This window comes from Ahaetulla prasina, chromosome 12 (genome assembly GCF_028640845.1).
Source record: "Ahaetulla prasina isolate Xishuangbanna chromosome 12, ASM2864084v1, whole genome shotgun sequence".
Classification (NCBI taxonomy): domain Eukaryota; kingdom Metazoa; phylum Chordata; class Lepidosauria; order Squamata; family Colubridae; genus Ahaetulla; species Ahaetulla prasina.
In genome coordinates, this window is record NC_080550.1 from 12,491,091 (window position 1) to 12,595,547 (window position 104,457).

At 43.4% G+C, this 104,457-nt stretch overlaps 3 protein-coding genes and 1 non-coding gene across 7 annotated transcripts; all 4 read left to right on the top strand.

The window, feature by feature from the left end:
- Window positions 1-5,653: 5,653 nt before the first annotated feature.
- GPATCH1 (G-patch domain containing 1) lies at window positions 5,654-29,970 on the top strand. The gene is made up of 17 exons (XM_058155410.1): window positions 5,654-5,773; window positions 8,318-8,452; window positions 9,629-9,684; window positions 11,603-11,842; window positions 13,336-13,483; window positions 14,168-14,247; window positions 15,590-15,794; window positions 16,938-17,225; window positions 18,517-18,695; window positions 19,718-19,845; window positions 20,811-20,944; window positions 21,896-22,068; window positions 22,743-22,962; window positions 24,105-24,209; window positions 25,157-25,242; window positions 26,473-26,621; window positions 29,701-29,970. The coding sequence occupies exons 1-17, from the start codon at window positions 5,698-5,700 to the stop codon at window positions 29,729-29,731; spliced, it is 2,433 nt and encodes an 810-aa protein (XP_058011393.1). The 5' UTR covers window positions 5,654-5,697; the 3' UTR covers window positions 29,732-29,970.
- Window positions 29,971-34,381: 4,411 nt separating this feature from the next.
- On the top strand, window positions 34,382-62,920 carry WDR88 (WD repeat domain 88). The gene is made up of 11 exons (XM_058155411.1): window positions 34,382-34,471; window positions 37,250-37,360; window positions 37,736-37,824; window positions 39,120-39,183; window positions 42,031-42,169; window positions 43,314-43,443; window positions 44,058-44,242; window positions 46,551-46,633; window positions 52,695-52,763; window positions 54,718-54,810; window positions 62,813-62,920. The coding sequence occupies exons 1-11, from the start codon at window positions 34,382-34,384 to the stop codon at window positions 62,918-62,920; spliced, it is 1,161 nt and encodes a 386-aa protein (XP_058011394.1).
- Window positions 62,906-62,979, top strand: TRNAT-AGU (transfer RNA threonine (anticodon AGU)). The gene has a single exon. It is a non-coding gene; the product is annotated as a tRNA-Thr (tRNA).
- A 19,951-nt stretch (window positions 62,980-82,930) lies between these two features.
- Window positions 82,931-103,617, top strand: LRP3 (LDL receptor related protein 3). Of its 4 annotated transcripts, XM_058155608.1 has the most exons (8): window positions 82,931-83,188; window positions 89,427-89,474; window positions 90,739-90,877; window positions 94,267-94,475; window positions 98,136-99,222; window positions 99,537-99,669; window positions 100,149-100,953; window positions 103,374-103,617. In XM_058155608.1, the coding sequence occupies exons 1-7, from the start codon at window positions 83,044-83,046 to the stop codon at window positions 100,935-100,937; spliced, it is 2,550 nt and encodes an 849-aa protein (XP_058011591.1). In that variant the 5' UTR covers window positions 82,931-83,043; the 3' UTR covers window positions 100,938-100,953; window positions 103,374-103,617. The 4 variants fall into 4 exon arrangements, with proteins under 4 accessions (XP_058011591.1, XP_058011590.1, XP_058011592.1 ...); XM_058155607.1 differs by having other exon boundaries at window positions 100,149-103,617; XM_058155609.1 differs by having other exon boundaries at window positions 83,099-83,188; window positions 90,692-90,877; window positions 100,149-103,617.
- Window positions 103,618-104,457: the final 840 nt, after the last annotated feature.

The window sequence follows — 104,457 nt, forward strand, 5'->3', positions numbered from 1 at the left end:
TTAACAGACCACAACTCCTCTTGTTTCCCACCGCCCCCCCCCCCCAAAAAAGGCAAAATCTAACTTTACATAGATCAGGATTTATTTAGATGAGGGATTAAAAAAAAAAAAGAGCTCTATTTTGAGATCATTCGGGCACGTCCAGCTTCAGCCCTGCCCTCCGGCAACCTCAACCGACGGAACGTTTCCCGTTCACAACAACAACAACAGACGCTAAGTACAGCTCTCCCGCGTGAGCAGGGGGTTGGACTAGACGACCTCCAAGGTCCCTTCCGACACTGTTAACTGTTAGCAACCCGCTTCGCCAAATCCCGCAAGAGCTTGGCTTCAGCGCGCGCGTCTCCCTCCCTCCCTCCCTCCGTCACCTTGGAAACGGCCGCGCCTCCTCTCGGGGCTGCGCGCGCGCCACCGGTGGGGCGGGGCGGGGTGGGTGGGTGGGAGTGGGAAGCGATGGCTGACCGATCAGGCCCCGCCTCCTGCCCCGCCTCCTCCTTCAGAGACCTGCCCCAAGATGGCGGCTGGCAGCAGCGACGAGGAGGACGAGGAGCTGGTGACAACAGCTCTTTAATATAGGGTGAACCCAGCAACAGGCTGGGGAAAACCTCTCCTTTTATACAGTTCTGCTGGAGGCTTCGTCCAATCAACAGCGTGCTGATTTCCGCTCAAATATTTAAAGGCACAACTGTTAATACATAACACTCCTCCCTCCCAGAAAACACTTGGTCTTATTTACATATTTATTCACATGTTATTTTTCGACGTAGTCACGCAAATAACCTGGGCGTCTCCTAGTTCTTTCTGACCTGCGCGGTTCAGTTCTGGGTGGTGTTTTGAGCTGGTCGGAGGGGCTGTTTTCTCCTCCCAGCTCTTTCTCTGGGCCAACGGGCTCTGGATTATTGGCCGACTCCTTTTCTTGGCCATCCGGCCTTGGATTAATTTTGGAATTTTCCTGCTGTTTCCCTCGGGACCTGATGGCGTCGCTGGAACTCTGGGACCTCAGCTAAGTCTTGCGCCTCCCCCGGGTCATTGTCAGCTGTGGATTCAAAGTGGTATTGGTCATTACCTGTCTCTGTTGGTTTGGTTTGGTCAGTTATTCGTTTCCTTAACTGATCTATGTGGCGCCGCCACACTCGGTTGTCTGGTAGCTCTACCACGTACGATTTTGGCCCTGTTACTTTTGTTACTTGTCCGGCGACCCAACTCGGGCCGTCCCCATAGTTTCGGGCCCACACCCGGTCGCCTATGCTCATTTCTCTTGTTTTTACTAGCTCCCCCTTGTAACCCTCGGGTGTGTAATGGGGGTTCAAGCGGTCAAGTGGGCACCGGAGTTTCCGTCCCATTAGCAATTCGGCTGGGCTTTTTCCAGTGGCTGTGCTTGGGGTTCTGTGCTGGACGGCTAGGAAAAAGTCTATTTTTGTTTGCCAGTCACCTGGCTTGAGCCTGGACAATGCCTCCTTAGCGCTCCGGACGGAACGCTCTGCAAGGCCATTCGGCGCAGGGTGGAAAGGTGCAGAGAGGGCATGTCGGATGCCTTCCTCTGCCAGGTACTCTTCAAACTGGGCTGCCGTGAATTGGGGCCCATTGTCGGACACCAGAGTGTCCGGCAACCCGTGAGTTGCGAATAGGTGGCGCAGGGTTGCGATTACTGCTTCGGCTGTGGTGGACTTCATAAGTATGATCTCTAACCATTTGGAAAATGCGCCCACCACCACTAGGAACGTTTGGCCGTGAAAGGGGCCAGCAAAGTCAATGTGGATTCTTGACCAAGGCCCTTGGGGCTTTTCCCATTCTCTGACTGGGGCTGTTGGGGGTAGCGGTCTGGACTCTTGGCAAGCTTGGCATTTCCCTACCCTCTCAGCAATCTCTGCGTCCATGAGTGGCCACCATACATAGCTTCTAGCTAACCCCTTCATCCTTACGATGCCTGGGTGACCTCGTGGAGGAGGTCCAATACCTTGCCCCTTAACTTATCAGGAATTATTACACGATCACCCCATAACAGGCACCCCTTGAGCCGAGAGCTCATCACGCTTTCTTAACAAATTCTTTGAACCGTTCGCCCGGCGCAGCGGCCACCCTCTCTGTACCCAACCGAGTACAGTCCTTAACACAATGTCCCGGTATGATGCCGAGCCACTTCCTTTGATGTGACTGGGCCAGAGTCCAACGAGTCAATAAGGAGGATGGGTGTCCCGGAGTGGGGTCTTGGTCGCCCTGGCAGTGGGCATCGGCTCAATGCGTCTGCATGCCCCACTTCTTTCCCGGTCGATGCTGCAGCTTGTATGAGTAAGCGGCTAAAATATAGTCCATCGAGTCAAGCGTGGCGAAAGTGCCACAGGCGTTGGCGGTCGCCAGCCAGTAATCCCAGTAACGGTCTGTGGTCAGTCACGATTTCAAAATTCGCCCAAAGACATACTCATGGAATTTTTGACCCTGATACAATGGCTAATGCTTCTTTGTCTAATTGGCTGTAGTTCCTCTCTGGGAGGACATCGTTCTAGAGTAGAACGCTATAGGGGCTTCTGTGCCGTTTGGAAGTCTATGGCTGAGTACAGCCCCACCCCATAAGGGGACGATCGCAAACCAGCACTAGGGGTAGTGAGTCGTGATATTGGATGAGCAGGCTATCACTTGAGAGCAGGTTCTTTACTGCTTCAAAAGCCCTATTTTCTGACTTTCCCAAGACCAAACAGTATTTTTCCCTAAGAGCCTATGCAGCGGTTCCATAGCAGTTGCTTTGTTCTTTAAAAAGACCGCGTAAAAATTAACCAATCCCAGGAATGCCTGCAGCTCTGCTTTGTTTTTGGGCGCTGGAGCCTTCCTAATTGCCTTAACTTTGCTCTCAGTAGGGTGAATTCCCTTCTTGTCTATCCCGTAGCCCAAGAAATCGACCGATTCGACCCCTATCTGACATTTATTTGTCTTGACTTTTAATCCGGCTGTCCGGAAAATGCTCAAGACCTTTCTTACCCGCTCCCCCAATTCCTCCATGTTTTCCCCTGAAATTAGGACATCATCAGTAGGAACTACCCTGGGAGCCCTTGCAGTAGTCGTTCCATCAGGTTTTGGAACAGCCCTGGTGCCACACTAACCCCAAATTTCAATCGTGTGCACATGAATGCCCCCCTGTGCGTCACAATCGTTTGGGCTTCGGCTGTGCGGGCGTCTACTGGCAGTTGTTGGTAGGCTTGGGCCAAGTCTAACTTTGCAAAGACTTGCCCTTGCCCCAAGGCGTGCAATAAATGTTGCACCACGGAACCGGTGCGCTTTTCTGTAAGGCTTTGTTAAGCGTCGCCTTGTAGTCAGCGCAAATTCTAATTGACCCGTCCGATTTGATGGGGTGACGATTGGCGTCTCCCACTTTGCGTGATCGACTGGCACCAAAACCCCTGATTTATGAGCTTGTCCAGCTCCTTATCAATTTTGGTTTTAGGGCAAAGGACTCTCCTCGCCTTAAGCCTAATGGGGGCTACCTGGGGTCTAAGTTGAAGGAAATAGGGGTCCCCTTGTACTTGCCCAGGCAGTCCTTGAAGACATCTTGAACTCGTTAAAGAGAATGTCTTTCAAATTGCAGTCACTTCTGTAGATGCCAGTCACTCCCATGCCCAGGGCACGAAACCAGTCTAGTCCCAACAGACTGGGCAGAGTTCCTTCGACGATCGTGATGGGCAGGGTCTTTTGTGAGGGCCGTACTCGACTCGGACGGAGGTGGTCCCTCGAACAGGGATGCGATTCCCTGGTAGTCGTGCACTCGTAGCCGCTGTGCTTGCAGATGGCGCTTGACAGACGGACAGCGACTTCACCAGGGTGTCCCAGGACATGATGGTGATCGCTGATCCCGTGTCCACTTCAAGCCTGCACCGTACTCCCTCGATCTTGGGCTTTGTGAAAATCTTCTTTTCCACTTTGGTTGAGGCGCGGCCTATAATGACAGTCGTTTGGTTAGACTTCGCCTTTCTTGTTAGAACCAATCGCGGGCCGCCTTTCCGGTTCCGCTTTGATTGGCCGATTTGAATTTTCGGCGGAAGGTTGGGCCGCTCTGCAAACCTGAGCTAAGTGTCCTTTCTTCCCACACCGCCGGCATGTTGCGTCTTTAAACCTGCAGCGTTGGCGCTGATGCTGCCCTCCACAGCTTCCGCACTCGTCACGGTCCTCCGTGTCGCGTTTCTCGGTCCGGCAGACCCCTTCCTCATCCTCGCCCTCACCTTCGGATTCGGACTGAATCTCCTCCTGGTGTACTGGCGTTGGCCTTGCGCTCGTCTTGGATTGAAGAGGCTTTTGCAGAGTCTCTGCTGCTTTAGTAGACATTTCGTGTGCTCTGGCCTCGTCCAGAGCGGTGGCTAGTGTCAGGTTGCTCCTGGCTAGCAGTCGTCGCCGTAGGCGGATGTCCTTGACCCCTCGGATGAGTTGCTCAAGTAGCACTTCGTCTAAGTCTCGGTATCCGCAGTCCTTGGACGCTCTTCTTAAAGCGGCCATGTAGTCACCGATGGACTCGCCCTCCATCTGTCTCGTTCTCCAATTCAAACCGCTGCGTATTTGGACGGCGTCGGTGCGAAATGGTTCTTCAGCAAAGTCTGCAGAGTCGGCCACGATACCGAATGTATCGGCGTTGGCTCTGCCAGGGCTTCCGCAATCTCGATTACCTCCGGCCCGCAATGGCTTAGGAAGTAAGCCCGCTTGCGGTTATCAGGGATCCCCTGTAGTTCGTTGGCTTCTAGAAAGCTTTCGAAACGGGTCATATATGTTCCCCATTTCTCCTTGCCCGGGTTGTACGGTGCGGGTGGCGTGTTTGCCATTTCCGCGTTTCTGCCCTGAGTTTGCTGGGTTCGGAACTAGCGTGCTTCAGCTCGGTTCTGGTTCTCCTTTAGCCTCGAAATCCCATCCTCGTCGCCAATGTTATGTTCGGGAAGTAATGAGGCTGGAGACCAGGGTAGTGACAACAGCTCTTTAATATAGGGTGAACCCAGCAACAGGCTGGGGCTAAAACCTCTCCTTTTATACAGTTCTGCTGGAGGCTTCGTCCAATCAGCAACGTGCTGATTTCCCGCTCAAATATTTAAAGGCACAACTGTTAATACATAACAACCTCCAAGGTCCCTTCCAACTCTAGTTACTGTTAAGCAAGGCACCTCATGCCTGTTCGCTGCTCATCTTTAACAGACCACACCTCCTCTTGTTTCCCACCGCCCAAAAAAAAAAAAAAAAAAGGCAAAATCTAACTTTACATAGATCAGGATTTATTTAGATGAGGGATTTAAAAAAAAAAAGAGCTCTATTTTGAGATCATTCGGGCACGTCCAGCTTCAGCCCTGCCCTCCGGCAACCTCAACCGACGGAACGTTTCCCGTTCACAACAACAACAACAGACGCTAAGTACAGCTCTCCCGCGTGAGCAGGGGGTTGGACTAGATGACCTCCAAGGTCCCTTCCGACACTGTTAACTGTTAGCAACCCGCTTCGCCAAATCCCGCAAGAGCTTGGCTTCAGCGCGCGCACGCGCGCTCGAACCAAACGCAGCGCGCGCGACTCCCTCCCTCCCTCCCTCCGTCACCTTGGAAACGGCCGCGCCTCCTCTCGGGGCTGCGCGCGCGCCACCGGTGGGGCGGGGCGGGGTGGGTGGGTGGGAGTGAGAAGCGATGGCTGACCGATCAGGCCCCGCCTCCTGCCCCGCCTCTTCCTTCAGAGACCTGCCCCAAGATGGCGGCTGGCAGCAGCGACGAGGAGGACGAGGAGCTGGTGAGCGTCGGGACCCCGCTGGAGCTGCTGGAGGAAGGTAAATCCGCCTGTCCCGTCTCCTTTGGTGGGGTGGGAGGGGAAGAGGCCAAGAAAAAGAGGGATGGTCTCCCTCCCGAGTCTCTTTTTTCCGTTAGTTTGGGGAGAAACAGCCTGACCCCCCCTCCTTCAACCCGGTGCCCTCCGCGGGGTCCTTGGTTGTTCTCTGAACTTGGTGGTTTGCTAGTACAAATGTTGTTGTTGCCCAACTAGGTCATCATCATCAATGCTGATGGTGAGCTATGCGCTGGTGATGCTACCTAGTGGGTCTGTGGGGTGCTTGATGGTGCTTTCTGAGCTTGGTTGGGTTTTTTTCTTGCAGGCGTTTCATTACCTGACTAGGTAACATCATCAGTGCTGGAAGAAAGGAGGGTTTGCAGGGAGGAAAAGGTGGAGGACTGTGGGGTCCTTGGTGCTCTCTTAGGTGGTGTTGTTTTTTTGCAGACGTTTCATTACCTGACTAGGTAACATCATCAGTGCTGGAAGAAAGGAGGATTTCAGAGAGGAAAAGGAGGAGGACTGTGGGGTTCTTGGTGCTGTCTTAGGTTTCTTTTTTTTTGCAGACGTTTCATTACCTGACTAGGTAACATCATCAGTGCTGGAAGAAAGGAGGGTTTGCGGGGAGGAAGGGGAGGAGGACTGTGGGGTCCTTGATGCTCTCTTAGTTTTTATGAAACTAAGTTTTATATTTATATTTACACTATATACATATATATAAGTTTTATATTTATATTCTCTTTGTTTTAATGAAACGTTTTTGCAGACGTTTCATTACCTGACTAGGTAACATAATCAGTGCTGGAAGAAAGGAGAGTTTCAGAGAGGAAAAGGAGGGGGACTGTGGGGTCCTTGGTGCTCTCTTAGTTTTTTTTTCTTGCATAGGTTTCATTACCTGACTAGGTAACATCATCAGTGCTGGAAGAAAGGAGGGTTTGCAAGGGGCAGGGAGGAGGACTGTGGGGTCCTTGGTGCTCTCTTAGGGATTTTTTTTCTTGCAGAGGTTTCATTGCCTGATTAGGTAACATCATCAGTGCTGGAAGAAAGGAGAGTTTCAGGGAGGAAACAGAGGAGGACTGGGGGGTCCTTGGTGCTCTCTTAGGGGTATTTTTGCAGGCGTTTTATTATCTGACTAGGTAACATCATCAGTGCTAGAAGAAAGGAGAGTTTCAGGGAGGAAACAGAGGAGGACTGTGGGGTCCTTGGTGCTCTCCTAGGGATTTTTTTTGCAGATATTTCATTACCTGACAAGGTGACATCATCAGTGCTGGAAGAAAGGAGGGTTTGCAAGGAGGAGGAGGAGGAGGACTGGTGTTTTCTGAGCTTGCTTCTTGTTGTTTTTTGTTTTTAGTTTTGCAGACGTTTTCATTACCCGACTAGACTTAGAGTAACTTTATTGTCCCTTTAAATGTACACTAACCGGCATACATTAAAATGAAACTTTGTTGCTCTCAAAGGGCCACCGCCTCCAGTATACATTACATAAACATGACAAATATAAATAAATAAAAAAGTATCCAATAGGTAACATCAGTGCTAGAAGAAAAGGGGGGCTGCAGGGAAGAGGAGGACTATGGGGTCTTTGGTGCTCTCTGAGCTTAGTTTCTTTCTTTTTTTTTTCTTTTTTGGCAGAGATTTTATTACCTGATTAGGTAACATCATCAGTACTAGAAGGAGTGGGGTTTGCTTCACCTTTCTATGCAGTAATTTGCCCTGCTAGTGTTGGTGGAATGTGGTCTTTTAATATAATAATAATAATATTTTAATTTTTATACCGCCCTTCTCCCGAAGGACTCAGGGCGGTTAACAGCCAGATAAAATAACAATCAAATACAATACAATAAAACCAGAATTAAAAAACTTATTCAACTTAGCCAATAATTTAAATATAAAATACATAACATCGTAAAACCCCATTTAAAAATCCTATTAAAAGCCATTTTATGCCGGATCGATTTTCCTCGATCGTTCCTTGATTAGGGAATTGCTTCCTGCTTAATTGTTGTCTCTTGAATGGGGGCCTGTGCCCTCCTTTGGGGACTACAGCCCCCAACTTCTGGAGTGGCAGGGCCTTCAAGCGGTCGCCCTCTTCCCTGCTGCCTGGGCTGAGAAGTTGTAGTGTGGGGCAGTTGGATGACACCCACCCCCAAAATTAGGGAAGGTTTGCTGCAGGGGATGCTCAAGATCGTCCTGGAAGCTGTTTGCTGACTGGGGAGGAAGGAGGCTGAGAGAGGGGGAAAATGGGACATAAGGAGGATGGGTGGGTGGGTGTTTTGCTGCAGCTTTGGAGATAAGTGAAAGTGCCATCTTAAAAACTAGGAGATGGTGAGTTCTAGTTCCATCTTAGACATGAAAGCTGGTCTAATACTCATGTGCATCTAAGCTTCCTTCCTTCCTTCCCACCCTTCCTCCTTTCCTTCCTTCCTTCCTTCCTTCCTTCCTTCCTTCCTTCCTTCCTTCCTTCCTTCCTTCCTTCCTTCCCTCCCTCCTTCCCTCCTTCCCTCCCTCCCTCCCTCCCTCTCTCCCGTCCTTCCGTCCTTCCTTCCAGGTGAGCGCATTAAGAAGCCAATTCCTCTCCAAGACCAGGCGGTCAAAGATGAGAAGGGACGGTATAAACGATTTCATGGCGCGTTCAGTGGTGGTTTCTCAGCTGGCTACTTTAACACTGTTGGATCCAAAGAAGGTTAGTAAATGATCTATGTCGCAAATTTATTTTGTTCCTCTTGGCATAAGGCTAGGCTGAGTTGGGTTATTTTTAAAAACTTGTCCAAGATGGTAAAATCTTGGTCAGTTATAGACACACTGTGTGAAGTTACATGGCTCAATGCATACTGTGACTCCATTGTGGCTTCTAAACCAGGGGTCTTCAACCTTAGTAACTTTAAGGTTTGTGGACTTCAACTCCCAGAGTTCCTCAGCCAGCTTTTGGAGTTGAAGTTTACAAGCCTTAAAGTTACTAAGGTTGGAGACCCCTGTTCTAAATGAGTGTGCTGGATCACGGGAATGCATCTTATTTATGTAATTTTAATAAGAGTTTAAACTTACAGACCAGAGGTGTCAAACTCATGTCATGGCAGTGTCACATGACGTATTGGGACTTTCCCCCCCCTTTGCTAAACTGGGCGTGGGTGGTGGGTGATGTATCCAGCCTGCGAGCCAGGAGTTTGACAGCCCTCTTATAGACTGTCAAAGAGTATAGATACTGCTTTAGATAAAAACACACATACTGCTGATTCATAATGCAGTACTTTCATTTTAAACTTTGCACGCTTTGTGAGCCTGTGTGAACTTTGCAACCCAGTCCTTGCTGACAGTTTGTGGCTTGTGTCGTGTCCCACTCCTCTGCTGACGGCCAGGTCAGGGAAATCCGAATCAGGCGTGCCTCTGCAGCTCTGCCAAAGTCCTAGCAAAGTCCTCAAGGCAGGCAGGAGACCAGAAAGTGACTTCAGCAAGATATGTTAGACTTTGCCTGACTCAGAGAATGCCAGAAAGCAGATCCTTTATATAGGCCATGGGGTGTGGCTCCATGACTCAGCACTTATCCAGGCCTGCCCCTCCCTTCCTTCAATTCTTCTGAAGCGAGGGTCACTCCAGTCGGCAGCTGTTGGTAATTGACCTCCCTCAGGCTCACATGCTGTGGGGGAGGGGGAGGGGTCTAGTTGCTCCGTTTACCTGGGCATGGAGCCAGAGCTGGGGGCTGGAGGTGCTTCCTCCTCCTCAGCCTGTCTGGGCATGGAGCCAGGGCTGGGGCCGGGAGGCATACTAGGACATTCCTCAGCGTTTGGAAGCAGATAAGAAGGCCCCGGCTGCGGTGAGAGCGGGCAAGACACAACAGCTTGTCGGTGCTGTTTGATTACAGAGCCAGGGGTAAAAATATATAGCTGTGCTTTGCCTCCAGGATCCGAAGATTCAGAGGTAATTGTAGAGCTTTTGTTGGAAATTGTAACTTTTTTTTTAACGGAATTGGAATTATTCAATAAATGCCAACTGTTTGTGGTTATACTAATGAGTATTACAATGATTCTTTTAACATCTTAATGCCTTGCAATTTTTAATAAGTGAAGAAACGTTGGCCCTTCTCTTGTATTGCCTTTTCTGCAAAGGCATCTGTAACATCATGAAAGCTTTTAATATAAACAGTTCTGTGCCCTGGATAGTTTTCATGTAAATTATTTTCATGCAGACAGTGACTATAAATAAAGTGGCAAGGAGTAAAAAAAAAATAGTTCTTGTTTACTAATTGCTGCCGATAGTGACAATGGGAAATGTGACAAGAGATGGAAAAAATAATTTTGGGTCCAAAATAACAACAAAAACAGCAACGAAATAACCTTCAATGAGAAACTGATTACAGTCTGGTCAGTTTCAGGCAGAGCTTCTAGTCACCGGGTTGAGCTTATTAAGGCATTTAGCACTTTGTAGGGAAGCACTGAGTCAGAAAAACAGCTCAGAAAGAGTTAGCTTGTTTAGGCCAGGGGTCTCCAACCTTGGCAACTTTTAAGACTTGTGGACTTCAACTCCCAGAATTCTCCAGCTGGCTGTCCTGGCCAGCTATGCTAGCACAGCTCCAGCATAGCTGGTTGGAGAATTCTGGAAGTTGAAGTCCACAAGTCTTAAAGTTGCCAAGGTTGGAGACCCCTGGTTTAGGCAATCTCTTTGCCTTGCAAGGAGCCAAAAGAAAAAAAGAAGAAGAAAACAATTGGGTCAGGAACAGGACACTGTAGGAGAAAACATTGTCAGAATGAGATGGCACCAACCGGCGATTTCACGCTGACCCGATTTTCTTAATGCCCATTTTGTGGGAACCAATCCCAGTCACTAATCAAGGACTACCATTAAAATATTGCTTTGTGGAAGAAGCAGAAAGCGTAGACTAGAATGCTGTGATGTTCTCTGTTGTAACTCTTGTTTTGTTAGAATCTGAAGCAACCTAATGAATCCCTGAAGCAGGCCTCAGACATAATAAAAGTCCAGGGATTGCTGCTGCTTAGAATTGCCAACACATGCAGGGTGGTATTCACTTACCTTCGCTATCGATTCGCAAATGTGAGCTGTTGTGACCCAGGCCTAAGTAGGTAGTAGGAAACTCAATCCGTGAAAAAACAAACAAACTTTATTTGAACAGCTGAGCATTACTTCATTCCCAGCATTGTTCAACTCAAAACAAATTCCTCCCAACACAGATTCCTCAGTTCTATCGCAAACCTTGGTCCAATTAGGCAAACTGCCAAAGGCCTTTCTTAGCAAACATTCAGAAGTCACAAAAATAAATGCAAGATGTAGACGAAGCAGAAGACGAAGCTACCAATGTTGTTTTCCGGCAAAGCCCAAACACCGTTGCTGGTTTGTTTTAAGCCTTATGGGAGGGACCAATCATCTCTTGGCCCTACTCCCGAGTCATCCTCTTTGCTTGAGCTGCTCTTGCCTTCTGGCAGCTCTTCTCATGTGTGTATTAGGAACAGGCTCCTCCTGTTCCTCTGCCTCACTACTGTCAGCCTCTGGAGGCTCTGGAGCCCTGGCCTCACCTCAGCCTCATAGCTGTCCAACTCTGTTGCCAGCTCCGCAGGCTGCTGTCGGACCACAACATGTGGTGTGCGTGCCTTCCGCGCATGCAGAGATGGTAAAAAAACAGGACGTGATGACATCCGGGCGGGTGGGCAAGGTGTCCCACAGCAGCTGCTACCGGTTCGCCCAAACCGGATAAAACCGGCTGAATTCCACCAGTGAACACATGCCACTTCAAAGAATTGCCAGTGGGGAAGAAGCAGAGGCTTAACGTTTTGCCAACTTACCACTGCATTCTAAATAACCTATATTTATTTTTTTTATAAAGGAAGAAGAAGATGAATATCAGCCGGAAAATGTGACTTTTGCCCCCAAAGATGTGATGCCGGTCGATCTGACTCCGAAAGAAAACGTCCATGGACTGGGTTACAAAGGGCTGGATCCCAACAAAGCTTTGTTTGGCACTTCAGAAGAACCCTTAAATCTTTTTAGCCTCGGTTCTGAAAATTCAAGTCATCTTGGGGATGTACGGCATAGTAAAGTACGGAAACTGGGCATTTCAGGACAGGTAAAATATTACTGTCAGTTTTGGAAGGCAATTTTTTTTTTTTTTTGCTTCTTAACTGCCACATATTTTAGCTGGGGAAGTTGGGAGGGGATTGTTGTTGGAATTGTAGAAAGTTAGTCATAACAACATTCCGTGTTCAAGGACATCCTGCACCTGATGGAGATTGCCTGAAGATTGTATCCAATTGAGTGTGAAGAGTTGATTGGACAATGTGATGAACTTGTGGGTGTGGGGCAGGGCTGTGAACTGTCAACTGGGTATGGAAAACCTGGAAGCTTTCAGTTTTGGGTTTTCCCAGTTGTTCCAACATGACATCTCTAATAAATTGGAACTTTGAGGAAACTTAAGCCTCAGAGCTTTATTTCGTTGGGGGTGTTCCTTGGAACCCTGACAATTACACAGGTTCAAATTTGGGACTAGGCTTTGAGAAATGAGCAAGCGAAATCTAAAACGTTAGGAATATTTACCAGACATTACACCAAAGACAGACTTAATCTTACATATCGTAACGGCCACAAGAATTTCATACGCACAAAATTTGGAAAAAAGGAAATACACCAACAGAGGAAGTACTGATAAAGGAAATCTTAGATTAGATTGTGCCAAGATGGACAAATTAACAAAAGAAATTAAAGAAAAGGATGATACAGAATATTATGCAATATGGGATAAATGGTGCAAGAGACTAGAAAAAAATGAATAGTGATGAAAGGGGAGAAACAATAAGTGCAAGATGTCTGTAAGATAGTGTATAAAATGTATAAATTTAATGAGTGATAGGAATTATAGAGTAATAAGGGATAATGGGACAAGAAGGATATAAATATTATAAGGGGAATTGGGAGAAAATGTAAATTTTAGGAGATCACCGCTACGAAACAGTTGGAAAAAGAGAATGTATGTTATGTATTTTCTGTTTGTTACATTGTGTTGTGTTATAATTAATAAACTTATTAAAAAAAAAGAAATCTAAAATGTCTAATATATACTTCAGAACATTTATGATTTATTCACATATAGATACAGTCTGCTATGGGGGGGGGGCCAAGTTGGGAGCTCCTTTATTATAGCCAGTTCAGGCAAATTTAGCCCTCTGGCTTCCCCATTGACTCTGCTTGTCAGAAGGTCGCAAAAGGAGATCGCTGACCCCGGGGCGCGGCAACCATCATAAATAGGAATCAGTAGCCAGACGTCTGAATTTCAATCACTTGGGGGTAGGGGTCTGCAAACTTGGCTCTTTAAGACTTGTGGACTTCAACTCCCAGAGTCCACAAGTCTAAAAAGAGCCAAGTTTGCAGACCCCTGACTTGGGAGAATGCTGCAACGGTCATTAAGTCTGAAAAATGGTCACAGGTCACTTTTTTGAGCGCCGCTGCAACTTTAAACGGCCACTAAATGAACGGTTGTAAATCGAGGGATGCCTGTTCAGTACTCAGGCTTATTTAAAAGAGTGAACGACAAATCTTAACTGTATGCTCTGCTGCTTCTTTTAGGCCTTTGGGGTTGGCGCTCTGGAAGACGAAGACGAAGATATTTATGCAGTCGAATCCCTTTCCAGATACGACAGTGTTCTGAAAGATGAAGAGCCAGGAGACGGTTTATATGGTTGGACAGCCCCCCAGCCTTATAAAAGCAAGCCAGGTCTGGAAAGCTCTGGATATTTTCTCATTGGTTGAGGTTTATTATTATTATTATTATTTATTATATTTGTATACCGCCCATCTCCCGAAGGACTCAGGGCGGTTCACAGCCAATAAAACAACAGAAAACATATAATACATATGAAACAGCAAAAAGAATAGACAATTAAATTCAGTTGATGCCTTAAAACAGGGGTGTCCAAACTTGGTCCCTTTAAGACTTTTGGACTTCAACTCCCAGAGTTCCTCAGCCAGCTTTGCTGGCTGAGGGACTCTGGGAGTTGAAGTCCAAAAGTCTTAAAGGGACCAAGTTTGGACACCCCTGCCTTAAAACTTTTAAATACAAATTTAAAACCCATTTAAACCCCTGATTTAAAAACCCCAATTTAAAACTACATTCAAGCTAGTCCTGCTCTTCGAAACAGCAACGTCTTCAGCTCGCGGCGGAAGGACCTGAGATCGGGGAGTTGACGAAGCCCCAGAGGGAGCTCGTTCCAGAGGGTAGGGGCCCCCACAGAGAAGGCCCTCCCCCTGGAGGTCGCCAGCCGACATTTAGCTGACGGTATCCGGAGGAGGCCTTCTCTGTGAGAGCGCACTGGTCGGTGAGAGGCTAATGGTTTATCAGGAAGTGCCCCCTTATTGGTTTACTTTGAAAGTGCTAATGAATGTATCTATTATTTTATAGGCCGAGAGAAAGAAAAGAAGTATCTCGGGAAAATTTTGGATGGTTTCTGCTTGGCCTCTAAATCAGTAACTCCTACCAAGGTTGGTTAGCTTTCCTTTCTGCCAGTATATCTGCCAGTACATGTATGAAGATGTTGATATTGCTATTGTTTCCTGATTGCTTATTTGTACCCTATGACTATCATTAAGTGTTGTACCTTAGAATTGTTGATGAACGTATCTTTTATGTACACTGAGAATGTATGCACCAAAGACCAATTCCTTGTGTGTCCAATCACACTTGGCCAATAAAAAAAAATCTATTCTATTCTATTCTAAGATGCACTGAATTTTCCACAAGATCTCCAAGGGTATAACATTGATTCTTCAATCTGCCGATTATTTGAAAAGTCGTAGATTTTTTTAAAATACCATAACGATAGTAGCAATGTTTTGTCGTTACTGTTTTATTTTATTCTACTCCAAAATGAAACAAGGGAGAATATCAGTTTTCATTGCCCTAACCTGATCTTTGGAATACCGAAGAATTATTTTTTTTCAAATCAAATCTGCCCTCTGCAGTGTTTTGCTAATAAAAGTCTGCTGTGGCGATCATTTTACAATGCATAAAATCAGGATGTTTTTGTTAAGATTGGCAAAATAGTAAAAAAATAATAATGACAGTGAATGTAGAATAGAATAGAGTAGAATTTTATTGGCCAAGTGTGATTAGACACACAAGGAATTTGTCTTGGTGCATACGGTCTCAGTGTACATAAAAGAAAAGATACCTTCATCAAGGTACAACACTTAATGATAGTCATAGGGTACAAATAAGCAATCAGGAAACAATATCAATATAAATTGTAAGGATACAAGCAACAAAGTTACAGTCATACAGTCATAAGTGGGAGGAGATGGCTGATGGGAACAATGAGAAGATTAATAGTAGTGCAGATTTAGTAAATAGTTTGACAGTGTTGAGGGAATTATTTGTTTAGCAGAGTGATGGCGTTCGAGAAAAAACTGTATTGGGGGCAATGGGAAGCAACTGGTGATATGAGCAGATTGGATTTCAGGTTTGATCGCTACTAGACTTCTGCAACAAATAGCCCCAATATTTTAAAAAGAGCAGGGGACAATTGGTTTAATGTCAGTTATTGGTTTATATCAGTCTTTTCTCAACCTTTGGCAGCTTGAAGACGTGTGGACTTCAACTCCCAGAATTTCCCAGCTAGCAAAGAATTCTACAGAATTCTTTCCTAGCTGGGGAATTCTGGGGAGTTGAAGTTCACACATCTTCAAGCTGCCAAGGTTGAAAAACACTGGTTTATACACTTGAGCTCAGATTTAATTTTGCCTAATTCCCCATGTCCAGTATGTAATGACTCGCTTGTCTGCAAGCAAGACAAACATTTTGTCTTCTCTTGGTTTTTCCATAAAGACGTATCCTCCTCCAGACCTGCCAAGAAACTACAGACCAATCCATTACTTTCGACCTGTGATAAAAGCTACCGCTGAAAACTCCCACTTGCTGCAAGCCTTGGCAGAATCCACAGGGAAGCTTCTGAGCGATGCAGCAGTCCAAAGCAGACACCAGAAAACCGCTTCCGAGAGAAGGGAAGTGCTGGGCGAAACTGCTCTGAAAGGTATCCAGTATCCTGATGTTACTTCGCACGATGTATGTCCTCTACTTCAGGGGTCCCACCCCCACCCCAGGCCATGGATCGGCACCGGGCTGTGGCATGCCAGAAACTGGGCCACGCAAACAAGCGAAGCCCCATGCACAGGATGCAGGCAACATGAGAAACCACTCCCCCTTCCGGTCCATGGAAAAACTTCTTTCCATGGAACTGGTCCCTGGTGCCCCAAAGGTTTGGGGGCGCTGGTCTACCTGGAATCTGCAATCATTTTGTTCTGACTTATTTTTTTGTAGGCATTTTTGGTTGTCTTTTTTTAATTTAATTATATCTATCTATCTATCTATCTATCTATCTATCTATCTATCTATCTATCTATCTATCTATCTATCTATATCTATCTATATCTGTCTGCCTGCCTGCCTGCCTGCCTCTCTCTCTCTCTCTCTCTCTCTCTCTCTCTCTCTCTCTCTCTCTCTCTTATCTATCTATCTATCTATCTTTCTGTCTGTCTGTCTATCTATCCTATCCTATCCCTTATCTATCTCTCTATATCTCTTCTCTTTCTTTCTTTCTGTCTATATCTATCTATCTATCTATCTATCTATCTATCTATCTATCTATCTATCTATCTATCTATCTATCTATCGTACACTGAGAGCATATGCACCAAGACAAATTCCTTGTGTGTCCAATCACACTTGGCCAATAAAAAATTCTATTCTAATCTAATCTATCTCTAGCTTTCTTTCTTTCTTTCTTTCTTTCTTTCTTTCTTTCTTTCTTTCTTTCTTTCTTTCTTTCTTTCTTTCTTTCTTTCTTTCTTTCTATCTATCTATCTATCTATCTATCTATCTATCTATCTATCTATCTATCTATCTATCTATCTATCTCTGGTTCTATCTCTTATCTATCGATCCACCATCTATCTATCTCTATATGACTGTCTGTTTCTGTCTCTATCTCTATCTCTACCTACCTACCTACCTACCTAAATTTAAATATATCCTTAAACATGTATATTTTTAATTTATTAAAAATGGGGGCTTTTTGCAAGTGTTTTGTCTAAACAAGGCAATGTATTCTTGATGACACTTTGTTCTGAACCAAAACAATGTTAGCTATTTATCACGATTTTCTCTTCTTGTTTAGGCCCAACCACATCTGTTCTAGAATATTTGTCGGAGAAAGACAAAGAGAGGATCCAAGAAGCGAAACAGGCAGGACAGCCACAACTGAAAGCTGACACCGTGGTTCAACCATCTGCCTATAGCAAATTCCAAGCGCCTCCTGTCCCTGATATGCCACATAGGTGGCAATTGAGACTGGGGTCCCAGTTAAGTACAACTGGCTCTACCGACTTCAAACCATTTGCCAGCAACTCAGAAAAGCAAACGAGATACGAACATTACTTAGAAAATCTTGCCCGTGGAAAGAAAGGCAAGTAGCAAATGTGCCCCCAGCTCTTTTCTCCCTTCATCTAGCGCATTTTCATTTTAATTCAAGTTTTCTACGGCGAACGGAATTTAAGCGGGCAGCCCCCAAATCTGAAGAAGCAAAAGAGGCAATGCATAAGTTGTCGTCATGAAATAGACATAGATTCCGATGCTTAATATGTCCAGCATTTTAAAACATTGTCTTCAGTGGCCAGCACATCAAATGTAATCATGTTAGTTATTTCTGTACAGTTATTATTTACAATTGATTCAAATTCTGGTTTGTAAGGAACGTTAAAACATTCTTGCTTCTTTCGTGTATAATCTGCTTGAAAGACTAGTCTAAAACCACCAGGAAACCCTGGTCCATGGTTTATGTAATGGAACATCCAAAGCAGGAATTACGGCTTGCTCCTGCCAAAAAGCGGGAAGAACAAACTCTGGTTTAGGATTCTGCTTCTTACGAGATCAGCAAGAAATATTTGTGCTGTGTTTTGAGATAGTTTTCTTTTTAATTGTTTTCCTTCTTTTCCTTTTATACTGTGTGATTTTATTTGTGTATTTTTTTTTTTGATGGGCTGGGGTTATTTATTGTATTTTTCCAGACTATAAGACACACCTACGAAAAAAGAAGTCTGCCTCTGTCTCTGGCTCCCAGCAATTTACCTCCTTACAGCAAACAGCCTGTTTCTGTTTCAGTTTCAGCACAACCTGATTAGCACAAGAAAAAAAGATCTGCCTCTGCCTCCCAGCAATTTGCCTCCTTGCAGCAAACAGCGGAGGCTGAAAGTGGGGCGTCCAGAGGCAGCAATAGGCAATGGCAATCCATTGAAACAGCTGAAACAGCTGATGGTCGGGAGGCCAATCCAACCAACGATCAGCTGCTTGTGCTAATCAGGCTGTGCTGAAGCTGAAATGGGCTGTTTGCTGTTTGCTACAAGGAGGCAAATTGCTGGGAGCCAAAGGTTGAGGGCTGATGTGTAGGCGGGGCTACATTCAGTGGATAAGACACACCCACATTTTCAACCTCTTTTGGGGGGGAAGTGCGTCTTATACTCTGAAAAATGCAATAGTTAAGGTGTGGGGGGCATATACCTTTGTTAAAAAAAAATTAGAAGATCCTCTTTGATTTTTCATGCTTCTGCTGAGTCTATTTTCTGTCATTCTTGGTTTTGCTTTTGCTGGAAATCTGTGCATCTATAAACTATTTCATTCGTTTCTCTTCAACATTATTGAGCCAGTATTATTGATTTGTATTTTTTTGCTTGCTTTTTAAATTTTTCTTGCCCTAATAGATATGCCAGAAAGCTGTTTAGATTCCAATATGACGGAATGGGAACGCGGTAGAGAACGGGAAGAATTCGCTCGCGCTGCTGCCTTCTACAAAACCTCCAGCTCGATTTTGTCTTCAAGGTTTACTCCTGCGAAATTGGAGGACGATACCGATAAAATAGACGTTCCTCGCGATGAAGAGGTATGTCCTAAACTCATCCAGGAATTGTTGAGCCAGGTTGATTTGCAGTAATCCTCATGTGATGACCCTAGAAGTGATACAAAGGCGACACAGCCACAGAACCGATATGAGTCCCTTTATTATCACCATCTGTGCCCCCAATGTTCCTTTCAACTCTCTGGCCTGGAGAGAGCTCTTCCACCAACCTGTAATAGTCTTTGGCTGGCAATACTTCAGTCCCAAATATTGTAAGCAGAAAACTTCTAACAAAAAATCCAAAGGCAAGACAAGGTAATTAATCCGGCAGGGCACACAAAATAAGGAATTCCACAAGTAAAGTAGCATGGCGGTAAATCAAACCCGTTGGGAGGATGCCAGGTTTCAAATAAACACCAGATAAACTCAGAGTTTGTTCCCAACAACCGCCCCTCCCATTTACCTCTCCTTTTAAACTCCAGCAGCAGCTGTGCCTTGTAAGGAGGATCGGGTCCCTTTCCTCCCTCGTAAGCCATGCAACCCACGTTGCTCTCTTCTCTGTTCCTCCCTGCGCTGCCTAGGATGAGGAGTGGGTGGGCCTTGGTCTTCATCTGAACCCCCTCTCCCTTGTTTTACCTCTCCTCTCCCTTGCTGTGCCCAGCCTGACTTTGCCCTTCCCCAGTTTCTTCCACAGCCAACAGATCCACTCTCTGTCAGCCGTTCCTCTTCCCCTTTGGATTCAGACTCTGACAGGCATGACACCTCAGAGCACTGATTCCTTTCAAGATCATCTCCAAACAAATGCTAAGCGTTCTCACAACACATAGCTAAGATGTAATGCAGTTTGTTTGTTTGTTTCATTCTGTCTGAAGGTGTTGTGTGAACACAACTTGTTTATTAAATAAAAGCACGGTTAAAATTAGTTTACGCAGAAATGTGAACCAGACCAATTTTTTTTTTTTAAAAAAAGACCTTCAGAAAGTTATGCTTTATCCTCAAGTCGGTTATTGCCAAAATGCATGTGTGATAGTTGCTGTAACAAACCGAGAACCACATTGTTATTTTAGACGAATGTTGATGACAAAGAGGCGGCTGCGAAGATGAAGATGTTTGGAAAGCTCACCAGGGAAAAATTTGAGTGGCACCCGGATAAGCTTTTGTGCAAAAGGTTTAATATTCCTGATCCCTATGCAGAGTAAGTTGGTTGAATCCATTGGCATTTTCTAACAAGTATTTTGGGGGTGATAATTTTATGGTTGGCCAGTAGAAGTGATCAGATCTAGGAACTATTGTTTAGACCCGGGGTCTTCAACCTTGGCAACTTTAAGACTTGCGGACTTCAACTCCCAGAGTTCCTCAGCCAGCTTTGGCTGAGAACTCTGGGAGTTGAAGTCCGCAAGTCTTAAAGTTGCCAAGGATGGAGACCCCTGGTTTAGACCAGTTTAGACCAGAGTTCACCAACCTTTGTGGGTTGGTGGCCCAGAGTGGGGGGAGGGAGGAAGAGGGGATGGTTTTGTGGGAGGGGCAGGCATATTCATGCGTGCGTGTTGCTCACACAAGTGGAGCCATGAGCGCCCATGACAACGCTTGCGCGAGTAGGGTGTGAGCACCCGCAACGCGTGAATGGGCTGCGAGTGCCTGTGCAACTGGAGCTGTGCGCACAGGGGCACATCTTAGCCAGCTACTCACATGGCCCAGTGGCCAATAGGCTGCGGCCCACAAGTTGGGCACCCCTGGTTTAGACCACCTTGTTTACTTAATTATATTTTTGACTTATAGACTATGATTTCTTAACCATAAATTTTACATGCTGTTTTATTTCTATACTTGTGATCTATTTTAACACACATTCCTGGAGCAGAAAAACTACCCAAAGTTAGATGTAGAAACTGTGAAAGTGGCGCGGTGGCCTTGAGGTGGAGCTCTCGTCTCCCAATCAGGAGGCCGTGAGTTCAGTCTTAGGAAGCGGTATATATTCCTCTTTCTCTGGGCGCAAAGAGAAAATATATGCTGTGAACCTCACATAGGCATCTGGAAGGGAATCCGGCCAGTAAACGCTCTAGTTCCATTCAGTTACTCCAATTCCAATCTGATGTAAGCCTTGCAGGGTCATTAAAAGAAGAAACAAAATGTAGAAACTCTGCTTTTATTTTTCATCAGGTCATGTATTGTTGGATTGCCGACAGTGAAACGTGATAAGTATTCTGTGTTCAACTTCTTGACCGTTGCTTCAGAGTCTGCGTCAGAGATGCAAAATCAACCGATGAAAACAGGAGTGCAAAATATTCCTACCAGTAAGATTTTTGATTTATCAGAAGAAGATGAATCTCTCTTCACGACCTGAGTCATACATAATTTGGCCAGTCAAAAGTGTAGAAAACAATAATAGAGTAAAAACCGTATGTGGGGCTGACACAGTATCTCAGACTAATATTTGGCCCCTAAATTTAAAAATCCTAACGATCAAAGAAAATTTTTCTTAAAACTGGATGCATTGTGCAAAAGAAAGAAAATGTTGTGACCAAGGCCCAAGTAGTGATTATTAAACACAATTCAGTCCTCAACAAACTTATTTTATTAAAACAGCTGAGAATTAATCCATTCTCAGCTTCATCCAAAACAAAATTCTTAATAACCAATCCCTCGGCCTTATCACCAACCTTTGATGTCTTTGGCAACCTGCCCAAGGCTTTTCTTGGCAAAACCCCCACAAAGTTCAAGAGCATGTGACAAGAAGCACGGAAATCAATGTTGCTTTCCTACAAAGAACCCAACGGCTTGTTGCTGCTTTTTTAAGCCTTATGGGAGAGGCCAATAATCTCCTGGCCTTACTCCCGAGTCGTCCTTTTTGCTTTAGCTGCTCTTACTTTCTGGCAGCTCTTCTTATGTGTGCACTAGGAACAGGCTCTTCCTGTTCCTCTGCCTCTCTGCTGAACGCCTGTGGAGGCTCCGGAGTCCGCGCATCACTCCCAGATGGCCCTGACCCCATCTCTGTCTCTGATGCAGAACCCTCATCCGGGCCTTCCCCTGACTCCAGGACTGACCCACTGTCCTCCCCAGCAGGCTGCTGGTGGACCACAACAGAAAACTTTCAGATTAACAGATTAACAGAGTTGGAAGGGACCTTGCAGGTCATCTAGTCCAACCCCCCTGCCCAAGCAGGAGACCCTACATCTGCCTCTACTTAGGATCGAACTCATCAAGAAAGGGTGATGACCCCTTGGAAATGTCTCCATTTTTTTCAGAGCCAAAGAAGTCATCGAGATGGGATGTGCCCGACAGAGAGAAGAAGAAAGATACTATCAGTGAATTTATAAGTTTGGCTCGATCGAAGGTGGATGTCCATGTTGAGGAGCAACTTCCCAAAGCAGTTGAAGCGAAGGCCAAACATGGGACTGGGGACCTTGTTCCCACTCAGGTAGAATGGCTTTGGTGCTTCTGTTATGTTGAAGGAGTAGGGGGCACTTTCAAGCGTATGCCAAATGGATGTGCGATGAACTCGGATGAATGAATTGGTAGCTACAATATTCTCAGGAGATGGGATCAGGCTATCCTCATGCATTATCTGACTAGGTGGCTCAGTGGCTAGGACACTGAGCTTGTCGATCAGAAAGTTTGGCAGTTCGGTGGTTCAAATCCCTAGTACAGGTTTCCTGTGTGAGCAGCAGTGGTGGGTTGCTACTGGTTCGCCCCAGACCCCCAGACGCTTTCACGAGTGAACTGGTAGCAACAGGTTTTGAAACCCGTCCCTGGTGAGCCAGGGGTTGGAATAGATGACCTCCAAGGTCCCTTCCAACTCTGTTACTATTAATAATAATTACTAAAAATTACTAAAAATAGAAGCTGTGCAGACTCAGGTGACAATTTACTAAAGGAATACAGTGCAGGACAATTTTACATGCATTATTAGAAACGCCTTTATCATGGCATCACATCTTGCATGCAAAAATCAAAACACAAATGCGTTTTGGAAGTGCAGGACACATGTTTTAATTTGCCCTGAGGTTTTGATTTTGAATTTTGAAACCCACCACTGTTTAACTTGGCAGAGAAGTGCATTGTTTCCTTTTCACCTTTTCCTTTGTGGTTCAGCCATCAGGCCCACCCAGTGGCCCAAGTGAAGCTGCCATGGAAGAAGAAAGCCGGCCATCCATGGATTTATTTAAGGCCATCTTTGCCAGTTCCTCAGACGAGAAGTCCTCTTCTGAAGAAGAGAGTGATGGAGAAGAGCCAGCTGCAGCAGCCCTGGAAGGAGAGTCCGAAAACACAAAGCCTTGCGACTCACCTGGGGCCCCATTACCTGTTGCTCAAGGTATTTATTATTGGCTCGGTTCAAACCAGGGGTGAAATGCTTCTGGTTTGGACCGGATTGTCCAATCCGGAGCGATGGTGGCAGGTGGTTCGGAGAACTGCCCGTCCCCCTGCCCAGCTGAGCCATGCAATCATCAGAGGGGTTTTTTTTGGTTTTTTTTACTTTTTACTAGAAAGAGTGCAGAGAAGAGCAGCAAAGATGATTAGGAGACTGGAGGCTGAAACATATGAGGAACGCTTGCAGGAAATAGTTATGTCTTGTTTAGTGAAAAGAAGGACTAGAGGAGACATGATAGCAGTGTTCCAATATCTCATGGGTTGCCACAAAGAAGAGGGGGAGTCAAGCTATGCTCCAAAGCAGGGGTCTCCAACCTTGGCAACTTTAAGCCTGGAGGACTTCAACTCCCAGAATTCCCCAGCCAGCTTTATTTTGCTTTGCTGGCTGGGGGATTCTGGGAGTTGAAGTCCGCCAGGCTTAAAGTTGCCAAGGTTGGAGACCCCTGGTCTAGGTGGATCCTGCAGTCCCAGCTTCCTGTGGTCATGTGATCGCCACTTGCAGCCTCCTGCCGGCTTCCCCATTGGCTGCTTCTTGGAAGGTAGCAGCAAACCTCACAAACAAGAGTTCACATGACCTCATGGATACCACAAAAGTTGCAGTTATGAGAAACCCCTCCCCCGTAAGAACACCTTATTCAGTGCCGCTGTAACTTTGGTTACTGAACGAGTGGACATTAAGCGAGGACCATCTGTGTCCCAACCAACCAGTTTGCCTTTGCAGCTTGTAATAGCCACAAAAGAGGCCACTAATGGCCATACTTGAGGGAGTTGGGGATGCTCATAATGCTCACTCCAGTAGTGTCACGGTGGTTTGATATCTTGGAGCCGTCCCCCCATAAAGTTTGAAGCAGTTTTATGAAATCCTTGATAAAAACCTGAGTCGTCAAGATATTTTTAATAAGGAAAAGTTGATGTGTTTCGGGAATAGGTTCATGGAAATATACCGTAACTTACGGCAGCCTTTATGGTATGTCGGCATTTCAGACAGACTTTGAAATGGTCTAAATGGTCAGTGGGCTGTATAAAGTGATTTGTTATGTTGGCCTTTAAACACGATCTCCATATTTATTATTTTTTTCCTCAAAGAAACTGAAGTTACACCTGAGACTTTTGATACCATAACGCCAACCTCAAAGGAAGTAGTTGATCAAGGAGAATTTGGACCAAGGTTGCCTCCTGTTGCTTATTCTGGTAAAGAGATTTATTAAAAGTTAAATGTTAATTGCATATATAGCGACGCTTTCCATTTTAAAAGTATTGCACACAGGAATCTATCGGCTGTTGGTCTTTTTTGTTTCATGGGCTACAGAAATATCGTAAATTCAAGCTAATCACAGAGTATAATTTTTATTAAAATTCTTGATTTAATTAGGGTAGATACCCAAAACATGCTCAAGCCAACACACAAACTAATAGAAAAACAAGGAAGGATAAAGAAAAAAAAATCGAAAGGCAAAAGTTCAAGAAAAAAAGGTGAAAAATAAAAAGAAAGAAAATATTTAAAAATGGCTTCCTATCTTCATTTTAGCAGCTATATGTACCATTATAAATTTACCTCTTTCTCTAAAGCTACATCATGACTCTTTTTTCTACAATCTACCCTGTCTAATCATCAAAACCATTTGTCACAAGTTCACTTTTTTTTTTTTTCATTTTTACACAAAAAATCCATCAGAGGCTTTTAATAAACATAGATAATGTCTTTTAAGTTACCGATTTAAGTAATTTATAGTACGAAGGGTCTTCAGGGCTCCGAGTTTGGTTGATTTTTGCAGATGTTTCATTACCCAAACTAGGTAACATTATCAGTCACCAAGTACCCTTCATTTCAACCCTGAGCTACAAATATTCTTCTCTCTCAATTTATGCACTTCAGCAGATTCTGTCGTCTTCACCAAGCGTTCCTCCAGAGCGGGTAGTGTTAAATCTTCCCATCTCCTGTCGGTTGTTCCTGAGCATAGTTATATATTCACTAAAAGTGCAGCCAATGCTTGTATAAATAGATCAGGGGTTTGCATCAAGAAATTCAGAAAGATGCTATTCCCGGAGAATCTAAAATAATAACAACTCAGCAGCTTCTGAATAGCTTTCAGTGCATCTTCCTTGAACAGTTCTTCTGTCTCTGACGAATGTTTTAGGCACAGCTGAAGCGGTTGCAGAACACAAACCCCCAAAGATCAAAGAAAAACACAAGAGGAAAGAACACAAACACAAAAAGGAAAAGGTAATTTTGATCGTTTTATTTTTAAACCTTTTCTCCTCAAAATCTGCGTCGGGTTCTCTGACAAAGCTTGTTTTCCAAGTACAGAAGGCGTTTTCTTTCTATTTTGCATTCCCTCCCTCCTTGTTTTGAGTCACGTATATGAAATGGGTGGCCATCTACCTTTGGATAATAAATGAATAAAAATATATTACTTTGAAAAGATGTCGAGGCTTTAGAACAGGGGTCCCCAATCCCCAGTCCGTGAACCGGCACCGCGGGATGCAGGCAACATGTGAAACGCCGCCGCCTCTGGTCCACGGAAAAAAACCTGTCCACAGAACTGGTCCCTGGTGCCCAAAAGATTGAGGGCTCCTACCCTAGAAAGAGTGCAGAGAAGAGCAGCAAAGATGATTATGGGACTGGAGGCTGAAACATATGAAGAATGCTTGCAGGAAATGGTTATGTCTAGATTAATGAAAAGAAGGACTCGGAGAGACATGATACCAGTATTCCAATATCTCACGGGTTGCCACAAAGAAGAGGGAGTCAAACTATTCTCCAAAGCAGGGGTCTCCAACCTTGGCAACTTTAAGCCTGGAGGACTTCAACTCCCAGAATTCCCCAGCCAGCTGGCTGGGGATTCTGGGAGTTGAAGTCCTCCAGGCTTAAAGTTGCCAAATTTGGAGACCCTTGCTCCAAAGCACCTGAGGGCAGGACAAGAAGCAATGGATGGAAACTAATCAAGGAGAGAAGCAACCTGGCACCTAAGGAGAAATTTCCTGACAGTAAGAACAATTCATCATTGTAATGACTTGCCTCCAGAAGTTGTGCGGGGGGGCTCCATCACTGGAGGTTTTTAAAAAAGAGATTGGACAATCATTTATCTAAAACATAACATAACATAACATAACATCAGAGTTGGAAGGGACCTTGGAGGCCTTCTAGTCCAACCCCCTGCCCAGGCAGGAAACCCTACACCATCTCAGTCAGATGGTTATCCAACATTTTCTTAAAAATTTCCAGTGTTGGAGCATTCACAACTTCTGAAGGCAAGTCGTTCCACTTATTAATTGTTCTAACTGTCAGGAAATTTCTCCTTAGTTCTAAATTGCTTCTTTCTTTGATCAGTTTCCACCCATTGCTTCTTGTTCTACCCTCAGGTAGAAAACGGTATAGGGTCTCCTGCTTGAGCAGGGAGCTGGACTAGAAGACCTCCAGGGTCCCTTCCAACTCTCGTTATTCTTTGTGCAGAAAAAGAAGCACAAGAAATCCAAGCACAAGGGCAAGCACAAGAACAAGAAATCGGAGAAGAACAGCAGCTCAGACACAGCCGAGAGCAAAGACAGCAGCAGCAGTGAGGAAGGAAAGACGAATATATCACCCCGGGAACTTTTAAGAAGGTAAGCAGGCCAAGAGAGTCAATATTTCTCTCGTATGCAGATGGACATATTTTTTTTAAAAGGAAGGAAACATTTGCATAAAAGAAAAAGTGACTTGTGTTTCTAACATTGTTTTTAAACTTCCGGATGATCATCTGGATTCTGGAGCCACAAGGTCTAACTTGGGTGGGCTTCAAAAATTTTAGCAAGGGATTCTCTGCCCAGTTGCTGGGTGGGCGTGACCATGGTGGCCGTGACCTAGTCGGCCTCCTGCAACACAGCCGGGGGGGCGGGTAGTGTATTTTTGCCCTCCCCGGGCTCCGGAGGCTTTCCTCGAGCCTCTGGGAAGGCAAAAATGGCCACCTCAGGCTCTGGAGGCCCTCTGGAGGCCAGAAACAGGCCCATTTCCAGCTTTCCTGAACTTCCGGTAGACCCGTTTTTCGCCCTCCCCAAGCCTCCGCGTGTGCCCTGCACTTACCTGCATCCAAAACAGGCCACATAGGGACTCCTGGGAGGGGAGGGGTGGGTGGGGCCAGCCAGGAGTGAGATTTGGGGGTTCTCCAAACTGCACAGAATCTTAGCTAGAGGTTCTCCCAAACCCTTGCAAACCCCCAGCAGCCCACTCCTGGTCTAACTCAAATGTTTCTCAACTTGGCCACTTAAACTTTTGTGAACTTCAACTCCCAGAATTCTGGGAGTTGAATGTTAAAACTCAGTAGGATTATCATCATCATCATCATCATCCCTTGCGGGGTGGATTCTGGGCAACTGAATGGAGCCGAGTGTTTACTGGCCGGATGCCCTTCCTGTCGCCAATGCAGAATCTTATTTAGCAGATAGAATAGAATAGAATTTTTTTATTGGCCAAGTGTGATTGAACACAAAAGGAATTTGTCTTGGTGCATATGCTCTCCGTATACATAAAAGAAAAGATATGTTCATCAAGAATCAAGGATATAAATGCAAAAAAAAAAAAAAGAATCATGAAGTACAATACTTAATGATAGTCATAGGGTACAATTTTAACACTTAATGATACAACACTTAATGATTGTCATAGGCTACAATTAAGCAATCAGGAAACAATATCAGTATAAATCATAAGGATACAAGCAGCAAAGTTACAGTCATACAGTCATACAGTCATAAGCGGAAGGAGATGGGTGATGGGAACGATGAGAAGATTAATAGTAGTGCAGATTTAGTAAATAGTTTGACAGTGTTGAGGGAATTATTTGTTTAGCAGAGTGATGGCGTTTGGGGGAAAAACTGTTCTTGTGTCTAGTTGTTCTGGTGTGCAGTGCTCTATAGCGTCGTTTTGAGGGTAGGAGTTGAAACAGTTTATGTCCAGGATGTGAGGGATCTGTAAATATTTTCACAGCCCTCTTTGATTCGTGCAGTCTGCAGGTCCTCAATGGAATATATGTATTCTCATTGTGATATATTCTCATTGTGCCCGGAGAGAGAAATGTCTGCCTCTACCTAGGGATCGAACTCACAACCTCCTGATTGTGAGGCGAGAGCTTCACCTCTAGGCCACTGCACCATTGCCAGTGAATGGCGCAGGCTGGTAAGGCCTGTTATTAAGAACAGCCTGTTATTTAAGAACACAAAGCCTGCAATTACTGCAGGTTCGAGCCCGGCCCAAGGTTGACTCAGCCTTCCATCCTTTATAAGGTAGGTAAAATGAGGACCCAGATTGTTGGGGGGGCAATAAGTTGACTTTGTAAAAAAAAAATATACAAATAGAATGAGACTATTGCCTTATACACTGTAAGCCGCCCTGAGTCTTCGGAGAAGGGCGGGGTATAAATGTAAACAAAAAAAAAAAAATTCATTAAAACTCAGTAGCATCCGCTGGAGTGATTTTAAAAATGGAGACCACAACAGTGCAGATGAAGGGTTTATAAAGGGTCAGGCAGGGCTTCAGTCATCCTGGTGTCCAGTGCACGGTGTAAAAATTAAATAATGCTGCTATGATTGCCATCTTAATATTTTTTGATTCCCCACTGGAGATCATACTGTCCCCGAGGTAGAACATTATGGAGTTGTCAGTATACTGCTGATTCAACTCCCATTAATGTAGGAAGGTAATTTGAAGCTCTGGGGAATCACAATGGAATTGCCAAGAAGATGCCAATCTGGTTTGCAGTCCGAAGACAAGCTACAGTTCCTTGAAACTTGCTTGAAATTGATCAGAGCAGGGAGAAGGTATTCTTATATATAATACTATTTTCCAAGATCATCCTAACGGTGTCAAATCTACCTGATTTGATTGTGTCATTTCCTTGCTGGAATTGATTCTGAATTAATTGCATATAAAGTGGCAACCTAAAACAAATTATTTAAGGGAGTTAAGTGTTTTTAACATTATTGTTAGATGAATTTTTAACTTTTGTTCTCTCATGTGAATTAAGTGATCTCTTTTTTACCTGTTGGTCATTTTTTTTTTATTTACATTTATATCCTGCCCTTCTCCGAAGACTCAGGGCGGCTTACAGTGTGTAAGGCAATAGTCTCATTCTATTTGTATATTTACAAAGTCAACTTATTGCCCCCCCAACAATCTGGGTCCTCATTTTACCTACCTTATAAAGGATGGAAGGCTGAGTCAACCTTGGGCCTGGTGGGACTAGAACCTGCAGTAATTGCAGGCAGCTGTGTTTTAATAACAGGCTTCTTACAGCCTGAGACACACACACACACACACACACACACACACATTTGGCTTTAATGAGACTTTTTTTTTTCATTCTTTGAATAATAATCAAATCAGTTGATGGTTTCTAAACTTTCCAGCAAACTTGGAAAGATAATCAGTTGAAGGAAGAATGCCATAGGCATTCTCATTATTTAGAAAAACAAGATGAGCGTCAAATAAATCTAATAAATAGATAAACAGTCAACATGTAATTACGGTTGATATTTTTAAATTGCTCATTTAAAAATCAATGTCTTAAGGTTTATTTTCTTAGAATTTAAAAGCCTTTTAAGAACTGATAGAAAGATTGTAGTTTGGCTTCTAGTTTGGACTTTTTAAATTGAAATTATTTTATTCATTCACATATATTTCTTCTCTTTATTCCTCTGTTTATTCTAGGATGAAAAATCTTCCACTTGTAAAGTGGTAGCTTGGATTCCATTTCTGGACGCACAGTAGATCTCCTCTATGATGGCAGATCATCCATATAAAGCATTGTTAATGTCCTGTAAATACAGTATTTTTGTTTTTTTCTTTTAATTTCAAAGTTTCAAAAGAAAAACCAAAATTCTGCACAGTCCAAAAGATTCTATTCCGCGAGGGACAATGAAAATGCTGCATTGTAATGATAAACGCATGAGAAAATTTAAATAAACTAAGTTTACTGATCTTCCACGCGTCGTCGTCAAATATTTTGTTGAGAGATCTTAAGTGTAGAGGAATATTTTTGGAATACATTGGAGTGAGCGAACTCTTCTTGGCTGTGGTGAGTTGTCCCGCAGCAAGTTAGCCATAGCGATTTGGCCATGGTGAGTTGACTGGCAACTTGGGCATGGTGAGTTGTCCCATTCAGGGTCTGGCACATTGGTGAAATCTAAAATTTGTTACTACTGGTTCTGTGGGCGTGGCTTGGTGGGGGTGGTAATGTGACTGGGTGGCCAACTTTTTTTTTTTTTTACTTTTAAAAGCATTTTTTCTACAACCTCTTTGGGCAAAGAGGTTGTAGAAAAAATGCTTTTAAAAGGCTTCTCTGGCGATCCCAGCTGAGCTGGGTGATTATCAGAGGCTTTTTTTTTTATTTTTAAAAGCATTTTTTCGGACTGTCCACATGCGTGCTAGTTGTTTCTGGCTCTAGGGGGCAGTGCTCATCTCAGTTTCTAAGCCGAAGAGCCAGCGCTGTCCGAAGATGTCTCCATGGTCATGTGGCTAGTATGACTCAACGCCAAAGGCGCATGGAGCACCGTTATCTTCCCACCAAAGTGGTCCCTATTTTTCTACTTGCATTTTTTTACGTGCTTTCGAACTGCTAGGTTGGCAGAAGCTGGGACAAGGAACGGGAGCTCACCCCGTTACGCAGCACTAGGGATTCGAACCGCTGAACTGCCGACCTTTCAACCGACAAGCTCAGAGCCTTAGCCATTGAGCCACCGTGTCCTTCTAAGAAGATTAGAAGCACCAAACTAGAAGAAACATTAACCCCCTAAAACAACTGAATGAAACTGTGTCTTACGGTCAAAGCCAGATGCCCGAAACCCCACAATAGCGATGCATCCTACACTGTTTCAAAGAAACAAGCAATCTGGAAAAACCTTCTTAATACACCCCGTGAAATCTCAGCCAATTCCAGGCAGGTCTAGGAGAATCTTGCCCTAAAATCTTTCCACATGATTCTCAGATCTGGTCCTGGCAGGATGGGAAGACAAAAACAACCCAAAACAAAGTTGTCAGAGAAAACAAACTGTTGGGAACAAAGAAGAAAAGAGGTCATTAATCATCCTTGCCAAAGGGCTGGGCGAAGAGCCAGTCTTTGGGGCCCTTTGAAATACCATCTGCAATTTGTGTTCACTGACCCAGTTCTGAGATGCCCAAGGATGCCTTGGATTTTAAAAAAAAATTCTCCTAAAGCTTCACTCTCAAATTTATTCCTTGCTGGGTTTTTTTCCCCACCACCCCAAAGACTCTTCATACAAGCGGTCTTCAACTGAGCCCAAAATTTCTGTTGCTAAGCAAGACGTCCTGTTAAAAAAGAGTTTTGCTCTGATCTTTGGTGCATATGCTCTCAGTGTACATAAAAAGAAAAAATACCTCCATCAAGGTACCACACTGACAACACTTAATGATAGTCATAGGGTACAAATTTAACACTTAATGGTACAACACTTAATGATAGACATAGGCTACAATTAAGCAATCGGGAAACAATATCAGTATAAATCAGTAAAGATAAAATTGACCCCATATCTTAAAATATTCTGAACTCTTTGATTATCAAAGTTAATTATTCATTTCTGCCCAGTCTAAAATTTTCTTAATTACTTCCCCTTCCAGAGTTATTTTCTCTTGCTTTCCAATTTTGCCCAAATACAATCCTCGCTGCTGTTATTACACGTATAATCAAATATATATTTTCTTTACTAATTTTCTCTGGAAGGATACCCAATAGGAACAGCTCCAGTTTTAAATCAATATGCTGCTGTGTCATTTCTAGCCATGTCTTAATTTTATTCCAATAATTTTTAGCTTCTGGACATGTTCACCACATACGATAATAGGAACTGGTGACATTTCCAACATTTAGCTGATTTATCTTTAAACATTTTTGCCAGTTTTTCAGAAGGCATATGCCATCTATACAACATTTTATATTGATTTTTTTTAATATGCAGTGGGCATTGTTAATTTGTAGTTCCTTTCCCATAACTGTTGCCATTTATCTAAATCAACTGAATATCCAAAATTCTTTGCCCAAGCTATCATTGTTTCCTTTACTTGTTCTTCCTCGAGTTCTTTTTTTAAAAGAAGTTTTTATTTTATAGCCTACCCCCGACAAGAATAGCCAGAATGTTCAAGAATAAATCTGAAAAATGTTGGAAATGTCATCAGATACCCGGTTCATATTACCATATGTGGTGGACGTGCGTAGAAACTAAAAGATACTGGACTAGAATCCACACATGGTTGGAAAAAATGATTAAAAAAAAACAGGCTTTAAACTAGAAGTTTTTTTATTGGGGATCATACCTGAAACCTTCAATAAAGAATTGAGATATTTGATTGTGAATGTTGTAACAGCGGCCAGGATTGTGTTTGCTAAAAACTGAAAAAATGAGAAAATACCAACATAAGATGAAATTATTAAGAAAATAATGGAATGTGCAGAAATGAGTAAATTGACATTTGAAATTAGAAAGAAGGAAGATAAACAATATTATAAGATATGGGATTCATTTTATCAATGTTAATGAAGTTTGACAGAGGTTTTTATAATGGAAGAATTGTTGAAATACATACTGATTTAAGATGATGAAATGAATGACGTTATATGATTAACACAAAACTTAGAATACTTTACATGACATGAGGGAAGAATACTTATAGTTAATGACATGATTAATTGACCGAAATATTTGGATATATATCAGATTGATAAAACGTAAAATTAGATAAATCATACGTTATGGATATGCTGAACTTGCACAAAAGATTTGTAATCAATCCACCGACATGCTGTATTTGTATTGAAGATGTTTTTATGTTTGTTTGTCTAAAAAATAAAATAAAAACTTTCAAAAAAAAAAAGTCAAGGACTGCCTGCCTGCCTTTGGTCTCCTTAAAGAGATGGCATGTGAGTATAACTCCTGAGTATAACTCATAAAATCATTTTCTACAATGTCCTTCCTGTCGAAGACTACTTCAGCTTCAATCGCAACAATACATGAGCACACAATAGATTTAAAGTTAAAGTGAACCGCTCCAATCTTGATTGTAGAAAATATGACTTCAGTAACAGAGTTGTTAATGCCTGGAATGCACTACCTGACTCTGTGGTCTCTTCCCAAAATCCCCAAAGCTTTAACCAAAGACTATCCACTATTGACCTCACCCCATTTCTAAGAGGTCTGTAAGGGGCGTGCATAAGAGCACCAGCGTGCCTACCGTTCCTGTCCTAATGTTCCCTTTGGTTGTATCCAATTCGTATGGTTATTTCATGCTTATACTTATATATACTGTTGTGTTTGACAAATAAATAAATAATAAAATAATAATAGCTTTAAGACTTGTGGACTTCAACTCCACAAGTCTTAAAAGCTTGTGGAGTTGAAGTCCACAAATCTTAAAGCTGCCAAGTTTATTTATTTTATTTATGTGTCACAACAGTATATATAAGGATAAGCATGAAATAAGTATACCATATACAAGCATATATATAAGTATAAGCATAAAATAACTATACGAATTGGATACAATCAAAGGGGACATTGGGACAGGAACGGTAGGCACGCTGGTGCTCTTATGCACGCCCCTTACAGATCTCTTAGGGGACCCCTGCTCTATAGAAACCCCCTGAAGCCGAAATCTGGCTGATTAAAAGGGAGACCTCAAAGGAGGGACTCCGCTTGGACTTTGCTTTGCAAAGCGACGTTTTCCGCGTCGGAAGATCGGATGACGTCCCCCAGCCCCAACTTCTCTTAAACTTACTGGAAGCCCTGAAATCGCAGCCGCCGCGTGTCCGTCCGCGCAGCTTTGGTCCGTTGCTAAGAACAGCCGGACGAACGAGCGAACGAGCGAGCGAGAAAGCAGGCGGCGGCTTCTGCAAGCAGGGGAAAGAAAGGAGGAAGGGGAAAGGGGAAGGAAAGGAAAGGAAAGGGGAAAAGAGAAAGGTGAAGGGAAGAAGGAAAAGAAAGGAAAGGGGAAAGGGGAAGGAAAGAGGAAAAGAGGAAGAGAAAGAAGAAGAGAAGAGAAGAGAAGAAGAGAAGAGAAGAGAAGAGAAGAGAAGAGAAGAAGGGGAAAAAAGAGGAAAGGACAGGGGGAAAGAGGGGAAAGAAAGGAAAAGAAAGAGAAGGGAAGAAGGGAGAGAAAAAAGAAAGGGAGAAGGGGAAGGGAAGAAGGAAAAGGAGGGGAAAGGGGAAGGGAAGAAGGAAAGGGAAAGAAAGGAAAGGGAAAGAAAGGAAAGGGAAAGAAAGGAAAAGAAAGGAAAGGGGGAAGGGGAAGGGGAAGGAAAGAAGGGAAAGAAAGAAAGGAAAAAGGAAAGGAAAACCAGGGACGGGGGTGTGTGTGTGTCTCTCCTCTCTGCTCAGAGATGCCACTGCAGTCACCCAGCTACGACCCCCTGGCCACCGAGGGCCCAGAGGAGAAGGACTGGGAAGGGGACCAAGAGAAATTGGCCAAGGTGGGCAAGCAAGAGAAAAGAGGTGGGGAGGGGGAGGGGTCTTCCTTTCCTCCAGGGTGGGCAATGTCTGCATGTGAGGCTCCAATTCAGAGCCTCGCAGGCGTGGTGGACGGTTGGACTACAGCTCCCATCACCCCAACACCATGCTATCTACTGGCTGAGACTGTAAGGGGGCTGTAGTGCCTTGCATCTGGAGGGCGGCAGGGGAAGGTGAGCAAATGGGAGATTTCAGTAAAAGTAGGGTTTATTATTATTATTATATTGCTTTGGAGCGGGGTGGGGTTTATATAAATTGATCTATCTCACATACCCGACTTGGATGGCAAACGAAGTTTAAAAAGAGCAATAGAACAAATAATAATGAAGAATTCAAAACAGTAAAAGCAAGAAAACCATCAAACTGTCTGGTTTGGTTCTGCAACCCAACAAGACAGACACGGACTTCAGAGGATAATTAGAACTGCAGAAAAAACAATGGCTACCAACCTGCCTTCCACTGAGGACCTGCATACTGCATAAGTCAAAAAGAGGGCTGTGAAAATATTTACAGACCCCTTGGATCCTAGACATAAACTGTTTCAACTCCTACCCTCAAAACGACGCTACAGAGCACTGCACACCAGAACAACTAAGCAAAAGAACAGTTTTTTCCCAAACGCCATCAGTCTGCTAAACAAATAATTCCCACAACATTGTCAAAATATTACTAAATCTGCACTCCTATTAATCTTCTCATCGTTCCCATGACCTGTCTCCTCCTACTTATGACTGCATGAGTGTTGCTTGTATCCTTATGATTTATATTGATATTGATCGTTTCCTAGTAGGATTTGATTGCTTATTTGTACCCTATGACTATCATTAAGTGTTGAACCTTATGATTCTTGACGAATGTATCTTGTCTTTTTATCTACACTGAGAGCATACGCACCAAAGACAAATTCCTTGTGTGTCCAATCACACTTGGCCAATAAAGAATTCTATTCTATTCTATTCTATTCTATTCTATTCTATTCTATTCTATTCTATTCTATTCTATTCTATTCTATTCTAAAACATAACTGGGTTAATTACATTTGGAATGGGTTATGAGGGACTAATTTTATGGATTATTTTGCTGCCTATTCCCCCTCCTCTGGGTTTGATTTGTTTGGATGAGTTGCATTGAAGTGGAGTTGGATCTTACTGTTCATATTAAGGGGGTGGCCCTCCTAGAGAAGAACTCTCTCTTAACTATGGTCCTCCTGACCTAATGTTTTTCTTTCTCCAACCACAATCCTGCAGAGACCAGCCAAACTGAAAGAGGTGGGACACAGACCAGGAGAATGGCTATGCCCCCTTAATGAAGCTCCAAGATTGGTCCAGGATTCCTGGCATGCTACTCCCAATTTGGTTAAAAATCAATGTGGATAGTAATAACATCAGCATGTCTCCTTAATGGATGTTTTCAACATCGGAACTGTTCTTTAATCATAAATATTGGGTAAAAGGCATAATGGTTCCAAATGCCAGATCAAGATTTATTTATTATTTAGCAAACAAAAATAGCCAACTCAACCAACTCAACTCGTACGCGGCCCTTTTCTCTGACCAACAACTTTGCTACAAGGCGGAATGGGACAATACAGAGATTTAGGCTGGGTTGTAGTAAGCAAAAAAAGAAGTAAATTACAAGGGTATCCTGCAACTTTGCAACTAGTCCAGGGGGTTGGACTAGCTAGAAGACCTCCAAAGTCCGTTCCAATTCTTCTCTTCTCTTCTCTTCTCTTCTCTTCTCTTCTCTTCTCTTCTCTTCTCTTCTCTTCTCTTCTCTTCTCTTCTCTTCTCTTCTCTTCTCTTCTCTTCTCTTCTCTTCTTGTCTCTTCTCTTCTACTCTACTCTACTCTACTCTACTCTTATTCCTTATTCTATTCTATTCTATTCTATTCTATTCTATTCTATTCCTTATTCTATTCTATTCTATTCTATTCTATTCTATTCTATTCTATTCTACTCTACTCTACTCTACTCTACTCTACTCTATTCCCTGTTCTGTTCTGTTCTGTTCTGTTCTGCTCTGCTCTGCTCTACTCTACTCTACTCTATTCCTTATTCTATTCTATTCTATTCTATTCTATTCTATTCTATTCTATTCTATTCTATTCTATTCTATTCTATTCTATTCTACTCTACTCTACTCTACTCTACTCTACTTTATTCCTTATTCTGTTCTATTCTATTCTATTCTATTCTATTCTATTCTATTCTATTCTATTCTATTCTATTCTATTCTATTCTATTCTCTTCTGTTCTGTTCTATTCTACTCTATTCCTTATTCTATTCTATTCTATTCTGTTCTATTCTATTCTATTCTACTCTACTCTACTCTACTCTACTCTATTCCTCATTCTATTCTACTCTACTCTACTCTACTCTACTTAACTCAACTCCTTATTCTATTCTATTCTATTCTATTCTATTCTATTCTATTCTATTCTATTCTATTCTATTCTATTCTACTCTACTCTACTCTACTCTACTCTACTCTACTCTACTCTACTCTACTCTACTCTATTCCTCATTCTATTCTACTCTACTCTACTCTACTCTACTCTACTTGACTCGACTCCTTATTCTATTCTATTCTATTCTATTCTATTCTATTCTATTCTATTCTATTCTATTCTATTCTATTCTATTCTATTCTATTCCATTCCATTCCATTCCATTCCATTTTATTCTATTCTATTCTATTCTATTCTATAAGATAAAAATGAGCTATTTTGGTTTATTCACAGATTCATTTCAAGATTTTAAAAGGCCATACCGATGCTGTGACCTCCTGTCATTTTTGTTTCGACGATGCCAAAATTATTTCAGGCTCTTTTGATACCACAGTGAAACTATGGGTAAGTTTTGTTTTAAAGGCATAAGAACACAACCACGTGATCCCACTGCTTTCAAGTCTAAAAGATAATTTAATATAGGAAAACAAAGGCTACATTTTTCATGACTGAAAATCCTTGCCGGAGTTTTAAGATGTCTCCAAATTAAAATGAAAAACTGTGAATATATAATAAAAGAACTTAAGTAAAACAAACCTAAACCAGATATTATTGTAGTTTTATTCCTGCCTTTTCCCTCTTCTGTTGGGCTGGTGTTCATCTGGAAATATTAAGAACCCGTTCTTGGATATACTGGCTGGGCTATTAATTAGAATTAAATGATTTGTCTTTTTTCACACTTAGCGTGCAATTTGACAACCCATCTTGTCTTTATTGAAGGATACTGCCTCCTCTATTTGCATCCACACCTTTAAAGATCAGCATACTGGACCGGTTTCGGAATGTTGCCTGACTCCTGATAACCGAAGGTGATTATACTATTGTGTCTTATGCATGAGATTGAAATGTATATTATCTCTTAGATCTTCCCCTGAATGGAACCTTGTTATCATATCTTGCTTAGGACAATTGGAAAAGACCAGGGAGTTTCCAAGCAGGAAAATTTAATTTTAATAGGCAGTTTTTGTGCAGCTTATGTACCTTCTCTTTGAAGGGGAACAGTGCCAAGATGTTAAAAGTTTCTCAGTCTGGCTCAGAAAAGATAATAAAGGAATTATCTGGATTGTGATGACCCTTGGAGAGCTTAATCAGGACTTGTTTGGTGCTGCATTTAGTTGCCAATGCTTGTTCTCAGTGCCAATTGGAGGCGGTGTAAATTTTTTTGTAAAATGCCCCAAAGCCATGTGATCCCTCCCTCCCTCCCCCCTCTTTCTTTCTTTCTTTCTTTCTTTCTTTCTTTTTTCTTTCTTTCTTCCTTCCTTCCTTCCTCCCTTCCTCCCTTCCTCCCTCTATTTCTTTCTTTCTCCTCTTCCTTCCTTCCTCCCTCCCTCCCTTTCTTTCTTTGTCCCCTTCCTCCCTCCCTCCCTTCCTTTCTCCCCTTCCTTCCTCCCTCCCTCCCTTTCTTTCTCCCTTCCTTCCTTCCTCCCTCCCTCCTCCCTCCCTCCCTCCTCCCTTTCTTTCTCCCCTTCCTCCCTCCCTCCCTTTCTTTCTCCCCTCCCTTCCTCCCTCCCTCCCCTCTTTCTTTCTTTCCTTTCTGTCTTTCTTTCTTTCTTTCTTCCTTCCTCCTTCCTCCCTCTATTTCTTTCTTTCTCCTTCCTTCCTCCCTCCTCCCTTTCTTTCTTTGTCCCTTCCTCCTCCCTCCTTCCTTTCTCCCTCCTCCCTCCCTCCCTCCTTTCTTTCTCCTTCCTTCCTTCCTTCCTTCCTCCTCCCTTTCTTTCTTTGTCCCTTCCTCCTCCCTCCTTCCTTTCTCCCTTCCTTCCTCCTCCCTCTCTTCCTTTCTCCCTTCCTTCCTCCCTCCTCCCTTTCTTTCTCCCTTCCTTCCTTCCTTCCTCCTCCTCCCTCCTCCCTCCTTCCCTCCCACCCTCTATTTCTTTCTTTCTCCTTCCTCCTCCCTCCCTTTCTTTCTCCCTCCTTCCTCCCTCCTTCCTCCTTCCTCCCTCTCTTTCTTTCTTTCTCCCTCCTCCCTCCCTCTCTTTCTTTCTTTCTCCCCTCCCTCCCTCCCTCTCTTTCTTTCTTTCTCCCCTTCCTTCTTTCCTTCCTCCCTCCCTTCTTTAATTCCTTCTAAAGAGAGAGCAGGTTCAGTTCAATCTGTTTAATTTTTTAGGTTGATAACAGCATCCTATGATAAAACCCTGAAGGCCTGGGACGCCGAAACAGGAAAAATGCTCGTATGTATTGATTTTATTTCATGTTGTTTTCAAAGGCCAGCTTAAGAACTTAAAACGACCATAGATTTCTGTTTAGCCAAATGATCCATACCAACGTATATCTGAATTCCTGGTAGATGGAGAAAGTTCATTGATGAGAATTTTAATCTTGGCCATTGGCCAATCAGCAAATGCAGTAAAGCTGGAATATCATTCTTAAATTGAATTGAATGAAATTAGCTTTTAACACAGTCTGTATCAGGGGTCTCCAACCTTGGCAACTTTAAGCCTGGAGGACTTCAACGCCCAGAATTCCCCAGCCAGCTTTGCTGGCTGGGGAATTCTGGGCATTGAAGTCCTCCAGGCTTAAAGTTGCCAAGGTTGGAGACCCCTGGTCTATATGGTTATATCAGCAGTGAGTGGTTTCATATCTGAAGGGCAGGATATATGTATGTAAGCAGTCCTTGACATATAGCAGTTCATTTAGTGACCATTCAAAATTATAACAGCACTGAAAATTTTGACGTGACCGTTTTCCACGGTTATGACGTGATCAAAATCCAGATGCTTGGCAACTGATTCATATTTATGACGTCGGCAGCGTCCCAGGGTCACGTGATCCCCAACGAAGAAGCCAGATTCACCTAACAACCGAGTTTACTAACTTATCGGCTGCAGGGATTCGCTTAACGAGTGTGGCAAGAAAGGTGGCAAAACGGGGGCACCAACTTCGCTTAACAAACCTCTCGCTTAAACAACAGAAACGTTGGGCTCAATTGCGGCCGTACGTCGAGGACTCCCTGTATGTAATATTGCAACCGTTTTAGTCTATCCGAGCTCACATCTCAGGCAGACTAAGGAACGTCGCAGAGAAAAAGAATTTGGGGTAAAAAAACATCTCCTCCTCAGCACATTTTTCCAAATCCGTTTTTCACGGGCTGACTTTCCTTTAAAAAAGCTTTTCTTTTATGAGGTAGTTTCTGTTGTTCTGGTCTGCCCTTCAAACCAATGCAAAGGGTGACCTTATTTATTTATTTATTTATTGCATTTTTATACCGCCCTATCTCCCTAGGGACTCAGGGCGGTTTACAGCCAGAATAAAACATATATATAAATATAGGATAAAACAACAATTAAAAAAACCTTATTAAATAAGGCCGAATATTTAAAATGGAAATACAAATAATAAAACCCCATTAAAACCAAATTCAAAATTTAAAAAATCTAGTCCAGTCCTGCGCAAATAAATAGATGTGTCTTGAGCTCGCGGCGGAAGGTTCGAAGGTCAGGAAGTTGGCGAAGTCCTGGGGGAAGTTCGTTCCAGAGGGTGGGAGCCCCCACAGAAAAGGCCCTTCCCCTGGGTGTCGCCAGTCGGCACTGCCTGGCTGACGGCACCCTGAGGAGTCCCTCTCTGTGAGAGCGCACGGGTCGGTGAGAGGCAATCGGTGGCAGCAGACAGTCCCGTAAGTAACCTTACCCTACTGAAAATAAATTCATAATTTGAATCAATTTAAGCCATATTGTTTACGAAAAGGCTGTCAGAGAGAGGCCGAAGAAGGAGGGGAAGAGAAATGAATAGCAGAGAGCATCAGGACATCTGTTAAATGAAACCAAGTCATCATCTGGGGTCAGAACCGGTCCCCAAAAGCTACATAGCCTCTGCCATGAAAATAAACCCTCAGTCGGATTAAAGCAATTAAAGGGAAAAAAAAGAAATAAATAAAAGATAGCAGATGATATTCTGAGGGGGAGGGGGGAGTATTTGTATCAAAATTACAAGTGCAGGGATTCCCACTTGGTTTAAAAAGAAACAAGATGGCAGCCAATATTGCATGATTGAAACACTTTGATCACGCAATATTGCCCCCCCCCACCTTAATTTTTGGATACCTTTCCCCTTGCGGACCCTCTTGAAGAGAGAGAGAAAAAAGAGAGAGAGACTTTTGATAGGGCATCCTACAAAGTAGTGGTGGGTTGCTTCTCGTTCGCCCTGGTTCGGACGAACCGGTAGTAGCGGCGGTGGGAGGCTCCGCCCACCCACCGCAGATGTCATAATACGTCATACCCCAGAGCGAACCAGTAGCAAAGGTAAGTGAAACCCTCCACTGCTACAAAATCCACCAAGGAGAAAATTTAAATACAGCTAGCCCTCGACTGACAATAGTTCATTTAGTGACCATTCAAAGTTACAACGGCACTGAAAAAAAGTGGCTTAAGACCCTTTTTCACAGTTACACAACCTTTGTAGCATCCCCGTGATCGGATGACTAAAATTGAGATGCTTGGAAGCTGACTTGTACTTATGACCATTGCAATGTCCCGGGGTCATGTGATCTTCTTACAAGCCAAGTCAGGTGGGGAAGCCAGATTGACTTAACAACCGTGTCATTAAATTAACAACTGCAGGGATTCAATTCATCGTGGCAAGAAAGGTCGTAAAACGGGGTAAAATTCACTTAACGGCTGTCTCACTTAGCAACAGAAATTTTGGGCTCAATCAAGAACTACAGTTTCTACAGTCTTCTTTTTAGTGCATCACAAGGGAGTAAAAAAATAGGGAGTTTTTCCTCCAACATCTCACTTTGTTTGACCCTAAGTGGAATTCATAATAATCTGATGATAATTAATTAATTTTCTTGAACACCATATGGCTCACGCTGCTAAAGCTAATGAGGTTAATTGCACTGAAACCAATGAGACGGATTACTTGCTATTCATATCTTTAGTCAAACCCTCCTGGGAAAACACTTATGATCAACTAATTAAAGAAAATAGTTGCAACTGGATCAATATTTTAAAACAAAGAGTCTTGGATATCCTTTGTTTATATAAAATAAATTTGGTGGCTTTTCCCTCCCCATTCTGTAGTGGTCACTGAGTCAGGATGGCCTGGTAACTACATGCCATATTTCTCATGATGGCAAGTACGTTGTCTCTGGCTCGGATTTGGAGAACGCGTTATTCGTCTGCAATGTTGAAGATGGTGAAGAGGTGGCATTCATCCGAGGTATAGTTTCTGAACTTTGGTTGACATCCTTTTTCCTTCTGGTAAAAGGTGAAGTCAGTAGCATCCCACGTTGAGGTGGAGTGGCAAGATGACCCGTTCAGAATGGACCGGGCTCAGAATGGACAGGGCTTTTGGTTACATCCAACTCTCTGTCCATCATCTTGAAGGTTTTGGCCTTCAACCCCATGGACACCACTAGATGAAATATACCTGAGATTGTGGAGGAACGGTTGCAGAAATTTGGTATGTCTAGTTTAATGAAAAGAAGGACTGGAGATGACATGATAGCAGTGTCCCAGTATCTAAGAGGCAGCTACAAAGAAGAGTGGGGTCAACCTATTCTCCAAAGCACCTGAAGGCAGGACAAAAAGCAATGGATAGAAACTAATCAAGGAGAGAACCAACCAGGGGTGGGTTCTACTTACGTTTACTACCAGTTTGCAATGGGGTGGCGCGCACGCGCAGAAGTTTCTGTGCATGCACAGATTGTCATTTATGACGTCTGGGTGGGTGAGAGGGGCCTCCCGCCAATCTTACTACTGGTTCTATAGAAATGGACAGAACCAGGAGCAACCCACCACTGGAACCAACCTAGCACTAAGGAGAAATTTCCTGACAGTGAGAACAATTAATCAGTGGAACTGGTTGCCTCTAGAATTTGTGGGTGCTCCAACGCTGGAGGTTTTTAAGAAGAGATTGGACACCCATTTGTCTGAAATGCTAAGCAGGGTGTTGGCCTAGATACAGGGGTCACCAACCTTTCGGACCTCAGGGACCACCATATTCATAATTTTAAATCCCACAGACCACTAATATGAATTTTTTAAAAAGATAAATAGTATCTATTTAGCAAGATACTAATAGTATCTATTTAGCAAGATACTTGCTAAAAATAACAAGATAAAAAATGCAAATAATCTTTCTGTGGACCACCAAAATTTTCTTGCGGACCACCAGTGGTCCACGGACCTCCATTTGGTGACCACTGGACTAGAAGACCTCCATGGTCCCTTCCAACTCTGTTATTCTGATATAATCGGTCAGACTTTGACCACTGGAGTATCTGTATGAACCTCAAACCTATTGGTGGTTGGAGGCCAAACCAGGTACCACTTGACACCTGCAGAATCTTTCTTTCTCTCAGATTATCACAGAAGTACAATTCAAAGTTGCCGCTTTGATCCTGTCAACCAGAGAATAGCTACGGTGTCCTCTGACATGTCTATAAAATTCTGGGATATCATCGCAAGGGCTATCACAGTCACCATTGAAGGGTATGAAACCACCGTAGTATGATTTTATTATGAATTTGTTGGATTTATCTAATGTTGTTGTTAGTTGCGAAGCCGTGTCCGACCCATCGTGACCCCATGGATAATGTTCCTCCAGGCCTTCCTGTCCTCTATCATCCCCGGAGGCCATTTAAGCTCCCGCTGACTGCTTCAGTGACTCCATCCAGCCACCTTGTTCTCTGCCGTCCCCTTCTTCTTTTTCTCTCAATCTTTCCCAGCATTAGGTTCTTCTCCAGTGAGTCCTTCCTTCTCATTAGGTGGCCAAAGTATTTCAGTTTCATCTTCAGGATCTGACCTTCTAAAGAGCAGTCAGGGTTGATCTCCTCTAGGATTGACCAGTTTATCATATTATATATTGATAATGATTATCTACTTGCCTTTCCATAAAATTCAGAACTGGCCCCGGATAATGCAAGATGGGTCCATTGTCCCCTTTATTCCAAATGTGGCTATTATAAAAAAAAAAAAAGAAGAAGAACTCAGAAGATCATTAATTAGTTCATTAATCTTCTCTGCCATTACACACCAATAGTCCTCTTGTCCTTTAGATAACCACATCTCAAGCCTGTTAATGTGAAATGTCATGTTTCTTTCAGGGCACACAACAATGCCATTGCAGATTGCTGCTTCTCTTTGGATGGCCATTATCTGTGTACAGCAGGGTGGGATGAAAATATCAAATTATGGGATGTCCGTACAGGAGCATTCCGGTCTCATGGGCCCATTACTTTGGATCCAGGTCACATCGGCATTGTTGGCTGCTGTGATTTTAGCAAAGACGGTGAGTTATGCAGGACAAATATTCTTAGCACCAACAGAGGGAGAAGGTTAGTTCAGGGCTGTCTCCCAGATTCACGTTTAAACCGCTTTCTCAGAGCGATTAAATTACTGCTTCTATCATTTGAACTAAATTGAATTTACATTGCCCTTTAATTAGCCTTATAAAACACACTATAATTAATGCAGTTATTATGATGTACTGCTTCTTTTTGGCCCCGGGAATAAAACATTGTCCATCCCAAAAGTGTAGAATGGGAAAAATGGTGCTCAGATCACGATTTAGTCGTTCAGTCAACCTCTCAAGCCTCCTGTGGAAATATGGCGGAATAAAGTATTTTAATGGAAGGGTTTTTATTAGGGAATCTGTTTTTTCCCCACATTAAGTTCAATACTTTCTCCCTCTGTTGGCTTATAAAAATACCTTGGAACTGACCTCCACTGCCATTGACTACCTCCAAGAATATTTCTTAGCGTCATTATCTATCTATCTATCTATCTTTCTCTATCGTTTGCTCTCTCTCTCTCATCTCTCATCTCTCTCTCTCTCTCTCTCTCATCTCTCTCTCTCTCTCTCTCTCATCTCTCATCTGTCTCTCTATCTCTCTATCTCTCTATCATCTATCATCTATTTATGTATCTACATCTATCTATCTCTCTATCTATCACTCTATCATCTATCTATCATCTATCTTTTGATCATCTCTCTCTCTCTCTCTCTCTCTATCGCTCTATCATCTATCTATCATCTATTTATCTCTCTAGCTATCTATCTCTCTTCTATCATCTCTCTATCTATCTCTCTATCATCATCTATCTATCATCTATCAATGTATCTACATCTATCTATCTATCTATCTATCTATCTATCTATCTATCTATCTATCTATCTATCTATCTATTTATATAACAGTAGCTATCTATCATCTATATCTATCTAGCTATCTAGCTATCTAGCTATCTATCTCTATTGTTTGTGCTCTCTCTCTCTCTCATCTCTCATCTCTATCTCTCTATCATCTATCATCTATGTATCTACATCTTTCTTTTTATCTATCTATCTATCTATCGATCGATCGATCGATCGCTCTATCATCTATCTGTCATCTATTTTTCGATCATCTATCTATCTATCTATCTATCTATCTATCTATCTATCTATCTATCTATCTATCTAATCTATCTCTGTATCATCTATCATCTATCTATCATTATGTATCTCCATCTATCTATCTCTCTATGTCTCTCTTCTATCATCTATCATCTCTCTATCTCTATCATCATCTATCTGTCATCTCTCAATGCATCTATATCTATCAGTGTATCTACATCTATCATCTATCTATTTATCTTCTATCATCTATCTCTATTATTTCTATTATCCATCAATCATCATAATCATCATCATCATTTCTCTCTCTCTCTCTTCTCCATTTCTCTCTCCCCATCTCTATCTATTGGTCTATCTGAATTTTTATATGGGCCCAAAAAATAAGACTTCCAGGATTAATCTAAAGTCATGAGGTGACCACAGATAGCCAAGAAAACAAACAATGAATAATATATGAAATAATAAATGTAACCAGAATTTTCACACAAATGACCAGGCTAAATTATCATACTTTGTACACACTATGTAAAGACATAGTTCTCTGAGAAAGATGGAAAGCAAGAGGACAACCAGCAACAAAGTGGATGAATTGATTACAGTGGAGATAGGTTGAAAGACCTGAGGAAGCAGGCTGGGGACAGATCATCCTGGAGTAAATCTGTATTATGTGGTTACTAGAAATCAGCACTGATTCAATGGCACAGAAATCAATCAATCAATCAGATTCCTTGTGTCCTAAAGATATTTATACCACTAGTTGGTAGTGGATGAATTATTGTTCCACCAAAACCTGAATTCGTTGTTTTCCTATTTCAGTTAGACATTTATGCCTACTTTGCATTTCTTATACATTCCAACTCAATTCCTGTTCCTTTATTTCTGTTCTGTGCCGAGCTATTATTATTACTGCACTCTATCATATGGACGTTTATTCGTGTGCCAGTCCCACCATATTTAATGCTTATAGTCTTCAGGATCAACAGAGCTGCAGCTTTTTTCTTTTCTTTTCCCCATCCCAATAAATTTAGGCAAATTCAGAATTTCTGCTTGCAGTTTAAAGGCATTCATTCTCCTTCAGAAAATACGTTGAAACCGTGACTAATATCATCCAAATTATGTTTCAGAGTTTTTGTAGAACAGCTTTGGCTCTTTCATAACAATAGAAAGCCATCCCATGTAGTGTCATTGTGTTCTATTTCAGCGTCCTGCGTGGTGTCTGGAGGTTATGACAAAACCGTCGGTATCTGGGACATAGGAGAAGCATATCAAAAGATATCCTTAAAGGTACTGAAACAGCTCTTGTTTTATCAAATGGGGTGTTGTGACTCGTCCTCCCTCCTCTCCTCAGCCGGGCCCCTCCCGTCTCCAGCCGGGCCTGTTATCAGACTCTGAGTCTGATAATGAAGTTGAATGGCCTGTCATGCCTCCAGCCCCAGGCCCTGGTCCCATGCCCGGAGACGATTCCAGGAGTGAAAGGAGTAGCCCAATAAATCTCACTCATACAGCTTGTGTTCCTTTGGCTCAGTTGTCAGAGCAGGAAGCCAGCCAGGAATTGGAATTGCTCGGGCCTACTCCTTTTGACCCCTCCCTTTCCCAGACAGCAGATCCAGCTGAAGACAATTCAAGTGGGAGGATCCTCGCTTCCAGAGATCTGAGAGGCGACGCCAGCAGAAGGAAGGGAGGGGCAGGCCTGGATAAACGCTGAGTCATGGAGCCACACCCCACAGCCTATATAAAGGACCTGCTTTTGGCATTGAGTCAAGCAAAGTCTTATCGAGTTTGCTGCTACCTGACCCTATCGCTGAAGTCACAACTTGGACTCCTGCCTGCCCTGATAAACCTCGAAGGAACTTGGCAAGCTGCAGAGGCTTCGTTGCCAAGTTTGTTACGGACTTCCTTGACTCGTTCGTCGGAGTGGGGGGGTGGGACACGACACGGGGATTCAGATGGCCTCAGTATAGGTAGTCCTCGACATATGATCACAATCAAGCCCAAAATTTCCATGGCTAAGCAAGACAGCTGTTGAGTAAGTTTTGCCCCATTTTACGACCTTCCTTGCCGCAGTTGTTAAGCGAAGCACTCCGTTTATGAAGTGAATTGTGCATTGGTTAAATGAACCTGGCGCCCCTCATTGACTTTGCATGTCAGGCCCTGCAATGCATCATAGATACATGCCCAGTCATCAATTTTGATCACGTGACCAAATGGGGATGACAGGAAGCCTGGAAGAATGCCGCTATCGTAAGTACATGCCAGTTGCCAAGTGCCCAAATTTTGATCACGTGACCATGGGGATGAGCTGCAATGCTCATCAGTGTGAAAACAGGTCCTAAGTCACTTTTTAAAATGCCGTTGTAACATTGCACAATCACTAAAAAAAAAAACTGGTTGTAGGTTGAGGACTACCTAGATTCAGGTTTTTAAGAAGATATTGGACAACCATTTGTTCAGAATGGTATAAGTTCTCCTGCTTCTGCAGTGGGAGAAACAGAATAGAGTAGAGTAGAGTAGAGTAGAGTATATAGAATAGAATAGGAAGGGACCTTGGAGGTCTTCTAGTCCAACCCACTGTTCAGGCAGGAAACCCAATACTATTTCAGACAAACGGTTGTCCAATCTCTTCTTTAAAACCTCCAGTGTTGGAACATCCACAACTTCTGGAGGCAAGTCCTTCCACTGATTAATCGTTCTAACCTGTCAGGAAATTTCTCCTTAGTTCTCTACAGTGGTGGGATTCAAATAATTTAACAACCGGTTCTCTGCCCTAATGACCAGTTGGGTAGGCGTGGCTTGGTGGTCATGTGACCATGTGGGCATGGCCAACTCAACATCACTCACATCGATGGGCGCTTCACCTTAGCTGTTACAATGTACTAAGGGTTAACCAGAGACACAGTTTCTGTAAGCAGGGCAATAAAGATTAGGCTAGAAACAACTCCAGAATATTTCCTTCCTGCCTTCCTTACAGGATTAGCCCTGTAAAGTGGGAAAAAAACAAAATAAAATTTCTTCCAACAACCGGTTCTCCGAACTGCTTAGAAAGTTAACAACCGGTTCTCCCGAATTGGTGCAAACCGGCTGAATCCCACCCCTGGTTCTCTAGGTTGCCTCTCTCTCCGCCTAGGTTGGACTAAAAGACCTCAAAATTCCCTTCCAACTCTATTATTCTATTATTCTGTTTTTATGTAGTAAAAGAAACGGGTAGATACCTCCTTAGTATAGATCATTTGAATGCTGAGCAAAAAGATGAGGGCAAAAGAAACGTTTCAAGTTATAGTGTCACTGGGATATAGCTTGAAACGTTTCTTTCGCCCTCATCTTTTTGCTCAGCATTCGTAGTTGTTCTGGAAGCATGCCTCAGAAGCTTCTGGCTGTCCCACCTTTGCCATGTTCCTAGCACCAGCCCCTGCTCAGTCATTTGTGAAAGCAAAATAGCAATTGAATTGTGGTTGCTAGGCAACTGGAACATCATTCTTCGGGTGATTCATGATCAACCGTTGTAATTATTTCAGTCGTAGCCCGTGACACTCGAGATTGGAATCTGTTAACTCAAAGAAACCAGAATGTTTGTACATAAACTAGAGTGGAACAAACTGACATTCTCAAGTGATTATATTCATTTTACTGGTCCCGGATGAGGACTTAATAAAAGGAGGCCCTGCCATCTTTGTGCATCGCTGCTATAACATTAGAAAAGTGTAAGAGATGACGGAATAATCTATATATTGTCTATAAGACTGAAAACTATGAAAGACTACGAGATTTCATACCTACCCATCCTTTTGCCTGGCTGTTAAAATCATAATATGTGAAGCCCCGCACAGTCCTAAACGCTTGGGAAGTGTTCGACTAGTGATCTGTGATACGAAAATCCAGCATAGTTATCTTGTTTGCTGTGTATACTGTCATTGTGTGTAAATAATAATAATAATATCAAAATAAGTGCTTGGAAAGGGAGTCTATGTATTTATTTATTTCTATTCTCTATTTCTATTTATTTATGGATGGTCGGTTGTCCTTTGAAGATCATTTGATGACCGTCTCCAGGAGAGCTTTTTATCAGGTTCGCCTGATCCGCCAGTTGCGTCCCTTCCTGGACCGGGATGCCCTATGCACGGTCACTCATGCTTTCGTTACCTCTCGTCTGGACTATTGCAATGCTCTCTACATGGGGCTCCCCTTGAAGAGCACCCGGAGACTTCAGCTAGTCCAGAATGCGGCTGCGCGGGTTATTGAGGGAGCGGTTCGGAGCTCCCACATAACACCTATCCTGCGCAGACTGCACTGGCTACCTGTTGTTTTCCGGGTGCGCTTCAAGGTATTGGTTACCACCTTTAAAGCGCTCCATGGCTTAGGACTGGGTTACTTACGGGACCGTCTACTGCCGGCTTCTATCTCCCAGCGTCCGGTGCGTTCCCACAGAGAGGGACTCCTCAGGGTGCCGTCAGCCAAACAGTGTCGACTGGCGGCCCCCAGGGGGAGGGCCTTCTCTGTGGGGCTCCTTGAAGAGCACCGGAGACTTCAGCTAGCCCAGAATGCGGCTGCGCGGGTTATTGAGGGAGCGGTTCGGAGCTCCCACATAACACCTATCCTGCGCAGACTGCACTGGCTACCTGTTGTTTTCCGGGTGCGCTTCAAGGTATTGGTTACCACCTTTAAAGCGCTCCATGGCTTAGGACTGGGTTACTTACGGGACCGTCTACTGCCGGCTTCTATCTCCCAGCGTCCGGTGCGTTCCCACAGAGAGGGACTCCTCAGGGTGCCGTCAGCCAAACAGTGTCGACTGGCGGCCCCCAGGGGGAGGGCCTTCTCTGTGGGGGCTCCTACCCTGTGGAACGAGCTTCCCCTCGAGCTTCAACAACTACCTGACCTTAGGACCTTTCGCCGCGAACTTAAAACCTATTTATTTCGTATGGCTGGACTGGCCTGATTTTAAATTCTAAATTTTAAATTTTAATGGAATTTTGATGGGTTTTAAATTTTTGTAATTTTATGGGGTGTAAGGTCAGTTTTTTAAGGGTTGTTTTAATTATGATGTATTTCTGTCTGTATTTTATTTGCCTGTTCACCGCCCTGAGTCCTAAGGGAGAAGGGCGGTATACAAATTGAAACATTATTATTATTATTATTATTATTATTATTATTATTATTATTATTATTATTATTATTATTATTATTATTATTATTATTATTATTATTATTATTTAGAAAATTTATATTGCCACTCAGGGGTGGTATTAACTTACCTTCGCTACCAGTTTGCAAATGTGAGTGTGTGCAGAGCCTTACGCACATGGGCAGAGCATCAAAAACGGGACGTGATGACGTCCGGGCGGGTGGGCGGAGCCTCCCATAGCCGCCGCTTCCAGTTCGCCTGAACCGGATAGAACTGGCTGAATACCACCACTGTTACCACTTACTCGCACATTTTTAAATATAAATTACATTACTGTTAGACGTTAAGGAATTTCATATGCTTTCACAATGGAAAACGCTCTTCAGAATACAGGCAGCCCTCAACTTACAAACATAACGGAGCCCAACCAGAGGTGGGATTCAGATGGTTCGTACCAGTTCAGGCGAACTGGTAGCGGAGATCACGGGTGCCCGGCTCTATGACGTCCTTTTTAGGCACGTTTTTGAGGCCAGGCGCAGGCGAGCAAAGTGCATATGCAGAAGCGAGAGTGCGTGCGCGGGGGGCGAACCAGCGGTAAGAATATTGGAAACCCACCGCAGAGCCCAACATCTATGTTGCTAAGCGAGACATTTGTTAAGTGAGTTTGGCCCCATTTTACGACTTTTCTAGCCACGTTTCTTCAATTAGTTGCGGTTGCTAGATTAGTCACACGGTTGTTTATTTATTTATTTATTTATTTATTTTGTCACAACATCATACAAAAAGATTATATAGTATATACACATATAAACATATATAGGAAGAAGAAAAGAAGAACAATAGGACAGGAACGGTAGGCACGTTTGTGCGCTTATGCAGGCCCCTTATGGTCCTCTTAGGAATGGGGTGAGGTCAATAGTAGAGAGTTTTTGGTTAAAGCTTTTAGGATTATGAGAAGAGACCACAGAGTCAGGTAAAGTATTCCAAGCACTGATGATTCTGTTGCAGAAGTCATATTTTCTGCAATCTAGATTAAAGCGGTTTACATTAAGTTTAAATCTATTGGTTGCCCTTGTATTATTGCAATTAAAGCTGAAGTAGTCTTTGACAGGAAGGACATTACAATAGATGATTCTGTGAGTTAAACTTAGGTCTTGTCGAAGGCGACGGAGTTCCAAGTTTTCTAAGCCTAGAATTTCAAGTCTGGTGGGATAAGGTATTTTGTTGTTTTCTGAGGAATGGAGAACTCTTCTTGTAAAATATTTCTGGACACGTTCAATTGTATTGATGTCAGAGATGCTAAGCGAGACATTTGTTAAGTGAGTTTGGCCCCATTTTACGACTTTTCTAGCCACGTTTCTTCAATTAGTTGCGGTTGCTAGATTAGTCACACGGTTGTTAAGTGAACCTGGCTTCCCCATAGACTTTAACATAACATAACATAACATCAGAGTTGGAAGGGACCTTGGAGGCCTTCTAGTCCAACCCCCTGCCCAGGCAGGAAACCCTACACCATCTCAGTCAGATGGTTATCCAACATTTTCTTAAAAATTTCCAGTGTTGGAGCATTCACAAGACTTCTGCAGGCAAGTCGTTCCACTGATTAATTGTTCTAACTGTCAGGAAATTTCTCCTTAGTTCTAAGTTGCTTCTTTCTTTGATCAGTTTCCACCCATTGCTTCTTGTTCTACCCTCAGGTGCTTTGGAGAACAGCCCGACTCCCTCTTCTTTGTGGCAGCCCCTGAGATATTGGAAGACTGCTATCATGTCTCCCCTAGTCCTTCTTTTTGTTAAACTAGACATACCCAGTTCCTGCAACCGTTCTTCATATGTTTTATCCTTTGTTTTATCCTTTGTTTGTCATAAAATCGCAAAAAGGGGGGGTGTCACACGACCCCAGGACATGGCAACCGTCGTAAATATGAACCAGTTCCGAAGGTAAATCACATGTCCATGGGGATGCTGCAACGGTTGTAAGTGTGAAAAATGGTCATAAATCCCTTTTTCCGGTGCCGTTGTAACTTCGACCGGTCACTAAATGAAGTACTATAAGTCGAGGACTACCTGTAGTGGAATGAAACAGAAATGAAACCTACCAGGGTAATCTTCAGCCTGCTCCTCCAAATTAAATTGGATATTACTTTTTCTTCAGTAGCCTTAGGAGTGTAGCTAGAAATCTAGCTAGGAATGTGTTTTATGTCTTACGGCTGATAAATTATGTTTCTGCAGGGTCACGCTGATTGGGTGACAGATGTGGCCATTAGCCAGGACAAGAAGCTTGTTGTTTCCTCTTCAAAGGTATTATCAAAAGTTATCAGAGAATGTGTTCTGTTTCCCTTCCCCCAATACTCCCAGCAAAGAGTCAGTCAGAGGCCTCCTTTTCTGATTTATTTACATATATATAAATGTCCTGGCCACGTCTACCCACGGGCCTGCCAAGTTTCTGGAGATAACAAGGAAATTACAGATAAGGCCAGAATTACTCACGAATATATTCTTCCCTCCATTGATACAGTTTGCCCGTGCAAATTCATTGCTTTGTCCAAGACAAAAAACCAGGAAGTCCCGCCTCCTATTTATAGTCTCTGCAGATGTCACTGCATGACAATTATGACTTGGCTTTGTCCCAACGCTTCCTCTGCTGCGCGCGCCGGTCACGCCTGCGCAGTCTTGCATCACTCCAAAACTGTTCTTGGGGCGTTGCCAAATCAGAAAAAGGCTCCAGGGAAATCAGGCTTTGCCGGCCCCTCCTCCTCCCTTTGAGTGGGTGCCAGGGAGGGAAAGGGCTCAAGAGAAGCAGGGCTGGCCAGGTCTTCTCCCTCACTTTCTGAATCATCCGAGTCCAGGAGTCCGGGTCCAGGAACCTGGGTCACAACAGAATGCACTGAAATGTTTCAACACTCGCAATAGGAGATTATCTTTGCGGCGATGAATCAGAGCTCCAAAACGATAAACTTCAAGCGATAAAATTCTCAAAACGTCTGACAGCTAATCCGCGACTTATGACCACAATTGAGACCAAAATGTCTGTTGTTAAGCGAGGCGTTTGTTAAGTGAGTCAGCCTATTTGCCAAAGCACCAAAACCAGGGGTGAAATCCAGCAGGGTTCTGACAGGTTCTGGAGAACCGGTAGCGGAAATTTTGAGCAGTTCGGAGAACCGGCAAATACCACCTCTGGCTGGCCCCAGAGTGGGGTGGGAATGGAGATTTTGCAATATCCTTCCCCCAGGATTGTAGAGGGAACGGGGATTTTGCAGTATCCTTCCCCTGCCATGCCCACCAAGCCACGCCCACCAAGCCACGCCACGCCACACCCACCAAGCCACGCCCACAAATTTGCTTAAGCACCACCTGATTCACTTAACAATTGCAGTGATTCGCTTAACAATGAGCTTTTTTTGCAGTGGCCAAAGAAGTTCATAAAATCAGGTACACGCCATTTAATAACCACTTTCCTTAGCAACGGAAAATCTGGTCCCAGTTGTCGTCGTACGTTGATGACTACTTTATTGTCTTGTTCTGTCCCCCTCGCCTCAGTCCAAGAGATGACTTAATTAGCCAGCACTATCAGCTCTGGCAGAAAACTAGCGAGCGTCTGCCAAGTGTCTCTGTTATCTCCCTTGAGGCCGATGAGTCAACCAGGAACAAACAGTACTTCAGCTCTAGTTAAGCAGTTGATTTGCTTGCCACGAAGGGGTATAGCAGCCCTTGCTGCTTTTATATCCTGTGGGGTGTGGCTTCATGACTCAGCACTTCCTAGGCCTTCCTCACCCCTGCTTCTGTTGTTCCCGCCTCTCCTGCCTATGAAACCTAGGGTCCAGCCAGGCCTGATTACCATCAGCTGGGTCTGGAGGCATGGCCTGGGGGGGGAAAGAGTCAGGGGACGGAGGCCTCGTTATCTCCTCCACCTGGCCTGCCTCTGGCTCCTGGAGCTGAGCCAGGGAACCCGGTGCTCCAGAGGTAAGTCCTGATGGCCCTTCCCCCTCACTTTCCGAATCACTTTCTGGTAAGGGGCCCAGCTCGGGGGGCGCAGACACAACATGTCTAGTTATTGGAAGGACAATCATCTATTGAGAGAATACAAACAGTTTCGCATGGCTTCGTCAATTAAATTTTTAAGTTACTAAAGAATCCTGGCAACCAAGAAAACCATGGAAAAAACGTGGCACATTGTAGTCAACTCAAAGTCCAACCATTATCTGGAAGAACTGCAATTCCGGACACTGATACAAAAATTCTTCTAATATTATAGGACCAGACAGTGAGATTATGGGATATTAAAAATGCCAACGAAATCCCCATGGTGATTCAAGCCGTGAAAACCAAAGGTTCCAAAATATGCAAGGTCAGTATATTTAATAGAAGTGACAGATTTGATGGGATGGGATGGGATGGGATGGGATGGGATGGGATGGGATGGAATAGAATCAGGGATGAAATGCTCCCAGTTTGGATCAGTTCGGCCGAAACAGTAGCGGTGATGGCCAGTGGTTTGGAGAACCGGTAGCGATAGCAACGTGAGGTTCTGCCCACCGACCTGGTCGTCATTACTTCCTGGTTTTAACCAGGAAGTAAACTGTTTTTTACCCTCTGCTCATGCGCAGAATGGTTTGTGCATGCACAGAGGGTCCACCCACGCAGGGCGTGTGCACTTCCAAACCATTTGGGAAGGTAAGTAGATTTCACCCCTGAATGGAATGGAATGGAATAGAGTAGAGTAGAGTAGAGTAGAGTAGAATAGAATAGAATAGAATAGAATAGAATAGAATAAAATTGGAATGGAATGGAATGGAATGGAATAGACTAGACTAGAACAGAATAGAATAGAATAGAAGTTGGAATGGAATGGAATGGAATGGAATGGAATGGAATGGAATAGAGTAGAGTAGAATAGAGTAGAATAGAATAGAATAGAATAGAATAGAATAGAATAGAATAGAATAGAATAGAATAGAATAGAATGGGATGGAATGGGATGGAATGGGATGGAATAGAGTAGAGTAGAGTAGAGTAGAATAGAATAGAATAGAATAGAATAGAATGGAATGGAATGGAATGGAATGGAATGGAATGGAATGGAATGGGATGGAATAGAGTAGAGTAGAATAGAATAGAATAGAATAGAATAGAATAGAATAGAAGTTGGAATAGAATAGAATAGAATAGAATAGAATAGAATAGAAGTTGGAATAGAATAGAATAGAATAGAATAGAATAGAATAGAATAGAATAGAATAGAATAGAATAGAATAGAATAGAATAGAATAAAGTTGTAATGGAGTGGAATGGAATAGACTAGACTAGACTAGACTAGAATACAATAGAAGTTGGAATGGAATGGAATGGAATGGAATAGAATAGAGTAGAGTATAGAGTAGAATAGAATAGAATAGAATAGAATAGAATAGAATAGAATAGAATAGAATAGAATAGAATGGAATGGGATGGAATAGAGTAGAGTAGAGTAGAATAGAATAGAATAGAATAGGAGTTGGAACGGAACGGAACGGAACGGAACGGAACAGAACAGAACAGAGCAGAACAGAAAAAATATTGAGAAATAGTGAGTTGCAACTTAAGTGCATGTGGATGGCCAATTTTTGGCATGGAAGAGTTGTCAGTTCCAGATTGAGTGTCAAATGCCTATTACAGCTGAATTTCTTTTAACACCAACATCCAGTGTGAAGAATGTCAAAAATCTTTTCTGATCTTCCGGAACAAAGAAGACACAATAGAAACCCGGTGTGTATTTTGTCGACTAGCATCTCCCAACAAAGTTGTTTTACCGCCGCCACCCGCTTTGCCTTCAGATCTCTAAAGGATTCAGCAGCGAGCCGATTTTAAAACATTTGTGGACATCGCAATCTTTTTTTTTTTTTTTTAGTTTTCCTGTAACGTAGTGTGGCAAATAAAATGAAATAAAAATTTCCACAACGAATTTACCTGCTGCTCGATTTCTGTGGTCTGATTAAAAAATGGCGAAGACAGAATGGTTGAAAGAATTCAGTTCATGCTTCTAACGGGCGGATATAGGTAGACCTCAAGTTATGGCCACAGCTAAGCTCAAAATTTCTGTTGCGCAGTAGAGTTTTGTCCCAATGTTATTGCCACAGTTGTTAAGTGGATTGCTGAGGTTGTTAAGTTAATAACGAGGTTGTAAATTGAATCCTGGCTTCTGCGTTGACTTTGCTTGTCAGAAGATCGCAAAACAATTGATCACATGACCCCAGGACACTGCAGCCGTCATAAATGTGAGTCAATTGCCAAGTGTCCCGAGTTTGATCATGTGGCCAATGCTGGATGCTGGAAAGGTTGTAAGTGTGACAAAAATGGCCGTAAGTCACTTTTTTTCAGTGCCGCTGTAACTTTGAACGGTCATTAAATGAATTGTTGTAATTCGAGGACTACCTCTATCACTTTCGGTTCAGTTCACCAGTTTAAGTCTTGCAAGAAGACAAGACTTTATTTATTTATTTATTTATTTTATTTTATTTTATTTATTTATTTATTATTTAGATTTTTATACCGCCCTTCTCCCGAAGGACTCAGGGCGGTGTACAGCCGGATTTAAAACAATACAATGTACAGATTAAAACAGCAGTTAAAATAACATATTCTATTAGTGGCCGAAAATTTAAAACCGTCAAATTTGACCCATAAATAAAATACCCCAATTAAAATTATTAAAATTCAAAAAATTTAAAAAAATTAAGCCAGTCCCGCTTGGATAAACAAGTGCGTTTTCAATTCACGGCGAAAGGTCCGAAGGTCAGGTAATTGACGCAAACCAGGGGGAAGTTCGTTCCAGAGGGTAGGTGCTCCAACAGAGAAGGCCCTTCCCCTGGGGGCCGCCAGCCGACATTGCTTGGCGGACGGCACCCTGAGAAGACCCTCTCTGTGTGAGCGTACGGGTCGGTGGGAGGCGTGAGGTAACAGCAGGCGGTCCCGTAAGTACCCAGGCCCTAAGCCATGGAGCGCTTTAAAGGTGGTAACCAACACCTTGAAGCGCACCCGAAAGACCACAGGTAGCCAGTGCAGACTGCGCAGGAGCGGTGTTACATAGGAGCAACGTGTGGCTCCCTCAATCACCCGCGCAGCTGCATTCTGGACTAACTGAAGCCTCCAAGTGCACTTCAGGGGTAGCCCCATGTAGAGAGCATTGCAATAATCCAGACGGGAAGTGACAAAGTGTGAGTGACCGTGATGTCAATTGACTTTGACATCAATTGATTATGACTGGTTCTTGTGAGTTATCGAGAGGGGATTTTCAGACATCATAAATATGGGTGACATAGAAAGCAGGTTTAGTGGGTAAGACGCTGAGCTTATCGATTGAAAAGCCGGCAGTTCAGTGGTTTGAATCCCTTGTGCCGCGTAAAGGGGTGACCTTCCATTACTTCTCCCAGTTTCTGCCAACCTAGCAGTTCGAAAGCACTTAAAAAATGCAACTAGAAAAATAGGAACCACCTTTGGTGGGAAGGTAACAGTGTTCCGTGCGCCTTTGGCATTTAGTCATGCTGGACACATGACCACGGCGACGTCTTCGGACAGTGCTGGCTCTTCGGCTTTGAAACGGAGATGAGCACTGCCCCCCCCCCCCAGAGTCGAGAACAACTAGCATGTGTGTGCGAGGGGAACCTTGACCTTACTAAAAAGCAGGTGTGATAAGGGGAAAAACCCTTATGAATTATAGCACATTTGTGCACTAGCGCGGATTTGATCTCATTCAAAATAATAAATTGCTTTATAGAATTTGAATACTTTTAGTTCACAGCAGGGACAAAAAATGGTTATAGAGTCAGCCTGGGCTGTAATAGCTTTTAGAGATAGAGCTGCATAATGGGATAAACCTTGAACTAATATAAGAGTTTAAAGTGCTATGTTGTGTAAATGAAATTGCTCCTAATCCTGTTGTATGTTTTTTCCCCCAGATAAATTATACAGCGTTGTAATAAAATGTCACTTTAGAAAAAAAAAAAAAAGCACGTCGCTTTACCCTGCGAGGTGAACTCTTCAATAAATGTAACAGTACTTTAATAAAAGCATTTTAAATACATTATATGCCATTCTGGGTTTTCCTTTTTATAATATTATAAAGCCATGATGTATTGCTCCTGGAGTTCATTTTCCTGGTAATTATTATTGAACTGAATAATTCATGGATTTAGGTAAAAGGTTGGCTTTGATTTAATTAAACAACAGACAGTATTGTTTTTTTCCTTATTCTCAATTTCCCTCATGAACAGGATTATCCTTGAAGGCGAGAGCTAGCTGTTGAACGGAATTTTATCTGACATAGCGCTCCATGTATTTATTTATTTATACATGAAACAAATGTATATATATATATAGCTGCCAAATTCATACCAGGTAATTCTGGGCAGTATGTACAGGTAGCCCAACATTTCTGTTGTTAAACGAGACATTTGTTAAGTGAGTTTGGCCTCATTTTACGACTCTTCTTGCCTCAGTTCTTAAGCGAATCACCGCAGTTGATAAGTTAGTGAAACGGTTGTTAAGTGAATCGGGCTTCCCCTTTGACTTTGCTTGTTGGAAGATCGTAAAAAGGGGATCACGTGACCTTCGGACACGGCAACGGTCATAAATATGAACCAGTTGCCAAGCGTCTCAGTTTCGATCATGTGACCCTCTGGTCGTAAGAATGAAAAATGGCCGTAAGTCTCTTTTTCAGTGCTGTTTTTCAGTGCTGTTGTAACTTTGAATGGTCACTAAAGGAACTGTTGTAAGTCAAGGACTACTATATACAGCATTTAAAAAAACCCACGATTTAGCACATGTACGCTCAGTCCCCTCCCAGCCATGGCTACACAACCAGACAAACCATTTGACCAGCTCCAAATGGGATCCCCAAGGCTGTTGACAAAACCATTGTCAGGACTTATGAAATTTGAAGGAATAGAATAGAATAGAATAGAATAGAATAGAATAGAATTTTATTGGCCAAGTGTGATTGGACACACAAGGAATTTGTCTTGGTGCATATGCTCTCAGTGTACATAAAAGAAAAGATACGTTCATCAAGGTATATACAAGTGGAGAAAATTTGAATTTGAGAAGATGGACTAATTTTAAAAATGGACTGTAAGAAGAAGCAATATGTGAAGGGAAGATTGTATTGGCATTGTTCCTTTTCTTTTTTATTATTCTTTCTTATCTCTTTATTTTTATTGTGAGGGGATTTAAAGTTTTAGAGAGGGGTGGGAGTTTATGTATATTTTTTATACATAATCACATATAGCTTGTGATTGTTGGTCATAATACCCAGTATTTGCTCTGGGAAGTCCGGGGGGGGGGGGGAAGGAGAAGGAGGGGGGGGGGGGGGGAAAGAGGGGGAAAATGATGGATGGATTGGTTATTAATGTACAGTAATGATTGAAGATATGAAATTAAAATTTGAAATGATATTGGGGCTGCCCGACTGCCATTTCAGAAAGAAAGGGAGAGAGGAGTAGAAGGAGGGAAGAAAGTAGGTAGCAAAGAGTTGAGAAGGAGGAGGGGAATAAGAAGGTTCGAAAGGGAGGAGTGGAGAAGGAGGAGAGGAAGTAATAAAATGAAGAAGATGAAGGAGGGGAAAGTAGTAGAGGGTAGAGGGAGGTTGTGAAGAAAGGAAGTGGCAGTCGGGCAGGCCCGAATCAGCAATAAATAAAAATTAATTATTAATGATGGATAACAGTTTGTACATAAATATGATGTTGGAAAATGGAAATAAATATATATATATATAAAAAACAACCATTGTCAAGCCTGGACGCCATCTTTTTCTTTCATTGGGGGTGTTACTTGGAACCCTGACATTCATCTCTTTAAGATCTTGTGGAGAAGCAGCAAAGTGAGGCCTAATCTTAACTTTGGGGGAACGACGTCCCAAAGACAGGGAGCCACCACAGAGAAGGCCCTTTCCAGCAATTTCTGACCAGTTCTGGAGAACCGGTAGCGGAAATTTTGAATAGTTTGGAGAACCAGTAAATACCACCTCTGATGGGCCCATCTATTCTCTGCCTCCCGTGTCCCAGCTGATCGGGAGGAAATGGAGATTTTGCAGTATCCTTCCCTTGGAGTGGGGAGGGAATGGAGATTTTGCAGTATCTTTCCCCTGGAGTAAGGTGGGAATGGAGATTTTGCAGTATCCTTCCCATGAGATGGGGTGGAAATGGAGATTTTGCAGTATCCTTCCCCTGGAGTAGGGTGGGAATGGAGATTTTGCAGCATCCTTCCCATGAGATGGGGTGGAAATGGAGATTTTGCAGCATCCTTCCCCTGGTGTAGGGAGGGAATGGGGATTTTGCAGTATCCTTCCCTTGGAGTAGGGTGGGAATGGAAATTTTGCAGTATTCTTCCCTTGGAGTGGGGAGGGAATGGAGATTTTGCAGTATCCTTCCCCTGGAGTAGGGTGGGAATGGAGATTTTGCAGTATCCTTCCCATGAGATGGGGTGGAAATGGAGATTTTGCAGTATCCTTCCCCTGGAGTGGGGAGGGAATGGAGATTTTGCAGTATCCTTCCCCTGGAGTAGGGTGGGAATGGAGATTTTGCAGTATCCTTCCCATGAGATGGGGTGGAAATGGAGATTTTGCAGCATCCTTCCCCTGGTGTAGGGAGGGAATGGGGATTTTGCAGTATCCTTCCCTTGGAGTAGGGTGGGAATGGAAATTTTGCAGTATTCTTCCCTTGGAGTGGGGAGGGAATGGAGATTTTGCAGTATCCTTCCCCTGCCACGCCCACCAAGACACACCCCACAGAACCGGTAGTTAAAAAAAAAATTGAATCCCACCACTGGCCCTTTTCCTAGATCCCAGTTCGGATTGTCGGTGGATTTTTGTATCTTTGCTTTCATGGCATTAGTTTGTAGTGCTTGTCCTTGAGCAGCGAGTATTAAACCTTCCGTTTCTTTCTTGATGGTTCCCATCTTAAGCCATGCCCATGTCAAGCTGTCATCACATTTTCCTTCAATGGTTTTCAAGTGCGGTCCATGCAAAGCTTTGGATTTCCATCTATTTAATTTGTCATCCAGCTGTTTTTTTTCCTTATAGTCTGCCCTTGTTTCTGTTGTTTTTATAACGTTCTCTGTTTTCACAGCCTGCAGCAACTGTTCTGTACTTTGGTTCACATAATCATTCAAACTTCGTTTTTCTTCTTCTATAGTTTGATCGTTTGTTGTTGTTGTTATTATCACAAAATGACAGTATAACAACAATAATAACTTCTTCTTCTTCTTCTTCTTCTTCTTCTTCTTCTTCTTCTTCTTCTTCTTCTTCTTCTTCTTCTTCTTCTTCTTCTTCTTCTTCATCTTCTTCTTCTTCTTCTTCTTCTTCTTATTATTATTATTATTTTATTTACACAAAATGACAGTATACACAGCAAACGAGATAATTATGCTGGATTTCGTATCACAGATCACTAGTCTGTGATACGAAATAATAATAATAATAATAATAATAATAATAATAATAATAATAATAATAATAATAATAATAATAATAATTAATCTGCACTACTATTAATCTTCTCATAGTTCCCATCACCAATCTCTTTCCATTTATGACTGTATGACTATAACTTGTTGCTGGCAATCCTTATGATTTATATTGATATATTGACCATCAATTGTGTTGTAAATGTCGTACCTTGATGAACGTATCTTTTCTTTTATTTACACTGAGAGCATATGCACCAAGACAAATTCCTTGTGTGTCCAATAAAAATTCTATTCTATTCTATTCTATTCTATTCTATTCTATTCTATTCTATTCTAATTGTTATTATTATTATTATTATTATTATTATTATTATTATTATTATTATTATTATTATTATTATTATTATTATTATTATTATTAAGGACCTGAAATGACAGCTCAGTTCCTAGCACCTTGTGCTGAAAGAAAGTAGAGGAGTGCAGTTTTTTAAAAAATTTAATTTAATTTAATTTAATTTAAATTCGAAGTAAAACATCCAGATGGCTCCATGGGGGCTGAGATCTCTCATTCGCTCCTGGATATTTCTAATGACATCTTTTAGAATTTTTATTTTTATTTTTATTGGCCAAGTGTGATTGGACACACAAGGAATTTGTCTTGGTGCATATGCTCTCAGTGTATATAAAAGAAAAGATACGTTCATCAAGGTACAACATTTACAACACAATTGATGGTCAATAGAATAGAATAGAATAGAATAGAATTTTTATTGGCCAAGTGTGATTATTAATTAGGATATTTGCACTCCTGTGCTCCGTTTGGCCCTCAGAAGCATTTTTTTTGTTTTGTTTGCAGCCTGCAAAAAAAGATTCTCCTTCTCTCCCCCCCCCCTCCAAAATCTTCTTTTCAGCCCCTTTTGCGTTTCCCACCAGCAACGCTCTTTCAAAGCCAGGCTTCCCTGCTTAGACACATGAAGCCGGATCTGCGGCTGTGCTCAGCAGCCGGCGCCGTGGCTTAGTTGGTTAAAGCGCCTGTCTAGTAAACAGGAGATCCTGGGTTCGAATCCCAGCGGTGCCTCTGGAGCGGGGACTTCCGTTTTGCGTTGGAAAAATAAATATATTTATTGTGCCTTTCAATTCTCTTTATTCGTTTGCGCGGTGGGGGGCAGTAGGTGTTTAACGGGGTGGGGGAGGGGCCTGCGGAAAAATGTTCGCCTTTAATAAAGCCCGGTCAAGTTTTTTTATTTCCCCGGTTTCTCTTCCTCTGCAGGTTTTTCAAAGTGCCTGATCGTTTGAATCCATCTGTTCTCAGAGACCCCTTTTTCTTGCAAACAGTTCACATCTGGGGGTGGGTGGGTCAAGGTCCCCTTCCTGCACAGCTTTTTACAAGATTAGAGACCCCATCTATATGCATCTTGGGAGGGAGGGAGGAAGGAAGGAAGGAGAGGAAAGTAATGGGGGGCGAGGGAGGAAGAGGGGAAGGGAGGAAGAAAAAGAAAGAAGGAAAGAAGGAAGGAAAAAGGAAGAGAAAGAGAAAGGAAGAGAAAGGAAGGAAGGAAGGAAGGAAGGAAGGAAGGAAGGAAGGAAGGAAGGAAGGGAGGAAAGAAATGGGGAATGAGGGAGGAAGGGAGAAAGAAAAAGAAAGAAAGAAGGAAGGAAGGAAAGAAGGAAGGAAGGAAAAGGAAAAAGGAAGGAAGGAAGGAAGGAAGGAAGGAAATGGGAAGGAAGGAGGAAGGAGAAAGAAAAGGAAGGACGGAAAGAAAAGAAAGAAGGAAGGAAGGAAAGAAAAGGAAAAGAAGGAAGGAGGAAAGAAATGGGGAACGAGGGAGGAAGAGGGGAAGGGAGAAAGAAAAAGAAGGAAGGAAGGAAAAAGAAAGAGAAAGAGAAAGGAAGAGAAAAGAAGGAAGGAGGAAAGAAGGGAGAGAGGGAGAGGAAGGAAGGAGATAAAAGGGAGGGAAGAAACGGGGAGGGAGAGAGAAAAGGAAGGGAGGGAGAAAAGGAAGGAAAAAAAGAAAGGAAAGAAAAAGAAAAGAAGGAAAGAATAGAGTTAGGGTTAGGTAACAGTTCAAAGTGTATTGTAGCTTTCTTCTCTAAACAAGGAGCAAAGATCTATGGCAGTGATGGCTAACCTTTTTGAGGTCGCATGCCAAAAGCGCAATCGCGCATGTGTGACAATACGCATGCGTACCTGCAGCCATAATGCAATGCGATCCCCCCCCCACTCCACCCCCACACGCACGCGACCCACCCGCACCCCTCTGGGCATGCATGCGCATCTCCCGCCTGCGTCCGCTGCACGCGTGGCAGAGAGCTGAAAATCAGCTGGCTGGCGGGAGGCGCGCTCGCATGCGGGGTGGAGCTGAGCTGGGCGAAGGCTCGCATGCCCCCAGAGAAGGCTCTGCGTGCCAACTGTGGGATGCGTGCCATAGGTTCGCCATCACGGATCTATGGATCGCATCAAAAACCAAGGGGATTATTCAGAAATTGCCAAGAATGGTTTCCCTGTCTGACTTGCTGAAACATTTTGAAATTTTGTGACTCTTTCCAAATCAAATGACGTGCAGGGTTTAAAGAAAAGGAATGTTTATGTTATATTTTAGATTATGTTTGTTAGATATAATATGCTAACATAGTGTAAGCCGCCCTGAGTCTTCGGAGAAGGGCGGGATATAAATGCAAATAAAATAAAAAAATAAAAAAATATAATACCCTGTATTTTGTTCTGGGAAGTCCTGGGTGGGGGAGGGGAAAGGGTGGGGTGGGGAGGGCGAAGATTACGAATGGATTGATTGCCAATGTACATGAATAATTGAAGAATTAATTAAGTTGGAATGGTGCACAGTCGGGCCTGCTCAGCAACCACTCCAGAAGGGAAAGGATAGGGAGAGAGGAGAATAGAGAAGGAAGAAAGTAGGTAGGTAGGTAGTAGGGGGAGAAGAAGGAGGGGAGGTGAGAGGGTCAGAAAGGGTGGAAGGGAGAAGTGGGAAGGAGGAGGGGAAGTAGGAAAGTGAGGCAGAGGAAGGTGGAGAAATTAAAAGAAGGTAGAGAAGGGTAGAAAGGTTTAAGGAAGGGAGTGGCGACTGGGCGGGCCCGATTGAGTACAATTTATGGGGAGGAATAAATGTTGGGTAATTGAATGTATTGTACACTGGTTAAATTGTTGGAAATATTATGGAAAATAAAATTAAAAATTTGAAAAAGAAAAGAAAAGGAATGTTTGGGCAGAAGAGAGCCAATTCATAGAAAAACATCACATTAAAAATGCAGCATTTTTAATGCCGAAAAATGACCTAAGAGAACGTGCCAGACTGTTCCTGAAGAAGCAAGGTACACGCAGTAAGGAGCCTCTTCCCATTATGAAAATATTTTAGGAACACAGCCTCCTCCTCCTCTTCTTCTTCTTCTTCTTCTTCTTCTTCTTCTTCTTCTTCTTCTTCTTCTTCTTCTTCTTCTTCTTCTTCTTCTTCTTCTTCTCCTTCTTCTCCTTCTCCTCCCTTTCTCCTTTCCTGTGTTTTTCTACCTGCTCAGCCCATCCCTCACCGCCTCTTCCTTCTTCCAAATGATTTTTTTCTCTTGTATTTCAGAGGTGGCATTTGCAGCAGCCGGTCCTGTGGGCTTGGTTGGTGGAAAAAGAAATACGAAAACTGCCTTCTTCCTGTGCAGTTGGAAGCAGAGACAGAAAACAATAAACACCGCCTGTTTAAAGCAGACCAGGATCGCTTCGTGAATCTTGGAGTAAGCTGTTAAGACAAATACGCAATCGCTTCATCCATCACTTGGCCGGGAAGGTGTCAAGTGAAGAGAAGCCGTCAGAAATTTGTACATTCATTCTTTCGCCCTCTTTCCCCCCCTCCACTCTTTCTTAAGTGTAGAAGCTGGAGATGAACTGAAGAGCAAATCTGAATGTTAACCAGCTTGCAAAATGTAACGCAACCACGTTTTCCTTCCAAGGAACTTCACTGTAGACGGGTGCACTCAGTGCTAGGCTTCAAATTTTTTTTACTGTGGCCGTGGCATGGCTTGGTGGGCGTAGCTTGGTAGGCATGGCAGGGGAAGGATACTGCAAAATCTCCATTCCCTCCCCACTCCTGGGGGAAGGATACTGCAAAATCCCCATTTCCTTCTGATCAGCTGGGACTTGGGAGGCCGAGAATAGATGTTGGTGGGGCCAGTCAGAATTTGTTACTACCGGTTCTCCGAACTACTCAAAATTTCCACTAGCGGTTCTCCAGAACTGGTCAGAACCTACTGAGACCCACCTCTGGGTGCACTTAGTGGCTTGGCTTTGGACATGATCTGAATCCAGCTCCTTTGGTTTAGTACGCAATTCAATCGACTGTTAAGTGCAGTGTCTTTCTGCTAATTGCAGACCCGACTGTAGGGCGGGTAGTCCTTGACTTAACAACCGTTCGTTTAGTGACCATTTGAAGCAGGGTAGAAGACCCACAGCCTAGATAACAGCCTAATAAATGAAATCTGAGTCCAAAGGGGAGGTGGGGATGGAGATAGTATCTCAGAAGGAAACCCTCTCCAGTTTGAGGGTTCTCAAACCGTTCTTTCCAGTAAAAGGTAAAGAATGGATACTTTCAGACTTGCAAGTTTCCTTTTCATGCAACATTACAATATAGGTATTCATTGTCATGTTTCTCATCTGCACTACTTCAAAGACCTAGCATCAACCTTGCAAGGCGTGCATAAGAGCACAATAGTGCCTACCGTTCCTGTCCTATTGTTCCCTTCATTATATCAAATTAATATAGTTGATGCATATTTTTTACTTATATATTTTCTTCAAGACATGTTGTTTTATCTATGACAATTGTTTGTGTAAACTGTTGTGACAAAAGAAATTAAAAAAAAAGTATTTTTCCCCTCCTTTATTTTATTTTATTTTATTTTTTCGGTGCTATCCGTCCTTCCTCAACTTTTTCATAGCAAGTTAGGTCAAAACTCTTCTGCAATTCAAACATTGCATTCTACACTTTGACTTCTATTTCAGGGCGAATTGTTTTAAGAGGAACCGTTTTTCCTGTGATTCTTGATCGCCTTGCTTTTGTACCAAGTAAATACGATTTCTTCCAAATCAGTATGAAAGATAAGAATTATGAGAGTGAGATGTATAGCAACAACAAATTTCTTACTAAGATACCCTCACTTGTATGACTGTAACTTTGTTGCTGGCAATCCTTATGATTTATGTTGATATATTGACCATCAATTGTGTTGTAAATGTTGTACCTTGATGAACGTACCTTTTCTTTTATGTACACTGAGAGCATACGCACCAAAGACAAATTCCTTGTGTGTCCAATCACACTTGGCCAATAAAAATTCTCTTCTATTCTATTGAGTAATTGTCTTAAAGGAACTGGAAATGTAACTGAACCCTTTAAGTGTTTATTTATTTCAATTGTGTCCTATGCACCCCATGCAAGGCAAACAAACTGGTCAGTCCTAGAGGAGATCAACCCTGACTGCTTTTTAGAAGGCCAGATCCTGAAGATGAAACTGAAATACTTTGACCACCTAATGAGAAAGAAGGACTCACTGGAGAAGAGCTTAATGCTGGGAACGATTGAGGGCAAAAGAAGAAGGGGACGACAGAGAATGAGGTGGCTGGATGGAGTCACTGAAGCAGTAGGCATGAGTTTAAATGCACTCCAGAGGATGGTAGAGGACAGGAAGGCCTGGAGGAATGTTGTCCATGGGGTCGCGATGGGTCGGACACGACTTCGCAACTAACAACAACAATGCACCCCAATTGATGAGCATCAGTATATTGATGATCTTAAAAATCTGTTCGTTGTTGTTCTTATTTTAGAAGAAGCTGACACTGCTTTGTGGAGCGTTTGTGCTAATTAATGAAGGCTGCTTGAAACTTCAGGGAATTCTCTCCCAGTCGCCTAGCAGTCACCTTAAACCAATTACTAATCTAACTCAGGTTTGGCACGCTAAAAATGCTTGGGTCAGGGGTGGACATCATGTCTAATATCTTGGGGGGGGGGGAAATCTGACAGGACTCAATCTCTGCTCCCTTAGTTCCTGTTTGAAATTTGCTCGGTTTTGAGAAAAATGCCATCACTACGTGCTTAAGTCAACCCAAAGTTCTTTTTTTAAAAAAATATTTTAATTATACGTTTTTCCGTTATTGTACAAAAGTGTTTAGTCAACAGTATATTGTCTGAGTCAATTTACTTTTACAAAATAATAATAGTCGTGCTAGTTATAATAGTAATAATAATCGTAATAATACTTGCTTAGATGTAATAATAATCTTTCATCATTTACTTTTACATTACAATAATCTTTTCTAATTTCTACCTCTTTTATCTAACCACTGATAAAATAAGTCCCATGTGGTAAAATATTCTCTGTCTTCCTTGTCTTTGATTTTTAATATTAATCTATTTATCTTCGCATAGTCTAATAATTTTCTAATTATATTTTCATCTGCATTTCATCTTCATCTTTTCAATATTGTGCAGATATAATTCTTGCTGCTGTCAGTACATGTAGTATTAGATATGTATTCCCTTTATTATAAATTTCAGGGATTATACCTAACAAGAATATTTCTGGCCTTAAGTCTATATGTTGCTTTATCATTTTTTCAAACCATGTATCTGTTTCCGTCCCAAATTTTTTGTTGTTGTTGGACATTATCCACCACATATGATAATAAGAGCCCGGGATCTGATTGTTTTTCCAACCTTTAGCGGACATGTTTCGGAACATCTTTGCTAATCTTGCCAGTGGCCAAGTTCTTATTCAGAGCACAAATGACCAGGCTCAAATTATCTTATTTTGGACAAATTAAATGAAAACCTAACGCTCTGGAGAAGGTGGCGCTGCTGGGAAAGCTGGAAGGATAAGGAAGAGGTCTGTGGAGATTCTTCATTATCCAGGTCATAGTTGTCTTTAATAGTCTATTAATAGTCCAGTTGCCTTTTGAAAAAGCATCTTTGAGATAGGGAAGAGGAAGAAGACTAGCAGCAAGATGGATAAGCTCAGTTACCACGGAGATGGGAGCATAGTTAGAAGAGCAGAAGGACCACATTAGGGACAGATCGTCATTGAAGATATTCACCTAGAGTTGGCAATGCCTTGATGGCGGATCATCACTCAAGATCTTCTCCAGAGGCCTTACATTTCCGTTTTTAACTCCTACAGGATTGAATCTTGGCACCAGAAAGCGATCCCACAGCAGCCCGATGATGAATCCTGGCACAACAACAGAATTAGCCGATTGTGAATGGAACCCCCTTTGAAAGTATAGGAGCCGCTTCATCGTTTGAATAGCGCAGTGTGACAAATTGCTAAGCGCAAGGTCGAAATGTCCACATTACCAGCACCACAGAGACCTTCTGCCTGCTGGGTGGATTTCACCTCAGCTCCGATGCTTAAAAGAACAAACGCAGACTTTGTCCTGCAAAGATAAATCCTTTAAAATGAAGAACAAGACAGTGAGAGAGACACTTTGCCTGCCTGCCATTAACGGCTGCACCAAACTTTTTATTATTTTTTTAACTTCCAAGACTGTACCTATCTCTTTCCACTTATGGCTATAGCCATGTTGCTTGTATCTTTATAACTTATATTGGTTTTATTGTTTCCTAGAATGATTTGATTGCTTAATAGTATCCTATGACTATTACTAAGTGTTGTATCTTATGATTCTTGATGAATATATTTTATTTTTTCTTTATGTACACTGAGAGCATATGCACCAAAGACAAATTCCTTGTGTGTCCAATCACACTTGACCAATAAAGAATTCTATTCTATTCTATTCTATTCTATTCTATTCTATTCTATTCTATTCTATTCTATTCTATTCTTCTTTTCTCTCTTCTATCTACTCTACTCTAATCTAATTCTACCCTACCCTACCCTATTCTATTTTACTCTTATTCTACTCTATTCTTCTCTCTTCTCTTCTACTCTAATTCTCTTCTACCCTACCCTATTCTACTCTACTCTTACTCTACTCTACTCTATTCTTCTCTCTTCTCTTCTACTCTAATTCTCTTCTACCCTACCCTACCCTACCCTATCCTATTCTACTCTACTCTTATTCTACTCTATTCTTCTCTTCTCTCTTCTCTTCTTTTGTCTTCTACTCTACTCTAATTCTATTCTACCCTACCCTACCCTACCCTACCCTACCCTACCCTACCCTACCCTACCCTACCCTACTCTATTCTATTCTATTCTATTCTATTCTATTCTATTCTATTCTATTCTATTCTATTCTCCAACAAGCTTGTTACAGTCACACACTTTTGCTTTTTCATTATGTGGCTGCTTGGCCATTTATTTGTTTTTCTAGGGGTTTTTCCCCCTTCCTAGTCACCTGCCCTAGGTGCAGCAGCTCATTAAACACTTGAAGAGCATGAAACTGCCAGCTGCAGAATTAGTCCTTGATGTATTACAAGGTTGACAATAACAGCAACATTTATAGATAGGAGAGTGGAATTGTGTCATAGTTTTCCTATTGGGGATAAACCAAGACCTGCTATGTAAATATAAATATTATATCTAAATCAACTGCTTCTAAATTGTCAGTGTGGGGTTTTGTTTTTCAAATTTGGCAACTTTTAAGATGTATGGTCTTCAGTTTCCCAGAATTCCCTAACATGCAGGTTGCCTAGGGGATTCTGGGAGTTGAAGTCCATACATCTTAAAGTTGCCAAGTTTTAAAAAATGCTATCCTAGAACACAAATATTTGAGATGGCATACTTTTCCAGTAAAATAATTAAGCAAACACTAGCATGCCACAATTTCAGCCACTCCACTGGATTTGAAATGGAGCGATTGCAAACAAAACAAAAATGCCAAAAGGCAATTCAGCATTTAGGGCTTCCGAGTTGAAATTTTGGCCCGAGAAAGAAGATTTCATGACCAACCTATCAGTCTCTGTTTTCATCTGAGAAAAAAAAAATGGATATGATCGGTCTTTTTGATGTGGAATATTAAATTTATGCTACTGTTGGGTCAGCTATCATCTGGAATATCAAAAGAAACAAAAAAAGATTGTTATGGAAAAGCCTTACAGTTAACTCAGAAATCCCATGTTTTTTTAAAAAATAAATGAGACATAAACTGAATTGAATTAGAATAAATAAAAAGACTGAAATACAGCTCTAACGAACAAAGTAAAGAATATAGAATAGAATAACAGAGTTGGAAGGGACCTTGGAGGTCTTCTAGCCCAACCCCCTGCTTAAGCAGGAAACCCTACACCACTTCAGACAAATGGTTATCCAACCTCTTCTTAAAAACTTCCAGTGTTGGAGCATTCACAACTTCTGGAGGCAGGTTTCCCACTGATTAATTGTTCTAACTGCCAGGAAATTTCTCCTTAGTTCTAAGTTGATTCTCTCCTTGATTAATTTCCACCCATGGCTTCTTGTTTTATCCTCAGGTGCTTTGGAGAATAATTTGACTCCCTCTTCTTTCTGGCAACCCCTGAGATATTGGAAGACTGCTATCATGTCTCCTTTAGTCCATAATTTCATTAAATTAGACATACCCAGTTCCTGCAACCGTTCTTCATATGTTTTAGCCTCCAGTCCCCTAATCATCTTTGTTGCTCTTCTCTGCACTCTTTCTAGAGTCTCCACATCTTTTGTACTTCGTGGTGACCAAAACTGAATGATATTTGAATATTTGTCTTATTCTATTTTACTGCTCAAACTTTATTGTCTTTGGTTGTTTTCTACAGTTCATTTTGTACTGAGGATAAAGGAACATGTTCCACTAAAAATGGTTGTGTGCTGCTCACAATGGTTTCGAGGATTATAGCATTGCCATCAGCTAAACAAGGCTAACTCTTGTTAAGCATTTTCCCACTGGATTCTAGGAGAGCCTTTAACAAGGGCTATTCAAAGCAAATGAATATAACATGCTTGAAGGGAGCAGTTCTGCAGAGCTGTGCATCTTGCTTATGTGGCTGAAAGGGATACCGTATATCCAAGGTTACATGTGAATAACCCTGAGCCATGAAATGCACCTCTCTTTTACCTGCAAAGGTGCAATGCACAAATGGAACCCCAGATGGAAATCACTGCAGATGGGACATTGCAAGAGAATAGAATAGAATAGAATAGAATAGAATAGAATAGAATAGAATAGAATAGAATAGAATTCTTTATTGGCCAAGTGTGATTGGACACACAATGAATTTGTCTTGGTGCATATGCTCTCAATGTACATAAAAGAAAAGATACTTTCATCAAGGTACAACACTTACAACACTTAATGATAGTCATAGGGTACAGATAAGCAATCAGGAAACAATCAATATCAATATGCATCGCAAGGATACAAGCAACAAAGTTACAGTCATACAGTCATAAGTGGGAGGAGATGGGTGAGAGGAACGATGAGAAGATTAATAGTAGTAGTAATGCAGACTTAGTAAATAGTTTGACAGTGTTAAAGGAATTATTTGTTTAGCAGAGTGATGGCGTTCGGGGAAAAAACTGCTCCTGTGTCTACGATTTTATGGAATAAAGAATCAAGAGTGGCAATGCACAGTGTTTGAAGTTGTAGGATCACACAATCACACACAGGTAGTCCTCGACTTACAACAAGTTCATTTAGTGACTGTTCGAATTTATAACGGCACTGAAAAAATTGACATACGAAGAGGAGGACAAAGGGGAGACATGATAGCAGGGTTCCAATATTTGAGGGGCTGCCACAGAGAGGAGGGGGTCAAGCTACTTTCCAAAGCACCTGAAGGCCAGACAACGAATAATGGATGGAAACTGAACAAGGAGAGATTCAACCTGGAAATAAGGAGAAATTTTCTGGCAGTGAGAGCAACAAAAGTTGCCTTCAGAAGTTGCAGCAGCTTCATCCCTGGAAGCTTTCAAGAAGAGACTGGACTGCCATCTGTCAGAAATGGTGTAGAATCTCCTGCCTGAGCGGAATGGGGGGTGGGACTAGATGACCTACAAGGTCCCTTCCAACTCTGTTAATCTGTATCTGTACCATTTTTTCACACTTATCACTGCTACAGTATCTCCATGGTCATGTGATGTACATTCAGATCAGGGGTGCTATTCAGCAGGTTCTGACAGGTTCTGGAGAACCGGTGGCAGAAATTTTGAGCAGTTCGGAGAACCGGCAAATACCACCTCTGGCTGGCCCCAGAGGTGTGGGAATGGAGATTTTGCAATATCCTTCTCCCAAAAGTGAGAAGGGAATGGGGATTTTGCAGTAACCTTCCCCTGCCACGCCCACCAAGCCACGGCCACAGAACCGGTAATAAAAAAAAAAGTGAGTTCCCCCACTGATTCAGATGCTTGACAACTGACTCACATTTATGACCGTTCCAGTCATACGTCGTGATACGTTCCCCTTTTGTGACCTTCTGACAAGCAAAGTCAACGGGGAATTTTAGATTCACTTAACACCCGTCTTCCTAATTTAAGAACGGCAGTGACTCACTTAGCAAATGTGGCGAGAAAAGTCATAAAACGGGGCTAAACTCACGGAACCCATTTCTCACTTAGCGACGTAAATGTCGGGGGCCCAATTGCGGCTGTAAGTTGAGGACTACCTATATTACTTGATCTTGAGGGAGAGACACAGGATGTCAAACTCATGCCTCGTTTTGTTCAAAACCCCAGTTTCCATCTTCTCCCCCGTTATGAGAAGGAAGAGGGTAGATCTGATAGAATCTTAAAAAAGGATTCCAGCAAAGCAATCTTGCTGAATCCTTTGCAGCTGACCTTACATGAACTTCAGCAGAACACGATGGGGAAGAGGATCTGGTTGTAAACCTTTCTGTCATCTAAATAATTGAGCAGCACAATAAAGATTCAGCTGCAAATCCATCTACTAAGGGACTGAAATATTTGGCTTGCATTTTTCAAGCAGAAAATTAAGGCCTCCTTTGAGAAAAACGGTGTTTTTTTTTAAAAAAAGAAGAAATAAATAAATAAAGACCATGACTGAATTAATAAATGGAACAAAATCTGCGTTTTACTAGGTATTTCTATCACTCCAGTTACAGAGGGGAATTTAAAGCTTGCTGCTCCAGATGTAGGCAGCAATGATTTTAGAGTCACAAGGGCATAACAACACCGCAAAATGGCTCTTTAAATGTAGATAAACACGTAGATTTCAGGGAAGGGTCTAGAGAATTATGGTAATCCATAAAAGTGCTTCTTAAAATCTGTGTTCTACAGTTTCACTTCCCTCTTTTGGAGTTCTGTTGAAGGAGGTTTGGCTTCCTTAAAACCTAAGGAATATTCTTCAAATAAAATCTCTTAGAAAATTTGGGCAGGAGCTCCTATATGCAGCACGGGCTGGCAAAAATTTCCATCCTGAATTGGGAATGAAATAAATCCAATGGATGTTTAGATCACAGTTCCCCTAAGGCAGGGGTCTGCAACCCATGTCTCTGGTAGCTGTTTGTGGCTCTTTCATTCCTCTGATGCGGCTCCCTGTCTCTCAAAACATGCGTCACAACTGCCAACACCTGCCGGCATGAGATTTATTGAGGTTTTCGACCCGTCCTTTTTTTTCCGGAGTTCAAAATGTTCTTGTTGCATGCAGAAATAAGAATTTGTTTTCTCTGTAGCAGATCATTGATTTCATAAATGCAACACACTATAGTTTTTTTTATACGTAGCATAAAGGTAAAAAACAATATATGCAGTGTTATCTTCATTTTAGATGTTAAAAGGGTTTTGTGGTTCCCAGTATTTTCTATGGGAAACGGGTCCAAGTGGCTCTTTGAGTGTTTAAGGTTGCCGACCCCTAGCCTAAGGCCTGGCCAGCGAGGTCAATGGTCAGTTCTTATAGTCCTTGACTTACAACCATAATTGAGCCCCAGATTCTTGCTAAGTGAGACGGTTGTTAAGTGGACTTTGCCCCGCCTTACAATCTTTCTTGCCATAGTTGTTAAGCAAATCCCTGCAGTTGTGTAATCAGTAACACAGTTTGTAAATGAATCTGGCTTCCCCATTCTGCTTGTCAGAAAATTGCAAAAGGGGATTGCACGACCTTGGGACACTGCCACCGTTATAAATATGAGTCAGTTGTCAGGTGTCTGAATTTTAATCATGTGACCAGGGGGAATTCTGCAACAGACGTGTGAAAAAAAAAGTCACTTTATTCAGTGTCTGGATGACTGGATGATGGGTCAGAGCTGAAGAAGCTTCTTGGATGAGAAGCGAAACGACTGCAAACAAAAAACAAGAGAAGTCCAATTGCCTCTTGAAAAAGCACCGTAGGGACAGCCATGACTTGGATGGCTGAGAATCTGAGGTGGTGACCCTCTGAGACCTATATGCAATGAAATTTCATTTTAATGTATGCCAATTATTCAGTGACAATAAAGTTCTATTCTGTTCTGTTCCGTTCCATTCTATTCTGTTCTATTCTATTTCTATTCTAAATTCTTTTTTTTTTTTTTTGTCTTAAAAAGTTTTATTTTGACATTCTTATCCAATAACATATCCAATAACATATTTAATGTACCCTCATATACAATTAATCGGGTTTGCCCGGTCACCACCCCCTTCCTTTTCCTTTTACTCTCCTTCTTTACCTTCTTCTACTTTCCATAACCATCCTCCCCCTCTCTTATCTACATCCTCTCCTCTTTCCTCCCTACTCCTTTCTTCTCCCTCTTCCCCTCTTCCTTCCTTCCTTTCCTCCTCCTCCTCTTCTCTTTCCTCCTTCTCTCTTCTACTCCTTCTTTCCCTTCATTCTAAAGTAGTAACCAGGCAAGTCCGATCTTACATTAATTATACATCTTCAATCATCTTTGTACATTAACTATCAATCCATTTTCTACCCCCTCCCCCTCCCTTCCCCTTCCTCCCCCCACCCCCCAGGACTTCCGAGAACCGAGTACAGGGTATAAAACTAACAACAAAAATTAAAATCTAGCACAAATCATAATCCATAGTCGTTCCTTAAAACCTCCACTCCACTCCACTATTCTATTCTAAATTCTTATTCTATTTTATATTCTCTTCTATTCTATTCTATTCTATTCTATTCTATTCTATTCTATTCTATTCTATTCTATTCTATTCTATTCTTCTATTCCACTCCACTCCACTCCACTCCACTATTCTATTCTATTCTAAATTCTTATTCTATTCCTATTCCTATTCTATGAGAGGATACAGGCCTGGGTTTAGGCAAACCGGAAGAGGTAGAGGTGAGTCCGCCCGGCCGTACTGATGTTTGATGCCTGTAAAGCGCTCTCATATGGATATGGTTCCAAATGCGGGTCAGAAGCGTGGGTAAAAACGTATTATTTCAACCACAAGTTTCTGTGTGGGGTAAACACCAAGGGTTGGCATGGTAATCCAGACCAATGGTTACCGTGTGGAGGAACCACACAATGTACAGGGTGGGCATGTGTATGCGACTACACTGGAGGTGGCTACAAAGGATGTCCACACGTCTCGTCCTTCCGTAGGGGAAATGGGAACATCATAATAATGGAACTAGCACAATCGTATCCATCTATGATGAGCTATGCTTTTGGGATAGACGGCCAGGGCAGGGATCCCCAGACGTATTTGACTATTAAGGTTGAAACTGTGTATGAAGGACAGGTCAAATCACTAGGGTGGACAATATATGATAAGCTCCGGGAAATGGAAAAGAACCCAGTGGATATCAGTCCCTATGCTAGAAACCTGTTTATAGAGATGGCAGAGGATATAGCCAAGACTCTAACAGTTAAGAACTGTTTTGTGTGTGGAGGTACTAACATGGGGGAACAATGGCCCTGGGAAGCAACAGAGGCAGCCCCCTCAATGTATAATAACATGTCAGTAGCAGGAAACATCACAGCCAGACGTGAGAGCCAGGATATCATCTGGACGCTGACTACAAACCTGGTAGGAAACAATTGTTTTACTCGCAATGGGACCACTAAGGTAGGAGACCTGATATGTCTTGGTTCCTGGGATATAACCTATACAAGATGGCAATCACCAGGTAACTCGTCACAGCCTGACAAGTTCAATACCACCTTTCTATCCTACCTCAATTCATCCAACCCATCTAATATATGGAAGGCCCCAGAAAACATGTATTGGATTTGTGGACGGCTGGCTTATGAACAGCTTCCCTTTAATTGGTCAGGCTCCTGCATTCTAGGCTGGATTAAGCCATCATTTTTCCTTTTACCCATTCAAGCAAGACAAGTATTGGGGGTACCAGTATATGAACATCTGGGACAAAGGACTAAAAGAGGCTTATTTCCAGCCTACAAAATGGATGGAACACACCCTGATTCACCATTTTCATCCTTCCCATGTAAAAATCTAGCAGAATATGAGGAAAAGGACACCTCCGATTTGCAAATCTGGACCAATGAGAGAATTATATGTACTTATGGTAGAGCAACATGGGCGAGGATGGATCCTGGGGCTACCGGACTCCTGTCTATTTGTTAAACCGTCTCATACGTTTGCAGGCAATATTAGACATGGCTGGCATACGAATCAGCACTGCCCTCAACGTGCTATCAGATACCACAGATAGATTAAGGACAGCAGTATACCAAAATAGACTAGCCTTGGACTACATTCTAGCCAAAGAAGGAGGAGTATGTGGTAAATTCAATCTGTCTAACTGTTGTCTGCAGATCGATGAGACAGGTACAGTAATCAAGCAGTTAACCACTGAGCTAAGACAGCTTACATATAACCCCGACCAAGTATGGCACAAAGGAGTGAATCTCAAGGAAGTCTTGGTAGTTGGTTCCCGAAATTACCTGGCTTGCAGGCAATCATGGCCCTCATAGGCCTTATTGCAGCTGGTTGTGTCCTCATTCCTTGTGTACTACCAATCTTTGTGCGCACTATATCCAACAGCTTATCCTTGATAGCCAAAAGAAACGCTACGGCTCAGGTTATGGCCATGTGGCAGCTAGGACACATGACTTCAGAGGTAAATGATGAAGGGTATGTTACTCTTCTGCCTTGAGATGAGTAACAAAGGGGGGAATAAGGTGGGTTGGTAAAGGAATATGAGAACCAAACAGACAGGTATCAAGCAGTAGGCCTTGTTCTGTAAGAGACATCTTTGGTCAAGCAAATAAAAAGCCTTGTCAGCTGAAACAGATAAGCAGCTGCCTCCGGTGGACCATATACCCCCTACCATCCCGAAATATGCTGAGCTCAGATAACCACATCCTGCTGCCGTTGCAGATATTATGCTTTACCATAACTGTAAACATGCTTGTGTGACCCCCTGATATAATATCGGTTCCCCATTTCTGTTATTCTTGGAACTATACCCATATATGGAATGTAACATGCTGAGATAACATATTTGCTGCTTGCACGTAGCTATAAGGTATATAAAGCCTGGCTGGAAATCCCCTAATTTGTTCAGACTTACAGCCTTGTTCTGTACGTGAACCTGCGCATATATAATAAACCCTTCCTTCCCAGAGGAGCTGGCTTGTGTCTTGTCATTTCTACAACAGAATAGAATAGAATAGAATAGAATAGAATAGAATAGAATAGAATAGAATAGAATAGAATTCTTTATTGGCCAAGTGTGATTGGACACACAATGAATTTGTCTTGGTGCATATGCTCTCAATGTACATAAAAGAAAAGATACTTTCATCAAGGTACAACACTTACAACACTTAATGATAGTCATAGGGTACAGATAAGCAATCAGGAAACAATCAATATCAATATGCATCGCAAGGATACAAGCAACAAAGTTACAGTCATACAGTCATAAGTGGGAGGAGATGGGTGAGAGGAACGATGAGAAGATTAATAGTAGTAGTAATGCAGACTTAGTAAATAGTTTGACAGTGTTAAAGGAATTATTTGTTTAGCAGAGTGATGGCGTTCGGGGAAAAAACTGCTCCTGTGTCTACGATTTTATGGAATAAAGAATCAAGAGTGGCAATGCACAGTGTTTGAAGTTGTAAGATCACACAATCACACACAGGTAGTCCTCAACTTTCAACAAGTTCATTTAGTGACTGTTCGAATTTATAACGGCACTGAAAAATTGACATAATGAAGAGGAGGACAAAGGGAGACATGATAGCAGGGTTCCAATATTTGAGGGGCTGCCACAGAGAGGAGGGGTCAAGCTACTTTCCAAAGCACCTGAAGGCCAGACAACGAATAATGGATGGAAACTGAACAAGGAGAGATTCAACCTGGAAATAAGGAGAAATTTTCTGGCAGTGAGAGCAACAAAAGTTGCCTTCAGAAGTTGCAGCAGCTTCATCCCTGGAAGCTTTCAAGAAGAGACTGGACTGCCATCTGTCAGAAATGGTGTAGAATCTCCTGCCTGAGCGGAATGGGGGGTGGGACTAGATGACCTACAAGGTCCCTTCCAACTCTGTTAATCTGTATCTGTACCATTTTTTCACACTTATCACTGCTACAGTATCTCCATGGTCATGTGATGTACATTCAGATCAGGGGTGCTATTCAGCAGGTTCTGACAGGTTCTGGAGAACCGGTGGCAGAAATTTTGAGCAGTTCGGAGAACCGGCAAATACCACCTCTGGCTGGCCCCAGAGGTGTGGGAATGGAGATTTTGCAATATCCTTCTCCCAAAAGTGAGAAGGGAATGGGGATTTTGCAGTAACCTTCCCCTGCCACGCCCACCAAGCCACGGCCACAGAACCGGTAATAAAAAAAAAAGTGAGTTCCCCCACTGATTCAGATGCTTGACAACTGACTCACATTTATGACCGTTCCAGTCATACGTCGTGATACGTTCCCCTTTTGTGACCTTCTGACAAGCAAAGTCAACGGGGAATTTTAGATTCACTTAACACCCGTCTTCCTAATTTAAGAACGGCAGTGACTCACTTAGCAAATGTGGCGAGAAAAGTCATAAAACGGGGCTAAACTCACGGAACCCATTTCTCACTTAGCGACGTAAATGTCGGGGGCCCAATTGCGGCTGTAAGTTGAGGACTACCTATATTATTTGATCTTGAGGGAGAGACACAGGATGTCAAACTCATGCCTCGTTTTGTTCAAAACCCCAGTTTCCATCTTCTCCCCCGTTATGAGAAGGAAGAGGGTAGATCTGATAGAATCTTAAAAAAGGATTCCAGCAAAGCAATCTTGCTGAATCCTTTGCAGCTGACCTTACATGAACTTCAGCAGAACACGATGGGGAAGAGGATCTGGTTGTAAACCTTTCTGTCATCTAAATAATTGAGCAGCACAATAAAGATTCAGCTGCAAATCCATCTACTAAGGGACTGAAATATTTAGCTTGCATTTTTCAAGCAGAAAATTAAGGCCTCCTTTGAGAAAAACGGTGTTTTTTTTAAAAAAAGAAGAAATAAATAAATAAAGACCATGACTGAATTAATAAATGGAACAAAATCTGTGTTTTACTAGGTATTTCTATCACTCCAGTTACAGAGGGGAATTTAAAGCTTGCCGCTCCAAATGTAGGCAGCAATGATTTTAGAGTCACAAGGGCATAAAAACACTGCAAAATGGCTCTTTAAATGTAGATAAACACGTAGATTTCAGGGAAGGGTCTAGAGAATTATGGTAATCCATAAAAGTGCTTCTTAAAATCTGTGTTCTACAGTTTCACTTCCCTCTTTTGGAGTTCTGTTGAAGGAGGTTTGGCTTCCTTAAAACCTAAGGAATATTCTTCAAATAAAATCTCTTAGAAAATTTGGGCAGGAGCTCCTATATGCAGCACGGGCTGGCAAAAATTTCCATCCTGAATTGGGAATGAAATAAATCCAATGGATGTTTAGATCACAGTTCCCCTAAGGCAGGGGTCTGCAACCCATGTCTCTGGAGCTGTTTGTGGCTCTTTCATTCCTCTGATGCGGCTCCCTGTCTCTCAAAACATGCGTCACAACTGCCAACACCTGCCGGCATGAGATTTATTGAGGTTTTCGACCCGTCCTTTTTTTCCCGGAGTTCAAAATGTTCTTGTTGCATGCAGAAATAAAAATTAGTTTTCTCTGTAGCAGATCATTGATTTCATAAATGCAACACACTATAGTTTTTTTTATACATAGCATAAAGGTAAAAAACAATATATGCAGTGTTATCTTCATTTTAGATGTTAAAAGGGTTTTGTGGTTCCCAGTGTTTTCTATGGGAAACGGGTCCAAGTGGCTCTTTGAGTGTTTAAGGTTGCCGACCCCTAGCCTAAGGCCTGGCCAGCGAGGTCAATGGTCAGTTCTTATAGTCCTTGACTTACAACCATAATTGAGCCCCCGATTCTTGCTAAGTGAGACGGTTGTTAAGTGAACTTTGCCCCGCCTTACAATCTTTCTTGCCATAGTTGTTAAGCAAATCCCTGCAGTTGTGTAATCAGTAACACAGTTTGTAAATGAATCTGGCTTCCCCATTCTGCTTGTCAGAAAATTGCAAAAGGGGATTGCACGACCTTGGGACATTGCAACCGTTATAAATATGAGTCAGTTGTCAGGTGTCTGAATTTTAATCATGTGACCAGGGGGAATTCTGCAACAGACGTGTGAAAAAAAAAAGTCACTTTATTCAGTGTCTGGATGACTGGATGATGGGTCAGAGCTGAAGAAGCTTCTTGGATGAGAAGCGAAACGACTGCAAACAAAAAACAAGAGAAGTCCAATTGCCTCTTGAAAAAGCATCGTAGGGACAGCCATGACTTGGATGGCTGAGAATCTGAGGTGGTGACCCTCTGAGACCTATATGCAATGAAATTTCATTTTAATGTATGCCAATTATTCAGTGACAATAAAGTTCTATTCTGTTCTGTTCCGTTCCATTCTATTCTGTTCTATTCTATTTCTATTCTAAATTCTTATTCTATTTTCTATTCTATTCTATTCTATTCTATTCTATTCTATTCTATTCTATTCTATTCTATTCTATTCTATTCTATTCTTCTATTCCACTCCACTCCACTCCACTATTCTATTCTATTTTAAATTCTTATTCTATTCCTATTCTATTCTATTCTATTCTATTCTATTCTATTCTATTCTATTCTATTCTATTCTATTCTATTCTATTCTATTCCACTCCACTCCACTCCCCTCCACTATTCTATTCTATTTTAAATTCTTATTCTTTTCTATTCTATTCTATTCTATTCTATTCTATTCTATTCTATTCTATTCTATTCTATTCTATTCTATTCTATTCTATTCTTCTATTCCACCCACTCCACTCCACTATTCTATTCTATTTTAAATTCTTATTCTATTCTATTCTATTCTATTCTATTCTATTCTTCTATTCTATTCTATTCTATTCTATTCTATTCTATTCTATTCTATTCCACTCCACTCCACCCACTCCACTCCATTCCATTCTATTCTATTCTATTCTATTCCTATTCCTATTCCTATTCTATTCTATTCTATTCTATTCTATTCTATTCTATTCTATTCTATTCTATTCTATTCTATTCTATTCTATTCTTCCTTTCCACTCCACTCCACTTCACTCCACTCCACTCCACTATTCTATTCTATTCTATTCTATTCTATTCTATTCTATTCTATTCTATTCTATTCTATTCTATTCTTCTATTCCACTCCCCTCCCCTCCCCTCCACTATTCTATTCTATTTTAAATTCTTATTCTATTCTATTCTATTCTATTCTATTCTATTCTATTCTATTCTATTCTATTCTATTCCTATTCCTATTCCTATTCCTATTCCTATTCCTATTCCTATTCTATTCTTCTGTTCCACTCCACTCCACTCCACTCCACTCCACTCCACTCCACTCCACTCCATTCCATTCCATTCCATTCCATTCCATTCCTTCTATTCTATTCTATTCTATTCTATTCTATTCTATTCTATTCTATTCTATTCTATTCTATTCTATTGTCTTTGCAAGACTTGCAAGCATCCTCCTCCAGCGCTCCGCGATGCGCGGAGGCGCGGCGGCCGGGCTGGGGAAACGCGGGGCGGAGCCGGGCCAGGAGGAGGAGGAAGAGGAGGAGGAGGAGGAGGCCCGGCGGGCGATTGCCTGCCTGTCGACCTGCCCCTCCGAGCCGTCGCGTCACGCGGGGCTGGGTTTCAGATCGCGGCGGCGGCGGCGGCGGCCTCCCAGCTCAGCCGTCGCCAGCCAGCCAGCGAGCGAGCGAGCGAGGGAGGCGAGGGCCATGGAGGGCCACGGACGGGATGCTCCCCGCTTCCCCGCGCCGCTGTGATCCTCGCCCGCCCCGGCGGGCCGAGGCGCAGCGCGGAGAGCGGCCGGCCATGGAAGCGGCGTCTGCAGAGCCGCGGCCCCCGGGCGCGCTGGGACCGCTGGCTGCGCTCTGCTTGGGTGAGTTCCGAGGCCAGCCCGATCCTGGCGCCGAATTCGCATCCTGGACCTTTGGGGAAGGGGCGTCCCTTCCTAGTGCCCAGGTGGAGATCATCAGCCCCTCGGGGTGGGCAGGGGGGGCATCTGGTTGTGGGACCCCCAAAGAAGCCGGAGGGGGCGAGGGGGAGGAATTCGGATCCTTTACGCGCACTTTCCCAACCCGGCTCCGCTCGAGCTGGGGCGCCCGGGAGCGCTTGATGCGCGGGGTAAGAGCCGCAGGCGCCCCGTGGGACATCCTAGGGGACTCCTAAGGTCATGCAACCCACCCCTCTGCCCCCCCCGACACACACACACACACACACACACACACACACACACACACACACACACCCCAGGAGTCCAGCATCCAGTACAGCTTGGAAAGAAAGACAAAATAGCGCTTTTGTTTTTTGGGATGCGGGGGGGGGCGCTTTTTTCTGCAGGTTAACCAACCTAGGTCGGATTTTGCGCCGTCGAGCAGGTCCCGAGTGGGGAGAGAGCGCCGGGGTTGTGCATGACTGCAGCTTTCAGCAAGCACGCGTGGTTTTTTTTTTTCCTCGTGCAAGGCAAGGGCACTGCGGGATGGATGAAGTGACATCAGCTTGGTTTGCGGGAGTGCAGGCGGGTTGGGAGATCCCAGCTGCCATTCCACGTTCCGCAGTCGGAGTGGGACCTGTGGTTTTTAAGGTGGGTGGGTGGGTGGGTTTTTTTTTCTCTCTCTCTCTCTCTGTCTGGAGCGGCTTTGGCTAAGTTGGTTAGACCAAGTTGACAAGAAGGCAGAAGCCTCAGTTCCATTTTGCAACAAGTTTGGCCACTTTGTGGCTCGATTTGTTGCTGATGACATCATAGACATTCTATCCCTGTGTCCGGGACATTAAAAAAAAAAGCAACAACAACTTTTATTAACGTCATCCATTGAAAATTTCCAGATATAAATAATGCATAGAGAAAGCAATTTTTTAAAAAAAGAAGAACCACATTTTAGAATAGATTTTTAGTTAGCTCAAAGGCAGGGAATGCACTTATAAAAAGCCATTATGAGATAGTAATGCAACTATAAAATCGGTTGTAAGCTTACCTGGGAAGTCCGTTTAGTTCACTGGGGCTTATTTCTAAACAGCGGTATGAATTCTGGACTGTAAGGCAAACATTATTAAGTTGTGACTCTGGCGCAGGATAGAAAAGGAATATAACTGAACGATTTCCTGGGCCAGGAAGTCAAATAGTCTGCTAAATTTCACGGCATAAGGCAGAACACAGGAATAACTTTCCGGTCCTTAGAATGATGACTCTTTGCGCAAACCTATTTTTTTTTGGCATCCCTTTAATGCCTCTGCTCAATTAAAAAAAATCTGGAACCCGTAATAAGGAACGCATTTTGCTATTGAGGTATATTTATTATGCATAGTAACCTATTTGGTCTGATACCGATTTCAAGAAAAACTGCAGTGTTATTTTCACAGGCTTTATGGCAAGATTGTCTGAACATTTCACTAGGCTAGAAGAGTGGTCCCACTTTTTAATTTGTACCTGCTCATTTTTAGAGGGTGTAAGAGATGCACCATGGATGCTAACTATTTTAGCAATATCAAGGGTGGATAGCATTTGAGACATATCAGGATATGATGTCCTTTGCTATATTAGCTGTTTTATTCTTTGCATTGTTTCCTGTGTGCTCCACTTCCTGTCTTCTATCCTGCCAATTGCAGTAATACTTCTTCATTTTTCCAGGAGTTTTGATCGAGAGACATTATAGTAGAGAAGTAGAGAGACAGTCTGCCTAGCGTTTAGCAGCCTCAGATTTTGATTTATTACCTATTAGTTATCAGCTTGTAAAGAGAAGGCTTTATTTGCTACTAAATAATTCCTCTAAAATGAAGATGCATTAATGTGGATGATGAAATCTGTAGATTTACTTCGTGGTTAGTCTGAGTAAGAAGAGTTAATTTGACAGACTGCTTTGTAAGTTTCTCTGTGGGCGAACACCTCCCAGATTCAGTGTTGATAATCAGGTCCTTGATGCTGTCTGAGCTTAGTGGTTTTCTTTCAGACATTTCATTACCAAACTAGGTAATATCATCAGTGTTGATTACCTTGTGGGCAGACAAATGGAAAACTTTAAAAAAAAATTAGAAATGAGCCTTGCCATTTATGCTTAATTTAAGGTAATGCCCCAAAAATATTTTAGTTTCACGACCCTTTAACGTTCTTAAAAATAATTGAGGACCCCAAAGAGCTTTTGGTGGGATAGGAATTGTATCTATCAGCATTTGCTGTATTAGAAATTAAAAACGGAGACATTTAAAAATATTTGTTGATTTGGCTTTGCGGATCCCCAGAGGTCCACAGTTATAGTAGAAGGACAGGCTGAGCCTGGAGGGCGGAATTAAGAGAGTAATCAGCCTAGAGTCTCACAAACAATCAAAGTCCAGCCCTCTTGAATGCCATTGACTCTTATCTAGCCCCAATTTAGTGCTGCCCATTAGTTGGCTAGATTCTCATCTATGGGCATGAATAATAAAGCAGCTTACCTAGAACTTAACATGTGGTCCCGATTCTTTGCACCCGATACCAGTTCATACTTTGCAAACCACTGATCTAGGATAAGTTCCCCATAGAAGTCATTAGGTTATCACCTTTAAAGCGCTCCATGGCTTAGGACCGGGTTACTTACGGGACCGCCTACTGCCATTGTTTGCCTCCCACCGACCCGTGCGCTCTCACAGGGAGGGACTCCTCAGGGTGCTGTCAGCCAAACAATGTCGGCTGGCGGCCCCCAGGGGAAGGGCCTTCTCTGTGGGGGCCCCTACCCTCTGGAACGAACTTCCCCCAGGACTTCGACAACTTCCTGACTTTCGGACCTTCCGCCGTGAGCTGAAGACGTATCTTTTTTCGCGCAGGACTGGCATAGAATTTTTTAGAATTTTTATTACTGGGTTTTTAAATTTTAAATAGATTTTATGGTTTTAAATGTATTTTAAATTGGGGCCAATTTGAATAAGCTTTTTAATTATTGTTTTACCTGTATTGTATTCATTCATTGTTGTTTTTATCTGGCTGTGAACCGCCCTGAGTCCTTCGGGAGAAGGGCGGTATAAAAATTAAATAATAATAATAATAATAATAATAATAATAATAATAATAATAATTATTATTATTATTATTATTATTATTATTATTATTATTATTATTATTATTATTATTATTATTGATAGTGGATACAGTTTGGAGGTAGGAGCCTGGAGCTGGAGGGAATTGAAATTGAGGTCGGGTGAGGATGTATGATACACATTTCTAGTCTTGGTGGATAAGCATTGGGTGAAAAAACCAGGATGTAACAGCTGCCTCCCGCTCTTCCCCTCCTCAGGTTTATTTTCTCCTTCCTGCCATCAAAAGGAATGCTATTCTATAAATAGAAATAACATAAAAAGCCAGAGTCTTACTGTGATGTAGTTTTAATGAAAGGTGCCAGTGCTCTAGGCTATCGCACTATGGCTGAATTTTAAAGGCCCTTTCAGGTCACATCAAACATTCTGCAGAGCTTAAAGGGGTCTGTTTGGCTTTTGCTGGCCTATTCAGTAGAGCAAGCTAGCTGTAGCTTCTTCAGGAAGACCTGCTTAAACAGCCTGTCTAGGTCACGGGAGTCCAGAGGAGAGCACGTGAGGTTATCTACACTTAGAGTGGGGTGTCTTTGGAGATTCTCAGTCATCCAGGTCAGGGTTGTCCCAGGGGAGCTTTTTCAAGAGGACTTTCTGGTTTTTCTTTGAAGGCATTTCGCTTCTCATTCAGGAAGCTTCTGAAGCCTCTTGAACGAGAAGCGAAATGTCTTCAAAGAAAAGCCAGAAAGTCCCAGTTGCCTCTTGAAAAAAGCACCTCTGAGACTTAGAGTGGGGTGTTTTAAGAAAGTGCTCAGGGGAATAAGGCTCCTGCTGAGATCTGGAGGCTCCCAGCCTGTTGTCATTGCAAAGTTTCTTTTCTCCCAAGTCATGGACCACTTAGGCTAACCTGGTTGGAGCCCGCTCCTCTGGATGTGAGATAACAATAACAGAACAATAACAGAATAACAAGGGACCTTGGAGGTCTTCTAGTCCAGGGGTCTCCAACCTTGGCAACTTTAAGACTTGTGGACTTCAACTCCCAGAATTCCTCAGCCAGCTTTGCTGGCTGAAGAACTCTGGGAGTTGAAGTCTACAAGTCTTAAAGTTGCCAAGGTTGGAGACCCCTGTTTTAGTCCAACCCCGTCCTCCATCTGGAGACCCTATACCAGTGATGGCTAACTTTTTTGCCGTCGCATGCCAAAAGTTGGGGGAGCATGTGGGGGTCGTGTGCATGCATGCCCATACCCATAATTCAATGCTTCCCACCCCCCTGCGCATCTCATGCAACTCCCCCCGCACTCCCCCTGCTTTTGGCATGCAATGGCACAGTGGGACCAGAAGGCCCGTTTTTCGCTCTCCCCAGGCTCCAGAGACTTTCTAGGAGCCTAGGAAGGGCGAAAACAGCCTTCCTCACCCCCCCACCCCGGAGGCCCTCTGGAGGCCAGAAACAGCCTGTTTCCTGACTTCCTGTGGGCCCAGAAGGCCCGAAAATCACCTGGCCAGTGCAGGCATGCGCTCTGGAGCTGAGCTAGGGCAACGCTCACCGATATAGCTCCGTGTCCACCTGTGGCACTCGTGCCACGGGTTCGCATCATGGGGTCTATACTATTTCAGACAAATGGCTGTCCAGTCTCTTCTTAAAAACCTCCACAACTTCTGAAAGGCAACCCGTTCCACTGGTTAATTGTTCTCACTGTCAGGGAATTTCTGCTTAGTTCTAGGTTGCTTCTCTCCTTGATTAGTTTCCATTCATGGTTTCTTGTCTTGCCTTTTGGTGCTTTGGAAAATAGGTGGATCTCCCCTTCTTTGTGGCAGCCCCCCAAATACTGGAATGCTGCTATTATGTCACCCCCTTTTTTCACTAGACTAGACATACCCAATTCCTGCACCGTTCCTCATCTGTTTTAGCTTCCAGGCCCCTAATCATTTTTTTTGTTCTTCTCTGCACTTAAAACATCTTCCAACTTCCAGGTTCTGTACCTAGTTGGTGGTTGTTTCCTCTCAAGGTGTCACTATATTCTCTGATGTATCCTGGAGCCGCCTGGAGTCATTTAGAGTCAGGACCCATCAAGTCAATAAATGAAATCAAAGGACAACGTGGTGACATGTTGTCATTGTGGCTTGTACGGACAGCCTAAGTCGTCTGGAGCTGGGTTTGTGATACTGCCTATTGTGCCTCCCGCTAAGCTGCGGTTTGCATAGGCAGGGATTTTTGAATAAGCATTCAACTGGTTTGCATAACCTGCTGAAATCTCAGTTTACGTATTGCATTACAATGACTGCTGTGCCACCAATGAGCTAAAGTGTGAGCAGGAAAGGACCAGAAGGTGCTTGGTAAAGACCAAATCTGGGAGATGCTGCGAACTGTCTGAAACGGTTGGGGAAGTCAGAGAAAGAAAAGCAGGGTTTAAAAAACTCACAATGTTTTCAGAGGGGATGGAGATGCATCAGGCACCAGCGTGGGAGAAATCATCCACCCATCTTAAAGTTGCCAAGTTTGAAAAATACTGGTATAACATGTTATAACAAGGGAGCCGACTGTAGCTTACACAGACCACAATTAAAGCAAATCATACTTCATCAGGGTTAATACCAGTGGTGGGATTCAAGTAATTTAACAACCGGTTCTCTGCCCTAATGATTTCTTCCAACAACCAGTTTGCCAAACGGCTCAGAACGTTAACAACCAGTTCTCCCGAAGTGGTGCGAACTGGCTGAATCCCACCACTGGTTAATACCTCCTTGGTATAGTTCAGGGGTTTCCAAACTTGGCAACTTTAAGACTTGTGGACTTCAATTCCGGGAATTCTTCAGCCAGCCAAAATCCTATTTTTTTTCCTCACCACTTTACACCTCTTTCCCACTTTACAAAATTCCTCACCACTTTACACCACTTTCCCACTTTCCTCACCACTTTCCCACTTTACAAAATTTTTGCAGGTATATGCCTCATTCTTTTTACTCATCGTTCTCTTACTTTAGACATCATGAAAAGTTAAGCCCAAGCTGGCTTGTAGCAACACTTTCAAAACTCATCCGATATAGGTATGTTTTTAATCAATATCTTATGGTAAATGCCGCTGTATTAACGTCTAATTCATGTTTTTGGATTTTCAAAACAGTGAATCTCTTCTTGACGGGGAAAATTGAGAGTGCAGTCCCTTCTTTAGGTAAGACGCATTTCTTTTTAATTATAATTTAAATTTCATAGTCTTCTTGGTGACTCATAAGCCCGGGTAAGTATCATGTTAAGAAAAAGATGGCCCCTTTCAAAATAAATGAAAATGTAACCTGTTTCCCTGAAAATAAGACATCCTCTGATAATAAGCCCAATTGGGTTTTTGAGCGCATGCGCTAAACTAAGCCTCCCCCCGAAAATAAGCCCTCCCCGAAAATATTTAAACGCAGAGCTGGAAATCAGGTAAGATGGCAAGAGGAGCCTCATCTTGCTCCATGCGCCCCAAAATAATAAGACCTCCCTGAAAATAAGGCCAAGCGCTTATTTCGGGGTTCAAAAAAATATAATCTTATTTTCAGGGAAATAGTATTTTGGTATTACCCAAAAGCATTGATCAAAAGATAATGTTGAGTTGTTCCCTGAATGACTTCCTTAACAATCCACTCATTATATGGTCATAGCCAGAGGTGGGTTTCAGCAGGTTCTGACCAGTGTTGGAGAACCGGTAGCGGAAATTTTGAGTAGTTTGGAGAACCGGTAAATACCACCTCTGACTGGGCCCACCTCCATCTATTCTCTGCCTCCCGAGTCCGAGCTGATTGGGAGAAAATGGGGATTTTGCAGTATCCTTCCTCTGGAGTTGGGTGGGAATGGAGATTTTACAGTATCCTTCCCCTGCCATGCCCACCAAGCCATGCCACACCTACCAAGCCACACCCACAGAACCGGTAGTAAAATTTTTTGAAACCCACCACTGGTCATAGCATCTTCTTACTCTTTTGAGGTCCAAAAATAACACCAGGCTAACAGATTTAGAACATCCCCTGCTTCTAAAACTAATTTTGGAAAGTAAAACGTGTGTCAGTTTATGGGGAAAAAAAAATGCATCGCTCCTCAGGATCAGCTGATTTTTTTGATTTTTTTAAAAAATTGGTATTTAGCTTTTCTTCTGAATTCTGCCTGACGATGAGGAGATTCCTTAACCGAGTTTGCACATCATGTTAATTTCTTTGGCTTGCTTTGTGCAAAAAACCCCCCAAAATTTCCTTTCCTTTTGGCAGACCTATTTAGGCTATTGATCCTCTGCTAAGAAAGAAAATCTTCTCCCGGCGCATTTCAGTCAGGCAAGCAAAGAGTTTAGTAAAATAGAAGGAACAGGAATTGATAAGGCAAAGATCAACCTGATGGTATTTTTCTCCGAAAGAGCAGATGCTGTGGAGTTTTAACCTTCTGTTTCTTGATGCTACCTCCGACAGCTGCTTGTAGTGGAAAACCAGAGCAGCATATGGAACGGCGAGGGGTCATCTATAGTCCTTCCTGGCCACTCAACTATCTCCCGGCCATGAACTGCAGCTGGTACATCCAAGGAGATCGTGGCGATGTCATCACTATTAGGTGGGATTTATGATTTTTTTACATACATACATACACACACATATGTATATACTGTATGCAGTGGCTCAGGGGCTAAGACGCTGAGCTTGTCGATTGGAAGGTAGGCAGTTCAGCAGTTCGAATCCCTAGTGCCGTGTAACGGGGTGAGCTCCCGTTCCTTGTCCCAGCTTCTGCCAACCTAGCAGTTCGAAAGCACATAAAAAATGCGAGTAGAAAAATAGGGACCACCTTTGGTGGGAAGGGAACAGTGTTCCGTGTGCATTTGATGTTTAGTCATGCTGGCCACATGACCACGGAGACGTCTTCGGACGGTGCTGGCTCTTCGGCTTTGAAACGGAGATGAGCACCGCCCCCTAGAGTCGGGAACGACTAGCACATATGTGCAACGGGAACCTTTACCTTTATATATATATATTCCTTGTTGAGTTTCAGGTGTAGTTGAGGCTTACCTGTGAAGCAGGTTTCTTCTATAGGGCTTTTGCTGGAGTTAAAATGTGGTTTTAGCTTCCGATGGACAACATCAGTGACGACAAACCTATGGCACGTGTAGCCATATCAGTGGGCAGCTCAGCTCCGGCCTCTCTAGGAGTCTCTGGAGGTTGGGGACAGCAAAAAATATCACTTCCTGTTCAACCGGAAGTTGGTAAGTGGGCCATTTCTGGCCCCCGGAGGGCCTCCAGAAGGGATGGGAAAGGCAGTTTTCACCCTCCCAAGACTCATAGAGAGGCTCTGGAGCGAGGTGAGAGAGAAAAACGGGCCTACCGGGCTATTGCGTGCCATAAGCGGGGGTGGGAGAGTCGTGCGTGCATGCGCGGGAGCAGGGCACATAGAATTATGGGAGTGGGCACATGTGCATGCGCCCCCCTCACCCTCCTGGCACACAATGGCAAAAAGGTTAGCCATCACTGGACTACATGATCAAAGTTAGGGTGAGTGAGAGGCAGGGATTGTGCTCACACATCGCATTAAGCCATGGTCTGCTTTAAGCATGGTTTGATTGACCTGGTTGCGAGGACAGGTAGTCTTCAACTTATGATCACAATTGGGCCCCAAATTTCAGTTGCTAAGTGGGACAGTAGCTAGGTGAATTTTGCCCCATTTTACAACCTTTTGTTGCCACGGTTGTTAAGTGACTCACCGCAGTTGTCTAGTCACATGGTCGTTAAGTGAACCTGGCTTAGGTCACAAAAGGGGATCCCATGACCCCGGGACATTGCAATCATCATAAATGCATGCCAGTTGTCCATTTTGATCACTTGACTAGATGCAGCAATGGTCATATGTGAAAAATGGTCATAAGTCATTTTTTGCAGGGCCATTGTAACTTTGAACAGTCATTAAACGAATCGTTGTATGGTACAGGTAGTCCTTTGCTGCTGTGCAATATCCTATGCCGTAGGGTTGAGGATATTCATACAATATCCTCAACCCTAAATATAACGGTTGTGTTCGTGCAATTGACTCTACTTAAAGTCAAAGGGATGCAGTAGCTCAGTAGCTAAGATGCCGAGCTTGTCGATTGAAAGGTCGGCAGTTCAGCGGTTCGACTCCCTAGTGCCGCGTAACGGGGTGAGCTCCTGTTACTTGTCCCAGCTTCTGCCAACCTAGAAGTTCGAAAGCACGTAAAAAATGCAAGTAGAAAAAATAGGGGCCACCTTTGGTGGGAAGGTAACAGCGTTCTGTGCGCCTTTGGCGTTGAGTCATGCCAGCCACATGACCACGGAGACGTCTTTGGACAGCGCTGGCTCTTCGGCTTAGAAACGGAGATGAGCACCGCCCCCTAGAGTCAGGAACAACTAGCACATATGTGCAAAGGGAACCTTTACCTTTAAAGAAGTCACCAAAATTTTGACTTAAGATGGAGGCTGAGTTCACGGGGCAGCCTGAGCACCGCCTTTTGTGTGTTGGGACAACCAAGCCGGTAAATAGTTTGACCTGAGATGGCCAAAACAGTAACACAAGATTGGATATTTTATATCAGAATGTATACAAATAAAAATGTATTTGATTAAACAAACCTTTTGTTGATAGAACTACAGACGTTGTTAGACAGTGGTGACATCTCAATTCAGCTTAGGGCAGATTTCACAGACATCCCACCAAAATAAGGAATGAGCATCCAAAATAATCTGGAAGTGCAATTATGTCAGCAATTTACACCACTGAGAAATATGTCATTATGCAAATAATGTACAAATATACATCACTCAGAGCTGTTTGTGCCATTTGGCTGTTGCTGCCATCGACATAATTGATGGGAATGATATCATAGGTGATGTAATGCGCATTCAAGAGTAACGGAGACCCTTCCTCTCCATCTGGTCTAATGAATTAACATTTCACTCTACCTTCAGTTACACCAACAAAAGGAATCTTGTTTGTAGCTCTTAAGCTACGGCTTCTAAGAATGCCTTTGCCGATTAGTTGTTGGGGCTTTCTTTGTTACAAGCTGGCAAAATCACACTGCCTGAATCACATAAAAATAATAACATTTTTAAAAAAAATATTAACGAAGTATCTTTCTTTCTTTCTTTCTTTCTTTCTTTCTTTCTTTCTTTCTTTCTTTCTTTCTTTCTTTCTTTCTTTCTTTCTTTCTCTCTCTCTCTCTCTCTTATCTCTCTGTCATCATCTTCTATCTATCTATCTATCTATCTATCTATCTATCTATCTATCTATCTATCTATCATCTCTCTCATCCATCCATCTCCCTCCCTCCCTCCCTTCCTATTTTCTATCTATCTGTCTGTCTATCTGTCTGTCTGTCTATCTATCTATCTATCTATCTATCTATCTATCTATCTATCTATCTATCTATCTATCTATCTATCATCTCTCATCCATCCATCTCCCTTCCTCCCTCCCTCCCTCCCTTCCTATTATCTATCTATCTGTCTGCCTATCTATCTATCTATCTATCTATCTATCTATCTATCTATCTATCTATCTATCTATCTATCTATCTATCTATCATCTATTATCTATCTATCATCATCTCTCATCCATCCATCCATCCATCCATCCCCATCTATGACTCTATCTACCTATCTCTCTATTTCTCTATCTAACCTATAAAATACAGGTAGTTCTCGACCCATGACCATTTGCTTAATCACGATTCAAAATTGCAATGATGCTGGAAAAACGTGCCTCATGACTGATCCTGACACTTATAACAGGATCCCAGCAGGAGCCTCCTTCCCCTGCCCAAAAACCCAACAAAACACACGTCTCTGAAGTTCTTGAGAAGGTCAGGAAGCCCAGGGCCACCCCTTCCAAAGGTCACCAATCTCTGATGGAATGCAAGATGTGAACCGGGTTGCTTTTTCTTCATTTGTATGTCTTCTTCTTCTTCTTCTTTTTTCTTCTTCTCCATCTTTTTGTCTTGATAGTTTTAAGAACTTTGATGTGGAGGACTCTCCCAAATGTTCCATAGACTGGCTGATGATGGGTCCTTCTTCCAAAGGGGAAGAGTACAAGGTCTGTGGCTCTTTTATCCCTCCTTCGTTCATCTCTGCCAGGGACCACATCTGGATCTTTTTCCACTCAGACCCATCAAGTTCAGCGCAGGCTCAGGGATTTCGCCTTTCTTACATTCGAGGTAAAAATCTCCTCTGTTGGTTCATTCCATTTCTGGATATCATGTCTGTGTGAGAGATTAATTCCATATCATTCTAGCAAGCGGGGGTTTCTGGCGAAGAGAGAACAACGAACTGGAATAAGCTAACACACCTTAGAGCAGTGATGGCGAAACTTTTCTGGACTGAGTGCCCAAAGTGCATGCACCTGTGTCTCCTGTGTCTCCTGTGTATGCATGTGCGGCCCTTGCCCCCCACACATACGTGTGTGGCCCCCCCACATATGTGTGTGGCCCCCCACATGCCACCTACCCTCTGTGCATGTACACCCCCCCCCCGCATGCATGGCAGAGACTGAAAGACCAGCTGGCCAGTGGGAGGCACGTGTGCATGCGCAGAGGAGCTGAACTGGGGTGATGGCTCATGTGCCATCAGAGAGAGCCCCGCGTGCTACCTCTGGCACGCATGCCATAGGTTCGCCATCACGGCCTTAGAGTAAACCAGAAAAAAACTCACATCTCTTGGATCCATGTCCAGCACAATTTTCACTGCGACCTAGTTCACACTGTGGTGTGCGTGTGTCTTGATTTCGGCTCGGCACGTTGCATGAATATACCGTATTTTTCGGAGTATAAGATGCACCGGAGTATAAGACGCACCTTAGTTTTTGGGGAGGAAAATAAGAAAAAATCTGATTGGCAGGTGGATAGGCCTCCCGGAATACCTCCAATCAGCTGTTGCCAGAGGTGAATTTTAGCAATAGGTTCCTTGGTTGTGAGCTCTGTGCCTTGCTTTTTTTTTTTGCTTTTTAACTTTTTTCTGCACCTGAAAGCCCCCAAAACAGCTTCAGAAAAAAACCCTCTGAAGCTCTGTTTGGGACTTTTTTTTCTGAAGCTCTGGGGGTCTTGGGGGTCTTTTTTCTGAAGCTCTGTTTGGAGGCTTTTTTTCTGCTCTGTTTGGGGCTTTTTTTCTGAAGCTCCTTTTGGGGCTTTTTTTCCGAAGCTCTGTTTGGGGCTTTTTTCCTGAAGCTCTATTTGGGGTTTCTTTTCTGAAGCTTTTTTCAGCCTCTAAAACCTCTGTTTGAGAAGCTGCACTGGGCTACATTTGAAGTATAAGACACACCCAGATTTTCACCCTCTTTTTTTGGGGAAAAAGGTGCGTCTTATACTCTGAAAAATACGGTTGATAGCCAGGAAGGTTTGCTGACTGCGTTTACGGCTTGCTCCATTCTGTAAACTCAACCCATCATTTTTGTGCAACCAACAATATCGACCGACCATGGCTTAATGTGATGTGTATACCCAGCTGTACTCCTGTCTTCTCTCGGGCCTTTTGTCAAGTTCCTGTATAATGAAACTATAAAGCGATTTATGAGTAGAACGTTGTGTAGGTTAAGAGTGAGAAGAATATTCTACCTCTTAACCTACACAATATTTTTGCTTGGAGCAAGTTGGGAACAAGAAGATTGTGATTGCCAAGGTAGAATTTCAGTGTTGTATTAGGTTTCTGTTTTAGTGAGTCAGACTGTCATTTGTCTCTTCACAAGGATACTGCTAGTGGCGAGATGAGCAGGCAATATTGGGCTATAGTTTACTTGTGGATGTTTTTAAAAAATGAAAGAAGGCAATAGTAAACTTGTTTTGTTGGCAAGAGACCTCCCAAGATGTGTCTGTCAAGTAGGACTTAGTTCAGTGAAACTTTAATATCAGGATAGCAACTAGAGGTCACCCCATACTTACACTCCATACAGTTCATACACCCTATAGCTCTAATCCCACTTTAGGCATGATAGCCATCTGGGTGACTTTGGGCCAATCACCAGGAGACTGGGAACTCTAGTCCCAGTTTAGGCGTGAAAGCCAGCTGTCAAGCCTGAATTTAATTGGGGTGTGGGATTGTTTGTAGTTTGACACAGTTTGGAGCTGAAGGGGGGAGAGCCGAAGAGGAGAGAGGGCAGCTGGGTGACTTTGGGCCAATCACCAGGAGACTGGGAACTCTAGTTCCGCTTTAGGCATGAAAGCCAGCTGGGTGACTTTGGGCCAATCACCAGATAATGGTGAGTTCTAGTCCCACTTTAGACATGAAAGTTATCTGGGTGACTTTGGGCCAATCACCAGGAGACTGGGAACTCTAGTTCCGCTTTAGGCATGAAAGTTATCTGGGTGACTTTGGGCCAATCACCAGGAGACTGGGAACTCTAGTCCCTCTTTAGGCATGAAAGCCAGTTGGGTGACTTTAGGCCAATCACCAGATAATGGGGAGTTCTAGTCCCACTTTAGGCATGAAAGTCATCTGGGTGACTTTGGGCCAATCACCAGATAATGGGGAGTTCTAGTCCCACTTTAGGCATGAAAGCCAGCTGGGTGACTTTGGGCCAATCACCAGATAATGGGGAGTTCTAGTCCCACTTTAGGCATGAAAGCCAGCTGGGTGACTTTGGGCCAATCACCAGATAATGGGGAGTTCTAGTCCCACTTTAGGCATGAAAGTCATCTGGGTGACTTTGAGCCAATCACCAGATAATGGGGAGTTCTAGTCCCACTTTAGGCATGAAAGCCAGCTGGGTGACTTTGGGCCAATCACCAGATAATGGGGAGTTCTAGTCCCACTTTAGGCATGAAAGCCAGCTGGGTGACTTTGGGCCAATCACCAGGAGACTGGGAACTCTAGTCCCACTTTAGGCATGAAAGCCAGCTGGGTGACTTTGGGCCAATCACCAGATAATGGGGAGTTCTAGTCCCACTTTAGGCATGAAAGTCATCTGGGTGACTTTGGGCCAATCACCAGGAGACTGGGAACTCTAGTCCCGCTTTAGGCATGAAAGCCAGCTGGGTGACTTTGAGCCAATCACCAGATAATGGGGAGTTCTAGTCCCACTTTAGGCATGAAAGCCAGCTGGGTGACTTTGGGCCAATCACCAGATAATGGGGAGTTCTAGTCCCACTTTAGGCATGAAAGTCATCTGGGTGACTTTGGGCCAATCACCAAGAGACTGGGAACTCTAGTCCCGCTTTAGGCATGAAAGCCAGCTGGGTGACTTTGAGCCAATCACCAGATAATGGGGAGTTCTAGTCCCACTTTAGGCATGAAAGCCAGCTGGGTGACTTTGAGCCAATCACCAGATAATGGGGAGTTCTAGTCCCGCTTTAGGCATGAAAGCCAGCTGGGTGACTTTGGGCCAATCACCAGATAATGGGGAGTTCTAGTCCCACTTTAGGCATGAAAGTCATCTGGGTGACTTTGGGCCAATCACCAAGAGACTGGGAACTCTAGTCCCGCTTTAGGCATGAAAGCCAGCTGGGTGACTTTGAGCCAATCACCAGATAATGGGGAGTTCTAGTCCCACTTTAGGCATGAAAGTCATCTGGGTGACTTTGGGCCAATCACCAAGAGACTGGGAACTCTAGTCCCGCTTTAGGCATGAAAGCCAGCTGGGTGACTTTGAGCCAATCACCAGATAATGGGGAGTTCTAGTCCCACTTTAGGCATGAAAGTTATCTGGGTGACTTTGGGCCAATCACCAGGAGACTGGGAGTTCTAGTTCTGCTTTAATCATGAAACCCACCTGGGTGACTTTGGGCTTACAAAGTAAGAAAGGCAGGATAAAAAAATAAAATCTAAGCCTTAGATAAATAACTCATGCTTGCAGCAGAAGTTTCTAATTGTTCTCTCTTACTTGGCAGGAAAGGTTGGCCAAGCCAGCTGCCAATCGGACGAATTCCACTGCCTGAATGGCAAATGCATCCCCACCACTTGGAAGTGCAATTCCATGGACGAATGTGGGGACAATTCTGATGAGAAAAACTGTAGCCTTCCCCCGACGGAACCCCAGTCCAACATCTGTCCTTCGGGGACATTCCAGTGCAACATTTTCCATTCCACCAAGTGCTTGTTGAACGAGCTGAAATGCAACACTGTGAAAGACTGCAGCGACGGCTCCGACGAAGAAAATTGCCCCGATCTCTCCTGCGGCAAGAAACTGAGCAATTTTTACGGGTCGTTTGCCTCGCCGGATTTGTTCCGCCTGGATCGGAATCGGGCCGACCTCTGTTGCACGTGGCAGGTGGACACCCAAGATAACCGCCACGTCCTTCTGCAGCTCAGTTTGCAGCTGGGCTACAAGGATTACGTGAAGGTGTACGACGGCTTAGAGGAGAAAGCCGACAAGCTGATAGAGACGCTCTCGTATCGGAATAATAAGCACTCAGTCAGTCTGGAGTCCTCCAAGGGCCAGATGACCATCTTGTACTACGCCTGGTCGAAAAGCACCGGCCACGGGTTCAACGCAACGTATCAAGTCAAAGGCTATTGCCTTCCGTGGGAACACCCGTGCGGGGACGAGGAGGAGTGTTACTCGGATAAGCAGCACTGCGACGGGTGGTGGCATTGCGCCAACGGTAAGGATGAGGAGAACTGTCCTGCCTGTCAGAAGAATGAGTACCCCTGCGAGGGGAACAGTGGGTTGTGCTACTCCTTGCTCGACCGATGCAACAACCAGAAGAACTGCCCCAACGGGTCGGATGAGAAGAACTGTTTTGTGTGCCAGCCGGGGAACTTCCATTGCGGCACCAACCTCTGCATTTTTGAGACCTGGCGTTGCGACGGCCAGGAGGACTGTCAGGATGGCAGCGACGAGCACAACTGTTTGGTGATTGTGCCCCGGAAAGTCATCACGGCTGCTCTCATTGGGAGCCTGGTCTGTGGGTTGCTGCTAGTGATCGCTTTGGGTTGTGCCTTCAAGCTGTACTCCCTGAGGAGCAGGGAATACAGGTGAGGAGAAGACGATGCTGTTGGGTCTGTGTTCTGACCCAGTTGTCCCCAAACACTACAAACCAGTGGTGAAATGTAAAATTTGTTACTACTGGTTTTGTGGGCGTGGCTTAGTGTGGGTGTGGGTAATGTGACTGGGTGGGCGTGGCCAACTTTTTTTTTTTACTTTTAAAAGCATTTTTTCTACAACCTCTTCAGTTGAAGAGGTTGTTAAAAAATGCTTTTAAAAGGCTCCTCTGATGATCCAGGCTGAGTTCCCTGATTGTTTTCTTTTCTTTTAAAAGCATTTTTTTTGCCTTTGATCCCGTTTCCAGGGCATTTGAAACCCAGATGACTCGCCTGGAGGCGGAGTTTGTAAGGCGCGAAGCTCCTCCTTCTTACGGGCAGCTGATTGCACAAGGCCTCATTCCACCCGTGGAAGACTTCCCTGTTTATAATGCATCCCAGGTAAGGCCTAAGAATAAGAATAAGAATAAGAATAGAATAGAATAGAATAGAATAGGAATAAGGTAGAGGTAAAGGTTCCCCTCGCACATATGTGCTAGTTGTTCCTGACTCTAGGGAGCAGTACTCACCTCCATTTCAAAGCCGAAGAGCCAGCTCCGTCTGAAGACCTTGCCGTGCTCATGTGACCGGCATGACTAAATGCCAAAAGCTCACAGAACACTGTTCCCTTCCCACCAAAGGTGGTCCCTATTTTTCTACTTGCATTTTTTTAAAGTGCTTTCGAACTGCTAGGTTGGCAGAAGCTGGGACAAGTAATGGGAGCTCACCCCATTATGTGGCACTAGGGATTCTGTTCTGTTCCATTGGTCGATCGTTCTCCCTGTCAGAAAATTTCTCCTTATTTCCAGGTTGAATCAAAATTAGAGTTTTGACAAAACTCACCAGGGGAAATATTTGTTGTTGTTTTTAAATCTTTGCAGGCTTCCGTGCTGCAGAACATCCGAACGGCCATGAGGCGGCAAATGAGGCGCCATTCCTCGAGGCGCAGCTCTTCCCGCCAACGTTTGGGCAGACTCTGGAACAGATTCTTTCACAGGCCGCGAGCGAGAGGCCAGGTCCCGCTCTTGCACCCTGCGCGCACCTCCCAGACGGTTCTGGTGGACGGGATCCTGAACTGCACAGACGGGGCACCTGCGGAGAGTCTCCCTGCCTCTCCTGAAGAGGCTTGCGGCCCAGCCGGAGGGGTTATCGAACCTGCCAACAGCCGCTTGGCCTTGGAGGCAGAAGCAGCGGAAGTCCCGTCCACCGAGAGTGTGCCAAGCCCTTGCCCGGCTGCTCTACCAGACACTGAGAGCCAGCACAGCTGTGTGGCCGAAGATGCCTCTGAGGGCAGACTCCCACAAGCCGGCAAGGCAGATTCAGGAAGAACATTTAGGGACCCTTTGCTGGAAAGAGTGACAGAAATTCACCAACGGGGCAGGAGGTCACGTGGCAGGACAGCTGGAGATGGCAGGCATTCTCAGCTGCTGAGGGAAGAACTGCGTCACCCAATGTCCTTAAAAAACTGGGAGTCCGGGTACCCCGAAAGCCATGGAGCCCTTCCTTTCCGGGGGGAAGACCGGCCCCACGGTGACCCGCACTCATGTCACGAAGAACCTTTTGGCATTCACCCTCCTTGTTGCCATTCCATGGAAGTGCCAATACCCGCCTCCCCTCTCCCAGCCCCTGAAAGGAGTCCCAGTGATGACGAGTCTCTGTTGGTGTGCTGAAGGGTCATGTTTGCAGGTAGAAGCCCACCCTGAGCTCGTGTAAAAGGTCCCGTAATCCACGTCCTAGGTGCAATGACACCATGGGGCACGTCACCTCGCTAGCTCCCCCTGGTGCGTGTGCCACGGTAGGATACCCCACCCTCTGCCTACATCGGGTGGTATACACCTACCTTTGCTACCAGTTCGCAAATGTGAGCGTGCACACTTTCACAAACGCGTGGGATCTTCCGCGTCAAAAATGGGACATGATGACATCTGGGCAGGTGGGCGGAGCCTCCCGCCGCCACCACCGGTTCACGCGAACCGGGTAGAACCGGCTGAATACCACCACTGGCTTACGCTCCCACATTTCCTTTGTCTCTTTCTTTACAGCATGTCTGTCTTCGCGAGGAATAGCTTATAGAGCCTTCACAGCCTCTTCCTCTCTTCCCCTCTTTCAGTTATAAATGTGCTGAGTTGGATGGAGGATAGATACAATGGTTGTCTGGCTCTAAAAAGTAAGGAGGATGACCTTGACGGAGGTAGACTAGATCTGTTACCAAAGCAACGGGAGTGAAAGCGTGGATTAAGTCCAAAACAAGCAGGGAGAATCCCCAACCGGCTCAGACACTTCCCTAATTCTCCTGAATATAAGAAAGGGGTGGGGAGGTGGGGGACGTCCAGCACAATCAGACTTGCAAGATTCCATTATTCTAGCCAATCTCAATACAAAATAGTTTTAGCGTTGCCGTGGAGTTGATTCCTGGTCTGGACGCCCTGATGGGTTTGACGCTCCCTGCCGTGGCTTCACGTGCTGCGCAAAAGCTGTTGAGACCATGGCTTTGATGGAGTAACCTGTATGAACATAGTCAGTTGTGATTTATTAATAGACCGCGCTTAAGCCATGGCCGAAGGTCAGCTTTAGGTATTAGAGCTAGAAGCTTGACAATCCCACCTGTGCTCCTCTGGTTCATTTTACTGCATATTTGTAGCTAAAGAGTGGACATGTTCAAAGTTTACCTAGGTCCTCGGGCACCTGGGTTGCTTGAAGGTAAGGCTGGATTTGATAACCTTGAATAAGTAACTCTATACATGGGTAAAGAGGAATCATACATGGCCTACATTGGTGTGTTTCATGCTGTCAAGAAAGAGGTCATTTACGGTAGTAGTGAAGGCTTTCCAGGTCAGGAATGCCAAATTCCAGGCCCGCGGGCTGGATCTGGCCCTTGGGGTGCTTAGATCTGGCCTGTGGGGCCACCCTGGAAACAGCAAAGGACTGACCTGTTGTGTCTCTGCCAGAAAAACTGGAGCTCGGAAGGGCCGTGTGAGGGCCGTGTGCATCCCTCCTGAGCTCCGTTTTTGGCTGCAACGGCCTCCTGCAGCCCTCTGCCAGTGAAAACGGAGCTCGGGAAGGCTGCAGGACATCGAGATGGCCACGCCTACCCCACCACACTCACTCACCCCTCCCCCTTCAAGGTCAAACTCAACCCTTCATGCGGCCCTTCATGAAATCGAGTTCGACACCCCTATTCTACCATCATCAGGACATAAGCAGTGTCTTGTTGGCTTGGACCTCCGGTCCATTTACTTCAACAGTCTGTTGTCACATTGACCAACCGATTGCCTGGGGAAGGCCACTAACCTCCTAGCACAGTGATGCCGAACCTATGGCATGCGTGCCACAGGTGGCAAGCGGAGCCATATCTGTGGGCACGTGAGTGTTGCCCCAGCTTAGCTCCAGCACGTATGCTGATTTTCGGGCCTTCTGGGCCCACTGGAAGTCAGGAAATGGGCTGTTTCCGGCTTCCGGGGTGGGGTGGGGGGAAAGGCTGTTTTGGCTCCACCCAGGCTCCAAGAAAGCCTCTGGAGCCTGGGGAGGGCGAAAAACAGACCTACCAGGCCCACCACACCATCGCATGCCAAAAGCAGGGGTTGCACGGTAGGGTCGTGTGCATGCATGTGGGGGAGCAGGGCGCATTGAATTATGGGTGTGGGCAATCATGCGTACGACCCTCCCCGCTTTTGGCACGTGACGGCAAAAAGGTTAGCCATCCCTGTCCTAGCAGATGACCTTCAGAGGTAGCCCCACTGCCATCAAGGCTAATAGCTGTTGATTCCCCCTCAACCCTTCCATGAATGGCTCCAACCGTTCTTTGAAGCCACGCGAGCATCACCGCTTCTGAGAGTTGCTGCAGTTCTTCCACTATTTTCATTATTACCCGGGGTGGTGGTGGTAATTCTTGTCCTTCGACTTCCCAATCTGCACCTGTTCCCCAGGGAAAATGGTAGCTCAGAACGATTCCCTCCGCAGGTTCACCGAAGTTATCCCAACCTAACACTGTTCCCTCTGCCTTTGACCTCCCCCGGGATACGTGGATGCCAGTTGAAACCACTGCTGTGAATTAACCCTCTCTTTTCTTTGTACCTGTCTGTAAAATTGGTTCCCTCTGCTTCTAGAAATGTCAGCTTTTCTACGATCCAGTCCGACCCCTGTTACGAGACATGGCTGGCAGAGCTAGCACAGGGCCTGTGCTGGGATTACCGGGACTGCTTAAATGAAAAAAAAAAAAAATCCAATTATTGCCGGTTTATAATATTGGTCTACACTGAGTAAACGATGCCATGGGAAAACCGAGCCCTTGGAGCTGCACTTCTTTTATTTGTTTTAAAAAAAATAATAATAATAAAGCTTCACCCACTCGCTTGTTTGTTCCTTTCGTGATAAAAGTCAAGAAATGCCCAGGACTGTCAGTGCATTCTGTCTGGTAGATAAACAGAACATTGCTTTTTATTAGCTGCTAACAAGCCGACATTTTGAGATCGCGGGTTGGATTTTTACAAATTAACAGAGTTGGAAGGGACCTAAGAGGTCATCTAATCCAACCCCCTGCTCAAGCAGGTGACCCTATACTGTTTCTGACAAACGGCAATCCAATCTTTTCTTGAAAGTCTTGAGTGATGAAGCTCCCACAACTTCCGAAGGCAACTTCTGTTCCATGGGTTGATTGTTCTCACTGTCAGAAAGTTCCTCCTCATTTCTAGGTTGAATCTCTCCTTGGTCAGTTTCCTCCATTCTTCCTTGTCTGGCCTTCAGGTGCTTTGGAAAACAGCTTGACCCCCTCCTCTCTGTGGCAGCCCCTCAAGTATTGGAAGATTGCTCAAAAATTACATTCAGTAACAATTGTAATGTTGGGTTCGGCGCTTCGGTTTTTTCAATTTCGCCATTTTAATCTTGTACCTTGCATCCCCTTTGATCTCTGGTTTTTTTTTGACAAGAGGCCAAATTAAAATGTTGAGTTTTGACCATTTCTGGTTTTGCATTTGAATTCGGTCAACTGTCTTATGAGGTTTTCCTGGTGTTCATTGGAGAAAAACTCAGCAAATGCAAGGATACTGGGCTTTAGAGAATGGCCAAACTCTTGGTTCTATAAACTGGGTTAGGTTAATCCTGTAAATGTGTGCACTTTCTCTGACTTGCATTAATGGACCAAACTCTCACTTCTACCTTCCCACCCAAGATACAAAATTGGAGGCTTAAGTA

Bases quoted from the DNA above. Each gene is read 5' to 3' on its own strand.
- GPATCH1 (XM_058155410.1), top strand. From the start codon at position 5,698: ATGGCGGCTGGCAGCAGCGACGAGGAGGACGAGGAGCTGGTGAGCGTC. The intron at 17,226-18,516 runs GCAAGTAGCAAA...TTGCCCTAATAG, and splicing joins TCTTGCCCGTGGAAAGAAAG to ATATGCCAGAAAGCTGTTTA. The intron at 22,069-22,742 runs GTAGAATGGCTT...TTTGTGGTTCAG, and splicing joins GGGACCTTGTTCCCACTCAG to CCATCAGGCCCACCCAGTGG.
- WDR88 (XM_058155411.1), top strand. From the start codon at position 34,382: ATGCCACTGCAGTCACCCAGCTACGACCCCCTGGCCACCGAGGGCCCA. The intron at 37,361-37,735 runs GTAAGTTTTGTT...TCTTTATTGAAG, and splicing joins ATACCACAGTGAAACTATGG to GATACTGCCTCCTCTATTTG. The intron at 39,184-42,030 runs GTATGTATTGAT...CCCATTCTGTAG, and splicing joins CCGAAACAGGAAAAATGCTC to TGGTCACTGAGTCAGGATGG.
- LRP3 (XM_058155607.1), top strand. From the start codon at position 83,044: ATGCTCCCCGCTTCCCCGCGCCGCTGTGATCCTCGCCCGCCCCGGCGG. The intron at 90,878-94,266 runs GTGGGATTTATG...TTGTCTTGATAG, and splicing joins GGCGATGTCATCACTATTAG to TTTTAAGAACTTTGATGTGG. The intron at 99,670-100,148 runs GTAAGGCCTAAG...AAATCTTTGCAG, and splicing joins CTGTTTATAATGCATCCCAG to GCTTCCGTGCTGCAGAACAT.